The 140232-nt window shown below is 46.8% G+C and overlaps 2 protein-coding genes across 4 annotated transcripts; both read left to right on the top strand.

The window, feature by feature from the left end:
- Positions 1–573: 573 nt before the first annotated feature.
- LOC149347721 (mannan-binding lectin serine protease 1-like) lies at positions 574–59611 on the top strand. Its single transcript, XM_089587388.1, has 15 exons — positions 574–1241; positions 13314–13420; positions 29313–29478; positions 30630–30811; positions 32411–32629; positions 35605–35772; positions 38538–38741; positions 43465–43614; positions 45270–45435; positions 46331–46533; positions 48916–49215; positions 50071–50177; positions 52104–52303; positions 53537–53804; positions 57224–59611. Exons 1-15 carry the CDS (start codon positions 1054–1056, stop codon positions 57440–57442), a joined length of 2847 nt encoding a protein of 948 aa, XP_089443514.1. The 5' UTR covers positions 574–1053; the 3' UTR covers positions 57443–59611.
- Positions 59612–67737: 8126 nt separating this feature from the next.
- On the top strand, positions 67738–113416 carry LOC149347722 (mannan-binding lectin serine protease 1-like). Of its 3 annotated transcripts, XM_089587389.1 has the most exons (15): positions 67739–68103; positions 73450–73547; positions 74289–74454; positions 76742–76923; positions 81368–81586; positions 82751–82918; positions 89568–89771; positions 94938–95087; positions 96046–96208; positions 97980–98182; positions 99381–99680; positions 108090–108196; positions 109580–109776; positions 111018–111285; positions 111388–113416. In XM_089587389.1, exons 1-15 carry the CDS (start codon positions 67943–67945, stop codon positions 111604–111606), a joined length of 2805 nt encoding a protein of 934 aa, XP_089443515.1. In that variant the 5' UTR covers positions 67739–67942; the 3' UTR covers positions 111607–113416. The 3 variants fall into 3 exon arrangements, with proteins under 3 accessions (XP_089443517.1, XP_089443516.1, XP_089443515.1); XM_089587391.1 differs by lacking the exon at positions 96046–96208 and having other exon boundaries at positions 67738–68103; positions 98084–98182; XM_089587390.1 differs by lacking the exons at positions 73450–73547; positions 74289–74454 and having other exon boundaries at positions 67738–68103.
- Positions 113417–140232: the final 26816 nt, after the last annotated feature.

Below are 140232 nucleotides of genomic sequence, written 5' to 3' on the forward strand. Positions count from 1 at the left end.
TGAAAGATAGTAGCGGAAACGCAACTCTGGTACGGACACCGTAGGTGCACGAAAGCGTAGCAGACGACACTGACGACAACGACGAGGAAGCAGAAGAACGTTCTTGTTTTTTTCCTTTCCGTTTCAATTCGCGCGCGCGCCCAACCTGTTAGCCGAACCTGTTCGCGCCTTATTCTTTGTTTTCTTTTGCTTTATTCGTTTCTTCCTGTAAGGGTAACAGCGAAGTGAAAAGAACAAAATGCGAACTAGAGTATGAAGCCTTCCCCCTCAATCCCGCTCCCTCACTCCGTAAATCCCCGCCACGATTCATTCGTCCATTCTCTCTCTCTGGTGCTTCTAGATTGATGGGTGAGGGTAAGAAAGAGGGGGACGTGGTAGCGATGAGAGAGGGAGAGAAACGGCCGAACGTTTCATGGCTCGGGTAAAACAAGAAGAAAAAGACAGAACGAACGGAAACTGGTCGGACGACTCCTCCTCTCTTCGAATGTCCTTTCCTCTCGATTGAGATCTCTCTCCCCTTCCACGGCGAGGGTGCAGAGCGAGAAATGAGATTCCACCACTAGCCTACCCCCCTCTGCGACCGCCGTTCGGTGGCGTCGGCGTCATCATCAGACGGGCCGGTCTTCGAGTTACCGCCGCCGGACAAGATTCTCGCTCGTGTTGCCTGCAGAGGCAGCGTCGTCGGAGAGCCCGGCGCACGCGCAAGCTTTGACGTTGTACTTCGCCCGGAGGAAGAGTAGGGACAACGATTTATAAATGCCGGCTCGCCGCCACCGGAATCTACGCAAGCATCATCACCCTCGACTGGAGCTGGCAAACAACTCGGCGCGCGCTTTGAAGGAGGACGGTTCAGTGACGACGAGCTGAGGAGGAAAAAAAAAAAAAAGCGACGAACACGTCGATACTATCGACGAAGCCAGGTAGCGATACACACTCCGTTTCTGTGGTGCCGCCGGAAGACGTCAACGAAAGTGGATTGAGAAGACTGTTCGGCTCCGGTGTTATTTTTCGCGTGTTGTGCGGTGTGCTTTTAGGGTGGCAGCGAGGACAAGAATGGAACCAGCAGCGGGTGTGATGTGTGCTTTGTTGAGTGATCACTTGGACGTCACAAGACGCCGGGGGCAGGAGTGTGGAGGTCGACAGAGTTGCGGCGGACTTCGTGGTTTCAGCGCCGGCACCGGTCTGTGGTTTAGGACAGTGGTTTTCGCAGCGACAGCCTTGGTGTTGGCGACACAGACAACGTAAGTACTCGTACCAGAAAGGAAAATTTCGCATAGTGTTTTTGCGCTCGCATGTGATACTCGTATGGTTTCGGAAATTGTGTCTGTTGCGGTAAAATCTGATCCCGCATTGAAGTGGCGGTTTCCTGACGCTGGGGTTACCGATGACGTAAAACGCGGAATTGTGAAGCTTGGTAACGGGATGCGGCAACTATAGCGTTCACTTACTGTCATGGTCATGGTATGCAGGCGGACTTGTCCGAATATACTATTCTTGACGGATAGAAGCCCGAAAGTAGGAGCAGCAAAAGCCTAACACAAACGGCACGACACGTAACTTCTTCTTTCAAGTAATTTGACTTCCAAAACAATCACAGACACGTACAGTCTGAAAGCGTTCATCGATTTATTCGACTAACAAGGAACTATCTTTTCCTACGCATTAGATTATTTTTTGTACCCATGTCTTTGATGTTTTTTTGTGACTTCCACTAGTTCCTGCTTAAGGTTTCTTTCTGCACATGCGTTTTGCTTCCATAGCTTTCGTATCTGAGATTGCTTTGGAAGTTAAACTTCTGTGTGCTGTCGTTTAACTTCGTCTTCAGGTTTCCCCCCTTTTCGCTTCTCTTCATTATGAGTAAGGATGGTAATGGTCCTTGAATGCTTGCCGCGCCGGTACTTATACACTTCCGTAAACTAAACTGTAACATTTTTACAGGTGATCTTATCCTTTCTCGAACCTGTAAGTTTGATTCCTCGCGTCAAAAAGTGTCTTCACATCTTAGCTATTCTAGTAGTTCATATTTGCTGCATAAGATGTAGCTAAAGAGGTAGTTTCTGCATGGTCGAATCACTGTACAGAATTAATCTTAGCCAGGCGGAGTGCTGTAATGCGATTAACCTCTCAGCATAATGAAATAACATTCTTTAGCGTATGTGCTATTAGCTTTGAATACCACAAAGTTTAATAACATGAGTCCGACAGGGATGATGTCAACTATCAACGTGATAGTGTGGTGACGAAGAGCGAACGCTGTAGGCCACGCCATAGGTCTCTCTCTATTTTTCATTTCCGAACCCTACCAGGGTCTGTCTTTCAAGGAAATTATACCACATACTCCCAGCATAGAAGGGGCGAAAATTCGGTCCGAAATTTGGCATGCACATAGAAATTCTGGAGCGGAGAAGTTAACAGAAATACGCGTATTCTAAACATGTCAGCACCAGCTGATTTCTTGCCACGCGCTAATAGCCGCACTCAAAAGCGAAGCGTGTACTGTTTGCCACTACATGGTAGCGATTTGAACTAGTTCGTGAAGCATAATCAACCAGGGAGAAAATGACTTCATGCTGCGCTATTCGCTCACAACAACAAAATGCCCCGTGTCTCTCCTTGCTCCTGTCTCGTTTCTACCCTCTACCGTTCACTTTTCAAATTTTTCTAATCTACCACGAAGGCGACTGACGTACTACGTGTCTGGACGGGTACTGTCACGCGCACTGGACGTCAAAACAACCGCTTAACGATCGATGCCGGATCCGGACCGTTATGTAAAAATTTCGTTAATTCTAAGTCATTTAATTCGAACTTCCGTATAATTCCAACTTTTGGTTCCTTCGAATTCGTTCCGCCAGCATCGCGCGTATTAGAAGGAAACCGATCGAGGCTACCCTCAGTTCGATCTTCGCGAAATTCGAAACACGTTTTCGGTTGCCTTCCAGTTCGAATAATGATCGAGATTCGACTTCAGTGGGTGACTGCACACCGAGACCTGTACAATATGAAGCGGCTTTCCAGCGTCGTATTTCGTTTTCATTCCTCTCGCATGGGCCCCAGCGGGCCGCCGCCACTGCCGGGATCGGAAAGTAGGTGCAGTGAACGATAAGAACGAGAAAAGAGTAAAACAAAAAAGAATGCCGCTGTCCTTGGAAGGGTAGATACGCAGACGCTTTTTTTGTTGTAGCGAAAGTTAGAGGTTACATCGAACTGGAAAAATGGAGCAAATATATGTAGCTGTACGCATAGAATGCATGCGAGAGCGTTCAACGTTTCCTTATGCGGCTTTTCGACGAACACTCATTCGTGACACAAGGTAACGCGGACCATTGGCGGATAGAAAGAAATTTTGTTCTGAAGGCGTCAGCGAGTGGAAACTTGTAAATAAACCCACTCAACAAATTAACCCGCATGAAACAGACGAAAACATGAGGACCCATTTATGTCTTACGGTGAACGTTTACTACATTTCTCTTGAGTCTTACGTCTGTTTTCTGCCAATTTCATTTTTACCATACTGTGCATCTCTATCTTAGCGACTCTCAAAAAGTTTCTTGCCTCAACCTCATGCTCGTTTGCGGTGAAACTGTATACCGGGGGCTTTCATGCTGCGGCAGTTTTGTCTCGTAGTAAGTCTCACAGCGGCACTTGCCTGGTTCGGTCTCGCATGATGCAAGCTCTGAATAGCTGCGCCGAAATTGTGGGGCAAATGAGACAAAAGTTGCCGCAATATGTAGGCTCTGCGCACAATTTACCCGCAAACGAGCGCTGTCGGTTGAGGCGGGAAATTTTCTTGCGGAAGCACTACTTCACCGGTTCACCAGTTTGCGCGAAGACTGACCTTGAGGGTGACCTTGGCCAACCTGGGGAAATAAATATGTATTGCCGCTAATGAGTTTCGGTCCCGCGGCTGCTCGAACAGATCAGCTTTGCTGGCCAGTGCACGAGATAACTACGCTATCGTTGTATTTTTTCGTTTTTCTTTCATGGCATGCATTCTGCATGGTTATGTACAGAAAGGATATATATATATATCCTTAGGTAGAGCACCGGACGCGTAATTCGGAGGTCGTGGGTTTGGATCCCACCGGCGGCATGTGGTTGTTTTTTCTTCTGCTTTTCTAATCAATTAGCTTTAAGCGATGACATATTCAGTAATATTCTAAATTGATCAACGCCACAAAATAAATAAATAAATTAAAAAAAAAATCCCCTGTGTCCCTTGGTTTCTGTGGCTGTTGGCTTCTCTCATATATATAACGAGCCCCTCATACCCCTTCACTTGTTTGCTTAATTGCTTAGCGAGGGCCTCGGTTCTAGCAGCCTTGACGCCATAGGAAGCATAAGAGGGTTCTCATACAGCTTCCACCCTCGCCCTTCATGACGTTCTACGTCACACCAGCGGTAACTCAGGACGTTCTACGTCCGCCGCTTACGAACGTGGGTGGCGCTAGTGAACACTCTCAGGGTTAGGTTATTTGTAAACATAAATACCCCCGAAAGCAGAAGATTTTACAGCCGTCGCCGTAGCTCAGAGGTAGAGCACCGGACGCGTAATTCGGAGGTCGTGGGTTCGGATCCCACCGGCGGCATGTGGTTGTTTTTTCTTCTGCTTTTTAATCAATTAGCTTTAAGCGATGACATATTCAGTAATATTCTAAATTGATCAACGCCACAAAATAAATAAATAAATTAAAAAAAAAATCCCCTGTGTCCCTTGGTTTCTGTGGCTGTTGGCTTCTCTCATATATATATATATATATATATATATGATGCGAAATTGAGAAACGCTTCTTTTAAGTAAGCATTTATTGGGAGTCGATGTTTCGGACAGAGCCTGTCCTTTTTCAAGACTGAAGTTACATGGTTCTTGCTTCTCTTCTTAAAGGGTCTTCATCTGTACAGGTGTTCGACACATGGCTCATGCGTCGAACACCTGTACAGATGAAAACCCTTTAAGAAGAGAAGCAAGAACCATGTAACTTCTCATGTGTCGAACACCTGTACAGATGAAGACCCTTTAAGAAGAGAAGCAAGAACCATGTAACTTCAGTCTTGAAAAAGGACAGGCTCTGTCCGAAACGTCGACTCCCAATAAATGCTTACTTAAAAGAAGCGTTTCTCAATTTCGCATCTTATTTAAACTAGCAACCAAGTACGTTTATCTTATTGTGCTATATATATATATATATAGTGAAGTATACGCTTCGTTAAAGGAAACATATTTGTTCGACTTTAACGAAGCGTATACTTCGCTATATATTCTTGTAAGCAGTCAAGTACTTCATGCTTTCGCAACCTATATATATATATATATATATATATATGGATGTGTGTACACACACAAAAAACTATTTACAGGGCACCTAGGTAGGCGCTACGTGGCACAAACTTGATTGAAACATAAGAGAACTAAAACGCTGGCAAGGATATACAGCGCACCAGGTGAGGACAGAAATCCGGTAAAAGGTCCAGTTCTTTGTAAATGTCCGTTACCTGAAGCAGCCGATCACGCCTCGTGTTGTTGTTTTTGCCTTAGTGGCATGGCACATACCCACGATGGTTGATAGGCCAGGGTTCAGGGCGGAGAGCTAAAAGAAGAGGGTAAATTGGTGCCAAGCTAATGGATTTGCTTTAGGTGAGAAATCATGTAAATTATGGTGGGAAATTAAGAATAATAACAGTAACAATAACAACAAGAATGAAAACAATAAACGGGTAAGAAAATTAGAGTTAAACTGCAACACACTCTCGCGCTGTGCATTGCACGTCGGCGGTTTCTTCAATTAAGGCTGCTATAAAACTAATACTCGCGGTTCGAGCTATGTGGCGATAGAGATGTGCGCTGCATGCACTGGCATGGACAACGTTGTGGCAGAAACACGGCTCTAAAGCATAGGCCTCCGGCGTACATTGTGTAAATTGCCATTGATAATGACAAAGTTGAAGACGCGCATATCTGGCTCCCTGGGTCAGTGGACACCTCAATCACGTTTTCAGGTACGTGGAGGCGGTGTCCACCGGCAAAAAACTGCGCTTCCGCACAATATTCCGTGTTTAGCAATGCTAAACCGCCAGCCAATTTTTCACAGTCGCTGCGACAAAGATGCACATCACGGTACTTGTTTTGAACTGGCAGACTTATGTTCAAGGTTACAACAGAGAAACCACACTTAAACAATATTGGAACGCGTGGTGCATGCGACGGCTCTGGAGAGTAAGATCAGTGCACGAGCATGCCCTTCCGCGGTGGCTCCTAATCTGGACACCGGAGTAGCTCGTGCCTCGCGTTGCAGCGATAAGGCGTGGACGCCGAGTTTGGGGGTTTCCAAGTTTCGCGACGCGAGCGCAATTTAAATCAGGGTGGATGTTTGGGCGAGTTGGTTGCTCATGATGAAAAACTGCAGCGCTCGAAAGAAGGACGCAACGACACAGCGCATGTGTTGTCGTCTTCGTTGTGTCCTTGTCTCGAGCGCTACAGTTTTTCATCATGAGCAATTTAAATGTATGTTACAGCAGTCCTGCTACCCTCTCGCCTCTGGAACTTGCCAAGTCATCATTACCCCTTTCTCCATTCCATCGACTCACAGCTCAAATCAAGACTCCCACTCGGGGCTTCCGCGTCATCTAGAAACAACTTCTCACTGCCTCCGCCTTAATGTTGCATTTACGAACAGTCTACGATACCGTTTCAAGCAAGCACACAGTCCGTACTGTGACAACTGCGGTTGAACTGAGACTGTGCTTCATTTTCATTTTCGCTCGGACCGCAAAGTAGCAACACTACATGACGCAACCGGAAAAGCAGGAATGATTTCACCAAAGCGTTGTAATTCCCCTCATAATCCACTACAGACAGAAAGTGTGTGCGCGAGCCTAGCGTGGTAACCCAGCTGTCGTTGCGTTCGACTGTTGATTCCAAGGTCGTCGGATCGAATCCCGGTAGCGCAGCGGCCGCGTTTTGATGCGGACAAAATAGCAAACACGCTTGTGCGCTGTGCGAGTCATTGCACACGGCAGAATCATTGTACATTGTGCGAGTCACTGTAAAGCAGAAAAGATAGCGTTAGGTATTTTTTCACGAATTAGTGAAGACACGGGAGTGGTAAAAGTATGCGTCTAGCTGCTAGTATAAAACATACGACCCCCTGCACCTTACGTCACAGCGCATGCCTTTCCTATGAATTGGTAGCCATACTATAGTTGGATACAACTCAAGAACGAAGCGGCTTTTCCCCGTCAGAGGAACCCCTTCTAGCCAGTGGCGTCGACAGATTCGCATAAACATGCTGTAGTGGCAATACAAAGAGGGGCACATTAAATGGGATGCTCTCCTCTCTGCATTGTTACGGCACTTATAGAAATGATCTATAGACAGTCTATAGACTTCTTATAGAATTTATTTCCTTTCTGCAGATATTTGTTATTGTCTATTCATTGTCTATTGAATATGTATAGACAAAAGTTTAGTAAAAGTGTAATGCCATAATTCTATAAATTGCCTATAGACTGTCTGTAGTATATGTTTTGCCTATAGGCTGTTGCCTAGGATTTGTCTATAGAGAGTCTATAGACTATATATAGTCTATAGGGAGTATATATAGTCTATAGAGAGTATATAGACTCTATATACATGTTGTAAGGGTTGCACGTTCATGAGAATCGGCGGACGCCATTGGCTGGAAGGGAGTCCTTTGACGAAAAAAGCCGCTTTTTTCGTGATTTGTATCCGACTATAGAGTCTTTGAAGGAGTGATGCAGGTCATACTTAGTGCCACTGTATACGTCAAAGGACCCCAGGTGTCCCCTCATTTCCCAGGTGTTGTATTGGTGCGCAAAATGCATAAACTGCGTCAACTAAATAGTTAGTCAGCGGACGCGTCTCAGCAAGTCTGGCTTATGCCTCGGAAGTTGTGCAAACGCCCCGGGCTTTAAGATGTCGTCATGAGTAGCGTACTTCCCCGATGAATGTGTGAGTAATCAGTTCGCCAACACTTTTGTAATCCAGGAAGAAAACACCTAGATGTCCCGCCGCGAGGCTTCGAGGCGAAAGATAAAGCGTCACGGGTAGCAGCAGCAGTTTTACTCCCCCCCCCCCCCTCATCACCTTCCGCCCTGTCCGACACCATGAGATTGCCCTTTCAAAGATCAATTTAATTTCTGTACCATTTGCCGTACAGTTCGATCCCGGCCGCGGAGGTCGAATTTCGATGTAGGCGAAATTCTAGAGGCCCGTGTACTGTGCGATGTCAGTGTACGTTAAAGAACCCCAGCTGGTCGAAATTTTCGGAACCCTTTACTACGGCATCTTTCATAGCCTGAGTCGCTTTGGGAAGTTAAACCTCAATAAACCAAACCTTAAGCGTTAAAGTGAAATAAAGCTGCTTACCAGCGATTGTACTGATTGATTGATTTACGGGGTTTAACGTCCCAAAGCGACTCCGGTTATGAATGGCGCCGTAGTGAAGGGCACCGGAAATTTCGACCCCCTCGGGTTCTTTAACGTGCACTGACATCGCACAGCACATGGACCTCTAGAATTTCGCCTCCATCGAAATTCGACCTCCGCGGCCAGGATCGAACCCGTGTCTTTCGGGTCAGCGGCCGTGTGCCTTACCCACTGGCTCAGCATTGCGCAATAACAACGGGTAGCGCAGTGGTTATGCGCTCGGCTGATGACCCGACAGACGCGGGTTCGATCCCGGCCGCTGCGGTCGAATTTCGATGTAGGCTAAAATCCTGAGACCCGTGTACGGTGCGATGTCAGTGCAGGTTAAAGAACCACAGGTGGTCGAAATTTCCGGAGCCCTTCACTACGGCGCCCCTCATAGCCTGAGTCGCTTCGGGATGTTATACCTCCATGCACCACATAAGAAATAGAAAAGATGCGCTGTGGTAAGCAACATGAATTGCCCAACCAAGAAGTAGGAAGGAGAAGAAGGAAAAACTTTATTTGAGGCCAGCACTAAGACCCAGTGAAGAAGAGTGCTTGATCCGCCTAGGCCCGCTGATAATCTGCCGAGACCGAAGAAGCCAGTCACTCCAGGAAGGAGGGGGAGGATAAGGGAAATAAGGAGAAGTAACGACAGTGTTACTTGAGTAGAGAATGTGTTCTGTGTCTTCCTTGTTCTTTGGACAGTTGGGTCAGCGAGCTATGTCACGCCTCCCAAGTCGTAGGGCATTAGTGGGGCGAGGAGAGTGTTAATTAGAACTTTGCGAAAGACGTGCGCTTGTTCCGTGTTCAGTGACGGGTGAGGTTGGAGTAAAATTGTGCGATTTTCCCTATGTTCCGGTAGTGTTCAGATATTTGCTCTTTGTATGTTGCGGCGTCTGCCACTGACGATTTCTCGGGCCCGTTGACGAACCAACTCATTTCTCTCGATTCTAGCATGACCAGGTATCCAACGTAGGATGACTGAAATGTTAGGTCCGCTGTTATAGGATTCTACTAGAATGACATGTAGGTGGGTTTCCAGTAGTCGGCATTGTATATTGCTGATGGCTTTGATTTAGTCGGTATATATGTTGACGTTAGTGGTCTGGGGTTTAGTGAATAAAGATGCTACCTTTATGGCATATATTATCGCGTGAGTTTCTAGAGTGGTTATGTTGGGAGGGTTGGAAAATGGAACCAGTAAGGAGGATTGTCAGCAAGGTGAGCACAGCAGTGCCAAACTGCGAAATCGGGTGATAATCTGGCGTGCAAGGTCAATAATTGTGTTCCTGCATGAGGCAAGGTATCTCGGTTCCGTACGTTAACAAAACTAATCCTCCTCCCGGAGAGCTTGCTTGCCGTCCGTACGGGCACACTTACATCGGTTGGGGCTCCCCAACTCCTCCATCCGAGACGCGGTGAAGCGCAGTTTATCACGCATACATTTACTCGTCTTGTATGCGTGGCAGCTGAAGGAACGGCTGCGGCGACTTAGACGAGGCAAATCGCGCGTTGGAGGGTGCGCCGGCGTGAAATTTGCATAACGGAAAGGCACTCCGCGCCGTCCCGGCGACGACACGTGCCACACGCAACGCCAGAGGTTTCCCCCGTCGCGGGGCGACGGTGCAGTGACGTCAGCGTCCGCCGAATCCCCCCCCCCCCCCCCCCCCCCCCCCCCCCGTTCTTTTTCTATTGACGTTCGCAGTTTCCGCTAAAGGGCAGAAGAGAGAAGTGTCGTGAGAAAACGATCTACGGGGATGTTCTCACGTACGCGCCGAGTAAGGAGTAATGAAGAAAAAATACAAATAAACAAACGCGGGAATTTCTCCAGATTCTTTACTCGATATAAATCAAGAGATGCGAAAAAGCAGAAACCCAGAAGAAAGGAAGCGGCGTTTGGTAGCCAACTCCAGTCGAGGGCATTTTAAGTGAAATTTAAAGAGGAAATACAGAAGAACAGCTAGGACATGGAATGTACAGGACTTAATACTAGTGGTATGTTGGATTTCTAGAGTTGATATCAAGAGGGGGAAAAACGTTACGACGAGTTTGAGAATTGCTGGAATCACATCGCCGCAGCTGGCACAAAGAGGAATGGGCAGAGGTCATTGGGAGAAGATATTATCCTTCGCTGGACTCAACTTACTTCAGGATCATGATGATGATGATGACCATGATGATAATGACAGCTCTACAGGTTGGCTATTCCGTCGCGAATATGACGGACGGGTCGCGGACACCCAAGTGAATAAAAAGTTGCGCTGCTACCGTTCCTTATTGTCTTGGCACGACTGCTGTGTAGGCCGGCTTGCCCGAAGAAAAGTTCGGGTGTGTGACGATAGATTACTATCTATCAAACGGCGAACTTTCACCGTGGGATCAACGTCTTCGTGGAACTTTGATTCGGCAGCTGCGTCTTTTGCTGCGAGCTTTATTTTGCCGTCCAGGGGGTAAAATAGAGGAAAAAAGACAATGGCCATCATCACTCATTCGAAGCGTAGTTTGGTCTTTACGGGCCACGCGCTATTATTTTAATTGCCTTTTCTCCCGCCCACCCTGAGGAACTTAAATAAGCCTCTTCTGTAGTCACGTCCTAGTGAGTTTACTAAAAAACCGCATGCTTTAATAACAAAAGACAGATAGAGGGAAAGCTCATAAATGTTAAAATGCCTGCAGGGATTATTTCGCCAACTGCCCCCTAAGAAATTCGGCGACCTATGCAATTAGCCAGAGGTTAAGTTCTAGCAACTTTTGCAGTAGGCGGTCCAATGTGCGCCGTGATAACGAACTAAACAGTCAATTAACCAAGCAACGAACTAACCAACTAAATGACCAGCAGTGACTTAATTAAATCACTAGTAAATATCACGGATGGCGTTTATTTCTTCGCATGTTCTGCTCACATAGCAACGCTGGCGACAGCACGTGCATGGAAGCACGCTCTGTGCGTTCTAGGTGTCACGTGTCTTGGGGTTTCTCCGAGGTACACTATTATGCAGAGTGCTCAGCGGTTTACATCCTGATGTGAGAAAGATGGTGATGTTACGTTAACTCGTTAAACTTGTTTGATTCACCTCGGAATTCGACTTGCGTTGTGTTCGGGGAAGAGTAGGTAGCTGGTGTCGTCAGTCTTGCACGATGAGTTGCTAGTTGCGAAGCGGGGTGTTGCAGTGAGGCTGTCAACTCAGCGATGACGCTTCTTTCTGTAAGCATGAGGGCTTCTGCGTGGGTACTTTTGACAGAGAGATCTTGCATGCCTTACCAAGTTAAATATGCATCTGACTCAGCTCTGACTGGTGCTCGGATGGGACGCTGTCGGATATTGTTCGATTGCACCACAAACTCGGCTTAGGCACGAGCTATCCTCTGAATCCCCGTTTAAATGACTTGCATGTGACGTCACCGGCTTCGTGATGCAGCACACCGAGCATACCTTCAACAGCGCATGCCAGAGCACTGGAAAAAAATTTCCACCGCGCGCCTAGTTCTCAACACAACGGCCATGTCGATTTTGGTGGAAGCCGTATTTTCCTAACGGTTCCGGCTAAATCTACAATTAAGGTGCCTCAGACACAAAAATTTCATTTTGCATATTTTTTTTTTGCTCGGAGAAAATTTCTGTTAATAACGGGACTAAATTATTAATCGTCATACATGCTGTGAAGTGTTTATTTTCAGGTATCTTCTACTTTCTTGTTTCAATTTCGCAAATAAGAAGCGTCTAGTGTGACGTCATGAAGTAGGAGCGGCATGTGTAATGTTTTTTCACGGCCTTGAATGATGGAGCGCCTCACGGTTCATCTGTAACTGGTCTCTTAGCTAGAAGGCTCAGTTTTTTTCTGTTCCGTACAAGTCACGAGAGTTAATTTTGTTAGCGCATCATAACGTTTCGGGACCTGCTCTGTGACGTCACACAGTGTTGGAAAGCTATCAGCCTAGTACATTGGTTGTTTGGGGCTGCCTCCCCCTCCTAACAACAACAAGAGCAAAAAAACAAGAGCAAAAAAACAAAAAAAGCCCTTGTTCGCATTAGAGCGCTGCATGGAACGACAGTCTCCATGCAGCGCTCTAATGTGATCAAGGGGACCCGTCGTCATCAACATCATCATCAGCCAGACTACACCCACTGCAGGGCAAAGGCCTCTCCCATGTCTCTCCAATTAACCCTGTCCTTTGCTAGTTGCGGCCACTGTATCCCCGTAAACTTCTTAATCTCATCCGCCCACCTAACCTTCTGCCGTCCCCTGCTGCGTTTGCCTTCTCTTGGAATCCACTACGTTACCCTTAAGGACCAGCTGTTATCTTGCCTTCGCATTACCTGACCTGCCCAAGCCCATTTCTTCCTCTTGATTTCAACTAGGATGTCATTAACCCGCGTTTATTCCCTCACGTTACACCTATCATTTTTCTTTCCATAGCTCGCTGCGTTGTCCTTAACTTAAGCTGAACCCTTTTCGTTAGCCTCCCCGTTTCTGCCCCATAGGTGAGTACCGGTAGGATACAGCTGTTGTATACTTTTCCCTTGAGGGATGTTGGTAATCTGCCATTCACGATCTCAGAGAACCTGCCATATGCGCTCCACCCCATTCTGATTTTGCTAGTTATTTGCCTCTCAAGATCCGGATCAGTGGTCACTACCTGCCCTAAGTAGACATATTCACTTACTACTTCGAGCACCTCGCTACCAATTGCGAACTGCGCTACCAATTGTGAAGGGGACCCGTACGGGCCCCGAAACGTCTTGTGTCCTTTTGAAGAATTTTTTGGCGATTGTATGTTCGTTATTTCCACTATGTAAAGGTGCTTGTCCGATCGGTGCTACTGATGCCGAATGCAGAGTGCGCTCTATATACAATCGTGCTTTTTTCTCTTTCCCACGCAGGTGTATGCGGTTCTCAGTCGACCCCTCGAACGGCGCGGTACGCATCCTGCGGGACGCGAGGTCCTCTTTGCCGGCGGCCCCGTCTGAGTCACTGCGCGAGTTCAGGGGTGAGTGACGCTTGGCTGGCCACGCACCTGCCCTGCCCGCTGTGTGCACACGTTTCCGTTTGCGCACCTTGCCTCAGAGTTTACATTGGGCCTTACAAGTTGCATGCATTGCGTTATGTGGATTGGCGTTGCTTTATGTGAATTGTATATCAAGTAGAGCAAGACGGGAGACGGGTGATGTGCTTCTCACTGCGTTTCACAGACTATGTCTCATTCATAACTCTCTTGCCTAAAAGCAGACCACTGCGTAGTAACGTCTCTAGTTACTACGCATGCGCGAGGAATGCAAGAGGACGCTTTGCTCAGAGCCGTGGTTCAGCGGTTCGTTACAGGTCGTTAGATTTAGTTCCGAAAATATCGACACGTATTCCAATCATAAAAACATACCCAACAATTTTGGACAAAGGCATTTTGCATCGGAAAACCGTTTATGAACACAGTTTTTTCCATACAGTGTAGTAAGATTTCGCTATAGCAAACAATATATCGGCGGATCACCTGTCGGCAGGCTTGCTTTTTTAGCTATTAATATTCTTACTATCTTCAAAAGCGTTCCCCTTTGGTTTTCTATGGCGGTCTTAACTGTTCGATGCGATCGATGGAAACACTATAAGAGAAAGATTTTGCTACGCAGGTCAGCCTGTTATCCGCACAAGAACGCATCAGATCGCTATTGCGTCAAAACCGGGACACACCGGGGAGGTCGGGTATCCACACCAGACTGCACCAAGCATGTGCGGTATCCACATAATCCACATTAAAATCAGCTGTGTACATCAAAGAGGACACCCCTGAAGCTAGTGTAGTGGATTTTTCAACGGGATACGGGCCGTGTGGAACATCGCTTCAAATGAACCAGCAAGACAAAGTCACAAATGGAAGAAGGTACACAGGGTTATTCCTGGTTGCCTTGTGTGTTCCGCAAACATCCTCTATATTGCTGACCCAAAAGACGCGGGTTCAATCCCGGCCGCGGCGGATGAATTTCGATGAAGGCGAAATTCCAGAGGCCCGTGCACTGTGCGATGTCAGTGCTCGTTAAAGAACCCCAGGTGGTCGAAATTTCCGGAGCCCTCCACTACGGCGTCCCTCATAGCCTGAGTCGCTTTTGACGTGAAACCCAAATAAACCGAAATCTATATCTCCTTTCACTTGCCTTTTGTTTACATCGCTTTCATTCGAAGCGCCAAGGGCCACGAGCATAGCTCAACTTTCTGCACTCTCCGGTTTGGAGATCCGTAATAGTGAGACGAAATAGCTAGCCTTGTTACTCTCAGACTGGCAAAGTCACGAGTGTCTCTCCTAACAACTACGCAGGCTTTCTTTACAACCTTACATCCTTCGCACGCCTCACCTCCCGCACAAAGAGGTTTTCGAGCTTTCTGAATTCAACCCTCCGCCTTCGTGCCACTGCACGGAATCCGAGGGGAGAGAGCCGATGCGCATGTTTACGCAGAGGGCGCCCTATGTATCCCGCTACAAGCACACGTGCCTGTACGGTGCTTGCGTGACACAGGCACATCGCTTTATGCGTGGCGCGTCTAGCCGGCGCACTCGAGCGTGGCGGAGGGTCTGCGCAGTGAAAGGGTGGTCGTTGCGGACGGCGCTAGATGGGACGTCCCAGGCGCAGAACCAGACCATGTGTGGCGGTGACTCAGTTTTATCAACTACGACCATGCAGCGCTTGCAGGTGGCCGTTGCGGGTACTTTATTTTATATGCGGGGTGTGTGACGTCACGCGGATGATGAAGGCCCACAGGTGTATACAGACGGATTATACGAAGAACCAAGAAGGAAAAAAAAAACACCATTTGCAGTCGTAGAATCATGAAGAACTTTCTTAGTAAACGACATCGCCACCGGCTTAACAGCATATTGCAACCGGAAATCGCCCAACTTGACCTGCTGCCTAAACCTGAGTCAAGAAGGCCGTGTTACTAGCTAGTGCTATCTCTTGGGAGTTGCCACTTGTGGTCACCGGAGATTTCCGATTTTACCTGCCCCGCAGCTACCCTGGAACCTTCGTAAAAAAAATCTGGCATCATGATGGGGTTGGATATAGGGAGTTTAGCTGACTGTCACGCCTCCTTCGGCGTTCAGGGGAACTGCTGAGCGCTGCTCAGTACACTCAGACGGTGGAGAAAGAAAAGCCGCAAGGTGTCACCGACAGCTTTCCGGCCAGCTGATAGGTGGCGCCACAATCTGTTAAAGCTCCGTAAATGGGTCACGGAGAACAGATGAGTTTCTAAACGGATTTTCACGACTGATACTGGTCACGTGGTTCAGACTTTGTCTGCATGAACAAACACAGAAAAAAAGAACCATGCTAAATCTTCAGTGAACCATCTCAGAACTGCGCGTAACGGAACGCCCCACCGCCTTGTGTTTCGGCACATATTTTGCAAGACGAGATAGCGTTCTGAGAGAAACTAGACGCGTTTTCGAGTGGGAAGAGGCTCGCGGCGACGATCTCAGCTCGCTCACCTTGTTTTCGTCTCCGCAATCCCTGTCCTACGCATCGACCTCCACAGGATGCGCAGAGCACGAAGGCGTTGAGATGACGCGGCCGGCCTGTTTTCCATGTTTCGCGCGCACACACAAAAAAATTTCATCACCCACTGCTTTTACGGAAAATAAGGTTCGGCTGAAGGCAGCGTCAAGTTCTCGGAAATGGTACGGGACCTAGAAATGCTACCGCATACAGTGATAGAACTACGTTTCCTGATCTATTCGACTATAAGTGGATGCTAGCATGTAACCGGCTAATTAATCCTCATTGTGCTATTAATAAGCAATTACTGATGAGCTATAATTAGAAAAGATGCTTAGCCACATCGCAGCTCTCGGAGAGGGTGTGGTACCCGATCACGTGACCGGGTCACAGTGACGCGCACGCCACCTTGTGCTGCGGACAAAAAACAACGAGGAAGCCATTGATAGCAGGGTGGGGCTAATCATGTCAATTAATCACTTTTTACGAACCAAGCGAAGAGCGGGCCGGTTGTAATTGAGCGTGCCAATCATTTATTTTTTAAGGTTAATCAAATGTCGGCTCTAAATAGAAACCAGTAATTAGCATTCGATCCCGTCCACTCGTTCTCTTTTTTGTGCAGTGCAAATGGGAGCTCCACTCTTTGAATAGGTTGGTTTGGTTTATGGGGTTTAACGTCCCAAAGCGACTAAGGCTATGAGAGACGCCGTAGTGGAGGGCTCCGGAAATTTCGACCACCTGGGGTGCTCTAGCGTGCACTGACATCGCACAGTACACGGGCCTCTAGAATTTCTCCTCCAAAGAAATTCAACCGCCGCGGCCGGGATCGAACCCGCGTCTTTCGGGTCAGCAGCCTAGCACCATAACCACTGAGCCACCACGGCGGCTCTTTGAATAGCGTAGTGCAACCCAAAGAGGAATTGTAACAGAGAGAGAGAGAGAGAGAGAGAGAGAGGAGATCGATTTAAGATCAAGTCAAGACCATAGATATGTTCTTCCGCTAAGCGGAAAAGAGGCAAGCGTTAAGTTAGGATGAAGTCGACGACTGCTTTCCGTGTATTCGCAGTTTTTCTAGTTTTCCTGCTGACCACGCAAAATTAGCTAGCCACCGATTGGCGCTGGCATGTCGTACAAAGACACCACTACACGAAGTTGGACCGTACGGCTTTCCGAGCCAAAAGATGCTCTTCGTCATCGCACCGCTTGACACGTAGTCGTCTGCGTGTAGAAGGACGAATGCGAATGAGCAGCCTTTACACGCGCGCCAGCTGTCAAAGTCACCGTAATGCATTTGCGCTCGCTCGTCGCTTGGCACACGCACACACTCATGCGCATTGATTTGCCATCGTGAGTCATGCACGCCTTACTTGCATGCTGTGCATCGCATTTCTTTGCAGACGTCTTACGTCTTGCACGGTATTAGATGTTGTGCAACTATTGCCTCTGTACGCAGAGTAAAACGCAAAAGAAAAACAAAGATGTCAGAGTCTCGGCCTTTCCAAAGTGAAGAAAAACTGGTACCTGTACCACGCAACACCCCCCCCCCCCCCCCTCCCCTCGTCTACCCCTGTGCCTACCTCAAGTGTTTACTCGCATGCCAAATATGACCCCAGATGGAATATGCCCAGGAATGTTGAACACTGAGACAGTCAAGGCTTATCAGGATGGAACACGACTTCCCGTGTTTTTTTCCGAGTTGCGAGGTTCCGCAAAACAGCCTGCAGTAACGTAGGCGGTGCTGGCCGTGTTAGGAATCGAACCTGAGACCTCCAGATTGTTAGCAATCCATCGTGTAATATCGTGGACAAAAGTCTCCAGGACACGTGTAGTGCGTTCTAGCGCATAGGTGCAATATGTGCCAACGACCACCTTATTTCACCACCACCGTTTACAGTACGTGGGTGTGGCTTTGACATCCACAGTTATGATCTCGAGCCAATGGCTAATAACGGAGCTATCGGCTTTGGCTGCCGCTCAGGTGTCCTGGAAACTCCTCTTCCCTTTAGTACGTTCGTCACTCCGGTCGTTTCTTATGCGGTGAAAAGTGTTTGTCGGCTTGGGTGGTCATGTGCGTTGTATATTAGCCTCGTCGCCTAAGCCGATTACGGAAGGACAAGGATGGTGCTCTATGTCGGGGCAAACCGCAACTCAGGGGGCTTCTAGCTGACAAGGTCACGGCGCCGTCGCTCGCTCGGCAGCGGCCCTGACTTCCAGATACACATCTACGCATGCGTCGGGCACAAATGTGCCAAGGTGAAGCTCTCCTGCACCGTACGGTCGTAGCGTGGTTCGCTGCTGCTCGCAATAGTGGTCACGTGGTCGGTGTAGCGATGGCGAGTGTAAGCACACTTTGAGCCCGCGTTTATTGGTCGTCGGTCGGAGAAAACTGTTGTCGGCGGTGACTGCGATGGCCGAATGGCGGTTACGAGGTCACAGGCGAGTTGAGACAACGTTGAGGTCACGTGACACGTACAAAAATTGCGATGTAATAGCTGTTTACTCATTTGTTCTCGTTCCAGTTCTTGGGACAGGCTGATGTGAGAGTTTAAGTGAATCATAGCGAGAAAACAGTGATTTTATCCTGCTTATAAATGCCTCATGTGACATCAATGTTGTCTCAACTTTTCTATGACGTCGTCGCCACCGTTTGACGGTTAAAACTTCACCAAACTGAAAGAAAATATTGATTTATAAATTAATTAGCTGCCGTAGGTGGATTTCACGCTGTGTTCTATGCATCACAATGTCTAACGCACCATAAAAAAAAAGAAAATAACACGAACCCAAAAGATGTGCTGTGTTGTGTTTAATGGCACATAGGCATCTAAGGCCATCATGCGCCAAACACAAGGTAATAGGAAATGTTTTCTCTGGGATTTGATGAAAATGTGGAAAGTGATCAGTGGTGTAAAGTGCCTAAAAACAACCTAGTTATAATAGACAGAACGAGATTTAAGAATGGCTAATGGTAAAGGCTATAAAAAAAATGGCCTGGCTTAGCTTATGGTTAAGCCTAGGATGCGAAGCATAGTTTTGCGGTCTGGCGAGGCGCCCTCTCCCTGGCCGACATCTCGCTGCTCAACTGACTCAACGAGTGCGTCGCCTTTTGCGTGACGTCAGTATCTCCTAGCGGTAGGAGCGGGAGTTAGGCCGCCGGCGGAGGCTGGGCGTCCGCAAGCGAGCGCACGAGGCCCCAGCTTTCACAGCTGTTGTGACGTCATATCACGTGGTGCGTCGATGAAGGTCAAGTGGTAGCTACGCGGCCGTGCGCGGCGCAACAAGGAAGAGCTCGGTTGTGCGAGTAATATGCTTCGCATAAAAGGGACAGGCAGCCTCAGCGGCCATCCTTGGCTTGGCAAAGATGTCGAGGATCCCAACCAATCAAATAAAAGCCTCAGCCTATCTTCTCATGTTAACCCAAAAGATTTGGTGTTCCTACCACTTTAAATAGCATTGCACAAACCGACCACAGTTTCTATGTTACATCCGATTCACTTTCCTCGTACGTGCGCCTTGCCTACGCTTTCTTTCTTGAGTGCTACCGCTTCTTGCATCGCTGAGGGAAACGGAGTTAAAATTTGCCTGAAGGAGCGCCAGCTTGTATCTTCACGTGCTTGATAAAGTCATCTTGGCGCCACTGCACGGAACTGAACAGTCTGCAGCGTTGTCCGAACTGCAGAAGAGAAAGAAGAAAGGAAGCCAGACAGGCATGCAAAGAAAGACAGAAAAGTGCAAAGAAGAAAGCAAGCAGTCCCGCAGTTTTTTTTTTTCAAGGAAGAGCACATTGCACTCGGTGCCGGCAATATGACGTAACAGGATCTCCTACTTCCGGAGCGGACCTGTCGAGGAGAAGGGTAGATGCATGAGAAATCGACGGCAGCGAAGGAGGGGGGGGGGGGGGGGGGGATAGGAGAGCGTTTCCACGCGACCCTCAATGCTCTGTAATATGAGGCGTCTTCAAAACAGGTTTGGTCAGGGTTGCTTCTGGCCACGTGGCCAGGAGAGAAAATAAAACAAGAGAAAAAAAACAAAGCAGGGCAATTTGCATGTATGCTTGCTGTAATCGGGCATCGTGGTCCTTTGCCCTGAAATGATAACTCGGGATGGTGCCTGCGATCAACGAACTCGTCGTACGTGGCGCCTGTAGTTAGGCAAGGCATTATCTGATGTCTGCGGACTTGAGCAAAATACTGCGTCTCTCCAAAATGAGTTTGCGTTCATTCCAGTTCTTAGTGACTGCCCTGTCTAAAGGAGTTGTAAGTCCAAAGCCGCAGCTCCGATGCCTTCGTAAAGGCTGCTCGCCACTTGTGGACTTACTTTGTGAACTTGCCGTCGCGTATGTTTCACGCACTCAGTGATGTCTGCTGTTCGCGCAATAGAGAATTTTAGCATATAACCGGTTGCCTGCTGCGCACGCGCACTGGAACGTGTACGGGTAGTGAGGCGACATTCTAAACAAAAAGGATTAAAAAGGGAGTAAACTCTCCACTAGCGCACACTTTTTATAAAAGGGTACGTGCTAAAAAACAGCTTCTTTCTTCTTACTCCCACGTAAGCGTACTAGTGTCTTTACCAAAAGTAATCAGGCAACTGTGGTTTGTCTCTAATACCCGTGCCACACGAGCACCAGAAATGGCAGTAAATGCTTAAGGTCTTAAGTTTGGTAATGCCATTATTTTCGGAGTTGGTGCTACATGCCCACATTTAATGCCATTATCGAAAGTGAGGATGAAGATAACGCTTGCAAGACAGTCAAACGTTTCATCTGAATGTGAACATTACTAATGAGCCCAACATTTCGGGAATGTTGTTCAAATGTAATACAAAAATGATGTTCTAGAAAATACGGCGTTCTTGCTTTACAAGCCGAAAAGGTAGCCAGAAACTCGTATGTCGGCGCACAAGTCGAGAGTACCTGTCAAAAAGGCTGGTTAGAATGGCGCTCTGCGCATCGAAAACGCGGCATATATAGATGCTTCATCTGAAAGTTACGAATTAACGATGTGCTACTGGTTAGGAAGTTGTTACTCATGCTTTTCTGCATGTGGAATGGGAACGAGAGTAAGCATGGCACGGGCGAATGAGTTGTGGTGAACTCAGTAGGTCGCGAATAGCAGTAAGGCTAAATGGCATTAAATTTACGCATGTGGCACCGCAAGAATACCATTAAAACTTAAGGCAGTGAGCACTTAATGGCATTAAATCTGGCCGTGTGGCATGGGTATTAGCCGCGTAGTGAAGCACTTATGGCAGCCCTTAAAGCTCTGAATCTGTGTAAAGTAAGGTGAACACTTGTCCTCACGTTCTGACACCTCTCGGGCCTTTAGGGGTGCCGTAGAGGCTCCCCTACCCAATAGACATTGAACCTCCCCTGGACGTCCTGGGGATGTTCAGGATGTCTTCAGGACGTCCAAGGGACGTTCAGTGCCCATTGGGCTATACGGTTGAGAAGCAAAAACCTGCTGCTCGGTTACTTTTCGCAAGTGGGGTACGACTCGTGCGCAGCAGTCAAACGGTAATCCGATATGCGTCTACGCTGGTATGTACTTTTATCTATGCAAAAACTCTCCAGTTATTCATGCTCAGCAAATAAATACTCCTGTAGTGTCCACGTCATCTGCTTCTTGCTATTCTATCCGAACATCGTGTGTTTACATAAGAATCTGAAGAAAGCGTACGCGGGAACTATATGAGCTAGTTGGTTGTCCTACGACGCGCACTCATCGACGGTCGAGCCAGTTGGGGCCGGTTTGTGGTGGAAAAATGCCCTCAAGAGGAAACTACTTGTTGTACGCGCTTCTTCTTTAATAGCCCGTCGATTCTCGTGTTGTCGACCACCGCGAGCCGCGACGAAAATAGACACACAGGCTCCCAGGTTCGGCAGCCAGCTACCGGAATCCGTGCTGTCATAAACTCTTAATAAATGCGGTTTCGTGCACAGGTTCCAGCTAATAACAAGAACTTAAGTGATAGTATAAAATGTCACACTTAAAAACTGCAATAGCGTATAAAATAATACAAAATATGTGAAACAACGTTCCAGTCAAATCTGGAGAGTTCCAGGTGGAACAGTGTTCCGCATACGCTCACGTGCCCATAGAACGTCGTTCTGCCTATTTTTAAAGTGAACTGGGGAAGTTTAAAACGCCGACATGCTCATCCATTTTTCTTAGTTGATTTTGAACTACGCGTGGAAAGTTATTTATATGCTTACTTAGTCATATCAGTTGTTTCTACTAAAAGCTTGCGAGCAGTGTGCTGTAGCTATGTCTTGAGTTCTTGGAGCCCAGTTAGGATCTTGGAAGAGTGGTTTCGTTACTGAAACTTCCGATCAACATCATCATTATCATCATCAGCCTGACTACGCCCACTGTAATGGCCTCTCCCATGTCTCCCCAATTAACCCTGTCCTTCGCCAGTTGTGGCCACGCTATTCCCGCAAACTTCTTAGTTTCATTCGCCCACCTAATTTTCTGCCGCACCCTGCTACGCTTTTCTTCTCTTGGAATCCACTCCGTTACCCTTAAGGACCAGCGGTTATCTTGCCTTCGCATTACATGCCCTGCCCAAGCCCATTTCTTCCTCTTGATTTCAACTAGGATATGTCATTAACTCGCGTTTGTTCCCTGACCAATTCTGCCCTCTTCCCGGCTGTTAACGTTAGACCTATCATTTCTTTCCATAGCTCGCTGTATTGTCCTTAACTTAAGCTGAACCCTTTTCGTTATCCTCCACGTTTCTTCCCCACAGGTGAGTACCAGTAAGATACAAGTGTTTTGTACTTTTCTCTTCAGGGACATCGGTAAAGTGCCATTCATGATCTCAGAGAACCTGCCAAAATGCGCTCCGCCCCCATTTCTTTTCTTCTTGAGAGCTGAACAATGACGGCATTCTCCATTCGCTTTTGCTTATTCGCGGAATTTGCGCATGCTTTGGAAGCTCTGGATGCCGAGTTTCTTTTTCTTTTTTCACTTTCGTTAGGCTATACCTCGGCAGAGCAATTGAAAACGCAGATACGATTGCGCAGAACGTGTTTATCACTTCTCTTTGAGCGCCGCAACCTGACCTGTAGAGGTCTGGCCGAGCAGAAGCGGAAATATGTTTGGAACGTCCAGAGAAAAAAAAAAAAAAATAGAGAGATGAAAATAGGAAAGCCGAAAGAGGTGAAAGCAGCCGGTGACGACGCGGCGAACGCCGCCGTCTGCCTTGCGCAACTTGCGAGTAAGTGCTAAAGCTTCCTCTCGGAGTTTTCTGAAAAAGAATAACCGAAAGCTGCAAACGCTGCTTGCAAGGCTGCTATGAATAAAGTGGGAACATGACGCAGTCAAAAATGATGAGTTAGACAATAGAATACATGATTCACCACGTGGTATTCGCCTGCGAGCACCAAAGAATTCATAACTGAATTTATTGTTGATGCTGTTTGCGTCTCGGTTTCATCGACCCAACAATAGCTGTGACGCGTTGGGAATGTTTTGGTCAAATGGGGCACAAAGGGTAAAAAAGAACGCCAATGTAAGCGCTGATACGCAGCTCATTACAACGCTTAGGACAGCCTGCTTGAACAGGATGATCGAGAATAAGATGTATCAGCGCCCTCTATCCTAAACCACGCAGTCATGGCCCAATATTCACACCCAAAAATTCTGGACAAAAAGTATTTTTGAGTGGGAAACCTTTTATGAACGCAATTTTTTCATATAAGATTGCACTATAGCGATCGAAATATCCGTACATCGCCCGACAGCAGTCTTTAATTTTTTCTTCTATTAACGTTTTTACTATCGTCAAAAGCGTTCCCCATTGGTTTTCTATGGCAGTCTTAGCTGCTCCATGCGATAGATGGAAACACTTTAAAAGAAAGATTTTGCTGCATACCAGAAGAACCGCCCATTACCTTCAATATTTCCGTAAAAGTATCTTACAATTTTCCTATTTTCAAAATTTTTGTCTTAAACTGTTGGACATGCGAAATGCTAATCAGACACTCAAAATTGCTTCCCGTTACAAGAGGTCGTCTGAAACTTCGCGCAGATTAAAAAAAAGGTAATATATATGAACCATATATGATATAGCGGCGGAGAATAAGGTGGTCTGCTTACTTGTATACATCGTCTCCAACTGCGGACGTATGTTTAACCTGAGTATGTCTTAGCGCACAAGGCAAACGCTTCGAGGCTCACTCGACGAATCGAAGGTTGCCGTCTCAATTATCGACGTGTACGGGTATATGCGCTGCAAATTCTCAGACTTCCTTCATGTCGAGACAACACCTTGAGAGTCCTTAGGCCTTGCAGAACGCGTCGAGTGTGTATCGTCCAATGTTCTTCCCTTTCATCCTTACCCCCTTACTCTCTATACTAATAGCTGCAAACGCCGCCACGCGAGCGTGATCGTGAGGCAACATTCATCAACTGTCTCGCCTGATTGCGTAACTAGATGGCGCTCGAAGCGTAAACAGCTTTTGCTCATCACGAAGTTACATATAAAAAGAACCTGCGCTAGCAGAAAGAAAGCTTTTTTTTTTGGCTCGAGGCGTAGTCCCATCGTATCGGTGTGGAAATTAGGCGAGCTCTTCGTAGTGCTCGCCGGGTTATTGCCTCTAGAGTTTCCTGGAACACGCCACAACGAAAAAAAAAAAAGAGAGAAAAATCGTAGTGAGATGATGACGGGTACGTGTGAAACGCCGTTGTAATACCGACGGTTCTTTACGCAGCGCTGCGTCAAGACAGGTGTGATATACGTTAGCTTGGAATGTACTACACGCTGTAGTAAAAGACGCGCACGGCACGTTTAATTATTTAGTGCTGGTTGAGGCATCCTCCAGGTGTTAGTAGTAGCATAAGGGTGTAAGAATTTTCGACTCATGGGAAACTTCCTGAATGTGAGTAACATCTATGGAGAGAAAGTAAATGGGCAGTCAATGGTACGCGCTGGCCGAGCACACACTCATCGCTGAGACGCGTTAAGTGAGAAAATAACGCGGTAGAAAAATTGCGCTCCTCGGCGGGATTACCTCTCCGTGACTGAAACCGCCCACCCCCTCTTTCCGGATAAGTGTATGCACAATGAAATTCCTTCGAAACCAGCCTTACCGCATCTAGTACGTTCGTTTTAGGTGTTTTCGAAGGACGTTAAAACAAGGTCACAAGAGCGCGTTTTCCGCTACCGGATGCAGTCACGTATGCTGGAGGCTTTTGAAAATGCATGGAATGCGGGATTTACGGCGCGCTGTGGGGAAATTGTCTCGAACGCCATCTTTTTGGCGCCGAGCTGCTTTGAACTAAATTTACGTGTTCTGAGGCAGCTGACTTCTCTGGGATACTGACCACCGGTTCTGATCGGAGGAGTTGGTAATCAAAGAACGTCCGAGGCAGCATACAATGAAAAGAATTATACCGTCAAAACAGCAGTCACGTGAACACGATGTGAAGAAGAGCACAGGTGGTATGTTTGTCTCCTTGCTGTGGATGGCGTGCTTTTTTTTTTGGTTGGAGCTACGACCTAGAGCATACATTAGCAACAAGCCGATATGCTGAGTATTTTACATTGCACTGAGAATAGCCTGCATGCGTTCAGTAGCGTACGTTAGACGATTATGCGACGTCCTATCTTGAAGTATGTTCCTCCTACGCTATGTACCACGCCTAGCGACTGCCTCACCGCCGGAGGCAGCAAGCTGGCTGTGTACAAGCGCACGTTGTAGCACCATCAGAAGGGTTTTCTTTCTTGTAGGTTATGGCTGTATCTCAATGCAACAGAACTTGGTACTGGTAGTGTATGCAGGGCATCTCTCAAGAGAAAAGTCTACAACAACTGTATCTTACCGGTATTAACCTATGGGGCAGAAACGTGGAAGCTAACAAAGAGGGTTTAGCTTAAGTTAAGGACAACGCAGCGAGCTATGGAAAGAAAAATGATAGGTGTAACGTTAAGAGATCGGAAGAGGACGGAGTGGGTGAGGGAAAAAACGTGGGTTGATGATATCCTAGTCGAAATCAAGAGGAAGAAGTGGGCTTGGGCATTGCATGTAATGCGAAGGAAAGATAACCGGTGGTCCTCAAGGCTAACGGAGTGGATTCCAAGAGAAAGTAAACGTAGCAGGGGGTGGCAGAAAGTTAGGTGGGCGGATGAGATTAAGAAGTTTGCGGGGATACTGTGGCCGCAACTGGCAAAGTACAGGGCTAATTGGAGATACAAAGGAGAGGCCTTTGCCCTGCAATGGGAGTAGTCAGGCTGATGATGATGATGCAGGGTTTAACGTCCCGAAGCAACTCACTGGCTATGGGTAAGTTGTATTGTAGGGCTGCGGATCGATTTCGACCTCATGGGTTTTAGTATCACGTGCCTTTACTCAGCACAGCACATGGGCTCTTTAGCATATTGCCTCCATCGAATTTCAGCCTCCGCGACCGAGATTCGATCTCGCGACCTTGGGATGAACAACCTTGCGCCATAGCACTGAACCACTACGGCCGGTTGAAACCGACACTTTCCGCTGGTTTTGAGAAATGGAAAAGCGCATAACTGCCTCAATTTGTAGGTGGACGCCACCGCCTATCCGTAGAGCCAATGATGTGTTCACTTCCTTAAATGTAATTTCTCTCGAAGTGGGCTTTTATCCCATGCAGTCCGGCGCGAACAGATCAGCTTCGGTGGCCACTTCATTACAGGACTGCGCCGTCGCTGTATTTTTTTTAAACAAGGTATTTCTTACAGTGAAGCTATGTTCTATGTATGCCCATCATGTACCTATTTCATGTACTTGTTGATTTGCATGTTCATGTACATGTTCATGCACTTGTTCATGTACATGTTTATGTACATGTTCGTGTACATGTTCATGTACATGTTCGTGTACATGTTCATGTACATGTTCGTGTACATGAACATGAACCATGTACAGTTCATGAAGAAAACAATCGCAAATCAGAATAATGCATAATACGACACACCTAAACAACCATGCACGGGAAAAGACGCAACAGAGGGCACAACACTGCCACAACATAATACGACGCACCTAAGCAACGATGCGCGAGAAAAAGGGCAATGAAGAGCACAGCACTCAGAGTGGTTGCCACTCCGGTTCAAACTCAATACGGGCATACAAATCTTTTAGATGAACAATCATTCTGCTGAAGTGGTCTTTTGTAGAAACGACAGATTATCAATAGAGAGTTTTAGTATTGCGGGCTTTGCGTAATTGCGTGCATAGCGGTATAGCGGGTCCAGAGTGCGCATGCGCAGAACGCTAACGGGGAAATAGCGTTAGTGTACGCACGCAATTTTCAGAATTTAGCGTTACGGCAGTTGCGGCTTTTGCGCCCTTAGCGTGGAAACATGGCGGCGTCCTTTCAAGCGACAGCCGCCCGCTTCAGCCGATTCAGCAGCTCTTGCGATTCCGGTCGGCATGTTTACCGGCAACTACTGGTGTTTTTGCTTTTCGCTATGACTTACCTTGCTTCGACGATAAAGTTTAAGCTGCAATTCAGCCCAGTTTTTGAGATACGCTCTCGATTCTGGAGCGCGCAAGCCTAATGGAACGTCAAGCTGCACTGCTACCGTCTGCAACGGCCCGAGACGCAGTAGACACCTAGCAAACACGTCTGGAACGAGACAAAGATAGATTTGGAGGTATTTCGCGGTGTTTTATGGACTTAAATTATGTAAAGAGAGTTTATATTAACTTTACAAAAGTTTTTTGAACATTATACGTCATGTGATGGCAAATATTCTTGCTCCAACGGCTTGTAGTTAACATTGCCTTTACTAGATGGCGCCACTATTTTACGTTTTTATTTCATTTTATTTCAATTTCAGGGTCATTTTGCAGACGAAAATGAAGGCTTCACTAATAATTCGTATAACAAACTTGGAATTATTATACTTTAGCAAGTTAGCGGCAGTGTCGACCATTTTAGAAGGGCCCTTCGCATCCATGTCAAGCAGATGGTGTTTAAGGTTTTCAAAACGCTATACTAAAACTGTCTTTGGGGATAAGTTGCTTGCGGAACGCTAACGTAATTTCCCTTAGGTCCGCTATCACGCTAACGCTATACTAAAACTCTCTAATGTCGGTCCATCAAGCGAGTTTTCCAGACGCTGTAGAGTCCAATCAGAAAAAAAAAACAAGTCTAAAGGTTCATCAACAATTGACAGTGCAGTGAGACACCGCACAGAATGCAGACTATGCCTTCCCCGCAGCATAACACCCCGTGCGCTAAAGTGCCAGTTTCTCTGGCTGGGTTTCGTTACCGCAGTTCTCATCAACTTCCATTCGGGCTGCGCCAACTGATCTCTCTTGTATGCTTTTGCATTCACAGCACGTACAGTAGTCGTGAGTGCCCTCCGTAATTTCTTGCATTTGCAATTTTAGCCAGCTGTTTCTTTTTCAGGCGATAAGGTTTTTCCTTGGTCTGGAGAATCCTTAAAGTCAGCTGCTGAGGACACTTGCTCGTCTAATATCGGCGCAGTTTCCGCGCTGCGAGGCGATCGAGCTACCTGTATTCGATGTAGGTTGGCAAGCAGCCCCGTTCGCTGACGCAGTGCCAACTCGATCGCCTCCTTCCAGAGCGTTGCTAGCGTGCCTCCTTCGATCTTGGAAAGGCCGACGTCAAAAGCGTCAGAGACATTCATCGCTATTGCGTCAAAGCCTAGCGCTTATGACGTGCACTCCGCGCCCCTTTTCTCAATTCGCCTCCCCGAGCTGGACGAGTACCGAATTTACATTTAGCGGATGTCAACATTCTGGCGATTTTACTTGAAACATTTAGGCTTCGGGTTTTTTATTTTCCACTACTTGGGGGTTGAAAGTTGGGCGATTTGCTTTCTGTCAGAGATCGGTAGACATCAGGTTACTCTAGACGCTCTTTGAAAATGGAGCATTTTTGGTTGGCTGGTTGGTTTATTGGGGTTTAACGTCCCAAAGCAACTCAGGCTATGAGAGACGCCGTAGTGAAGGTCTCCGGAAATTTCGACCACCTGGGGTTCTTTAACGTGCACTGACATCGCACAGTACAGGAGCCTCTAGAATTTCGCCTCCACCGAAATTCAGCCGCCGCGGCCGGGATCGAACCCGCGTCTTTCGGGCCAGCAGCCGAGCGCCGTAACCACTCAGCCACCGCCGCGGGGTAGGAGCATTTTTGGGCGGTTGCTTTTAGAGTGAAGCAAGGATTACCCAACGTCTGTAGTCTTGTGAGAAGGCATGCACAACTTTTATTATACTAGCCAGTTATATAGAGGCTAGTCTGTTTCAACGAAGCGTTCGCCAATTCCCCCGATAAAACCTTCTCTTTCATTTTCCAACTCCAAGATTGCCTGGGTAATATTGTACACAGTGACTGCTTTCTTTCCTTCGACGCCATGCCTCTCTCATTTCTCTTTCATGCCCTGATGCAGATTGCGGGGGCAACCTGACGGCGCTGTCGAAGCCAGCGCGGCTATACACCCCTGGCTACCCCAAGGGCTACGAGTCGAACCAGCTCTGCCGATGGGTCATCACCGCCGACGGAGTCATCACACTGCGCTTCGTCAACATCGAGATCGAGGATTCGCCCGGATGCGAGTACGTCACGATCTTAAGCAAACTATATTGTCACAAAAAAACTATGAACTCGAAGAATTTTTACACTGTGCTTTGACGAATTTCGTGATGCACCTCATCCTTTTTCTCAGGCCTGAGAAGAAGGCTGAGGCCTGAGGATTTGTTGGGCTCCGCGGAGTCCTTGTCCGGACAAGGACTGTAGCCGAGGACGCCCAATTTTTGAAGGAAATTACACCGTGTGTTTGGCGCATGATGGTCTGAGTTGCTTATGCTCCATAAAACCCAATACAATACAATACAATACAATACAATACAATACAATACAATACAATACAATACAATACAAAACAAAACAAAACAAAACAAAACAAAACAAAACAAAACAGTACAATACAATACTATACAATACAATACAATACAAAACAATGCAATACAATAGAATGCAAAACAATACAATATATTTGTTGGGCTCCTCGAAGTCCTTGTCCGAAAAAAGACTGTCACCGAGGGCATCCAATTTTTGAAAGAAATTACACCATGTGTTTGGCGGATGATGGTCTGAGTTGCTTATGTGCAATAAAACCAAATACAATACAGTACTAGTCAAACTGATGAAACTGTGAAGCTTTAAAGCACCGCAAATTTGATTCTCAAAAGTTTGTCTACTGCGTAAGATTGTAACTGAGTCTTTTAAAACAGGGTGTCCCTCTCGGTTAGGGGCAGAGGTGAATAGCGGGGTACCACCGGACAATAACCGGAGGGGACGTTACTGTCCTGCGCATGCGCACTTGCGCCCCGCTATTCCCCTATGCCCCTAATCGATAGCGTCGCTCTATTCTAAAGGTCTTTATTAGTTAATCTCCTGAGTAACATTCATTCGGATGTCGTGTTTGTACAGCGCATGGGGCGCCCGCGACTAGCGATTCGGTCTTAAGTGGGACCATCTTTGTTGGCGTGGCGTAGCCGTCTGCTGCGAAGCACAGGTAGCGCACCAAGCGCTGAGTTTTAGCACAGCATCCGAAAAAGGCACCGGATCTGTTCCGGATCTGTTCCGACAGGTGTTAGTGTGCGGTGGAGATACCTCTCTCTGACCGCTTCTTCGCCTCTGGAAAAGACGAGAACTGTAGCCTGGGTTATTGCTCCAGTGTAGTTCAAAAACTTTTCTCGTTCAGGTACGACAACGTCGACGTCCTCATTGGCCCGAAGCAGGTCTCCACCGGCAAGACGTGCGGCACCATCACGAACCGCACCATCGCCACCAACTCGACGGCCGTCACGGTGGTCTTCAAGTCGGACGAGTCGTACGAGGAGAAAGGATTCTTCCTAGAGTTCTTCGCCGACACCGGAGTGGCAGGTCAGTGACCGATTTTCAAGAGCTAATTGCTCTCGCCTCCACGTGCCTTTCCCACATGTTTGGCGAGCGAGAGGAATGTGCCACGCCTTGTCAACAACGGACGGTATTTTGTTACGATTTTTTTTTGCCATCCATTCTTTTGTTTCCTTGCCATTAATTGATGTCAAAGCCGGTGAACGGCATTGCTTATTTACCTGTTATTCACAACATTACGAGTCCTAAATACAAATGGTAGAAGTGCAGCAAAATAAATGAGAAAATTAATTGCTAGAAAATACAGCTTCCGAATCCTCTTCGGGCACCAGGAGAAATTAACTTCAACGTAGTACCAGCGTGGACGGGAGGATGCCGCGAGCACTGCGCGTCAGTAACGTCCGGCATTCTGCAGAGTTTTTGGTTCAGCGTTTATTTCAGAGAGTATATATCTTTTCCTTAGGGAAGTTTTTGTGTAAAGAGACAAAAAAGATACTGCGTCATTTTTTAGGGCACGTAGCAAATCTAGATAGTGCTCGAAATGTGCTGGGTATCGCCAAAATGGGCGGGCGTGCTCAACACGGGACGCAGGCCATTGTCCACTCTTGTTTAGGAGCAAAGTCAGTACCATGGTCTGGCATCGTTTATGTTAGCTCAGCTATGAATGTCATCAAACAGTTGTCAACATCATCTACCTCTATCCTTATTTCGAGTCTTAAGCCCCTGGACAGCTTTAGCTTTTTCTGGAGGCCAAGCTACTTAATTAAATCCGTTGTCTGTAACACAAAAATCCAGTTGACTGCTGTCGCAGTACCGCACGGCCGTAGGCCACAGAGGATAGATTTTTTTATTCATTGATGCAGACGTGCTTTGTCTGCAGTCCCCGCTCATTTCTCGTTCTTTTATGTCCTTCCCTCAGTGCAGGGTAGCCAACCGGACATGCGGTTGGTTAACCTCCTAACCTATACTTCCTGTGATTTCTCTTCCTCATATAATCAAGCTGAGGCCGACATGGAGCACAACGAACTCTCCATTCGCTGACCACAGCGAGCTCAATTCATATTTGTCGGCAGTCTTCCGCCTTTTCACTGCTTCACTTCTGCTTTCTCGGTACCCACGTTGCTAGCAATCTTCCCCACCTGCTGTCTGTATCTCCAATCCAAGGCTCCAAGTTTCTTTTTACGCGCAGCATATTGCAATCACTCAGTTCAGCCCTTGGGCGCGGCCGGGCAGCCACCAAACCACGTGACGTGACGTCACGTGGTGACGTGACGTCACCAAACCATGTAAAAAAGAAAAAAAAAGAAAAATTAAATAGAAAACAAAAGAAAAACAAAAGAATAAAAAAATAGAAAAAAAGACGGCTGAGCATGGTGGCGGTTGCCACCTCCCCGTTTCAAAGGGGCGCTCCTATCCATCCATCCATACGTCACGGAGGAAAAGCTGCTGAGAAAATCGAGTGCCGCCAAGCAATACCTCGCGCAAAAAGACCGCGCAATATGCAACGCATTCTTGGCTTAACCAAGCTAAGCCTGGGCATCTTTTTTTTTTTAATCTTAGATGACCCATACGGAACAGCTGTACCGGAAGTGACCATATTTTGTTGTTACCCATCGCATTGCGCAGAGCTGTCCGAGAACGTATGCGGCGACACGATAACGGCCGAAGAAGGCAACGTGACCAGCCCCGGGTACCCGTTCGAGTACCCGGACAACAGCAGCTGCTGGACGCTCATCAACGTCGAGCCCGGGAAGGTCATCGTCATGCGCTTCAAGATCATCGCTCTGGAGTTCGACGAGTCGTGCTCATTCGACTACGTCGAGGTCTTCGACGGTGCTTCAGAAGGTGCGTACGTCGCAAGGCGCCTCCAGAAGAACACGGACTACTGTGACATGCTTATTGAGCTTCTAAGGATAGATGATACCTTAGGTCAAGTCGGTGCTTGGTTTAAAGCAATTAGTAGGGACAGCTCGAGAGTACTATAATGGCAGAAGGGTTGAAATGCGGGCCAGTTGGTACATTGTAAACGAAAAAAAAAACCAGTCACACAAGACGACGGACAAGAAGAGTGTACACAGTACACACCACAATGACTGGTGTGTACACTCTTCGTTGTGGTGTGTACACTCTTCTCGTCCGTCGTCTTGTGTGACTGTTTGTTTTTCCGTTTACTATAGTGGATCGTGGGTGTTCTCAATACAAGGCATCCAATACTCGGATAAGATAGCGCCTACGGTCAGCGCCGAAATTAACACGAACAAGACAACTGAAACGGAAACAATTAACCTTACATTGCATTACACTCCAACTCACCCGATTACAATAAAACTTGCGTTGGGCCTAGTTGGTACATGATGTTGTGAAGGTACATGATGTTGTGTGATGTTGTAAACGAGCGGCTCAGGGAGCATGCGAATAAAGTTAGGAACAACACAGACAAAGGGGCACACCTTGTGTCCCATCTTAGTTCTTGCCGCAATTGCGCACCGCGACTTGACGAGACCGTGATACTAGGAAAAAGCAGAAATGAACACGCGCGGCTGGCTTTGGAAGCTTTCCACATAAAGGAAAACGCTGTAGACTGTATCAGTGACACGTCCGTGGCTCCGTACGTAGCCGAAATCAATTTTTTTTTGCGTTCGCGTCTGCGTTAACAGCCCTTGGAATGACTATTGTTGTTAAAGATTGTATTTGAGCATGCGTGGCCAAGAAGTAAACAGTTGTTAGTGCGCTTGTGTGTGTCTCTGTGTCTTTATTCGTGGTTTGTCCCGTGGTTGCGCAACCTACACCTTCACATCACCCGATTACATTCGGGCGAATTCCATTTAAACTTTCCAAAGGGTGGATTTCGGTCGTCCCTTGCAAGTGAAAGTCAACTATACTAGTGCTCGCCATGCCTCAACTAAGATCTTGTTTTGTTGTTCGCATTTGATTTTACGCTGATAGTATATATGAGGCAGCTCTTTGTCACTGAAATCAAATGGAAAATTTACGTCGGTGCATAGTGCACACAGTTGTTTACTTTCAATAATATCTATGAGCTGATTATTGCATTATCTCAGAAAGTTATACTATTACTGAATTTTAAAAGTGGGCTGAATGCGTGGTGGAAAAGAAGCATCTAATTGCATTTTTGACAGTAAAGTTCTTAAAGGACGTGACACCGCAGTTGAAAAGTACGACATAGCCGGTCCCACAAATACGACACAAATTTCTGTTGTCTTATCGCTACTACGAATTTTTCTGTTGTAAAGCGAAGATCTCTGTTGTTACTACAGAAATGGCTCTGTCGTTACGACAGGAGGATGCTAACTACTACAGAAACTCCTGTTGTTACGACAAGAATTTCTGTTGTCAGGTCACAAAATACTACAATAAAATCTGTTGTGATTACAGAAAAAATTTGTTGTGCTTTCCGATAGGGATCTTTTCTACCTGCCGCCGTGACTTTCTGAATATGGCGTGATATTTTCCCTGGCGCCCTGACTGCTGATCAAGTGCACGTGTGCAATCGTTGCCGCTGCAGTCCCATTTTAATGGAAGCACAATGCAAAAACGCCTCTGTACCGAGAGCTGAGAGTTCGCTGTACCTTAGGAAACCTAGGTAGATTAAATTCAAGAAGGTTTGCCTGATAGCAGAACGGTGCAATCCAATAAGGCATATTTCATGACCCCCGCATTGGCACGCAAAAACTAATTAGCCCATTAGATTGCATTCTTAAGCGCGGTATCAACTCTCGGCACCACTCGACACTATTAATGAACTGTGACCTAAGAAAGGGCGCCATTGGAATTTTCGGTCGTACGAAAGGAACTGCGCAAAACCAGCATGGACTAGAAGGGTCTGCATCTGTTCTGTTCCATATTTGTTTTGGGCAGTTCTCTCCTTAATAATTAACTGTGATGGTTTGATGTTTTAACGACCACTTAAATGTACATACTGTTTTTGTTCTCAGTGAAAATCTGTTCACGACTCTTTCTGGCTATGTCGACATTTGTCCGGCAACAAAAGGCGCATTTATTACTAGAAAAATCGAATTTAAAAATTTTCCCGCCAATCGATTGAAACTCGTGACATACACACCGAAATGGACTCCGTGATCACTGTTTCGAAGTGAATGGTGTTGTAGCTTAGCGTCTGGGATACGCGCACCCGAAACTGCGCCTACGCATCGCAATGTACTTCCGGACTCGGCCGATGGTGGCGACACCTGTACTTCCTCTTTTTTTTGTCTTTTTCTCATTATAAGAACTCCGTTTTCGGTGAGAGTGGCCTCGTTGTTAGTTGAACGCAACTTACACTCTAAACACAAATATGAGAGCAAAAAGTTAGTGAGCCGTTCTCTAGCGCACTCCCTTTTATGAAAGACTGCGCTGCAGAACGACTTACTCTCTACTGTGTCACTTCTTTTTCTTTTTGTCAGCACACGTTAAAGAACCCCAGGCGGTCGAAATTTCCGGAGTCCTTCACTATGGCGTCTCTTACAGCCTGAGTCTCTTTTTGGCGTTAAACCACCATCAACCAAACCAAACTTTTTTACACATTTCTGTTTAGAGTGTATATTTATAGAGGCAAACTTTAGTTTATCCTCACTGTCCCTTTAATGACTACGCCAGTCTCTCCTGCCGTGGTCAAGGCCGTATGTAGTCTCCGCCAAGGATATCTTCAATTTCCTAGGCGAAGAGCAGTCCTCTCGCCGAAACGTCGGTCATGCTTTTCTCCGTCCCATTGTTCAAGTTCGCACCTGTCTCAAGTCCTTCAGCGCCGGTGTAATGTGAGACCGTGCGCGAGCTCATAATGATCTTGCTTTCGTTGCCAGATTCTCCCTCGTTCGGCCGCTTCTGCGGGGACTCCCAGAAGCGGATACTGCGCTCCACAAGCAGCAGCGTGCTCGTCCACTTCAAGTCTGACGACCTGCTCAGCAACCGGGGCTTCCTGCTCGAGTACGAGAGCAACAGCGGGGGAATCAAGGTCAGCCATGACGGAGGTAAGCAGCGCTTGCATGCTTGGGGAGGCCACGACCGACCGTTGCATCAGCGGCTGAAACTCTTTTTGTTGTTCTATACGGCGCCTTGAATCGTAAAGTGTGCTTCGCTTGAAGCGCAAAAAAAAAAGGCAAAGAGCAGGACGATGACCGGATGCTAATGACGTCAACAATGAGAATACCTTTTGGTGGCGGAACCTCGACACTGAAGCGAAAGACTCATTAGCATCGAAGGCACGCGTAACTTCTGACTTCAGAACTAGACGGGGTGTTAAGGGCCCTCAAAAGCGTCACTAAAGCGGATAGAACGCTTGCAACCTGAAAAGTTGTGAGCCACTGCAGTAAGTGAACTCGCAATGGCTTCTGAGCAGTCTACAGCCCGATACAAAATGGTTTCTTCGTATTGCGGCTTAACAAGACTTGCCACTGGGCCAATTCTTTCAGGTTTGAAAAACTCATTATTAGCGCTACTGTTTCAGACTGAGACGAGCAAGAAATGGTGTGGAAAGAAGTGCCACTGCACAGTCACCTTTTCTGTTCATGTCTTCCCAAAGTATTGGTGCAAACTTGTTTCCTTTTATAGATCTTGTTGAGGCTACTGCTCATATATGAAGTGGCTCAGTGCTGTGTATTGCAGTGGCGCATCGCAGTGGCAGTGGCGCATCGCTTAACTGCTGCACCACTGAGCCAGGAGGGGTGTGAGGACTCCCAGGGATCTGTGAATGTGAAGTAGAGAATGGCCTTTTGCATATATGGGAATTGACCCATTATTCTTTCGCGTCTTACCCTTAAGGCTGAGCTGAAGTGTCCCCTCCAATTTTGATTATCTACTTGGTGCACTGTTTATGGCTGGGATATTTTTTTATTTCTACTAGAAGAGGCTCATATTTGAGAAGCTAAGGTTGTAAGCTGTTTCAACGTGCAAAACGTAACTTTGAGAGCCTCGTGTTCGAGAGTGCGATGTCGTCGCATTTGCGGGGCGTCGTCAACTCGATAGAGTGCCGACTAGACAGCAGGTGGAGCCACCGAAAGAAATCATTTAGCCGGCAGAATGGCGTGAAACAGTGAAACGCCTTTACTGTTTCAAGTGAAGGTCAACGAATCGCAGAGAACTAAACACGCGAGAGAGCATCGTCTTCTTCGTTCGACGAAATTTGCGGCAGGCACGTTCCCAGAAGCGTAACGTGGTCACTGCTTCGGCGTGCGCCCTTGCCCCCATCATCTCTTCAGCGCAGCCGTTGTACTGAAAAAACCCATCCACAAAGTTGCACGGACCAAGGAAGACGCACGAAAAATTCGTCTACGCAGCCGTTAAAGGCGTACAGCTGTCTTCGAAGAAGCAGAATCAGTATGAAAGGTGTAGGCAGTGGTCGAGGCGTCAGGTTTGTCCCAACCATTGCCAAACAGCTGCACCGGAAGACGATCCACCCTTAATTATTGCCTCGTGCAAACGCACTTCACCTTGAGGATTTTCCATGGAAGCCAGTTGCGCCCAACGGCTTCTTTCATTAGTTTTAGTTTCAAATTTCCGTCCTTGAGGTGACGCTCTGGAACTCCAGAAGCACGTACTTTGGAGCCTCGGATTAGTACGAATTACTCCTCACTTTGAATACCCTACAGCGCGGCGAAGCACCATGCAGGGTGCAGTGGATGGCAGGCGGCGTCCTCTTTGCATAATTTTTTCAATTTCGGTCAAATGTCCGACGTTCGGTAATCTATCCAGGAGTACACGCAAATGGGTGCGCTTCAAATGCATCACGAACTATTTCCTATGGTAGAAAAGTTAGTAACGAATTTCAAAATAGGTAGTGCCTGTCTGCCTCGAAGACTTGAGCTTAACCACTCGGCTAAGTTTCAGCTTATTGTTGAACCTTCACTTTCGCTTTGACCGTTATTTTACGCTTTAGTTACAAAACTGCTTTTTTCGTGCATTTGGTGTTAAACGCTTCGGACCTCTATGGTTTCAAGAGAAAATATACAGAGCATATGTGAAAGTAGCAATTATCGGTCTTTTTGAGTCGTCCGCATGCGTTATGTAGACTTTCGTAGATTAGACATGGTTATCCTTGACAGTGGACAGGTGCAGGCTACGGAAGGGGGGGGGGGGGGGGGCAGGCAGTAAATTAGAAAGGTGCAGACTGGATGAGCACGATTATTGTCGAATAGAACTCAAAACGAAGGAAATGGCCCACAAATGAGGTCCTCCAACGGATGGTATCGACCTATTGTGGAGACTTCACTGTAAGTTGCCTTGTGTTTATACGCTAGCAACAGGAAAGGTGTGAACAGCGATGTCACGACAATAGGTCGACGCCATTAGCTGGACGACCTTCTTTGTTGGGCATTTCCCTCTTCATTCTTCAGTTGTATCCGACTGCAGCAACTGCGAAATGTATTTATAAACACACCCCGCAGATGAGAAACGCGCTAATGCTCATGCAGTCAGAACAAAAAATAAAAATCATGAAAACGGGAATGCGCGATATTTGGGAATGAAGTGAGAGCTATTCCAAACTAGGAAGAAATTTACAACAACAAAGGAGAATAAAACGATCTCTGGAATGCCTGTTTCTTGGAGAGCAAGAACATACATTTTGGACGGTTTTTTTTTTCTCCCAAAAACGTCTACAACAAGCTGTTACTTCACTGTTGAATGACGTAAGCTACTGACCGTCCTGCGTGGTCAAGACGGTAGCGATCGGATGGATAATGTGTCTGATGATGTCGTGCGGTGGGATGCAGTGGGTGTTGTCTCGTGTTTTGTGCAGGATGCGCTGTAGCGTCAGACGCTGAGAACGGCACGGTGGCCACGCCCAACTACCCGAACATGTACCCTTCGTCGGCTCACTGCCTGGTCGACCTGGAGGCGCCGCGGGAGGCAAAGGTGGCGCTCAAGTTCCGCGATTTCTCGCTCGAGCCGGACGCCAACTGCACGTTCGACTTCGTCGAAGTATGGGACGGACACGATGGAGGTACGTAGGCAGAAAGCCTTTCGCAGAATGGGAGAGGCGTTGTGGTTTACAGTGTTGCCATCCTTCTGCGACATATGTACGTTCATACGTACCGCCTTTTGCCAGAAGTAACCGGGCAACCATGGGTTGTTTCTCAGCCACGTAGTGAAGCGCTTGTGGAAGACCTTAAGCTTTGAATCTACGTAAAGTAAGGTTAGGCTTTGTCCTCACGTTCTTACACCTTTCGGTCTTGGGGTGCCGTAAAGGCACCGTTTATACGGTTGAGAAGCAAAAACCTGTTGCTCGGGTACGTTTGACAAAGGGGGGTACAGCCTTTGTCAAAAGTTTGGAGCCCAGGGGGTTTGCTTCTGAGCCACACTGTGTGGTTCGTAATGCATCTGCAAAGCTCCAAATTTCCTGAAGGTAAGATGATTTCTGATCCTGCCTCCTCTAATGGGTAGAGCTGCCACGAATGCTTCAGTGGTCCCACTACAAGGCTTTGAAGCAAACCTCCTGGGCTCTAAACTTTTGACAAAGACTGTACCTATACAACCTTCATACGTGCTTCCTTGAACTTCATTTTTTATCTTTCAGCCTCATTGTCTTGTTCTTCTACTTTCGACATTTTCCGATTACACTGTTCTATAGGCGAATGTCTTTCCTGCTAGTGAGCCCTGTTCATATTGGTCAGCCCTGCTGTGGTCGATCAGAGGTTAGGGCTGAGCCTGGGGCCGGATGCAGGTACAAGCTCCGCCGCGGAGGTCGCATTTCTATGGAGGCAAAAATGCAAGGGGCCCGTGTGCTGTACGATGTCAGCGCACGTTTATGTACTCCAGATGGCCTAAATTAATCCGGAGCCCTCCAATACGGCGTACCCATAGCCCATGCGTCCCTCTGGGACGTTAAACTCCATATACCTTAGACGATACCATACCCTACTTTAGTGGTCAGTGTTCTGTCGTTGCGGCATCCGTTACAAAGAATAAAAAGGAGGATGTTTGTCTTAAAAAGGCAATTGAAGCGTCCCTTCGTTGGTCAGGAAAAGCGGTTTCTAAAATGCATACTAGCGAAGCCCCAATGGAATTTTTGTCGACCCTAGTAGATCTGGGGTTACTGAATGCACAAAAGGAGCAGACGAATTGAAAGCATGGTTTTTGGTTTCCGCCTTTGGCCGCAACTGTTTCCCTCTGACATGCGCCTCTGGAAGCACCTCTTCGGGGTCTTTGTAAAGGCCGCAACCATCGGCGCTGCCCATTTCCACGCAGCTTTATGTCATGTTGGCACGGAAGAACAGTTGCAAGGAAACCATAAATAATCGATCTGTGTTGCAATACACCTAGATCTGTGTGACTTTGCTGAAGCGTTCGCACCAATGCAGTCTACCCGTTGAATGAAATAACTGGCTGAGCTCAGTGGAAGAAATTCAAGGCCCCTTAAGTATACCATCGGTCGGCAGCACACGTGTCAGTGTAGGCTTAAGTGTTAGGACATCGCAACCACTCGACTCTTGTCCGGCCTAAGTAGGGACGTCGTAAACTGGTCCTAATTTTCTTGTGGGGATGAAAGCCAAGATGGCGAAACAATTGTCTCACACCGACTCTCAATGGAGGGGGAACCAGACTGCGTAGAGCACCTAAACCACCCAGGGTTGCCTGAAGTAAGCAGGGTACGTAGCGGGTTACACCACACCTGTGCGATAAGTTTTCCTGCATGGTGACAGCCTGTGCCATGATGTCGCTATGTTGTAGCCATGGACGTTTTGCGACGTACCGCGACGTTTTGCCAACGTCACTGATCGGCGCTCTCCCCTAGCCACGTGCGATCGCAAAATGTGTGACGTATCATTTTGCCATTTGAGCCTTGTCAGGGCGCCTGTGCGGAGCACTTGCGAACTAATCGTCGACGTTTTGCCGGTGTGTGTCTGTTAAACAGCTGCAAACCAAAACGGGACAGACAAGAGGGGGCACTTGCTAGCAGGAACTTACCAGCAGTAGTGTACAACAACGAACTCGCTCAATGACGAACTCTCCGGACAAGCTTCGATTCCGGTACATGCAGTCATTCTTTGCGTTCATAGAGCTGCATGCAGAAGGTTGAGACTTTGTCAGAAGCATTCAAGCTATTACACTTGCGACTTGAGCTCACTTCCGACTGTGATTCTAGCTCTTGTGGGGTGCTCTTGGAGCTCCAACGCTTCACAAACAATAAGTCGCACAGTGCTCCTCACAGTGTCTGCGGATGCCCGGAACTGCAGGACGACCGTATCAGTTGCCGCGAAGGGCATAGAGATCGTTAATCTGAAACTCCGAACGTAGCCTAGCGGGTGCCGCTGACAGGGACCCCAATCTGTCTTTGCCACTCGGACTCGTTACATAAAGGAAACAAGTTAATTAATAGGCGGGCTGGTTTGAATGTACTCACTAAATAGGTACGGGTAGGCGCGAAATTTCACTAGCACGCAGTCCTAACTTGTAGGAAAGATTTTGCTGAAAGTCGTAGCTATTGTATAGTGATCCGCTCGCATCGTTAGCCGGCAAGCTACACACGTTAAAGCGCGTTAGAGAGGAGGAAGATAAAAAGAAACCATGAAAAACTGAGTGGTTACGAAGGCCGACATGAAGCGAAGTGTGCGGTGCGCTCCTATGGGGCTTCTGAGAGAACATGTTTCCAGAAAACAACGTAGGAACAACGTTTGTACTGCCAATGAATTGTGTGAACTATTGACTGGATTGACTGCCCATTGTGCTGCAAACGATGTTTTATATCAACAGAGCAGTCTCTTCGTCTAGCCAGTCGTTGATTATGTTGTCAAAATAAAAGAACTACACACTAGCCAGGGTGGCTCAGTGGTTATGGCACTCGCTTCTGACCCGAAGGTCGCGGCTTCGATCTCAGCCGCGGCGGTCGAATTTCGATGGAGACGAAATTCTAGAAGCCTGTGTACCGTACGATGTAAGTGCACGTGAAAGAACCCCAGGGGGTCGAAATTTCCTGAGCCCTTCACTACGGCGTCTCTCATAGCCTGAGTCGCTTTGAAACGTTAAACCTCCATAAAAAAAAAAAAACCTACACTCCATGCGCCCCTTCGAATACGCACAACATATGCTTTGATATTTCGCTCGCGTCTGAAAAGATCTTTCTGCTAGGCTGTCCGGGAATTCCCAGGAGTGCGTCGAGATGGACAGAACGCGCAGGAATCAAGCACATCCAGCATATGTGTGTAAGCTAAGCAAAGTGGGCGCGTAGAAAAAAAACAAAACCTCAAGGCGTCTCGAAAACTGCCTGGAACCTGTTGGAAGGGCTCAAATACGCACGTCGATGAGTACGAGCTGCGCATTTACAAAACGGTCCGGGGAAAAAACGGCCGTTGCGTGAGGCGAGCGAGATAACAACGGAGAGAAGCGTTTCCGCGCTTGAGTTGGCCCCGTGCTCTCGCGGCGATGATTGAATATAAAAGATCGGACGAGCCCGAACGGCCATCAAGGAAGAAAAGAAAGCGAACGGCTGCTGCTACTTTTCAAAGGGGAAACATTCGAGGCGCGAGGCTTAATGGAGAGAACCCGAAGGCCCCCCGCTTTTCTCCGTGTCACGAGCGGGGGAAAAATATCTTATATGCCCTTCGCGGTGACCAAAATAAACAAGAAATGCGTATGAAAGGAACAGTGGATCAAATGCAACTGCCATAACTGCAAGGCAAACAAGGCAGTGACTTGTGCGGCAGAAACTGCAGGTGTTGTATATGGCTTCTTGGAAAGTGGGGAGGACGTTAGAAGGCCCCGCAAGTTACGGTAGGAGACGATGAGTGTAGCGCTTAAGAACGCCAAGACACAGTCACGGAGCCGAGCGGGTAAAGTCATGCGGAAAACATACTGAGTGAAATATTATAAAACAAGTTACAGGCATACCGGCGCGAAACGACTGGGTGCAACTGATGCCCAAATTCATTCCCAACGATCCCCAATAGGAATCCCTCAATTCCATCGGGGAGATCTTCCACTTTTTCGTGTGCTATTTCTTCTTCTTCCCATTTAACATGAGTAGCATGTCCTTCTACCTCATGTGGCCCTGTACGCAATGTTCGCTACACGGGCTCATCTGTACTGTATATACACGGTGTACGCTTTAAAAGATGTGGGCTGTCTGTACGGTTATCCTAGTTAGGTGGAACCTGGAATGTTATCCATGTGAGCTCTGCAGTGCAGGTATCACTGTCTTGCCACAAAGTGCGAACAAATAAGTGGGTGAAAATCTGATTCATGTCTGCATTAAAAAATAGCAACGTGCCAGATTTATATTATGGCGGGGGGGGGGGGGGGGGCTGTCGCGCTTTTCACAGAAGACCGAGGTAGAATATATTCTGGTTGACATAAAATATTGACGCGTCAGTATATGCCCCCAGTAAACAGTTCGCTGCAACATTACATCATTACTGGCGTCATCAGCCCGATTGCATCCACAGCAGGACAAAGACGTCTCGTTATGTTTTGCAACTGTCCCTGTCCTGTGCAAGACGCGGGCATGATATTCCTGCAGATGTCCTGATCTCATTTCCCTACCTCACTCCCTGTCGTTTTGATCGCCCGGTCGCATTGACGTAGCCGCGGAATTCACCCTGTTGCCATAATAAATCATTGGTTACCTGTTCGCCACCTTACATGTAATTTCTTTCCATATTTCAGCTAGGATGCTATGGACTTGAGCTTGGTCTTTAATTACGTCATATCTATTCTGGGTTTTCCCTTAGGATGGCGCTCCCTGGGCCGACTGTGCGGCGACAAGGGTGAAATGAAGGAGTTTGTCACATCGGAGAACCGCATGCGGCTCAAGTTCTACAGCGACAACTTCTCCGAGTTCCGAGGATTCTTCGCCAACTTCTACCTTGTTGCTCCGCCCGGTAAGTGTGGATACGAAGTTCGTACTAACGGACTGACGAACCGATAGATATCGTGGAGTCTGCTAAGTCATGGAGGTAAATGACTAGGCATACACAGAAGGTTCGTTTTAAGACATGCACTGGATTTAGCGCCTGTTTTCAGATGAGACTGGCCTGTGGCATTGTTTTTTAGCCCTTTGTTTGCCCTAAGGTGATTACTGGCCAGCAAGCCAAATCCTCGTATATTATGCATGAACTGTAGTCATTTGTATCGATGCATGCCGACAGGATAGGCTGAAAGAACAGCATAAATTCGCTCATTGATAAACTTTTGGTTGCCGACTTCATTACTTACGAATCGAACAGGCTGGTGGATGAAGAGGGCTGGAAAGGTTAGGATTGATTTTAACTGGAGGGAATGAATAGAAGAACGCAAGAATCGAGGAAATTTTAGACGTTAAATATTTATTGAGCTAAGGTTCACTGAAGGATAAATCGATTTAGAAAGCAATCATTACATAAGGTTAGCGAAGTGCAAAATAAGTTCATGACTGACCTGCACCATAGCTCGCGTTTTACTGGATATCGCTAATTGCCAGAGCAACGCTGGCTATAACTAATCGCGACCCGAAATTAGTTACGAAAAATTCGGTCATTATACATCACAGAAATGGGCTGCTCTGTTCTAATTAAGAACAGAATGGTACGACGGCTGATATGGCTTATATGAACTGCGTAAGAAGCAGCTGACAATTGTGTGCACAATCAAAAGGATGTGCATGAAAGTTTATGTTAATAGATGTCACATGGCTTTGCGAAACACCGGTACTTTTCGATACCTTGCTCTTTGTGCAAGCAAACTCGGTATTAGGGGCACATTCAGGGAACATCAGAAATTACGTCGACATGTCCGGACTATCACGTCTGGTCCTTACCTCAAATTCTAGAGTTGTTTATCGCTATAGAACACTTCGCTGTAATTTTTTTGTGGCAGTACTTGTAGCTCGAAATACAGCAACCAGTGATAATTTTTGACAGTAGCAACAAAGGACGCATCTTAATAATTAGTGGAGCGCAATTGGCAGGCAAGTCCTGCTTTCCTGTTTCATTCAAGTTTCTCCCACTGTGTTCATGAGACCCATAAAGCAAGAAAAAAAAAACGCTGTCTTACTGGACTATAGGTACCGTCTGTCAAAAGTCTACAGCCCAAGGGGTCTGCTTCCGAGCCCCGCAGTGCGGCTCCTCTTGCATACTCAGGGACCCTAACTTGAGGTAGGCGGTGTGAACTGAAGTTCTCAACCCTCTCAAGCTTAGGACTGTCAAATGTGCTAAGAGCCCCGCTAAACGGCTTAGAAACAAACCCCTTGGTCTGCATATGTTTGAAAAAGACTGTACTATTAGCAATGAGTGCAACGTGAACAGGAAAACTGAGGTGGCAACATAAAAACACCAACATATCAGCTCCTAGAAAGGAAATGCAAACTAAGTTGATTAACACTTCTGAAGAAGTCTTCGCGCCTTCGGCGTTAAAATAACCTCAGCTAGTATTGAGCTTCTCCTGGATAAGAGATTTTTGCTTTGCTGTTCATTGTTCATTTGTCTTGTTCGCATTTCATTTCTTGCTTATAGTACATGATCGTTTCCCGACTCATGGGGAAAAAACTCGTTTTTCGCAGAAAACAAGCCCGAAGTGGAAGACGCCAAGACCGTGATCTCTCGCAAGAATGCTCTGGTTCCTGCTCGTGAGCTCATCGAAGAGATCTCCCCCGACGAGACGGTGGCGAGCGATGACCAGAGGATTCTCAAGTGTGTCCCCAAGGTTCCGGGGGCCAGCGTCAAGTGGTACGTGTCACTCCTCGAAACAGAGGTTGTACTCCAGTAAATGGCTCTCAGCTAGAGCACAACCAAACTACATAAATCAATCGAGCATACGGTGTGTGTATAACGGATAACATGCCCCCCCCCCCCCCCAACCCAGAAAAAAAAAGTTGCAGGTGCAATGCATACGGTCAAGAAAAAGTGGAATGTGAAAGGAAGCTACGTCGTGCAGGTTATTTAAGTAAAAAAGAAAGCACAGCATGTTTTAACTTGGCGAGTGATACTCCTGAAATCAGTTTATCATACTACTCAGTATGTGGGCTCCCCGGAGGAGCAGGGATTCATATCAATTACTGCGTTTGTCACTTAAACCCAGGCAAAATTTCCAAGCCATACACTTTGTAGGAGTACATTTTTAGTCCGAACTGGCTGACGAAAGCAGTAATGCTGAAAATATTATCAAGTAAATAAAGCTGAGCATAATAGTGAACCAATATCACCCACTTAAAAGAGCAAAGTCGGTTGACTGTGGACAGTTGAGATAAAACCCTTCACTGCTTACTTTTTCCTTGCTTTACCATGACCGAAAAACTCAAAGTAAAGTAACCAGTGATTAGCAGTGCTCTCTCACTGGCCATCATCAAACAGGATGCACGGAGTCAACATAAAGGAATCAGAGTTGAACCTCGTTATAACGAAGTTGAACGGGCCGGCGATTACTTCGTTGTAGCCGTAGGTTCGTTATAGACCGTGTTGATCGAGCTTCCAAGGAATCGCCATTCCTTCTTTATATCCATTATTTCGTTATAAACCGTTTCGTTATAACAGGGTTCGACTGCATTCGCTGATTGATATGCGACAGCACTGCGGTCGGCGCTCGAACTTTTGTCGCTCACTGCTTTCGCAAACGTGTGTGCAGGTTGAAGAACGAGACAGTGCTCAACGGCAGCATGCCCCTCCCGCACCTGTACCTGGTCTCTCCGAGCACGCTGTGGATCCGGCGCATGCATTCCGACCTGGCCGGCAGCTACACGTGCGTGGTGAGCGCCGAGGAGCGGGAGGCCCTGGCCACCACGCTGGTCGTCATGGCCGGAATCAAGCCGCAAAGGAAGTGCAACGTCTGTGAGTACAGCAGTTTACATATCTATGGAAGCTTGGCTGTGTTAGTTCGGCGTTCTAAAGCTGTACCTGCCAAGCGCTTAATGCGTTCATTGTGGGAACGCTTTACCCACCGTGACGGCTGAATGGCTATGACACTCGGCTGCTGAGCACAAAGTCGCGGGGTCGAATCCCAGTAGCGGCGACTGCGTTTCGAAGGGATGAAGTTCAAACTAGCCCGTGGCCTGTATAGTCTCAACGCATGTTAAAGAATGCAGCGTGGTCGAGATTAGTCCGGAGCCTTTACTCTCTCTAGCCCATACCATACCATACCATACCATACCATACCATACCATACCATACCATACCATACCATACCATACCATACCATACCATACCATACCATACCATACCATACCATACCATAGCTGCTAGCCCGAAAGACGCGGGTTCGATCCCGGCCGCGGCGGCAGAATTTCGATGGAGGCGAAATTCTAGAGGCCTGTGTACTGTGCGATGTCAGTGCACGTTAAAGAACCCCAGGTGGTCGAAATTTCCGGAGCCCTTCACTACGGCGTCCCTCATAGCCTGAGTCGCTTTGGGACGTTAAACCCCAATAAACCAAACCAAACCAAACCAAACCAAACCATACAATAACATAACATAACATAACATAACATAACATAACATAACATAACATAACACATCATAACATAACATAACATAACCTACCATGCCATGCCATGCCATACCGTACCGTACCGTACCGTACACCATACCATATGATACTGTACAATGTACCAATGTAACCATATCATACCACCATGAACGTTTCACTCTATTCGATATGCCTCATGCAGCAACGGTAGGGCCATGAAAGCCTGCACGGGCAGAGTTCTGAGGCACGGTGGTCTGAGGCATGGCGGGACTGTGGCTAATGAGCCCTCTTCACTTTCTTTTCCTTTCATCGCTCTACTTCCGGCGTCTGACGGACGTTTCATTTACAGCTCAGTTTCTTCCTCGCTTGACCTTTTTCTCGGAAGGCTAGAGGGTTGTTGGCCTCCCACGGGCCGACACGGGTGTCTGGCTACGCACGGGATTGAAACGCGTAGAAATCGTCACAGCCACCGAGCAGTCTGCGCATAATGTGGCAGAACTGAGTGGTTATACACGCAGACATGCAAAGTCAACGTTGGCTATCTTCATCGCTTGCTTGGTGCTTGGTAAACGCGAATGAGGGGTCTGGAATTTCGTGCCTTGTCGCTCAGATGCCGAGGATCAAAACAAAACGTCTTTTGGTGTGTCGTCGTGTTACTCTTGACTGGCGTCTTTTGCATGTCTCACAGAACGAGAGCCTTCACTGATCCGAGTCGACGCGCTAGCTGTCTAGTCTGCCGAAAACTGTTGGACCTAGAAGCTAAAAAACTTGGGAGCATGTTACAAGAAGTTCTGGTCACAACCGAGTTGCTCCTTAATATGACGTGAGAAGGAACTGAAATAAGGGTTGGCTTTCAACAAGCAAGTACGGATACTGCAATGGCAATGACGCCCTGAAATGACTTCAACACTCCAAAATTTCTATGAATATGCAAAACTATGCATTCGCTTAGCAAAGGAGCCGACATTTCATGCTGACCTGTGATACAAAGCATTAAGACTGCGCTGTCAGGGGAGGAGCGTTACTTTAAGGCCATCGCACATTTGGTACGTATTTCTGTGTGATGTCTACGGAAGACCTGCTGGACGTAGTACAACGGCTGTCTGAACGAAGTCACTAAAACACCGATGCCGCTGTTTTATATGTCTGTTTCGAACTTCGCCGACTACAAAAAGCAACAAGTGGCAGTGTTAAAAACAAGACTAGTCAAACTAGCATGTTCAAAACAGCCGTTGACGGTTAGACGAGAGCTCACCTGACGAGGCAGCAGCACTGCAAAAAAAAAAAAAACAACCTTGAAAAGTGTTTGTGTGCTTAGCACTCAGTAAAAGACGCATCGAAAAATTGAATGGCGCGTGAAGCGTGTTCAGCCGAAGTGTGACGGCAGCACCTCGTGCAGCTTTAGTAGGAAGTCTTCAGAACACAAGATTTTCTCTCGAGCGGTATGATCAGCCACTTACGGTACATCCGAAGCTCTCAAAGCACGTAAGGGGGAAGGCAAGAGCTTTCCTTGCCCTCTGAGGGTTTGAAAATTCTGATGTTGTGTAAATGGCTAAGTACAAGGCTCAAATGGAAACCCTATGGCCTCAAGACTTTCGGCCGTGAGTGTATGTCAGATACCCCTTGTCGTGTTTTAAAGGACAAGAAATAGTGTGGTAATTGAAAGATGAGTTAACTGCTTGGTTGGTTACTACTTCTGAGCTCACAAACGGCTTCTTCATTCCCATCGCTGTCTCGGCGAATGGCAGATTTCCGCAAGGGTCCAAAGGACCAGGAGATCCCGCACGGCGAGACGGCCATCATGCACTGCACGGCACAAGCTCCACAGAGGCCCTCGTCCGACGTCAAGATCAGTTGGCTGCGCAACGGATTGCCGTTCCCGACCAGCAACCGTTACCGCGACTTGGGCAACGGCCTGGTCTACATCAGTGACGCCATGCCCAAGGACTCGGCCGTGTACACGTGTGTGGCCACCGATCGCCGGAACAACTGCACTGTCCAGGAGTCGGCCCTGCTCAGGGTTCTGCCCAGGGTGAACATCGAGGAAAGTGAGTCGTGTATACTTCTATCACTTTACTAGTAGCGGCAGAAAACTTACAGTGAAGGCACCACACGCCACTTTTTCGTCAAACCTATGGATTCATTGTGTTTGAAACTTTGAAACTGACCTTTGTGTACTGGGCCTACTGGAATGTACAGTTTCAGGGCATGCGCAGCTCATGCAGCGTTTTCTATTTCCCTCCAACTCCGTGAGGTCCGTTTTCTGATCTTTTCTACTCTGCGCTCACAAAGAAGCATGCTCCTCGTGCATGAAGGTTGGGCAGAGTTCGGCATTGTATTTGTATTGAAGAAACGAACGACATATTCATCCAAGAGGGGCCAGCATTGTTGTGATTAATTAAAAGGGAAAGGAAAATGGGCACTTATAAGGAAAGCATCGAAAGTGACAAAAAGCGGCAAAAATAGCAAGAATGACCTCTAACCCTTGCGCTACAGAAAACGCAGTGAGCTTCGTGAAGTCTGTTGGCAGCAGTTATGGGTGCGGTACCGTAATGCCACCCCCTCTTCCCATTCTGCTAGGTGCTTTTGGATGGCTCAATAATTTTAGGGAGCAAGTCGAAAGGTTCTCGTGCCTGTTCGTTTCGCAGTAGGTATTACCTACAGATGTTATATAAGTGCCGATCACCTTACATGGAGCAGCTGCCGATCAATATTTTTCGTTGCCTTCGGGTTCTTCAAGAAAAAGTTGCGAATCGGGATGTTTTCGATGCCTTGTGCTTGCATACGCATGTTGTGACGCTTTGTAAACAAGCATTATCATGACTCACAAGGGATCTTCTTTGTACAAATGACATTGGCAGTCTGGTAACAAAAATAAGAGCAAACCTCTTGTGTCGTTTCAGTCTGCGGCATTCCTTTCGTGGCCCAGCCTAACATGAGCAAGCCACACGTTGAGCACGGCAAGATCGTCGGCGGAATGGACACTATCAAGGGTGCCTACCCATGGCAGGTGAGTCGGGGGAGCACCTTAAGTTAACGCTAAGGACAAGTAGAATTTGGTCTGCGTCAATAGAGTACCGCGTTCTAATCACAAAAATACCACCCGCGCCGAAGACAAAGCTTCCATAAGCTAGGAAAGACCAGAAAACGAAATACAGGTGTCGCCATCACTGGCCGATTTCGCAAGTAAACTGCATGCGTCAGCACCGATTTTCGGGCGCGAATCCCAGAGGCTGCGCTACACTGCTATTCAATTCAAATCGGTGGCAACCCTTGCTTTATCGGTAATGACGCCAGTAGTTTGAATCAACTGGCGGGGAGAATATTAAATCCAATTTTCTCTCTAATAAATGGATGTTTTGAAGCCGGACAAACGTCAATACAGCCAGAAAGAACCAGAGGACCAATTCATGATGAGAACACTAGTTGGATAAAGTTGGCCTCAGTGTCCCCTCAAGGCGACAGCTGTTGTGAACGCAGTCGCTATTGTAATGGGTCGCACTAGAAAATCCCTTCCCTCACTTGCTGCTCGACAAAGCAATGTTAGTTGATGGCCAGTAGCGGAGACCTTTGTCCTGATGTAGATGTAGCTAGGTTCCTGCTGATGATGCACAAAGAAGGTGTTTCAGTTAAATCAGCTGCGATATCAAACAATTACCGGTGATGCACCATGTGTTCTGTCGAATCTCTGAATAGTGGTAAACTGCGATCGCAATAACTGCGATAGCTCGGCTGAAACTTAGTTCACCGCTGTGTGCTTTTTGAGCATAAAAGAGGTAGACGACACAAAAATGTTTAACTTCTGATCCATAATATATAAATAACAATTTGATGGCTGTCAGGCTGTCTGCAAACAGAAGATGGCTCTGGTTTAAACTGACAAGCTGTATATGTGGGCGGTAGAGTGATGAAAAGTTTTGCTTTATGTCGTCACAGGTAGAATTATCACCTTAGACTATACTGACTCCTATAATCTAATCAGGTGCAGTTGAAGTATACTTAGGTGTGTTTACTTCAAGCTTTGCTTTTTTTTGCAGGCGCTAGTTTGTACATAAAACGTCATCACGAGTAAACAAATCGCTTGTAAATAGTTTGCAGCCATATAAGTCGAATGGCCTGCTGATGGAAGGTGAGCAGAGGGAGGACAGTTAGATGTCGCACCCTCACAGGAGGTGCTCGGTCAGTCTAAGAAGGACGTCATGCTTCTTCGACTTGTGGCGTGTCGGTGATTCAGGCTCGGCGGACTTGGGTCAAGTTCAGCGAAGGCTAGTTTGCGCAGGCCTTTGGTTCGTCGGTAGGCTCGCTGCTGCCCGAGGGGCTGTATCCGTCTCCAACGACTGTCCAGGAACATATCTTCTCTGTTCGCAATAAGCAACATTAAGGCTTGGAATTTTAAGGCGAAAGCCTTTAATGGCTCATACTGTCGTCCGTTAACCGAGCGTGTCACACGCGTTTAACTGGGGAACTGGAAAAGATAGAAGAAAACCAATGGTTGCTTCAGGTAGAGCAGGCAACAATGAACCTAGAAGCCAAGTTTGATGACTGTTGATTAATTAGTTAATTAATTATAGGTAAAATGCCGAAATTGCGTCGAAATACCGCGGACGTCGATATAGCCACGGGAATGGTGTGACGTCACATCCACCGGAAGTCGTCACGGCATAGTGAAAATTGTCACAGAATGGTGGGGAAAATGTCATTTTTGTCAAATTAGATGGAAAAATGTGTAATTAAGCGTAATTAACAGTTAAGATCCCCGAAAGATGTATAATTTAGGTATCGATATAGCCACGGGAATGGTGTGACGTCACATCCACCGGAAGTCGTCACGGCATAGTGTCCTCGGCTTTCGCCTCTGAACACTTTAGTTGGCAAAGTGTCCTCGCAATTTTTTTCAAAACGCTTCTGCCACTGACGTGCGTCTATTTGCCCGCAGGTAATGTTCTGGACGGAGCTTCGCAAGGCATTCTGCGGCGGAAGCCTGGTGAACGACCAGTGGGTTCTCACGGCGTCCCACTGCTTCAAACGAGACGAGATCCGCATAGACGAAGTGGAGGTGCGGCTGGGAAAGTACGACCAGACCATCGTAGAGCCGCAGCAGGTGGTCACCAAGATCGCCGACGTCCACTTTCACCCGTAAGTGGATGCAAACTTGGAGAACGTTATAACGCAACAAGTGTACAAAAATTTTAACCAAAGTTATATCGAAAAGGCGGAGAAGGTGGGAAAACGGCAGGTCTGGGCTGAATGTATCCGATGAGGACATTCAGGACTGAGAAATGAGAAAGGGTAATCGTATTTATCATTAGTTTATGTTTGTGTGCTTCAGTACATTGAAGGGCCCACGCAGGAGCAGTGTTTACTTAGAACTTCGCGATTGCAGTGATTGAATAAAACTAGGGAAGCAGCATTTCCACAGATTGCACTTTTAGGTTGCTGGGGATTGTGATCATGGGGTAAATAGTTCAAATGACTTTATTTTGAGAAAGAGAAGAGAAGAACAAGTGCTAGGACAAAAAAAGGCAATGCATATTGTACACCATGGCGCTTTGAAAACTTTGCTGTACGAAATCCAAAGTGTGAACAAACACTGAACACTGTTTCGTGAACAGAATGGTAACGTAAACTATTTAATGAATTGTGCTGTATGTTTTGTCACATACTGAATAGTTTGGGCGCTGAAAGTTATGTACTTCCTTCCCCAATCTGTCTTGGTGGCTACCCTCACTAATTTTTTATGTTTCGGAACAGTATAGCCTGCAGGAGTAGCCACGGCCTCTCAGAATGCTTACTCGGACGCTGCAGCCAGATAACAAAGGGCATACCTGATGGACCATGAACCAATGGTGACTGTTCCGGAGGGAGAATCAGTGTACTCTTTGCAATGCATGCTAAGTAGACTTCTTGAAAAATCAAGTGCTTGTTTTTTTTTGCTAATATGGAACAATGCAGCAGAAACAATTTTAAGTTTTGAATGCTAACTAGACGTTTTATCCACAATAAATTGGATAGTAGAGTGCAGTTAGAGATCAGAATACCTGACTTCCCTTACAAACATTTTATAGGCAATCTATAGACTGTCCATAGACTTCTGTCCATAATGGCTGTAGACTCTCTATAGGCAAATCGTAGCGAACAGTCTGTAGGAAATGCGAATGCTGTCGGCAGTCTGTGGGCAATCTATAGATTTATGACCATACACTTTTAGCAGACTTTTGTCTATAGACTATCAATAGACCAAAAGAAATATCTATAGGAAGCCAGTAGAGTCTGTAAGAAGTCTATAGACTGTCTTTACTCTATTTTTATCAGGGTCTTTGCAAACAATTCTTGTTGAGCCTGATATAACTGACAACTGGTGGCTCGCAGGAACTTCAACGTGAACACGTTCGACAACGACATCGCACTGGTGCAACTGGCGGACCGCGTTACGTTCACGGACTACATACTTCCCGTGTGCTTGGGCGAAAGTGCAACCATCGAGCGCGAATACTTCAGCTCGGGCGACGTGCAGCTCGGCACAGTCACCGGATGGGGACAGCTCACCGAGAGCGTCAACACGCTGCCCAGGTTCCTGCAGGAGATCCGGCTGCCCATCATCGACCACAGAACCTGCCAGGCGTCCACGCAATACCCGGTATGCTCACTCGATTGCCCATAAACATATCCAACAATTCTGGACAAAAGCGTTTTTGAACGGGAAACAGTTTATGAGCGCAGTTTTTGTTGCGTAAGCAACACTACGCCAGCCAGCTCGGCTCGTCGCGTGGTCGCACTTCAGCCGTGTGCCGTGGCCCACAAACGACCTTGAGCCGCCGTTGCCTGGCAACGCCGCAGCCGCGCTACAACAGATGGCGCCGCCATCGACGCCGCTGCCGTCGCCGCTCGCTCCACCAGATGTGCTCCGCGGGGGTAGAGGGAGAGGAGGTGTCGCCTCGCGGGAAGTATATATATATATGCGCTCCGTCTCAGTGGATTCTAGTTGTTATAGAGAGAGCGAAAGAGAGGCAACAACGAAAGAATGAAGCGAGGAAGAAACAACGCGCTCAATTGCTTTCGCAGTTCAACTAGGGTTAACCACAGCTAAACCACAGCCAGTTTTTTCATATATCGTAAGATTTCACTATAACAATCAATATGTTCGCAGATCTCCCATCGGCAGGCTAGCAAATTTTTGCTATGAACGTTTTTGCGATCCTGAAAAGCGTTCCCAATTGGTTTTGTGTGGCAGTGTTAAATGCCTGATGCGAAAAATGGAAAACTTCAAAAGAAAGATTTCGCTACGCATCGGAAGAGTGGACCATTACCTTCAAGATTTCAGTTACAGTATACTTTATAATTTTCCAATATTCAAAACTTTGGTCCACACCCAGAAATTGTGGACAAAAGCATTTTTAGGCTGGAAACCTTTTATGAGCGCAATTTTTTCATATATTGCAAGATTTCGATATAACATTCATATATTCGCAGATCTCCCGACGGCAGCTTACATTTTGTTTGCTATTAAGTTTTGGTATTGCCAAAAACGCTCCGCATTGGTTTTTTCATGGCAGTCTGTAACTGCTCGATGCGAACGATAGAAAAGCTTTAAAAGAAAGATTTTTCTGCCTATGAGAAGAATGAACCATGATCTTCAATATTTCCATAATAGAACCTTAATATTTTCAAATACTCAAAATTTTTGTCTAAGAATGTTGGACGTTAGTTACCTTTGGCCCACACGAAAAAGTTCGGATGATTACCATACTGCACTCATCGTGCATTACGATTAGACTCAAGAGTATGAGAAAACCTGTGCCGGAAGATAACCTCCCACAGAGGACAAAGGCTGTAAGGACATCTGGTGAGTCAAATCTCATCAACGTAGTTTTGTGGGTGAAAAAAATGAGAAAAAGCTTGAGAACGCCGTTAATCGGCCAGATTACGTAAATGGCCAAAGTGACCCAACTCGCCCGTGGTCTCAGGGACTACTACGGAGGTCATCTGGAATGTTTCTTTTGATAATTATTGGAATGGTTAATTGCTATGGCACATCATTGAATGCCAATAAGCGAAGCTGGTCTGTATACGAAGAGTATGAATGGCTGAGAGGATTAGGTGTTGACATACGAGGTACAACCGCCAGATTTTTGTGTAGTGCTGGAAATGCACGACATGTCATTCCTGCCATTAGAGAAAGTCGATCTAAGCACATGGACAACTTAGGTAAAATAAGTAACGCCTGGTACTTCGTGTCTTAACCTGGGGGCTGAATGAATGCATACTAATACTGGAATGTGATCGAAAATGTTGCCAACTGCTGCCGTTGGCCTATCCGCTACATCGCATTGTTAAGGGATGGATGAAAAGTGTCTTACAATGCACCACAATAATGAGATGCTAAATTTGGCTGATTGGCGGACGACGAAAAAAGTGAAACAAGGCGGAGACAGCACAGACTTATGATAAATGAGGTATACAGAGGCGTCAACTATGACATATCTTTGTTCCTCTTTTAAGATTTAAGCGACAGGATGGCACAAAAGTAAAAAAAAATAATCAAACCCATAGCTTAAAGTGCGTGTCCTAGGGAGGAGGACACTAATGTAGATGAGTTGTTCTGTATGAAAAAGGTGCACAGATTAAAAATACTATGTATTTCTCACCTTTTATCATTATATTTTACAACAGGGCCTCACTGCATTCAAACCGTCGATCTTAGTCGAATTTCCTGGAGTGAATTTCCAAAGGCGGTCGTGCCTTTCTTTGACAGAGTAAGCATGGCCGCTTCAGCGTTCATAAAGGCGTCTGCCATTCTGGCCAAGAAACCAATTTCCAAAAGTGAGAGGGATGCCATAAACAATGTTGCTGCAATAATCAGCGTATTTTCGGGGCTGCTTGTTGTCTTAAGGTTTCGCAGAAGGTGGTGAATACAGGGCATAGCAGCAGGCCTTTGTTTTACCAGTCTAGGATTTTGATGATGATGATGTAGTCAGGCTGGTGATGATGATGATGTTTCTGATATCAGAAACTGGCGACTTATTGGCGTTGACAAGTGCATTAGCTGGGAAGCCAGCATTTTTTAGCCTCGTTAATTGAGAACTTTACCTTCTTTGGACATCAATGTCATGCGATTTGATAAAGAAAGCCTTTAGGCATGATTTTGTGGCACGTTTGTGAGATATATAAGCAAAAAAAAAAGAACAAGAGTCTTAAGCTCGCGGATACCCATTGATCAGAGTAATTTCTAGCGCTTCTTTCCTGGCTATCTTATAGACATGGACAAGGGAGACTTTTTTGCTGCTCACTTTAGTGTTCTCAGCCAGCATAAAATTTCCTGCACTTAAGCGCCAACCACCTTAGGTCGTTGCTAGAACAAGTGTGTACTGATGTCACAAATAGACCATAAATTGTTAGAGCCCAAATCCTCTTTGCGTGTACTAAGGTGAGCAACTGGGCGAGCTGTATCACACAGTCTTAGACAAAAGTCTGCGGGACTCAGATCCGCGGAAGATAATTTATTGCTGTGTTCCCTTGCTAGCCACTAAGTCTGTATTTGTTCCAGTACATGGAGAACGCATATCCTCTTATGCCTCTATGGTTTTTGATTAACCTGCTTAGCACTCTCACCTAAAAATAATTCTTTCTTCTCGCAAACCCGCATCCCTTAAACTTTTGTACAGAAGAACGGAGAAGACCGAAAAAAGGAAGACATGAATGACAGAAGAAGGGAGACAGGAACAAAACTAGCGCTCACTACAGGCTGCATTCTTTATGGCTGAGATCGGATATAGAGGATTCGGATAGAGAGATTTTTGGAATATATAGGTTTTTTGGGTTGGGCCCTAGTGCCCTGTATCACGCTGTGTGTTGATTCCTCTGTCGGTTTACTGTCTTCTTCCTGACCTTCGGTGCCAACAAGAAAGAATGGTATCGGTACTTGGTGATTATGTTGTCCGTCCCACCCTGCTTCTGTTGTCACGTGCTCATGCCGTTCCACTACTTGTATCTTCAGTACACGTGTTCTTTCCTGCAAAAGTTTTACTTAAAGCGTTCCTGTCTTACCTCTTGCTTCAGGTGACGAGGAACATGTTCTGCGCGGGATACAAGCAGGAGATAGTGGGTGACGCTTGCAAGGGCGACAGCGGCGGTCCTTTCGTCGTCCAACGGAAGAGCCGCTGGTACCTCATCGGCATTGTGAGCTGGGGTGTCGGATGCGGACGCAAGGACCACTATGGCTACTATGCCAAGGTCAGCAACTACCACAGCTGGATCAAGGAGAAGATCCTCTACTAGTGGCGTGCATCCTCCACCCACTCCTCCCTCTTTTCGGAAGAAAGAGGCGGGCTCAGGACTTATTCTCGACGTGTGGCAAGCGTTGTTGTTTGACGCGCGAACCCAACGACGTCGCTGCTACCGGCACGAACTGCACGTGTTGTGAGTCAACGTTGAGGCCGCACCGATTTTTGCGACCTTTCCAGGGACATCTCGATTTTGAGCGAAGCACTTGCGTCCGTAGCGCTTAGTAGACGGACCTAAGATGGAGGTCTTTTGAACGACCACTGGAGTGAATGGTGCAGATGGTGGTCTATCTAAGCTCAATGGCGAATGTAGGCGCTTCGATAGATGAAGTGGAGTCAGAAGCAGATGGAAAGAGCGGACCGATGCCAAAGAGTCGAAAACGGCCTAATGGAAGAATACGGATATATAGGTGCAGTAAAAGAAATGAAAGCGATAGAGTTGCAAACAGTTAAATGCAAACAATACATTGCTGTTTTACTCTGAAGGTTGAGCTAAGGGGTTTGAATACGTTTGACAGGAAAGGAAAGATGAAGGATTCGAAGATAGGGCATCGGGGCCTTGGGATGACGGGATGACGAGTTCCTTTGGTTGAGGAGGCCTGGAAAACTCATTTTCTTACTGATGCAGGGCATTGGTGAAACTTTTTCAGTGAGCTGTAGTCATCCAGGCTTTATAATAACGCTGTCATAATCTTTGCGTTTTGTTGACTTAAACGCCTAATGATCAGCATGGCAGCTACGTGGAGACAATGGGACAGGCAATGGAACGAATGCTTAGGAGCGACGTAATTGGAGATACTACAAGAGTGGAGATATGGAGCGTGGGCCTGCTAACACTAATCGTTCAACTTAGCCGTAGTAGGAACATGCAAATAAGAGTCATGTGACTCCCGTGCATTTGAACAGCCATCGTCTTAGCTGAGGACATTACTTCATTTCTATGCAACTAAATATTTTTTAGTGATGGCAGGCGAAGTTGGCTTTCCGTTATCCCTGCCGTTTAGATACAGGGACAACTTCAGAGCCATGCCGTACTTTTTAGATGCGCAGACTTCTTCATATCCAGTCCAGGTATGACCTCATTGATATGTTCATGCTGCTTCGGTCTATATTCAGAAAAGCATCATGTCAGTATCTTTAGATATTGCCGTGCGTATTGATTACTCTCTGATAAAAGGCGGCGAAGGTACTTAGTGGGTCCTTGCTAGAGACTGCTCTTATATCGCTCCGCTGGAACGGAGGCGCTGTGATCATTCCTGTACTTTCCGAAATGACGGATCTATGAAAGCTCAACACGGACAGCGAGTACGAAGCTAAGCCATAGCCATGCCCGTTGAAACGCTTTCCTACAACTATCACTCATACGAGCATTTATCCATAGGGTTCGCTGCGTACGTTCGGGCATTCAGCGCACGTTCAGTGCATGCAGTGACCTCGTACTTAATTGTTACATAGCTATACATAGCCTTTTACACCGATGTGGCCGCTGCCATCGCGACCCTGCAGAGACAAGTGCAGCGGCTCTCGGCTATGCAAGTTCCAGACTGCAAGGCTGAAAACCGTCCGAATATTTCAATGCAGCAGCGGCAAATTCACTACTCACTACTCTGAGAAACAATCAAGAAATCCATCATTCCACATCCTGACCTGTAGGCGCTTTGAGCCATCTGCTCAATATTTCCTTGTTATTAATACCAGGCTGAAGAGTCATGCATAATTGGTAGGAATGATGCTGCCGGAAAAATGTTTATTTATTTTTTGTTGTAGTGAGGTGAGGGGTGTGGTTTTCTTCGTACGCCACCTTATAACTTCACAGCTCCATTGAAGTGGGGGAGAAAACGGGATGATACACACATTGATCTGGACGAAGGTGGTGTCGTCCATGACGTAATGTTCGACGTGTGAGCGCGGGTGCTTTCTTATACTGCTCGCAGAAGCGGGGACTTTCCAGCGAACGCTGTAGTCAGTATTTATAGTGTGTAGGAAGCTTCACAGTATTTGAACTTCCTGCATTCCATCGCGTATTTTTTTACATGTATACACACGCAGTTTTTTTTTTCATTCCACGCGTTCCAATTGTGACAGCTGTGAGAATACCCCGTGGTTCCTGCGCCCGTGTTTGTCATATGCCATAAAATAAAGTTCCATTATTTTTTATTCGTGTTATTTGTCTCTGTATAATTTTTATGTGGGTCTTATTAGAAACCAGACGTTAGTTGCTATTTTTTTTCTCTCTTCACATAGCGTTGAACACGACTTCCAGTATTAAAACATTTTGCAAAAGGCATCTACGCCCACTGTAGGGCAAAGGCCTCTGCCATGTCTCTCCCACTAGACCTGTCCTGTGGCAGCTGTGGCCGCCGTATCCCCGGAAACTTCTTAATATCATCCACCCACCTAACTTTCTGCCTCCCCCTGCTGCGCTTGACTTCTCTTGGAATCCACTCCGTTACCCTTAACGACCAGCGGTTATCTTGCCTTCGCATTACATGCCCTGCCCAAGCCCATTTCTTCCTCTTGATTTCGACTAAGGCCGCAAGTATACAAACAGAACTTGCAAACCTCATTACCAGATCGAGTAAGCCATCAAAGACTCATAGTTAATATGCCGAGCGAAAGAGCCCTTTGCAGTCACCTTCCCGCCCCCCTTCCTTTCACTATTTATCGCGGCAGTTCGAGAACATATAACGGAGTACTCAAGAGTCCTATTATAACGTATATGCCAGTGTCTAGATCGCCTTCCGCGTTGGTCGTGGTAGTCCTCTCGAGGATATCGATGCAACCTCTGCTACATAAGTCTGCCAGGGCACGCGCCAAACTTTATACCCCATTAGAGGAAGTCATACATTTGGTGTCTGACGGGCAGACCTCGTGCTAGCTTGCATATTTTATCGCCTGTTATTGTTCTGCACAATATTCAGTTCCAACAGATCACTCGAGAAAAGTGTTGTCCTGAAGCGTCCCATGCCGACCAATGTGAACAGGAAGCTGTTGGTAACAAAGAAATGCTGTGGGGCCATCTCTCGGCAGCGCCCGCGACATTCTAGAAGTAAGAATGTAGGATCATGTGTGTCGCTACTTTGCTCAGCGATGCGTCTCAAGTCATTTAATTTTCGCGTTTATGATGCTGTGGTAGTGTTTACACTCCATGGACTTGGGCAGGGCATGTAAAGCGAAGGCGAGATAACCGCTGGTCCTTAAGGGTAACGGTGTCGGTTCCAAGAGAAGGCAAGCGTAGCAGGGGGCGGCAGAAAGTTAGGTGGGCGGATGAGGTTAAGAAGTTTGCGGAGATACGGTGGCCGCAGCTGACAAAGAAATGAGTTAAATTGGAGAGACATGGGAGAGGCCTTTGCCCTGGGATGGGCGCAGTCAGGCTGATGATGATATAGAACAGGATGTCGGCTTAGCTTTGCATACGATCAGGCATGGAAAAGTTGGGCGAGGACACAAATACAAGACAGGACGCGAGACGAGAAAGGCATTTGAGGCACTAGATTGACTCACTCGGCAACAGAGCGCCTAAACGAGTGAACGTGCTCTCGCTGTATAACACGGGGAGTTTTGTCCTCCAGCACCACTGGTGTAGCGACCAAAATTCCTAGCCGTCATTCCTAGACGACATGGTCAACACTAAGGTTGCTATGTCACCTGTCAGATGGTAATGGTTGCTGGGTCACTCAATCCTATGACAATATAATTTCTACGGGGCACGTACGGTGCTGCGCAGAACTCAGAGCAATACAAATCGAATGCGGACAGGTAAGATTACGTTATTGACGGTGAATGGGACGCCATTTGAGTAGTCCCTTAAACTATTTTACAGCTGGTCGAATGTTTAGGGGAATCCCCCAAGGTGGAGTAGATTTGTAATAAGAGAGTAATTGCTCATTAGCATCCACCCAAGCGCAGCCATACGGCTACAAATGAAAGCTATACAGCTTCCACAGAAACTTCGTAGTTCAAGAAAAAATTCGTCCTGGTCCGCGGTTCCAACCCAGAACCACTGCTTCACCGAAACAGCCGCTCTACCAACTGATCTAACCAAGACGGCTAGCATATTGTATGGCGAGAGCGAATTGGTCAATAACTCGAAGTGGGAACAGTACTGGTCAAATCCTTAGAGAAAACCCTCAAGGTGTAGATTAGTAATAGGGGAGTAATTACTCACTGGCATCCACCCAAGCGAGCAGGGAAGTGGGGAAGATGGGGAACAAATTTTAAATTCTTAAACACTTAGGGGCGTGTTTGAGGCAGCTGTTTTGGCGTTGGCTGCTACTTACCTAAATTTTTAGCGCCAACTCCAAGAAAACAAAATCTGGCTTCCTGAATTGTTTGCTGCGCTCACTACAGTGCGCAGCTCGCTTTTTTGCGCATTGTCATTCCAAGAAAGCATGCATCTCGCAACTTCTTATCATTCGGATTGGTCAAATGTTTACGGTACCAATAACGTTCCCACTTCGATTTATTGATCAATTCGCTCTCGCCCTACCATAAGCTTTCCGTCCCGGTTAGCTTAATTGGTAGAGCGACTGCTCCGGTGTAGCGGTAGTCCCGGGTTCGAGCCCCGGACCAGGACGAATTTTTCTTTAACTGCGAAGTTAATGTCACTAAAGTATGATGAGATCCTCAGCCGGCAGGTTCAACAGGAGAAGGATATTGGAAACCTGAACAGGCGTGTAACCCAGCTAGAGGCTACCTGCACTGCAGATGACATTGCAGAAATGAAATCAACTGTAAACGACCTGAATGGCGTAGCCGAAAACTCAATCTTGAAATTCATGGCATTCCAGTAACGGAAAATGAAAACTTGATGTGTAAACTGAATGATCTAGGTCAGACCATCCACGTGCCAGAGCTCACAAAGAATGACATTGGCGCTGTTCATAGACTTCCATCAAAACCAAACAAAATACCTGGAATCATTTTCCGATTTGCTCAGCAATCTGTTCGTGACTTGTGGCTAGAAGCGAGTAAAGAACTTCGAAAGAGTTCGTCGAATGTCACGATCACCGAAAACATGACTAATCAGAACAGGGACCTGCTGCGCCGCACAAGGGATTGGGCAAAGAGCCATGATTACAAGTTTTCGTGGCATTGCAATGGCAAAGTACTAATCAGGAAAAAGGAGGGTGACAGTGCCGTTGTCATTCGCTGTGCCGCAGATCTTGACAGTCTGTGATAAACTTTGGCCTCGTACTCCTACCAGTTTTTTCTTTTCGACCCCCTATCTAGTAAAATGCTTCCTTCTTTTACATCTCAAGTGAACTTATCAAGTCTTGAGAACATTCTCAATGCTGATGGCCGGCGAAGCCTCAATTGTATTCATTGTAACCTTAGATCAGGGAGAAATAAGCGAGATGAACTCGATCATCTTCTTACTGAAGAAGCTCAAGTACGCTTTGATGTTGTTATGCTTACTGAGACTTGGTTTGCGTCGAAGGAGAATGTGTGTACAGCCTTTGTCAAAAGTTTAGAGCCCAGAGGGTTCACTTGCAAGCTTTATATTGAGACGTCAGGAGCATTCATGGAAGTCCTATCTATTGCAGGAGGCAGTACCAGAAATCTTCTCATGTCCAGGAAATTTGGAGCACTAGAGATCCATTAAGAACAACACAGTGTGGCTCAAAAGAAAACCCCCTGGGCTCCAAACTTTTGACAAAGGCTGTACATATCAGACACATAAATCGTATTACACGAACCGTAGTGACAAAAGGGGTGGTGGTGTTGCAATGTTAGTTTCAAATTTATTGGATTCTGAACTACTTACTGAATTTTCCTGTATTAACCCCTTTTATGAAACTCTTGTTATTAGATGTGGTACTACAGTATTGTGTGCATGCTACCGTCCTCCTTCTACCAACGTCCAGTTGTTTTTTACTTTTCTTGATTCATTTTTAGAATTTGTGAGTGCAAGTAAATATAAATTAATTTTTGGTGGTGACTTGAACATAAATATGCTCGTTGATAGCAATGTAAAACTAGAACTCGAATCCCTCTTAAACTATCATTCCTGTCAGAACTTTATAACATCAGCAACACGAATCACTACACAATCAACGACACTTTTAGACCTTTTTTTTTAAGCAACTTCGATGCATCCCTCCTTAAAGCTTGTACGTTGATTCATAGCATCAGCGACCACCTGCCGATAGTTATATCAGTGAATCAGTGCACTAATGCAGTAAAGACCCCACGTTCCGTATTCTCTTACCGAGTTATTAATCCTACAACGCTCTCTACATTTAAAGACCGTCTAACCACAGTCAGCTGGGACGATGTGTTCGCAGCAAATGACCCGAACGTAGCATATGAAACATTTTTGCGTAAATTTTCCGAAGTATACTTTGAGTGTTTTCCAATGAAGAAGTGCAGAACCTGTAAAAACAGTCGCAAACCCTGGATAACTAAAGAATCGTTAAAACTTTTAAAGAAACGAGATCAATTATATAGGACGTTCATACGAACTAAATCTCCTGAAGCCCTTAAAATATTCAAGTCATACAGGAATTTTGTCACGAAACACCTTCGGGCTGAAAAAAGACAATATTATATTCACCTCTTTAACTCGACTGAAGGGCGCACAGGCAATGTTTGGAAGGCACTTAAAGTGGCAACCGGGACCTCAGCAGAAGCAGTAAATAAAATAACAAAAGATGGAATAGAGTTACAGGGTGCTGAACTAGCCAACGCCTTTAATACTTTTTTTCTGTCACTTGGCGACGTTAGCGAACCCGCCGCTGACTTATCTCTTATGAATGGCCCAAATGAACAAACAATATTTTTAGAACCAGTCTCGGAAAGTGAAGTTGTAACTACATTTTTGGCAGTAAATAACAGCAAAGCAACTGATGCCTGTGGCTTTCAGATAGAGCCTATAAAGTCTGGAATAAGAGAAATAGCCCCTTGCGTTACCCACATTTTCAATATATGCTTGTTGACTGGAACTTTCCCGCATGCCATGCAAATAGCAAAGGTAACTGTTCTATTCAAGAAAGGTGACAGGAACGATATGTCAAATTATCGTCCAATATCGGTTTTACCCGTCTTTTCGAAAGGCCTGGAGAAAATAATTCTGAAGCGCCTATCCTCATTTACTGATCGTCATAACATTATATGTTCCGCCCAATATGGGTTTCGAAAGAATAAGTCGACAGAGCTGGCACTTTTGGCTCAAAAGGAGTTTATTTTGTCAAATTTTGAACGCAAAAATATGGTGCTTGGACTGTTTCTGTATTTTTCAAAAGCGTTTGATCTCATAAATCACAACATTCTCATTAAAAAACTGGAGCATTATGGCATTAAGGGGAAAGCACAATAATTAATCACATCTTATTTGCAACATAGATCTCAGTTTGTAGTAATTGGAGGACAAAATTCTGCAGTACAATCAGTAAAATCAGGTGTCCCACAGGGCAGTATTCAGGGCCCGTTTCTGTTTATCTTGTATATAAACGAAATAGTACGCCTTGACGAAAATGCCCACTATATAATCTATGCAGATGACACTAGTTTATTTTTTTCAGACATCTAATGTGAGACCTTAGCTAATCAAGCCAATAGCGCGCTGTCTAAAATAAATACGTGGGCTCAAACAAACTGTTTAGCACTTAACCATCGCAAGACAAAAGCTGTACTATTTCACCCCCGCCACAAGCAAATCCAGTTGCCGCACATTGTGTTAAACAATACCAATATTGAAATAGTAAGAACTTTTAAATCACTAGGTGTATACTTTTCTGAAAATATGACATGGGATGAACACGTCGGCTATATAGTAAATAAGTTGTCGAAAACTGTTGGCATCATACGCCGCCACTGTTATTATTTCCCTACCTCAGTTAACGTCCTTTTATATAACTGTTTATTTTCCTCCACATTAAGCTATGCCTTTTTAGTAGGTCCACAACAACAGCAACAAACATCAGCAAACTTTTAATATTGCAGAAACGGGTCTTACGTCTGGTCTGCAATGTTCCGTATCGCTCCCATACTGCAGACCTATTTAAAAAACACAATATCGTTCCTGTTACATCACTATACAATTACAAACTATCCCACCTTTATAAACAGGGAATATTAAAGAATAATGATGCATTAACTAACCTAGCCGGATTGCAGATAAACACCACCACCTATAACGTACGTTTTTGGGAACCCTGGAATGTCACCAAATGCCGGACTAACTACGGGAAACAAATGTTGAAATACTCATTGCCGACGGTTTTAAATTATCTTTTTACTGAAACAAATAATGACATTTCCGCGATTTCCTCACAGAAATTGCGTACCTTGTTTGTATAACCTGTTTATTCTTTTTTTTCTTTCCTCGCTTTGATGTTGACGTGTACGCCTTCGCCGCACGCTGCTGCGCTACTGTGTATGCTGGGAGGTCAGGACTCCTCAAGCTGTTTTTTCAGCTTTTTACCTGTCCTCCTCGCAACATTCCATTTCTGTTGCGGAATAAATTTCAATTTCAATTTCAATTTCAAAGCTGTATAGCTTTCCTTTGTAGCCGTGTGGCTGCGCTCGGGTGGATGTCAGTGAGTAATTACTCCCTTATTACAAATCTACTCAACCTTAGGGGATTCCCCTAAAACATTTGACCAAACTGTGGTACATCTCGAATACTAGGGCAATAAATGTATACAGAGATGCTTGTTAAACTCTCTAGAATCACTGAAAGAGATTATGTTGTCAGGAAAGTCATTCTAGAGCTTAATTGCTCTAGGCAATGCAGAAGAATTAAATGAATCGGTTCTTCCATATGTCCGGTTGAAGCTGAGTTGATTATTTAAGCGTTGTGTACAGCGGGAAGATGATTCCAGAGGCAAAACCAATGACGGGTGTAAACATCTTTATGAAATAAACAGAGAAGTGAAATGGAGCCACTGATTTCAAGCATCTGTATATCATTAAGGTTTTTAAGCCGGAAGACACTGGCGAGGGTAGTATAATTGCTAGATATGCACCGGGCAGCTCTGCTTCTAATCGACTCGAGCATTTCTATGAGATATTTTTGATGGGGAGTCCATATAGATAGACGAATTCTAACTGTGGGCGAACTAATGTAAAATATGCAAGTTTTCGAACGAAGCTAGGTGTGCCACGAAGGTACCGGCGTATGAAACCTAATGTCCTCGATGCCTTGTTGCACACTGTTGAAATGTGAGAAGAGAATGAAAGATGTGGTGTGAACTGAATTCCAAGGTATTTGTAGGACATAACCCTTGATAGGAAGGTGTTATTTGTAGAGTATTCGAGGTTAGCAATAACAAGCTTGCGGCTAAAAGTTATTGATTTGCATTTATTAGGGTTAAGAATCATGTGCCAGTTTTTAACACTAATCAACCATAGTGTCAAAATCATTCTCTAGGGTCATGTGGTCAGTCTCGGAACTGATCTGACGGTAAACAACACAGTCATCTGGGAAAAGACGTAAACGGGATGAAATGTTAGTGCGAAGGTCTTTAATGTAGATTAGAAAAAGTAAGGGTCCAAGGACGCTTCCCTGTGGTACGCCTGAGGTTACGTCCCATAGTGGTGAGGAAGAGCCGTTGACAACTGTGGATTGCTGACGTAACGAGAGGAAGCTTCTAAGCCAAGATAATGCGTGATGTAATACGTGGCGGGATATTAGTAATGAGGCGCGGTATCTTCAGTCATGCATTCTGCGAGTAGTAACGCAAGGTATATGGCCGCCGCGGTGGCTCAGTGGTTATGGTGCTCGGCTGCTGACCCTAAAGACGGGGGTTCGATCCCGGCCGCGGCGGCTGAATTTCTTTGGAGGAGAAATTCTCGAGGCGCGTGTACTGTGCGATGTTAGTGCACTTTAGAGAACCCCAGGTGGTCGAAATACCCGGAGCCCTTCACTACGGCGTCTCTCATAGCCTGAGTAGCTTTGGAACGTTAAACCCCATAAACCAAACCAAACCAAACCAAACCAATTCAAGGTATATGTGCCTTGTACGGTATGTGTGGCCGATCATGGCAGCTCACCACGAGGTTCTCGCGTTGCACCATTGCCAAAGCTAATGGCAATTAGTTGTCTTCCCCGTTTTCTCTCTTTCGCTCATTAATACCATAGATATACCATTAATGCAATCGACCACAGATTCTTTATCTCCTTATCGCCTGTTCGCGATCCCTCGTCATCCCCGTTTCGTACGCTACTGACACCACACACTGACCCTCATTGCAGCGACTTGTCACCGAAGGGGCAAGAAGGGGAAGTCTTGCAGGCGGGCTTGTCTAACGGGCAGTGGCTGTCGCCACACGCACTCTGGCGGCGACGTCCGCGAGGTTGATAAGTGCGCCGTCGGCGAGATAGGACGCTCGGCCTGCCACGCTGCCGTCATCTCTCAGTGGCTACGAAGAGACGAAGGCGTAGGGAGTTGCAGCCTTTCGTTGCTTGTGCCATCGTGCAAGACGATCTGGTTAGCAAGTTAGCCCGGAGCACCGCGAAAGCCTTGCCACGTGAAATAACTCCCCGTGTGTCATGTTGGAGTCGGCGCAAGGCCTCTCGAACGTCACCTTCACGCCGCAGAACAACGGGCAGCGTCAAACTTTCCGTCGCAGACATGGAAAGCTCTCCGCCAATCTGTGGCTTAGAACAGTGGTGTTCGCTGTGACAGCAGTGGAGTTGGTGCGTCAAACTACGTAAGTACAATGTAAGGTAACAAGTTGTCGATGATGATTGATTATTGTGAGTTTTTAAGGCGCAAGAACATCTGGTGCCAAAGCGCTTCATGATACAAGCTGTTTTCGTCTTCTCAAGGTGGGGTCAAAGACCCATTTCCCAAGCATCATCCTAAAGAAGCCGAGGATCAGGCGAGGGGAAAGCTTGTACTGATTGTATCACTGGCGGTTACCGGGCGACACAGGGAATCGAACCCGACACCTCCCGCATGCGAGTCGGACGCACAAACCACTAGGCCACCGCCGCGGTAGCGAACACGTTGTTAGCAGCTCATGTTTTATTGGGGAGCGACTCGTACTTACATACGGAATACCGCAATCAGTATGCTAATAAGTACACGAGGCATAAACGCGGGACAGTGGCCAGAGAGTGAGTTGTAGACCATAGCGGAATTATGCGCTCTAGGAGTTTTAACACAGGCATAGTTGAATGTTCATTAGTATGTCCGCAAGCTTGCACTTGTTGCGTAACTATTCCTCGGACAGACTCTTCTACATCGTGTGAGAGACTAAGCTTGGCAGGCAGAGGAGATAGAAAAACGCGTACACCTTTCGCTAAAATAGTTTAGGACGCAAGATTGATTCATCGTTTTTGACTTCAAATGAAATGAAAGATATAGAAGAAAAAAGAGGCTCGACAGTGCAGTACAGTAAACTAATGCGTTTGCAACAAGTTGTTTGATTCAGACCGCAAAATGCATGCAGCCTATAGCCGTGCCACGTTTTCTTGCAGCCTACTCTGAATGGCTCCTTTAAAAAGCTACAGAGACAGAGAGAGAAATACGCATAGGAATGAGATGAAAACCGAAGAACTCAGTGAGTTGCAAGGTGACGCTGAAATTAGCAGGAAAAGTAATTAAAAATAAAAAAGTGCTAGCGTGTAAGTGTCAAGAAGGTTTAATTTAAAGTCTATTTCACTGCGCGAAAATTGGCTTGTTTGCCAGTGTGCAAAGCAGCTTTATTACAGGTGTGCTTAACAAAATAAAAGTTCAGTCGAAAAAAAAAAACGTTCCAAGAGCGAACAGAGAGAAATATCAGACTCGCACTGTATCGATCTAAATTTCGAAAAAAAAAATTACACAAGAAAGGAGTGTGAACGCTGTATACCAGCGAAGCTTGAAATGGCGATGCACAACGGAGTGGAATTTAGCACAACGCGCTTCAATAACGCGCCGATAAATATGCTCAGTCGATAATGGGCGGTCCCTCATGTCGTAGTGAACAGAGCTATATACCGCATTCGTCGAGCTGTAGATCGCGACGCTTTTCTACTGCAGACCGGAGAAACAGCGCAACCTACCATATGCGCAATCTTCGAGCCCAAGAAGTTCCTTGTTCGCGTCTCGTGTTACTGTGATAGCCCGAGAGCGTCGTACTCCATCGTGGAGATGGCCGTTCCGTCGACGATTGCTATATGCACCGGTGGTATTGCAGAGCTACTGCTTGACCGTTGTCGTGTTGCAACTCGTAAGGAAGTTTTCTTGTCTCCACAGCTAAAACGTCACGCCCTGGTATAGAGCACGTAGGTGGCAGTACAAAAAGTACCGAGAGATGGCCAGATGCTATTTTTTTTTAAACTAAGCAGCGCTACATATTTAGACGAATACATTGAAAGACATGACATGACGGGTGGGGGTATTCGTTTAAATATCTAGCGCTGTTTAATATCAAGGCAAGAAAATGCATCACCAACTAGCCCCACAAATTGTTTTGTTACGGGCGTTAATCATCACCATTATCAACCTAATTATGCCTAGCGTAGGACAAAGGCCCCTTCCAGTGACCTCCATCTAACCCTGTCCTGGGCCAGCTGCAGCCACCTTAGCCTCGCAAACTCCCCGATTTCACTCGCCTACCTGACTTTCTGCCACCCTCTGCTAGTTAGCCTTCCCTTGAGATCGACCCTATTGATTACGCACTACGCTTACACGTCACCGGCTTTGTTTCCCCCGCATTACCTATCTCTGTCTTGATTTCGAAGAGGAGTATTATATCATTACACACGGTACGCATAGAGCATGCAGTTACCGCTCACCTCACCGTTAGTGCGCATGCGCAGAATGCCTTGATTCCGCGCCAGATGGCGCCACGTGCTGGCTAGCGGAGCGCAAGCTTGTCGCCTCGGTACTAATCAGCGCGTGCGAGCTGACAGCGCGTGCTATGCTGAAAGTGTCGCTATTAATTCGTGTTTGTCCCCAAACTTCCAAGCACTATACGTTACGCAATCGTTTTTCGTTTAATGGCTCGTTTAAGTCCTTCATTAGGCTCCTCCAAATTTCTGCCTTACACGCGACGAGAAAAGATAATTTGAAAGCTTTTGTGATTCTTAAAGTGCACTTTTAAGGCAACTTGCTCACGAACGGTTACAGCGGAAGTAATAATAATTATCCTAGTACCATTTCTGTTTTGTGAGTACGTGGCAGCAATATCGTGGCTGAGCCCGCTAGAACACGTTGCGAGGATGATAAGAATTAAGAGCCTTGAGCAGACAAATTGCGTGCTCTACTCAGTTTGCGTTCAAGAGGGTCATGAGCGCCGGTAGCGTCGAATGCATCAGCTGACGCATTCCTTCGGTTTCGAGGGCCACCGCTACAAGAAGCCATCGTCCTCAACAAGCGCTAGTGAAACTCGAGTTTAGCTATGCCTCGAGGGTATGCCCTAGATTCGACGTGGGTATTTATTTATTTATTTAGAAATACTGCTGTCTCGGAGGAGAGACATAGCAGGAGTGGGTACATACATTAGTAAAAACAAATAAGATGGGTAACATGGAATTAGATAACATAGAAGTATTAAAAACAGATCAACAGGTCAAATTGTCAGGCAACTGAACAACGAACTCTTCAATTGGCAATAAGCGAAGTTAGCCGTCCAATCGATTCAAAATTTCAACAGTTAGAGGAAAAAAAGAAAATTTAAAGCAATCTATATGTGGTTTGAAAGGAAGTATGTTTAATGGGTGGTTCCGTCGGGTTGCACCTGCGCTTGAGGACACAAATGGGAGGGGTGCCTGAATGCCAGATGTCGTGTGAACGATCATGTGCAGCATAATGATGGGTTCACGTGTGCGCCTATGTTCTAACGTTTGTAAAGATAAACTGTGCATATGGGTAGAAGGTGAAAACTTGCGATCGTACCGGCCGAAGATGAATCGTATTGCTGAATGATTCACTCTTATCCGTTGATAAAAGCAAGTTCGTAAAATACAGCACGGTAGCATGCTCGTGTGCTCATGATGATGATGATTATGTCCCCAGTATTAATGGAACACACCGGCGGCGGGGGATTGGCCAGGGTGGATAGCGTGCTCGTCTAGAGAGGCGGTTTTCTATTTTCTTCGCGCCACGGCGCTCTTTGGGAACCGCGGCTTGAGGAAATGGTGTTACTTAAGACTATTAATTAAAACGAACCACAGAGAGTAGGACCGCAAGAAACCACAGCGATTAGGAAGCTAAGTGTGGCCTTATGAAAACTTTCAGCCCTTTTATTCTTCGTTGCTTTAGCTTTAGCTTTCAACCAAGCATGTTCATCTTCAGACCTCTACTAAACGTAGTGCCCTCGCCTAGGTGGCTCAGTGGTTACGGCGCTCGGCTGCTGACCCGAAAGACGCAGGTTAGATCCCGGTCGCGGCTGCTGAATTTCGATGAAGGCGAAATTCTAGAGGTCCGTGTGCTGTGCGATGTCAGTGCACGTTAAAGAACCCCAGGTGGTCGAAATTTCCGGAGCCCTTCACTACGGCGTCCCTCACAGCCTGAGTCTCTTTAGGACGTTAAACTCCAATAAACCAAACCAACGAAACATAGTGCTGGGGAAATAACTGTTTAGCTTTTATACAAATACGGAGCATGTGCCTTTTAAAACCAGGTACGGCAGATGCAACCCGTAAATACTGCAGTAAGAAACGAAGAGGATCAGAAACAGTTTCAAGTTTGTTCGTATGCCGTTAAGTGCTCAGACACTGGTTTGCATGAAGTACGTAAGCTTTTTAAAAAAAATTTCTAGGTTGCTTACGAAAGCAATCGTTTCAACGTCACCATGGCTTCATTGCGATGGTAAAGTTTTAACGAAACCAACCACGCTGACAGTGGAGCATGAACAAACTGGAGAGTAAAGAAATCCGTACAGCCGGATTTGTATGAACCTTTTTGAAATACAGTGCGTATATTAAATGCGCTAAATATTCCAGAAACTACGGAGATACTTCTGAACCAAGGAAATCATTATATAGAAGATACTTTTTTCAAGCAACGCGCTAGTTGCTAGCTGTTTCAGCACGAAATAAGAGGAAAAGCGGAATGGCTGCATTCAAGAACTGTGGAACTATTGCATGCTGTAGAGCAAGGTTCACGGAATCGCTACCCGCGGCCTACATGCGGCCAGCTGCTCATTAGTAGATTTCTGCCATTGCTCCGGAGGAATCCAACCAGTCCCCCCCCCCCTTTTTCCCCCCTTTGGATAACTTATAGCCGCAAGCGATTACTCGATGCGTGGCCGTCGCAGCCTATCCGTAAATATTTCTGGTAAGAGCCTAGCAACTTGGAGTACAAAAGAAAATACAACTAAAAAACAAAAACAAAGTTTTGAAAGTATTGGAATAAAAATTGGCTGCGGATCAACCTGGCAGATCCTAGTATGCGAGCGAAAGCAAAGCCGGCGGTATTTATAGCGAAGAATAGTGTGACGTCATTGCTACGTCACCGCATGACATCACGTCAGGCGATGAGAATCTCAGCTCTAAAGGTGAAGGTCAAAGGTGAATTGACCACTGGCCATCGGTCACGTGGTTGCTGGTCAGTAGCTACGACCATACCATACAGGCATATCATGGCTATGCGCAGAAAGACATACATAGTAACAAATTCTCAGTCTTGAGGTGTGTCCGCTTGGTTTGACCTTGGTCGGGCTTCAAGGTCAAACACGCAAAGCCAGGCGAAACTCTGAGTTGCACCTCTAGTAGTACAGCTTTCGCTCTAAAAGTGACCGGACAAACATCGGCGAAATTGGCCAGTGGCTGCTATAGCGCTAGCGCACAAGGTATATGGGAGAGAAAAAATTAGTTTTCAATTATTTATCGCTTGCTGATGCAATCCACGTCGCTGTCTACGTTTTCTAATGTGATGCATGCCATTCCAAGAACAGGACACGCAACTAAAATTTTGTGTCTACGCCTTTTAGTCGTGTTCCCCGAAACCGTTTGACTCAAGGAGATGTATTAGATCGCTTTCATTGGCTATTACGCTTGTGGCTCACTTATGGGCGCTTCCGAACGAATGCACAATGGTCGGCGCTCGTTGACGTCTTCTGCAGGTGCCTACAGTTGTCCATCGACCCAGAGGACGGCTCGGTTCGCATCCTACGCGACAAAAGGGCGCTCTCTATACCAGCAGCCGTACGCGAGTTCAGGGGTGAGTAACGCTTTTCCGCCAGCAGCTGTAGCCGCACAGCATATACAGCTTTTGTAAAAAGTAAAGAGTGCGAGGTGTTTGCTTCTAAGCGGTGCTGTGATGCTCCTGCAGCATCCATAGAAGCCCGAATATTGTGACTCAAAGGAGCTTTTTTTTTCTATGCGTGGTCTGTTCATCGCCTCAGCGTCCTTGGAGAATGATGCTTTTTCGCTCAGACATATCTGCATCTCACGACAAAGCAAGAGGAGCCATCCTATACTGTTCTATCCTGCAACTCCGCCACGCGGGGAGTGACATCCTTGAGCAGCTTGCCTCAAGCAAACCACTCTGGCCTTGGTGCCGGGGAGTCGTCTCATACACTGCTAACAGTGATGTCTGAAAGCACTTTGAGTTGCTTCAGTTATTTCCGCAATGAAAGAGCTTAGATAATGTACAGTCTTTGTCATAAGTAAACAGCCCAAGCGGTCTGCTACTAAGCCCTGCAGTGCGGATCCTCTTGCATACTAAGGTAGCCTAATCTCAAGAAGGCGGGGTGTAGTTAAGTCCTCAGCCCTCCCAAGCTTAGGACTGTCAAATGTTCTTAAGAGCCCCGCGGCATGGTTTGGAAGCGAACCCCTTGGGCTGTACATTTTCGACAAAGACCGGACATAGTACTATACGTAATAGTTAATGTTTTAAGAGCAGTGGTTTAAAGCACCCACTAGAGTGGTCTTTTCCCCTTTTCCCGACTTGTTCGTGCAGATTGTGGCGGCAACCTGACTGCGCTGTCGCTGCCCGCGCGGATCTACTCACCGGGATACCCGGCGAGCTACTCCTCCAGCCAGCTATGCCGCTGGTTCATCGCCGCCGATGCCGACATAACGCTGCGCTTTGTCAACGTGCAGATTGAAGAATCGCCGGGATGCGAGTGCGTACATACTCAATTTTGTGGCATGTCGGTATCCAGCCTTGAGAGCTGTACGTATTTCAGCCGTTGGAATACGCGGTGGTACAACTGGTGTGACTGTACTAGTTTAAGGAAAGGTCTATCGATGTCATGAAAGAGGCGAATGCTAGATCCTTTCAGTGTCAATCACTCGGAGGGCATTGAAGCGTCTTTTCATATACCTTACAAAAATCAATGCGCTGCTTACTTTTGCAAGTCCGCCTCATGCTGACAGTTATATTATTGCGAGACGGTCTTGCGGATAAGGACGTCGCTGCCCAGTTTCACACCCGGAGTACGTGCAATTATCTAATTTAGGACGACAGCGACAACAGCAACAACAATAAAAACGACGAGTACGATTTGTTTGCAGTGTTGCCTATATATTATGCGCCGCACAAGTCTATATCCACCTCTTGCTCTTCGCTAAAATATCATTAGATGGTTTCTTCTCTAATAAATGTTCTTCAAAGGTCACCAGGCGTTAAAGCACGGAAAATGCATGCGCCACTGGTAACAGATCAGCCCTACATCGTCTACTTGATGACACCTCGGTCGATTCAGCCCTCACTCAGTGAGCGCAAGAATGCGCTCGAGTGAGGCAATGCTGCTGTCGGTACCAGCTGTAGGCAGGAAAAACGCTGTCCTTGTTTTCGGCCAGCCGGTGCCGATGGTAACAAAAGCCTAGTGCGGATAGGCAGAAGAGCTGCTGTATTCCCTAGTTCCACCTACAGTTCTAGCTACTGCGCAGGCTGCGATTTTTTCTTCATATCTAAGCAGTGAAATAGGCGCAGGGAACAGAAGTTTACGGTACACGGTCAGTCACTCTTAGGGTGAAAACGAGAGCTCGTGGCTGCGCTCTGGCGTGGCGTCGTCTGCCGCTTCGCTTCGATGCGCGGTCGCGAGGGACGCAGTGGCCCCCTGCGGAGCACAGCCGCGCGCTCGCGTGTTCACCGTAAGAGTGACTGACCCTGTACAGTTTTGAAGAGAGTAGATGGTTGGTTTATGGGGTTTAACGTCCCAAAGCGGCTAAGGCTATGAGAGACGCCGCAGTGGAGGGCTCCGGAAATTTCCTCCACCTGGGGTTCTTTCACGTGCAAGTTTTAGGGAGAGTTATAGGTATTCAGTGGCACTCAAACCTGATTGTTTTGTAATCGCTTGATGGAAACAGGCGAACTTAAGTGTCATACGTTGGCAAACTGTAACCAGAATGACCTATACGAAGCCGGTGTTAGCTCATACTGCTGCAATCCTTCGTAGTCATAAGTTACACTGACATCAAAGGAAAATAACGTTTGCGGCACAGTACGGTGTATAAGAGTTCCTGCCACAATGTCATACAACGTTTTATAAAGTGATACATGACACGGAGAACATCTATAATTACTCTAGAACAGCGTGCCATGGACAAAAGGACATGATGTACGATCGCCTCATCCTCTGAAATGAAGAACGAAAACAGTCCACCGAATTTTAAAAAAGTAAGAATCGATAAGTCCATTGTCTAGTTATATCGCTGCTGATTTTTATACTAGTGCTGTACGGAAGCAGCAGTAATTGGTGGTCGTCAGTCTGACGACCAAATATCCAGTTACCAATATCCCTCAAGTAAAAAGTATATAACAGCTGTACCTTACCGATACTCTCCTATGGGACAATTGCGTGGAGGCTAACGAAAAAGTTAAGCTTAATTTAAGGACAGCGCAGCGAGCTATGGAAAGAAACATTATAGGTGTAACGTTAAGAGACAAGAAGCGGGCAGAGTAGGTGAAAGAACAAAAGCGAGTTAATCACATCCTAGTCGAAATAAAGAGGAACAAATGGGCTTGGGCAGGACATGTAATGCGAAGGCAAGATAGCTACTGGTCCTTAAGGGTAATGGAGTGGATTCCAAGAGAAGGCAAACGTAGCAGGGGGCGGCCGAAAGTTAGGAGGGCGGATGAGATTAAGAAGTTTGCAGGGATACGGCGGGCGCAGCTGGTAATGGACATGATTAATTGGATAGACATGGGAGAGGCCTTTGCCCTGCAGTAGATGTAGTAAGGCTGATGATGATGATTATGCTCTGTCATTTCAGATTACGTTGTACATGACTGTACACGCGAGACAACAAAGAAAGCTAAATGTCCTATTAAAAGCGTTTCTGTTCTTAGCTAAGGTCCTTTCCCTATCTGCCTTTCTCTTTACTCATGGTTTCCAAAGGCGCTGTCTTAACCTATAGAAGAAAAAAAAACATTTTAGCCAAGTTTGCACCTCTTGAACTTCACAGGTACGACAACGTCGAAGTCCTCATTGGTCCGAACCAAGTGTCCTTGGGCAAGATGTGCGGTGTGATGAGGAACCACACCATCGCCACCAACTCGACGGCCGTCACGGTGGTCTTCAGATCGGACGAGTCGTACGAAGAGAAAGGATTTGTCCTTGAATTCTTCAAGGACACAGGAGCCGCAGGTCAGTTCCGATTGGGAAGAACAAACTCAGGTCACATAAAAGAAATTTATCAGCGCTGTTAAGCACCACTGGCAGCCAGAAACGTGAGCTTCCCTGCCGCCTGCGCTTTACTCGGCGTCGAAATGGCAGGCAAATTCAGAAGAGCCCTGTTGCCTGGGCTAGAAATCTCAGGTTAATTTAGAAAAGCTACGCGAAAAGCTTGATAGCTGGGTTACGATTTATTCATGTTAGATTCCCGGGTTCTTTGTTGCAGTTTTAGCTGACAGTCTCATCTCGTACAGGATTTGGAGGTTGCCGTGTCGGCGTACCAGTTTCCTTTGTTTCAGTATGAAGTGCAGTACAGAGTTAGCTTTTTGACGCGACGGCAACAATGCTGCACTGTGCCACAATTGCAACGGTATGCCTGCAAGGCTCGGGGTGCCCTGCTTACCGAAAGCAAAGTTCCATTTAGCATGCACTGAATTTATTCAGGCATCCTCATTTATCATTACATGCCGTTTTATGCCCTGAGGCAATAAACATCGCATTAAAAAAAAATCGCAGAAACTGGTTTGGTCCACGCAGAATACAACTTCTGTTGACTCCAAATAGCAGGCCAAACATGTGTGAATAACGATTTCTAATTGCAAAGCTATTATGTTCTGGTTTCTATATTTTTGTACAAAGTTTTAACAATAACATGTGTTTCTTTCTTTCTGAACTTGCTTCTTGTGCATTTTTGTGCGGTGATGATTGTTATACAATTGTATGTGTACTGCCTATATGTATTTTGTAACCGCTGCTGTTGCGCCCAGTGCGGCCAGGGCCTCGTCGGGAGACTAATTACCTCGTTTTGTCGTGCCCCACGGGCAGTACCATGTATTGTCCATCCAATAAATAAATAAATAAATAAATAAATAAATAAATAAATAAATAAATAAATAAAACTAATCCCCAGCGGTTTTGTGTGAAACGAAAATACGCTTGTTCAGCTCCCACCCCCCTTCCCCCTATGGAGGGGCGGCACATGAGCAGATAGTTCGATGCTGCCCTATCGTTTTTCTGTGCTTGTGTTTGGTGCAAGCTTTGTATTAGAACTAGCTTGTTTTGATTACCACATTATTTGCAGTACCCCCCCCCTCCCCCCGGCAACGTTGCAGTATTCTTTTGTAAAAAAAATTTTCGTTGCAGGTATTTGTGCAGATTATAGCTAGCAAAACCAGACGACACTATGAAACGTAACAAATCAGACTAGAATCGTTAGCGTGGGAGACCACGAGTCAGCTAGACTAGACACCGATCGCTAAGTTCCCCAAAGACATCCGTCGGCAGCATGTCCTGCAATAGAAAATAAATTGTTGGAATACCCTATGCCCCTGCTGCATGAGTACATGTACCGCTTTGCTCAACTTAGTCACGCCACCACAGATGATACATATTAGAGAACACCCACTTGCCGCACTCTATGACCCTTATACCTTACGTACTATGTGCTTAGATTGACCAGTACTTTTTTTGTATACTTTGTTATGAAATAAAGACTTCACTTCACTACGTACAGATGGGCAGGGCTGTCTTAGGACAGCAGATGCAAGCCGCAGATTTCGGTCGCGACGTTCTACAGGGTACTGTTTTCTCAAAGAAGGTACGCGATCGAGCCATCACTGCAAACAAGTCGCATTCAGAGCGCTAGTATTTTGGCCGCGTTGAACGCTTAACAATTTTTCGGCGTAGCTACTCTAAGCGCTTTCATGATTCACTTTAATGAGATACATAAGTTACCCTTAAAATTTCAGGCCTATGCGAAGAGTTAATCTTCATTTCTAGGAGCTTTTGAAATCTGCAGCTTTGTGTGTTAACAAGCGTCTGCAACCCCATATCTACAGATTTCAAAGTGCAGGAAGGAGAGTACACAGTCGACACTTGTTGGGCTTGCTTGCTGCAGAGCGTACATTCAGTAAGTGGAATAGACAAAATCACTAGTCAATACCTCTTTAGAAAAGCCGGTAGTCGTAAATGCTATCGCGACATTAGCTTACCGTCCTGCGAAGTAAGCATGTGTTTCTGTTGAGAAGAAGAATGGAACGACTACGCGGAAGCAAACAAAGAAGTCTGGCGTTGATCGAGCGGCAGACCTCGAGCCGATCCTGGCAAGACTAGACAGCGATCGCTACGTCTGCCAGAGACAACCGTCGGCAATAAATCCTGCTTTTCGTTGGAGGCGCAAAAACCTTGCACCCTCGTCGTTCGAGATTAGGCGGGCTCTTGCGTCTCTGCACAATAAGCCGCTCGCGCTATCTCGCTGGACATCTTCACAGTTCGCCTTCCAAGGCAACTACGTGTGAGGAAAACCAGATTTTTGCGCGATATCGTTAGCGCCTTCTCTGTAAGCTTTCCTCGCCTTTTTTAAGGCTGACTCTGCCACGCTGAACTTAATGACATACACAAATGCACATACCCTTTTCTCTGCTGCCTACTGCGCTTGAAATATAAAGCAAAAAATCTGATAACCAGCCAATAATTTTCATGGCAGCAGGACGAGTTAGTGCTTCTGGTATTCAAGAACTGACGTTCCCAGCCATGACGATGCAATGTGCCTTTTGTTTGTCGTCATACATAATAACCTCGCACAATAACCTCACAATAACCTCACAACATAACAATCACAATAACCTCACAATAACCTCAACTACACGCGCATTTATGGCAGTACTCATGCCTTTAACTTTTCTCCGCTCCCACGTGCTATGTGTCTATGGAACGATCTTCCAAACTGCATTGCATCGCAGCGCAACCACGGCACGTTTCATAATCATCTGGTCAAACATTATATAGATAACACCTAGCACGTTTTCTTTGCCCGAGTCATGCCTGTTTTTTTTTTTTTTTGTCACACCCTGTTTATCAGCCCATTCGCCTTCCTGTGTATTTGCTCATGTTCTTTTTTTCCCGTTACTATTATGTCGTATTTATATTCTATTTTTTATTTAATGTTTTTCTGCATGTATTTTGTACTGTCGTGATAATTTGTAATCAGCTTTTAGAATGTAACAGTGTTTGTTTCTACGCATTTTTTGGTTTCTTCTAGCTACTGTTGCACATATATATTGCTCCCCCCTTACTCAATGCCTCCCTGGAGGCCTGTAAGGTACCTGTAAATAAATAAATAAATAAATAAATAAATACATCAAGGAACACGGGATACAGAATACATGGCATTTCCGGATAAGACTGACCATAACTGTGAAAAAGATATACAGGTACACGGTACATGAGGCCCTTCACCCGTTACCAAATTTTGTATTTTAACATGTAGTGATAATTCTTGCTGAAGCGATGGTGCGACAGGAGCGCGCAGAATTAGGATTCAGAGACCGCTTTTGGGCAATGCTTCCTTATTTTCAGTTGACTGTTAGCTGAGTTTTATGATATTTAGTTTCATGATATTTAGAAAGTATGTGCAGAAGCTGGTCTAAGAGAAAAAGTGGCAGATCCGATCAGTGAGCAAACGCTGAATATACCTTTGTTCGCCGAACAAACAAACCCAAGACTTTTATTCTGCAGCCATATAGGGGGCTTGCCCCAAGCCGCAACAACCAAAGGCTAATTCAGTATTCAATGACTACGTGTCGGCAAGGCGCCTCATACTGTATCTGTACATGCATTTTCATTTTTTTTAACAGGTATCTTTTTATGCTTTTTTTCTATGACGAAGTTTCTTAACATGTTTTTTTCATGGCGCTTATTGTGTTTACAACTATACTGGAGACTTTTATTGTGCGTCCTACAGGAATGCTTTGACTCCTGGTTACACTTGCGAAATGGGCATAAACTAGCTCCAGCTATTGGCTCAACATCTGTGCACATGCCTCTCCGCATCAATTAAAATATATGAATAAATGAAGTAATACCAGTAAGCACAGTAAGCTTCCATCATGTATATGACGGAAGCTTATATATGACACCGAGGTGTATAAGGGGTGTTTTTTCTATCAGTTTGCGGTGTTGATAACTGATAAAAAGCAGAAGAAGAGAAGGTGGGATCCCAACCCGTGACAATTTCGCGTCCAGGGCACTACCGACTAAGCTACGGCGACGGTTCTCCAATCTTCAGCTTATTCGGAGGTCGTTGGTTCGGATCCCACCGGTGGCATGTGGCTGTTTTTTCTTCTGCTCTCTTATCAGTTATCAACTCCACAAATTAAAAAAAGAACACCATTATACCCCTCGGTGTCGGTGTCTGCTGGCTTCCGTCATGTATGACATAACGAGCATTTGTTTTCCTTTCCCTTGTGTACTCAATAAGCGTATGTGCCTTTCTGAGGGCGTATCTTCGGAGCTCGCAGGAGCCCTCGGCAGCCTTACTCCCCGCCCCGAAGACTACGCCAGACGAACATGATCCGGCTTGCTTACTTTTCACTGAAGCTATGGATTGTAGAAAACCTTGCTGCCTGCGACAACGCAGGGGTCGACGGTGGTGAGTGCGGCAGCACGCTGACGGGTGAAGAGGGCAACTTGACGAGTCCCGGGTACCCTTCGCACTATCCGCACAACAGCAACTGCTGGACGCTCATCAACGTCGATCCTGGCCGCATCGTCATCCTGCGTTTCAAGGTCATCGCTCTGGAATTTGACGAGTTGTGCTCCTTCGACTACGTCGAGGTTTTCGACGGCCCCACCGAAGGTACGCAAGTTCAGGGATTAAAAATAACGGTTATGGTGACTGTAACCACGATAATCATCTCCCTAATTCTATACATTTGTAATGCCGCGAGATTTCACCAGAACAGACCGCAGGTTAGAGTGTGTTGAACTACAATCGGCGAGCATCGCAGGCACCTTGTTCAGGTGTGCTTGAGGAGTTTGCGGGTGAAAAGGTTTTTCGAAACTAACGATGACTGCCATTTATCATAAACAGAGTTGTTCGGACCAGATGTGTGGCAGTGCAAAACTAGCCTTCCCCATTTTATGTCGCTGATGAATGCGTTCACGAATAATTAGGCTGATATGCTTGAAGAATGCTCTTTCGAAGGTATGCAATGCAGCACACTTTAGAAGACTATTAAGGAATGAAAGTCTTTCCGTCAAATACAAGGTGAGATAGGTTCCTTGCACAACGCCGGGTCAATACGTGTAGCCTCAGGATGATATGGCTTTCACGGAGGGCATTAATGAGCCTAGGTGTCAGGCTGATGAGTGAGCGACACAGTGGCAGGTTTTGATCTCTGGGTGATTCCAACGTAATTGGGGGCTTAGTCCGATGCCCAGTTCCGCCACAAACAGCCTGTGGGAGGATTTATAAGCCTCCATTCTGGCTTGCCTGCCGTGGTTCTTGCCGAAATACGCTCCCTGTCCAGTATGGATATAGACTACCCAATAAAGAAGCGTGAATTGGCTGTGGTATTGTATCTCATCGTGATAAAGTTAAAGGGCATTGAACTGTCGCGCTGTGAAAGCCACCCTGCGGTTATCAACAGTCTTCTGCACCACCAAACTGCGCAACCAACAACTGCCTCTTTTCTAGATTGTTAAACAGGCTTCACATTATTGTTGCATGCCATTCCGACAGCAGCACGACCAAGTTAAAAAAAAAAAAAACTTAATGCATCGCTGTAGTTCTTGACTCTCATGAAACAGAAGATATCAGCGTGATTTCCTGACTCCGCCGCGTGGAAATGTCAAATGCTAGCATGCATCTGCGACATTTTACCCTCTCAACACAGTGAAGGCCAGTGATTTCATATTTAGGGCAAATGGGAGCACGGGGAAACGAACGCAACAACTGTGAACGCGGTCTTTTGTAGCGTCATATTAGGTGTGTATTAGCGAGTTGTTCTCCTTTCTGAAGAATCCCCGTCCTTGGGCCGTTTCTGTGGAGACTCCCAGAAAAGGATCCTGCGCTCGACAAGCAGCAGTGTGCTGATTCACTTCAAGACCGACGACCTGCTCAACAATCGAGGTTTCGTACTCGAGTACGAAACGGACCGCGGAGGGCTCCAGGTCAGCCATGAAGGAGGTGAGCGGTTGCTTGGAAACAACTGACGTGTCTGTCTTCTTCTTGAACGTGATATAAGCAGCTTCCATAGGTAGCATCAAGGGAAGAATTAATGAGAAGGTAGGGCGATGGGGCGGCTGCTTTTCTTCAAACCGGAACTTTTTCAAACAAAAACCGCATTTGCCCTTTTTAGAGTGCAACTGTCAAGTGCCCTTTCTTGGGTTTAGCCGCGTCGCCGTCGCCGGTGTAACCGAGTGAACGAGAGTACCGCCGCTCGCTCACAGATGGCGCCAGAGTGGTGGCGCAGGTAGAAAACAAGGATCTAGTTAAGTGCCTCAATGACGATATAAAGCAGATTGGAGACGGTGTCGATATTATTTTGCTTGGAGACATGAACGGCCACATCGAGGATCTGGATGGATACACAGATTGTAACGGGAAGTTAATGCTAGACTTGTGTGAGCGGCACAACCTAGTTATTGTCAAGAGAAACTAAATGTGAGGGACAAATCACGTGGGAATCCCGTAACAGGCAAACAACCATTGACTACTTTCTAATGTCGCAGGACATCTATAGCAAGCTCGCAATAATGGGAATAGCCGAAGAGGGGAAGTACAGCCTAGGAAGTGATCATAAACGTATTAGTCTACAGTTGGGAGCCCTAGTCAAAAGAGAAATGCAGCGAAGTCAAAAAGACAACGCAAAATTAAACGATGAACAAATAGCGCTAATATCAGCCGAAATAGAAGTAATCGAGAAACGCCCCATGGCAAAGTGGGATTATAATCAGTTAGAACTGCTCATCGCTACAAAAATGAAACAAGTGAAAGGAGTAAACCGCTGGAGAGGAAAGAGGAAGCCACGAAGCTGGTGGAATATGGAAATTAAGGAGGCCATCGAACAACGACGGGTGGCTTCAAGGGAACACAGAGAAGCAAAGAAGGCGCAGTTATCTGAAGAGGAAATAGGCGAAAATTGGGAATCTTATCGACAAAAGAAACAGCAAGTTCAGGCCCTAGTCCGGGCTAAAATGAAGCAGTCCTCTGATAAATGGCTGGCTGAAGTTCGCGAGGCAAATAAAGGGGGGGGGGGGGGGGGAAGAAAATTCTGGAACCATATAAGCTGGTTGGGAAAAACAAATAAAAGAACGCAGGAACAGATTATAGATGCTGAGGGAAAATGTTTAGAGGGAGACGATGCTGTGAACTACATTACATCATTTATAGCTGCGTCTTTTAGCAACGACAATGGGGTAACCTTCCCAGGTGAGGCGGCAACACAGGACAACACAATAGAAAACAGCTTAGAACTGACTAATCTTAACTGGGAAAAGGCGGAAACGAATATTCCTAAAACCACATCCGCAGGGATAGACGAAATTCCAATTAAGCTGATTAATGAACTTGGCCCAAGAAGCAAGGAAGCGCTGATAAAAGCATTGGAGACAGTCATAACAAATCAGCAAATTCCGCACAGCTGGAGACAGAGTAAAATGAATTTGATTTATAAAGGTAAAGTAGATAAGATGAACATCAAATCCTACCGTCCGATTACGATAACGTCTGTTATGTACAGTCTGGCCATGCAGGCGGTGAAATTAAAAAATGCAGGCATGGGTAGAAGGTAATCGGATACTCGGAGAACTTCAGAATGGGTTCAGAAGGGGTAGGCGTTTAGATGATAGCCTGTTCGTGCTTACCCAATGCATAGAAATAGCTAAGGCGGAAAACAGACCTCTGTTTTTAGCCTTTCTGGACATAAGCGGTGCATACGATAACGTGAACAGGGAACTCCTGTGGAGCATATTGAAAGATTTAGGTATCGGTCATGACGTAATTGATTTTCTACAGGAAATATACCGAGATAATGAAGTTGAAATTACATGGGAAGGGAAAAAAAGTACCACAACTGTGGGGGTGCACAAAGGATTAAGGCAAGGTTGTCCTCTATCACCGCTGCTGTTCATGCTTTACGTGATAAATATGGAAAGAAGGCTAGAAGAAAGTAATCTAGGTTATAATCTGTCGTACAGATTAGGCGGAAATGTAGTTCAGCAGCGACTCCCGGGTTTAATGTATGCGGACGATATTGTACTGTTAGCAGATAGCCAGGAAGATTTACAAACTTTGGTTAATTGCTGTGGAGACGAAGGAGACGCTCTAGGATTCAGTTTTAGCGCAACTAAATCAGGTGTGATGGTTTTTAACGATACAACTGACCAGGTGCTTACAATACAAGGCCACGAAATACCCAAAGTGGCCGCATACAAATACCTCGGGATATGGCTAAACGAAGGGCAGATATACACGGAAAAGCATGAACAGGCTCTTAGGGCAAAATGACGAAGAGACGCCGGGATAATGAAACATAGGGCATTATGGGGGTACAACAAATATGAAGTACTAAGAGGTATTTGGAAAGGAATAATGGTGCCGGGACTTACTTTCGGCAATGCGGTTCTGTGCTGAAGGGCAGAAGTTCAGTCGAGATTAGACGTAAATCAGAGAGCTGTTGGAAGATTAGCACTAGGTGCCCACGGCAAAACCACAAACGAGGCAGTACAAGGGGATATGGGCTGGGCATCGTTCGAAGCACGGGAAGCTAAGAGTAAAATACTATATGAAGAACGCCTGAGGAAATTGGACGATAACAGGTGGGCAGCTAAGGTAGTTAAATATTTATACAGAAAGAGCGTTGGCTCACAGTGGCGGAAAAGAACTAGAAAACTAACCAGTAAGTATGCAGGTCATGAGGACGGAGAAAGAAAGAGCATTAAACGACAGGGTATAAACGCGGAAGTTAAAAATTGGATGCATTCAATGGAAAAGAAACATAGTGTAGAACTATATCGATGCTGGAAAAGGCAGATCAGGAAAGAATTTTTCTATGATAACTCAAGAGGCAGTGCCCTACTTTTTGAAGCTAGGTCAGGGTGTCTTAGAACGCGCAGCTACAAAAAGAAATTCAACGAAGAAGATGACACATGTGCAGTGTGTGGTAGATCTGTGGAAACAATTGAACACCTCATAATCAAATGTGACGGTATCCATCCGGATGTCGATGCAGGCGCAGTCACTCTTCCTGAGGCCCTAGGGTTTAAAGATAACAATGGTCATGTAAATAAATCTGCAGTGGAAGTCAGCAAAAAGCGATTGGAGGATTGGTGGCTGAAAAGCAGATGTGGCATAGGGTTGGAATTGTAGGAAACCGTAGGTAAAGATGGCGGCCATTCTTAATGAGAATTGCCAACACAGTAAACAAAAAAAATTAAAAAAGAAAAGCTGAGCATGGTGGCAATTGCCACCACCCCGTTTCAAAGGGGGCGCTCCTATCCATCCATCCATCCATCCATCCATCCATCCATCCATCCATCCATCCATCCATCCATCCATCCATCCATCCATCCATCCATCCGTCCATCCGTCCATCCGTCCGTCCGTCCGTCCGTCCGTCCGTCCGTCCGTCCGTCCGTCCGTCCGTCCATCCATCCATCCATCCATCCATCCATCCATCCATCCGTCCATCCGTCCATCCGTCCATCCATCCGTCCGTCCATCCGTCCGTCCGTCCGTCCGTCCGTCCGTCCATCCGTCCATCCATCCATCCATCCATCCATCCATCCATCCATCCATCCATCCATCCATCCATCCATCCATCCATCCATCCATCCATCCATCCATCCATCCATCCATCCATCCATCCATCCATCCATCCATCCATCCATCCATCCATCCATCCATCCATCCATCCATCCATCCATCCATCCATCCATCCATCCATCCATCCATCCATCCGTCCGTCCGTCCGTCCGTCCGTCCAGGTAAAGCCCCTCAGCGCAGTGGATATAGGCGCACCGCCGCCGTCCATCACCACTGCATGAGAGGAGGTAGGGTGGCTGGGGGGGAGGACGGCATGCGCACCCCCGGGGTGCCTCTTGGTCCGTCCGTCCGTCCGTCCGTCCGTCCATCCGTCCATCCATCCATCCATCCATCCATCCATCCATCCATCCATCCATCCATCCATCCATCCATCCATCCATCCATCCATCCATCCATCCATCCATCCATCCATCCATCCATCCATCCATCCATCCATCCATCCATCCATCCATCCATCCATCCATCCATCCATCCATCCATCCATCCATCCATCCATCCATCCATCCATCCATCCATCCATCCATCCATCCGTCCGTCCGTCCGTCCGTCCGTCCGTCCGTCCAGGTAAAGCCCCTCGGCGCAGTGGATATAGGCGCACCGCCGCCGTCCATCACCACTGCATGAGAGGAGGTAGGGTGGCTGGGGGGGAGGACGGCATGCGCACCCCCGGGGTGCCTCTTGGCATTTGCTCCACGCTCCGCTCCGCTGGCGGACGATAGCGTAAAATTTTCCATCAACCTTTCATTTCGTGCTTCCACATCACTGCAGCGTAAAGAAGACGAGCACAAAGGAAGAAAACACTTACGACACGGAGTGTTTTCTTCCTTTGTGCTCGTCTTCTTTACGCTGCAGTGATGTGGAAGCAAAGTAACCAACTTGCCCAGAAGCTCGTTTTACTTTCATTTCGTGACCTTCCAACTACCTATGTGAATTGGTTAGCCATCCCAACGTGCTGTGAAATGTGCTACACGTGATAGATTGTCTGCGTCGGTCACGTCACCCAGAGCGTTGTCTTCCTAGTATCAACCGTCTGCTTATATAATACGATTCTGAATATACTCAGCCAGTTCTTTCTGAAGAATGAGGACACAACTGGTGGAAGTGCTTCGCCTGCTGCTGCTGCTGAACGAGGTGCCCGAGCAGAGGGTTGGTGCCGCCGACGCCAGTATCCAGATGTGCGCACCGCCGCAAAAATGGTCCATAGGCAGTCTACAGACCTTATATAGATCTATTGCCTGCCTATAGATATTTCTTTGTCTATTCATAGTCTATAGAGAAAAGTCTACTAAAGTGCAGGGCCATAAATCTGTACACTGTCTATAGACTGTCCATAGCATTTGTATTGCCTATAGACTGTTCTCTAGAATTTGTCTACAGAGAGTCTATAGACTTTATAGGCAGAAGTCTATGGACAGTCTATAGACTCTCTGAAAAAATTGTGTTAGGCGGCGGCGGTTAGAGGGGACCCTGCCGTTCGCTCCCCCGAGGCAGACAGAACTGCACTCAAATTTCGCGTTAGCTAGTATTGTGATCGTCCTCACAATTTTTTTATGAAGAACCCACTGTACAGATAAAACGCCCCATTTAGCTGCCGTTTACAGAGCGTTAGTTTTAGTGTATACCTCAAGCAGTCATAACTGCCTATGGCAATCCATATGTTAATGCTAATGAAATGTCATCCGTAGTAATCCGTTAAACATGCTTAGAAAGATTTTCTCATTCACTCATTCAGTGGGCGCGTTCGTTTTGTGTGTGCCGACGATGGACATAGCGATGACTGACTGAGCAGACAAGGGAAGGAAAAAGAGGGGCTTGTAATGACATGCATAACGTAAGCCGACCGTCACCAGAACCGAGGAACATAGGGCATGATTTTTTGAAGCGAAAGCTTCACTACGGGACCTCGGGCTTCAATCGCGGACATTGTAAATTTGACCTTCAGCCGATTTAGAGGTCAAACCATGAAAATGAGTCAATATTCATGACTGGAAGTCAAACTCGCGGCTGGGCGAATACATCTCTTTTAAGGGGCGCTCAGCGAGACCGCTAGGCCACCACCGCTTTATTTTCTCGCGTGGTATTTATTCTACATGGTTATGTACAGAAAGGATATATACACATATATATGTGTGTGTGTATATACACAAAAAAGACTATTTACAGAGCGCCCCACCGCGGTGGCTCAGTGGTTACGGCACTCAGCTGGTGACCCGAAGGACGCGGGTTCGATCCCGGCCGCGGCGGTTGAATTTCGATGGAGGAGAAATTCTAGAGGCCAGTGTACTGTGCGATGTCAGTGCATGTTAAAGAGCCCCAGGTGGTCGAAATTTCCGGAGCCCTTCACTACGGCGTCCCTCATAGCCTGAGTTGCTTTGGCACGTTAAACCCCAATAAAACAATAAACCAAACTACTTACAGAGCAGCTAGGTAGGCGCTACGTTGCACAAACATGACAGAAAAGCCTAGTTCCGTTATGTTTTCTACTAGGCCACCGCCGTAGCCAACACACCTAGTGTTAAACAGCACCACACTCTTGGCGCTGGGCATTGGAAGGCGTCGTCTTCACCAACTTCCATCTGCTCCGTTCCGCGGCTCTGCCTGCTCACCGACGTCTTCTACGTTGCACAAATCCGTGATTTCGCTCCGATTCGAATGTAGTAACCATTCTCTATAGTTTTTTTTTTAATTTTTGGCGTTCATCAGTAAGAGAGTAATGCGGTAATTATTTTAAAGATAAGTGATTAAAAACCATAAGAAAAACAACTACATGCCGCCGAGGAAATCCAAACACACGACTTCCGAATTTCGCCTCCGGTGCTTTAGAGGTTCGGATCCCACCTGCGGCATGTGGTCATATGGGTCGTTATAATGGTACTAGTCAAAACTATGCCTATATTTGACATGTTTTCGATAACTCCACCGATTGTCTGCTTGTTCTGTCTGTCTTTTTGTCAGCTTGGCCTTCTGCATCAGTTACAAAAGGTGATCGACAACGCCGCACTTTTTACAGGCTGTGCAGTTACGTCAAACACTGTCAACGGCACGGTGACAACGCCCAACTACCCGGACAGGTACCCGGCGGCATTGCGCTGCCTGCTCGACCTCGAGGCGCCGCGGTACACTAGGGTGGCGCTGAAGTTCGTCGACTTCTCCCTGGAGCCGGACGACAACTGCAACTACGATTTTGTCGAGATTTCGGAAGGTCTCCAGGAGGGTACGTGGACTTCGTGTCGCCGCGGTCACGTTGGGACAGGTTGTTGCTCGTTAAGTTGTAGTTGTTTTTAGCGAATATTGCGTCGGAGAAACAAAATCGCATATACCTCTGATGCTGGTGAGAATAGGAGGCCTGCACAGTTTATGCAATAACATACGGGTAGCATGTTATTACCACCAAACATGTGCATGTGTTCCAAACGATGCCTTACCACCAAACATGCACATGTTTGGTGGTAAGGCATCATGACGCATGTGGGGCTTAAGAACCTTGCGTAGGGCACTCTTATTATTGCTTCGAAACAGTGCCTAAAAGCCTAATATACTCGTTACACCCGTCTGTAAATGTGTATACACCATTTTACGAGGAGCGGGCAGGAGAGGGAGAAATACTCTCAAACACGTGCGCTGCGCGACACCCCACTGTTGCCGTCCTCCCCTGGGCTGATAATCCGGCGCACGGAGCAACGTCCGCGGCTGCTTAGCTACGGGTCAAGCGCGTGTTTGCGCCTGTACAACAAAAGCAGCAATGTTGTACGAAACACCAACGTCTTCAAGACATCCTTGTTTTATTGTCGGTTGCGGAAATAGTAGACGAAAGTAGAAAAAAACAAACGCCCCCAGTATGTACGCGCACCATGTTATGCGAAGGTCTGAGCATGTCTGCGGTGTCCATTTCTTCACCGCTTTTCCGCCGGTCCCGAGTTGCATTGGCAGTGGACGTAGTTGGTGAACAACAAATACTTGCACCAACAAAGAGCTTCATCGTTAGCGCACTCTGTGAGCGATATGCAGACAGAAACAAACCCACTGCCTGTCCTAATATCGGGCGCGGAACGAAGCGCAGCGCCTGGGTTACCAAACTATACTCTGTGTATAATTTTAAGAGATCAAGTATTTGGACGGCCTTGGCAGAGCTCTTTTAATTCAGCAGTACACTATGTGAGGACTTCACAAATTTGGCCACAACTTCGTTTCGCCGCCCCACATGATCGTCAATATCGGGAGCATGTGGGGATCGCCACCTGAAAAAAATAAACATGTCGTTAGTGCAAAAATACTAATTTAATTTGCACAGCATGGCATGAATAGAAGCGGTGACATGAACTTTTACCCAACTGCAAAGTGAGGAAAAATGCAGCCATGGCAACGTAAGATGAAAAAATACACGGCACGCACAGGGCGGTGAACTCTGCCATGCATTGTAATAAATTATTCGACTGAAATCGCATCGAATGCACTGTAAAAAAAATCCACACTATGCATAACCATGCCATAGATACAACAAACGCAGCGACTTGAGCAGTGCCCCGACCCGATTGAGATTGGAATTTTCAACATTTCAACACAGGTGCGGCGATTCTGCCTGTCAGTAAGTGGTAATAGCGTTCCATTAGCGTACCAACCTATTAGATCGTGTAATTGCACATTTTCTGGTATTTGTGCACCAGTGAGTACTGGCGGGAGCAGAGAAGGCGAGAATGCGAATTGCTTTCAGTCAACTGGCTCGTATCGCTCGTAGTACGAACAGCCCTACGCAAGCGGCAGGAGGGGCCGAATTTCAATTTCATCGCGCGTATCTCCGCAAACAAGCATTCTATTCATCAGAAGTGGATTCGTTTCGGTCATGTACTCGCTGTTTCCAAAATGTTTAGTTTGTAAACGGGGTACTCTGTCGCAAGCTCAGCATCTAAACTGTCACACACGCCATGTCCAAGCAGGCAGCGAAAGCGTTCAGGAAAAACTTCGCTCCACGAAAAACTAAATATTCATTACTCTCCGCGATCTTGTGTTTCAACACATTTTGCTTTCGTTTTCCTAACATCAATAAAACGGAGAGTTGAGCTAGTTGGTACATGTTTCTTGAAAAAAACAGCGCTAAGACGAAGGACAAAGAAAAGGGTACAATAGGACCGGCGCTGTTTTCCTAACATGCAACACTGTTCCGCATTTGCCCTACAAGCAACCGGCGACAAAAACTACACGCGTGAACTGCGAGCCTGGCACTCACCGATGCTGATCGTTCGCTGCGTCGATGAATGGTCGCTTGCTCCCAGTTGGTTATTAAGGCGAAAGCCTTTAATGTCTCATCGTTGTAAGCAGCAGTTGTCGACAGAGAATGTCACGCTTTTCAGTTGGTCGAAACGGTCGTGACGTCACAGTGCGCAAATTTCAAACGGGGCCAATTGTACTTTGACTAGTAACCATGCAACCAATTGAAGGGACCATATAGTGATGCTCCAAGTAAGTGGGACTGAGCTTAGTTAATTGCTTAATTACCCAATTAGCCTAATTAACTTCTCTGTCAGGTCATATAAATAAATAAAACCTAGTAAGAAATTGGTCGAGCTCGGGAATCGAACCCCGGTCTTCGGAGTGCGAGACGAGCATGCTATCCACTCCACCATGCCAGCTTTTTTTTTTCTTTATTGCCTTCAAAGGCGTGGGAATACAGTGCATTACAACATATGTGACTATTTACATGGCTATTTACATGGCTACAGCACTCCTCCCTTCCAGCGACCATTCCAACTTCTTCAGTTGGGATAGATTCTGGAAAAGGGATACAATTTCTTCGTCAAAACCTCGGTCTTTTAACACCCCGTGGGGCACCCATTGCCTTCTCTGTAGGAAGGAGGAAATAATTGACCATGTTTTTGTCGACTGTAATAATGCAATCTTCTTTTGGGACGTGTTGCAGCGAACCATAAAGAAAGATTTGCCGCTCACTCCGCACGGAATTAGGTTTCTGCCTGTCGAAGACGATGGAGTTCCATATGACACCATTTTTCTACTTGGCTTGCATGCTGTGTGGCGTAGTGCCATGGCATATCGCCATTGCGATCCTGGAGCCAGATCTGTGTATCAATATTTTGTTGAGAGTGTCCTGAAAATTAACGATGTGTTTAAAAAAACTCCACCATGCCAGCTCGATGGTTTGGAATGAACAAAGGCACGTCTAGTGAATACGGTGTCTTCGCTCACTGCCATCCTCCTCCCTTCCCTTCCGGCGAGGTTTAGGTGTCCACCGAGATATGAGAGAGAAATACATTTCCTTTCCTCAAAAACCAATTTACCGACGAGCGAGGCGTAGAACCGAATGGGCGATGGCGTTCTAGAGACTCCCTGGCAGCGTTGCAAGACGCTCTCGCGTTCCACTCTTAGATTGGTTTGGTTTATGGGGTTTAACGTCCCAAAGCGACTAAGGCTATGAGAGACGCCGTAGTGGAGGGCTCCGGAAATTTCGACCACCTGGGATTCTTTAACGTGCACTGACATCGCACAGTACACGGGCCTCGAATTTCCGTTCCACTCTTAGAGGCGAAGCTTAACATCTTAACCACACATCAGTGACCACACTTTAGGTCAAAAAAGTGCACCCCCCCCCCCCCCTGAATTTTGACGGGTGTCCACCGAGATATGTGAGGCAGTAACCACACATCAGTGACCACACTTTAGGTCAAAAAAGTGCACCCCCCCCCCCCCCCCCCCCCCCCCCCCTGAATTTTGACGGGTGTCCACCGAGATATGTGAGACAGTTACTGCGTAATTTTCTTTCCTCAAATACAATTTTCATTGTCTTCATTACGGGCCATCTTCGTCTTTCTTCTTTCACTCCCACTTCCTCCGTTCCTCTACGGTGCGGTTCAGGTGTCCACCGAGATGACGGAGATTTACTGCGCCATTTCCTTTCCTCAAAAACCATTGCTTTGAAACGGCAAGGCATCGCGCCGAACGGGTGGTGGCGTTCCGTGGACTCCCTGGCAGCGCTACAACACGCTGTCGCGTTCCACTCCTAAAGGCGAAGCTTAAGCTTAATTAGCAGTTAATTAGTATTCAGGCATTAATCAGTAATTAACCATTAATTAGTGATTTGTCATCACTTAGTAATTAGTACTCAATTACGTGTGACGCCACCAGTGCCACAGAAGCAGCGAAAGTGGTGCGGAAAACGCCTTCGCCTCTACGCACTTTAGACAGTGAAAGTGCCCCCTGAATTTTTGCAGGAGCTAATGGCATATCACACGCGAGGATGGACACGAGGCGAACGCCCACCCAAAATTTCTAGGCTTGGCAGGAATAAAACGGGCGAATGACACTTTCAGAGATCGCACGCTGCTTCGGCTGCAGCCCACGGGCTGCAAATTATCAGCCCACGATGGCGTCGGTGGTAGGCGGCGCTCGCGTAAAACAAACATGGCGGCGCCCAGGTATCGAAACTAAAATCATATATAGAGGTTTTCAAAAGAAGCAAGCGGTTAGCGAAGTTTTAAGCTGCCGAAGCCAACTGCGGCCAACTTTTCAGTGCAACTTTTCCTGCAATTGGAGAGCTTCTCTAGATAACCCTTTCATTCAGTCACTCTACGGACACCAGTGTCGATCCATTTCTGAAGACTGCCAATGAGAACGATGCCACCAACTTGGCATCAAAAGCGGCAGTGGCATCGAGTACACAGGCTGATGTGGATTGCGCCGGAAAACGACGAGATGTTATACGTTATACCGTCTCAAAGCCCACTAGCGTTGCGTTTGGTTTTACAGCACATAGGCAACTAAGGCCATCACGCGCGCAAAGTGCACTGGCATTTTTAGGCTTACCGTTTCACATGATGGCACGTGTTCTTAAAATGAAGCGACATAACGTGGCCTCGTGAATCCTCTAGGGTCAGACCGGGACACTGCCTTGATATTAGCTCGCAACCAATCCAGTTCAGTTTGCTTTAGCGAGACCCTCAACGATGATGAAGACCCCGCGAAGAGAAGAGTATGATGTGGTATTAGCACGTTAGTATCATTCTCCGCTTAAGTGCTTCAGCAAAGCGTTGCTGTTAATTTGGCAGCGCCATGCAATTCAGGTTGCGTACTGTGCAAAAAGCTGAATTAGCACAGTGATCGCAGTACAGTCTCATTGCGGTCCACAGGATGATCCTTTAGTTGTTATTTTCAGGGAAGTTGCAAGTGCTCGTAGTTCTTCACTACCACATCTAGGTTACGCTTGCTCCATGACACCGAGGGCACTATGTTTGCCTTCTTGACTCTATCCCCAGCAGCACAGGTAACTGGCCCAATATTGGTAATGTACTGGAAAAGGTCGGTCGTACAAAGGACCACAGTGAAACCGTTCGTTTTCAATACTGGGCCCATTACCAATTGAGTTCCATCGCAGGCTGGAGATCTCTGGGACGATTGTGCGGCGAGAAGGGTGAAATGGAGGCGGTTATCGCGGCTGAAAATCGTATGAGGCTCAAGTTTCAGACCGACAGCTCAACGCAGTCCAAAGGTTTCGTGGCTAAGTTCTACTTTGTTTCTGCCCACGGTAAGTGCAGCCTCGAATTGCGCGTTTATAAACGCATTAAACAATGGTTGATATGCAGGCAATCAGTACCTTTGTGCGCCAATACACTAACAAGTTTGAAGAGGATGGAATGCGCTCATAGGTGGATTTATATGTGTGCTCGATCACAGACAGTCCTACGGGCCAGATGCATGTACTTCAGGAATCAATTATAAGTTCAGAAATGTAAAACGGGAATCACATGGACGCATTAACAGCTTATGGCTGGGTTCAATAAAATGAGCAGTAAGATATTAGAAGAATAAAAAGAAATAATAAAACAAACTAAACTTAATCACGCTGTGCAGCGCTCGCACTACTGCGCATGCAGATGCCTGCCGCGAGGTGTAGGTGAATTTTCTCAGCATGATTTAACCAATGAAAAAGTAGGCTTAGTGACCTGTAGGAAATCCACATGACTCTGGAGGGGGTAGGCGTACTAACCAATGAGAAAGGATGGCAAAGTCCACTCTGATGAATTTCCATCCAGTTCACAAAAGCTAGATTAGCTGTCTTGTCTTTAATACTCGTTGCTTAGCTCTATGATATAGGTCTCATAAGGCGCACTCTAGCTTCCTTGTTTTCAGGTATATGATGTAAATATACACAAGGTTAGGGGAGGGGGGGGATGAGCCATCGTCAAGTATTCTGAACGAGTCTATTCGACATCTCCCTTTGGTGTGGTCGTACAGACGTGGGTGGTGTGGCCAGAATGAGATGGCTGAAGGTTTAGAGGGCAAAACCTCGGACTTGACAGACAGACAAAATTTTACGTCTGCAAGAAATATAACCAATCCCAACACCCGCATTTCATTTTACCTGCCTTTTGTTTTATCACCACTGGTCAGATTTAAGTGAAACACGTAGCCCGCTATTGGTGAGGCCGACATGCATTTCCTGCCTCGCAGCGCTGTTAGCTCCAAAATTTCTTTCTCTACAGAAAAGGCGGAAGCCGGAGATAACAGCACTCTAACCCCCCGTGAAAAATCCTGGGTTCCCGTCCACGAGCTCATTCAGGAGGTTTCTGCTGACGTCACGGTAGCCGAAGGAGAAGAGGAAATGCTCAAATGCATCCCCAGTGTGTCTGGCGCCAGCGTACAATGGTACAAGCCATTCTCCTCCTTGCAACAGCATTACTAAGCGCAAATAAAATTCTTGGACTTTAAAAACATTCCTTAGACTATTTGCCAGTCTTTCCGAAGCGCAAAGGTCTTCCACGCAGGCAGGAAGCTGCTCATATACGGCCATGTGACGCAGCATTTCCGTAAAACGTGTTCTTAAAGGTGCAGTGAACAGGAATCTGTACTCGTCATTTTGCCGCGGGAACTCAATCTACACGTTCCCAGCATGCTTAGAAACTTTGATTTATTGCCCTGTGTGACCGATTTCCCTAATTAAATCAATATAACGTCCGACTCCCGCCTTTTTTTTTTAATTCTCCCCGTACGGTGGGCGCAGTCGACCAACGCGTGGAGTAGAGCTGTGCACGGGCCGCAAATTTCAGCCCGCGCCCGGCCCGAGCCCTACACTACTGATGGAGGCCCGGCCCGGCCCGACACTGAAGAAACCTAAGCCCGCCCGGGCCCGGCCCGAGTTAAGGCCCGGCCCGGGCCCGGCCCGACCTGCAAAACTGAAATTGAAGTGACGATGAAACAGAAAGAGACAATCTAAGGAAAATCAGTTTATTTTAATGTTTTTAAAATGCTCGGTTCTCATGCTCTAGATGAAAATTAGTGAGTATATGCAAGCATGGCGCATGTAGAGTTATCGCCTACGCCTACTCAGGTAACCATGGCGAGCAAGAAGATAATGGTCACAACACATCGTTGTTGCCACACGAGCGAGAATCCTGTTGTCCCGTACATGTGATAATGACCCCCCCCCCCCCCCCCCACCCGGCCCCCCGTCAACGCGTGGCGGAGGGTACTTTTGCGAGTGCCTTCGGTTCGACACGCCTCACCTTCCTTTGTGCAGTGTCATTTGGGCTCGTGAGACCACTCATGTGGAGATTAGTTTCGAACCTTGCAACAGTAACCTTGCAACAGTAGGGCGGCTGGAGCCACGCAGGAGCAATCGCGATCGCGAAGCCCGGCCGGCCCGTCCGAGATAAATATACCGTGGCCCGAGCCCGGCCCGGGCCCGGGTGAATAACTTCCGCAAGGCCCGAGCCCGGCCCGCGGGCCGGGCCGGGTACGGGCTTTCGGGCCGGCCCGAGCCCGTGCACAGCTCTAGCGTGGAGTGCCTTTCACCCAGTCCCGTGGCGGCTTGCTGCTCTGCCATCGGCGGAGTAATACGTAGTAATCCGTAGTAGCAAATAGTCCGCGCGTATTTTTATTTCTGTTGGATTATTTTGCAGCTATATTATCTCCGAATGAAACTATTTATTCACGAGAACCTAAACAACAAAATAAAGCGAAATCAAAGCCTCTACGGAGCTGGCTGAAAGGTACTCCACGCGTTGGTCGACTCCGCCCACCGTACGGGGAGAATTCAAAAAATAAAGGCGGGAGCTGGACGTTAATTCGATTTAATTAAGGAAATCGGCCACACAGGGCAATAAGTCGAAGCTTCTAAGAATGCTCGGGACGTGTAGATCGAGTTCCCGCGTCAAAAAGACGAGCTCAGATTCCTCTTCAGTGAACCTTTAATACACCACCAACAAATGCACTGTCATGGTATGAAATCCTACCATGGTTTTGAAACACTTCGGCGTTCTCTGTCTGTCGCACAACTTACACGCGTCTATAGCTTACTAACGTATGCACTGCTTAATATGCAATTCGGATTGAGGGCTGCTGGGGGAGGGACAATATTAAGCCAGCGCATGCTTCGAACATTGAACACAGCCGCTTTAATTTTGCTGCGGCGTACCAGGTTAAAGGACGAGGTGTTGCTGAACGGAAGTATTCCCCTGGCTAACCTGCACGTGGTGTCCCCGGGGAGGTTGTGGATCCGACGCATGCGCCCCGACCTGGCAGGCAGCTACACCTGCGTGGTGGCCACGGAGAACAGGCAGGCTCGAGCCACGGCACAACTCGTCATTGCTGCACCGAAACAACGCGACCAGTGCGACATCTGTGAGTGCAAGCGTTCATTCGGTGATGATATTTCCGCGCTTTGCGTGCTTAACGAGCGTCCAGTGCAGTATGAGAACTACAGATTGATAAAGACTATCTGTGCTATAGTTAGCATGCATATAGTGCTGAAGTCAAAACCAGTTAATACGTTCCCGAACGGATGGGATGATATGAACAGGGAGACATCAAAGTTTGCGCCGGCGATTTCAACAGAGGATTGAAAGTAGCTATAACAGTGACTGGGTTGCCTGCAGCATAATAATCCCTGCGGATTGTACTTACAAACACGCATTCGTGGCATTACGATGCAAAAGAAACTTATCAGATAATTGAGCAAGCAAATTTTCATATATGCGAATTCCCAAAAAATGAAAGGAGAAAACAACCTCACTGATCTCTGTGTCCTAAAAGCGTAGTAATTGCTTAGACGTAACACATGTTAATTACGGCGCGGTGCTGTTCTTTAGATCCATGACAGACAAAACTGGCGTTTCCTATTTGGTAGAACATCAGGTATAAATTCGAAGTTCTACATTGCTGTAGTTTACATATGGCCGCAGTCAGAGTTATTATAAACTAAGAACGAGCTACCACCGAACTAACAGTGACTGTGGCACCGCCAATCTTAGTTTATAGGCTACCTCATTAAGGACGACATGACGACAAGGCAGCCGAGAAACCAGACACATACGGATCATTGAAAGGACGGATGGACGAAAAGACGGGTAAAATCGCATGAATGAAGAACCTTGCTTCATCATCATCATCATCATTTATTATCCCTTAAGGGCCCTGGTTTGGGCATTACATAAGGGGGGGGGGACAAGAAAGTATGGCCATGGTCATATTTATACAGACAAAAAAAACACAACGAGGCATGGTGATGCACGTGCATTTTGAAATATAGGGAAAACAAACGGTCGAAAATTACACAGGCAGTTATGGTCCGCATACTTTTAACAAACAACAAAACAGTATATTCACACACAAAAAGGAAAAGCAATCGGGTACTGAACGAAAAAATGCAGCGTATTAGAGAAAAGTAAAGCAAAAGAAAAATGAAATCCTCATCTCTTGCCGACAAATTTACATTATGAGGGCTCCATGTCAATGCCCTGACCGATTTGTAGGGGGAGTGGATAATCTTCATTTCTATCGTCTCTAAATCGTTCTTTCCGTGTCGCATCGTGCATCGCAGATTTCAGCAAGAGCCCCAAGGACCAGGAGATCGCGCACGGCGAGACGGCCATCATGCAGTGCACGGCGCAAGCTCGACGGAGGCCCTCGTCCGACGTGAAGTTAAGCTGGCTGCGCAATGGCCTACCCTTCCCGACGAGCAACCGTTACCGCAACTTGGGCAACGGCCTGGTCTACATCAGCGACGCAGTGCCCAAGGACTCGGCTGTGTACACGTGTGTGGCCACCGACCGCCGGAACAACTGCACTGTCCAGGAGTCGGCACTGCTCGGGGTGCTGCCCAGGGTGAACATCGAGGATGGTGAGCCACACTATGAACACGAATACGCTTATATGGGAGTAAAAAGGGAGTAAGCTGTTCTCTAGTGCACTAACTTTACAAAAGAGCACGTTGAAGGACAGCTTACTCTATTTGTGCTCCTTTATGTTTAGAGCTTATATGGGGTAAAAAGGGAGTAAGGCGGCCTAAAACGGAAAGAGAGTGCGTTAAAAAACTGCTTACTTCCTGTTGGCTCCTTTCTGTTTAGAGTGTACTGGGTTTACTCCTATTTGCTTAGAGCTTATATGGGAGTAAAAAGGGAGTAAGGCGGCCTAAAACGGAAAGAGAGTGCGTTAGAGAACTGCTTACTTCCTGTTTGCTCCTTTCTGTTTAGCGTGTATTGGGTTTACTTCTATTTGTTTAGAGCTTATATGGGAGTAAAAAGGGAGTAAGCCCAGCTAAAACAGAAAGAGAGTGCGTTAAAGAACTGCTTACTTCCTTTTTGCTCCTTTCTTTTTAGAGTGTAATGAGTTTACTCCTATTTGTTTAGAGCTCATGTGGGAGTAAAAAGGGAGTAAGCCGACCTCTAAAAGAAAGAGTGTGTTAAAGAACTGCTTACTTCCTTTCTGCTCCTTTCTTTTTAGAGTGTAATGAGTTTACTCCTATTTGTTTAGAGCTGATATGGGAGTAAAAAGGGTGTAAGCCGACCTCTAACAGAAAGAGAGTGTGTTAAAGAACAGCTTACTTCCTTTCTGCTCGTTTCTTTTTAGAGTGTAATGAGTTTACTCCTATTTGTTTAGAGCTCATATGGGAGTAAAAAGGGAGTAAGCCGACCTCTAAAAGAAAGAGAGTGTGTTAAAGAACTGCTTACTTCCTTTCTGCTCCTTTCTTTTTAGAGTGTAATGAGATTACTCCTATTTGTTTAGAGCTGATATGGGAGTAAAAAGGGTGTAAGCCGACCTCTAACGGAAAGAAAGTGTGTTAAATAACTGCTTGCTTCCTTTTCGCTCCTTTCTGTTTAGAGTGTATTGGGTTTACTCATATTTGTTTGCCACCAACTGGCCAACATACATCGGGACCAGTATCCCCTCCCAAGAATAACCCAAAGTAATCACTCAATCAATCAATCAATCAATCAATCAATCAATCAATCAATCAGTCAATCAATCAATCAATCAATCAATCAATCAATCAATCAATCAATCAATCAATCAATCAATCAATCAATATTTGTTTAGAGCTCATATGGGAGTAAAAAGCGAGTAAGCCGACCTAAAACGGAAAGAGAGTGCCTCCAAAAATCGCTTACTTCCTTTTCGCTACTTTCTGTTTAGAGTGTATTGGGCCTACTCCTATTTGTTTAGATCTTATATGGGAGTAAAAAGGGAGTAAGCTGACCTCTAACGGAAAGAGAGTGCCTCAAAGAACTGCTTACTTCCTTCTCGCTACTTTCTGTTTAGAGTGTATTGGGTCTGCTCCTGTTTGTTTAGATCTTATATGGGAGTAAAAAGGGAATAAGCTGACCTCTAACAGAAAGAGAGTGCCTCAAAGAACTGCTTACTTCCTTTTCGCTACTTGCTGTTTAGAGTGTATTGGGGCTGTTCCTATTTGTTTAGAGCTTAAATGGGAGTAAAAAGGGAGTAAGCTGACCTCTAACAGAAAGAGAGTGCCTCAAAGAACTGCTTACTTCCTTTTCGCTACTTTCTGTTTAGAGTGTATCGGGTCTGCTCCTATTTCTTTAGAGCTTAAATGGGAGTAAAAAGCGAGTAAGCCGGCCTAAAACGGAGAGTGCCTCAAAGAATTGCTTACTTCCTTTTCGCTACTTTCTGTTTAGAGTGTATTGGGTCTGCTCCTATTTGTTTAGAGCTTAAATGGGAGCAAAAAGCGAGTAAGCCGACCTCTAACGGAAAGAGAGTGCCTCAAAGAATTGCTTACTTCCTTTTCGCTACTTTCTGCTTAGAGTGTATTGGGTCTACTCTTATTTGTGTAGATCTTAAATGGGAGTAAAAATGGAGTAAGCCGACCTCTAACGGAAAGAGAGTGCCTCAAAGAACTGCTTACTTCCTTTTCGCTCCTTTCTGTTTAGAGTGTATTGGGTCTACCCCTATTTATTTAGAGCTTAAATGGGAGTAAAAAGCGAGTAAGCCGACCTCTAACGGAAAGAGAGTGCCTCAGAGAACTGCTTGCTTTCTTTTCGCTACTTTTTGTTTAGAGTGTATTGGGTCTACTCCTATTTGTTTATATCTTATATGGGAGTAAAAAGGGAGTAAGCCGACCTCTAACGGAAAGAGAGTGCCTCAAAGAACTGCTTGCTTCCTTTTCGCTCCTTTCTGTTTAGAGTGTATTGGGTTTACTCATATTTGTTTGCCACCAACTGGCCAACATACATCGGGACCAGTATCCCCTCCCAAGAATAACCCAAAGTAATCACTCAATCAATCAATCAATCAATCAATCAATCAATCAATCAATCAATCAATCAATCAATCAATCAATCAGTCAATCAATCAATCAATCAATCAATATTTGTTTAGAGCTCATATGGGAGTAAAAAGCGAGTAAGCCGACCTAAAACGGAAAGAGAGTGCCTCCAAAAATCGCTTACTTCCTTTTCGCTACTTTCTGTTTAGAGTGTATTGGGCCTACTCCTATTTGTTTAGATCTTATATGGGAGTAAAAAGGGAGTAAGCTGACCTCTAACGGAAAGAGAGTGCCTCAAAGAACTGCTTACTTCCTTCTCGCTACTTTCTGTTTAGAGTGTATTGGGTCTGCTCCTGTTTGTTTAGATCTTATATGGGAGTAAAAAGGGAATAAGCTGACCTCTAACAGAAAGAGAGTGCCTCAAAGAACTGCTTACTTCCTTTTCGCTACTTGCTGTTTAGAGTGTATTGGGGCTGTTCCTATTTGTTTAGAGCTTAAATGGGAGTAAAAAGGGAGTAAGCTGACCTCTAACGGAAAGAGAGTGCCTCAAAGAACTGCTTACTTCCTTTTCGCTACTTTCTGTTTAGAGTGTATCGGGTCTGCTCCTATTTCTTTAGAGCTTAAATGGGAGTAAAAAGCGAGTAAGCCGGCCTAAAACGGAAAGAGAGTGCCTCAAAGAATTGCTTACTTCCTTTTCGCTACTTTCTGTTTAGAGTGTATTGGGTCTGCTCCTATTTGTTTAGAGCTTAAATGGGAGCAAAAAGCGAGTAAGCCGACCTCTAACGGAAAGAGAGTGCCTCAAAGAATTGCTTACTTCCTTTTCGCTACTTTCTGCTTAGAGTGTATTGGGTCTACTCCTATTTGTGTAGATCTTAAATGGGAGTAAAAATGGAGTAAGCCGACCTCTAACGGAAAGAGAGTGCCTCAAAGAACTGCTTACTTCCTTTTCGCTCCTTTCTGTTTAGAGTGTATTGGGTCTACCCCTATTTGTTTAGAGCTTAAATGGGAGTAAAAAGCGAGTAAGCCGACCTCTAACGGAAAGAGAGTGCCTCAGAGAACTGCTTGCTTTCTTTTCGCTACTTTTTGTTTAGAGTGTATTGGGTCTACTCCTATTTGTTTATATCTTATATGGGAGTAAAAAGGGAGTAAGCCGACCTCTAACGGAAAGAGAGTGCCTCAAAGAACTGCTTGCTTCCTTTTCGCTCCTTTCTGTTTAGAGTGTATTGGGTCTACTCCTATTTGTTTATATCTTATATGGGAGTAAAGAGGGAGTAAGCCGACCTCTAATGGAAAGAGTGTGTTAATTAACTGCTTGCTTCCTTTTCGCTCCTTTCTGTTTAGAGTGTATTGGGTTTACTCCTATTTGTTTAGATTTTATATGGGAGTAAAAGGGAGTAAGCTGACCTCTAACGGAAAGAGAGTGCGTTAAAAAACTGCTTACTTCCTTTTTGCTACTTTCTGTTTAGAGTGTACTGGGTTTAATCTTATTTGTTTATATCTTATATGGGAGTAAAAAGGGATTAAGCTGACCTCTAACGGAAAGAGTGTGCCTCAAAGAACTGCTTGCTTCCTTTTCGCTCCTTTCTGTTTAGAGTGTATTGGGTCTGCTCCTATTTGTTTTTATCTTATATGGGAGTGAAAAGGGAGTAAGCCGACGTCTAATGGAAAGAAAGTGTGTTAATTAACTGCTTGCTTCCTTTTCGCTCCTTTCTGTTTAGAGTGTATTGGGTTTACTCCTATTTGTTTAGATTTTATATGGGAGTAAAAGGGAGTAAGCTGACCTCTAACGGAAAGAGAGTGCGTTAAAAAACTGCTTACTTCCTTTTTGCTACTTTCTGTTTAGAGTGTATTGGGTTTACTCTTATTTGTTTAGAGGTTTTATGGGAGTAAAAAGGGAGTAAGCCGACCTTTAACGGAAAGATAGTGCCTCAAAGAACTGCTTACTTCCATTTCGCTCCTTTCTGTCTAGAGTGCATTGGGTTTACTCCTATTTGTTTAGAGCTTTTATGGGAGTAAAAAGGGAGTAAGCCAACCTCTAGCGGAAAGAGAGTGTGCTAAATATTTGCTTACTTCCTTTTTGCTCCTTTCTCTCTAAAGTGTATTGGGTTTACTCCTATTTATTTAGAGTTTATATGGGAGAAAAAGGGAGTAAGCCAACCTCTAACGGAAAGAGAGTGTGTTAAAGAACCGCTTACTCCCTTTTTGCTCCTTTCTGTTTAGAGGGCCCGCGCTGGTACTAACCGCATGCCCGTACTGGTGCACCGCCAAAACTCAGTAGCAATTGCGCCTTGTCTATCGGTTACGGACAGAGCGAAAAATGAGGGGAGACAAAATGTGCGGGAGACGAATTTTTAGAAAGCGAGCAGTGGAGTGATGGAATATGCCCTGATATAGGTTATTAGCTGATTGATTTGTCAATACTGTAAGCATTTTATGAAGCTCTTAAGGGAATGAGGATGTAAGCATACACAAATATTTTAAAGTATGAGGCAGGAAATGTACAATCACTATTGTAACTATAAGTATAAACGGTACAGTCCCTCATAGCCTGAGTCGCTTTATGACGTGAAACTCTCATATACCTATAAACAGTACACATGCAGCTACAACATAAGGCAAGAGTAGGCATGGAGAATTGCTTACCACTTGGGAGAGGCGCAGCAAACCGTAACTTACAAGAACATTTTGTAACACTTCAGTCCGAGTAAGCAGACTTCATACTTTCAGAACAAACAATTCAGTCTTTCCACATAAGTGCACTCAGACAGTAACTTAGTTGTCCCGTTCTTCTAGGGCCAATGAAAAAATAAAAATTAAATTTTACCGGTTTGAAATAGTTCAAAATAACCTCAAAATGGCTAGTCCTCAGCCAGTGATGGCACATTAGTATGCTAATGGGCTTTGCACGTACCAAAGTAGCACTGTGGGCTACAATGCTTTAGCGGTCTTTAATATGATCCTAAATGTTTTCAGGTGGCGTCTTGGTATATCCATCTAATGGCGGCCATGGCGGTTGAGGTCGAACTCACCAGTTTGTTCTCAGCAGCTCAACGCCACTTTCACTGAGCCATTGAGGTCATTTCTTGTAGTGTGGTCCACTAGTTATATATGGAATGTTTCAGATATTCGGCGAAGGTAACTAAGATTGTTGCCTGTTTCATATACCCGGACGCAAAACTGCACTTAGCCATTGAGGTCTTTTACTTGCAGTGGGCTGCACTAGTTATATAGGGAATGTTTCAGATATTCATTGAAAGTAGCAAATATTGCTGCCTGTTTCATATACCCGGACGGAGAACTGCACTTAGCCATTTAGGTCTTTTCCTTGTACTGGGGGGTGCACTAGTTATATAGGGAATGTTTCAGATATTCATTGAAAGCAGCAAAGATTGTTGCCTGTTTCATATACCCGGACGGAGAACTGCACTTAGCCATTTAGGTCTTTTCCTTGTACTGGGGGGTGCACTAGTTATATAGGGAATGTTTCAGATATTCATTGAAAGCAGCAAAGATTGTTGCCTGTTTCATATACCCGGACGCAGAACTGCACTTAGCCATCGGGGTCTTTTCCTTGTAGTGTGGTGCGCTAGTTATATAGGGAATGTTTCAGATATTCATTGAAAGTAGCAAATATTGCTGCCTGTTTCATATACCCGGACGGAGAACTGCACTTAGACATTTAGGTCTTTTCCTTGTACTGGGGGGTGCACTAGTTATATAGGGAATGTTTCAGATATTCATTGAAAGCAGCAAGGGTTGTTGCCTGTTTCATATACCCGGACGCAGAACTGCACTTAACCATTGGGGTCTTTTCCTTGTAGTGTGGTGCACTAGTTATATAGGGAATGTTTCAGATATTCATTAAAAGTAGCAAAGATTGTTGCCTGTTTCATATACCCGGACGCAGAACTGCACTTAGCCATTGGGGTCTTTTCCTTGTAGTGTGGTGCACTAGTTATATAGGGAATGTTTCAGATATTCATTGAAAGCAGCAAAGATTGTTGCCTGTTTCATATACCCGGACGCAGAACTGCACTTAGCCATTGGGGTCTTTTCCTTGTAGTGTGGTGCACTAGTTATATAGGGAATGTTTCAGATATTCATTGAAAGCAGCAAAGATTGTTGCCTGTTTCATATACCCGGACGCAGAACTGCACTTAGCCATTGAGGTCTTTTACTTGCAGTGGGGTGCACTAGTTATATAGGGAATGTTTCAGATATTCATTGAAACTAGCAAATATTGCTGCCTGTTTCATATACCCGGACGGAGAACTGCACTTAGCCATTTAGGTCTTTTCCTTGTACTGGGGGGTGCACTAGTTATATAGGGAATGTTTCAGATATTCATTGAAAGCAGCAAAGATTGTTGCCTGCTTCATATACCCGGACGTAAAACTGCACTTAGCCATTGGGGTCTTTTCCTTGTAGTGTGGTGCACTAGTTATATAGGGAATGTTTCAGATATTCATTGAAAGCAGCAAAGATTGTTGCCTGTTTCATATACCCGGACGCAGAACTGCACTTAGCCATTGGGGTCTTTTCCTTGTAGTGTGGTGCACTAGTTATATAGGGAATGTTTCAGATATTCATTGAAAGCAGCAAAGATTGTTGCCTGTTTCATATACCCGGACGCAGAACTGCACTTAGCCATTGAGGTCTTTTCCTTGTAGTGTGGTGCACTAGTTATATAGGGAATGTTTCAGATATTCATTGAAAGTAGCAAATATTGCTGCCTGTTTCATATACCCGGATGGAGAACTGCACTTAGCCATTTAGGTCTTTTCCTTGTAGTGTGGTGCACTAGTTATATAGGGAATGTTTCAGATATTCATTGAAAGTAGCAAATATTGCTGCCTGTTTCATATACCCGGACGGAGAACTGCACTTAGCCATTTAGGTCTTTTCCTTGTACTGGGGGGTGCACTAGTTATATAGGGAATGTTTCAGATATTCATTGAAAGCAGCAAAGATTGTTGCCTGTTTCATATACCCGGACGCAGAACTGCACTTAGCCATTGGGGTCTTTTCCTTGTAGTGTGGTGCACTAGTTATATAGGGAATGTTTCAGATAATCGCTGAAGGTAGCAAAGATTGTTGCCTGTTTCATAGTATACCCGGACGCAGAACTGTGTATGAACTGACTGTCACTTTGATAACGAAAAGAAATATCTTGTAATAGAGGACGAAAGATGGAACTGCAACGAAGTTCAAGATTCACTTGACAAACCCCACATTTCGGAAGCTGCTCAGTTTCTTCCTCTCAGTGTAACTACGGGCGACGTGCTAAGTTTTAAAATAGGCCTACTGCGGATTTCCTGCTACCACAGGGTCACTGACCTTCAGCAGTGACACTGGACGGGAGTGTGCTAATCCCCATCCTTACATATTTCCGTCCAACATTTTGTTCGGAATTTCTTATTCTTGTGAGTGTAACGTTGATCGCCGTCATCCTAATCCGCGGCGGAGGAGCGCTCTAAATGGAGGCGAATTAACGGAAACAGGAGGAACGGTTTAGGAGTTACGTCCTGATATGCAAACTGCTCTGAGACCCGTTCTGTGGTTAGGTAAACAAGACTAATCTCTTTGAAACGTACAGTCTTTATCAAAAATATACAGCCTAAGGAGTTTGATTCCAAGAAATGCAGTGGGGCTCTTTAGCGCTTTTGACGGTCCTAAGCTTTGGAGGGCCGAGGACTTAAGTTTCTTCCACGTTTGTGAGATTCAAGTCCCTGAGTGTGCAAGAGGAGCCACGCTGCAGGGCTCAGAAGACCTTTTGGGCTGTATACTTTTGACAAAGACTGTACCTGACTGAAAGTGTCTCCCTCATTTGACATTGCGACTAAGGTATGATGCGAAAGGGCTGAAGTGAATTTTGACAAATGTTGGGTTCTTATCAGCGGACAGGAAAGTTTACTTGAGCGCTAGTTAAATTTACGGCACTTGCGACTTGGTGTCAACCTGAAGTTAGGTACAAACGATGGTGCTGGATACGTAGGGGCACAAAAAGGCGTCGCGTGTGTCTCATTCCAGTCTGCGGAATCCCCCGTGTGGCTCGTCCCGACACTTTGAAACCACACATACAGCAGGGTAAGATCGTCGGCGGCAAGGACACCGTGAAGGGAGCCCATCCGTGGCAGGTAAGGAAGTTGCCTGATTTCCTACCACTCAGTTTGTAACATTCGGGCAAGTATCATTTTGTACTCCCCTTCCCACTTTACCCACTACGCTATCGCATCATACCCTTGAGGCGGAGCTATAGTGTCCTCTCCAATTTTGTTTTATGACAGTCAAAGGTGCGCTAAAGAGGAACCTGAACTTGTCTTTTTACCGCGGTGAACTCGATCTACACGTTCCGAGCATTCTTAGAAGCTTCGAATTATTGTCCTGTGCGGCCGATTTCTCTAATTTAAATCGAATTAAACGTCCCGGCTCCCGCCTTTTTTTGAACTCACCGCCGACGGTAGGAGTAGTCCGCCGCGGTGGCTCAGTGGTTATGGTGCTCGGCTGCTGACCCGAAGGACGCGGGTTTGATCCCGGCCGCGGCGGTTGAATTTCTTTGGAGGAGAAACTCTAGAGGCCCGTGTACTGTGCGATGTCAGTGCACGTTAAAGAACCCCAGGTGGTCGAAATTTCCGGAGCCCTCCACTACGGCGTCTCTCATAGCCTTTGTCGCTTTGGGACGTTAAACCCCATTAACCAAACCAAACCAAACCAAACGAATGGAGTGCCTTTGAGGCAGTCGCGTGGCGGCTTCGCTTTGGCTTTTATTTTGTTTTTTGTTTTTAGGTTTCCGTGAATAAGTAGATCCAGTCAGAGACAACATAGCTGAAAATTAGGCCCACGGAAATAAAAATACGCGTGGAGTCTTTGCTTTCGCCGACCCCTACTAATCACTCTGCCGATGGCAGAGCGGCACACCGGCACGGGACTGGCTGAAAGGCACTCCACCCGTTGGTTGACTCCCCCTACCATCAGCGGTGAGTTTCAAAAAAAAAAAAGGCGGGAGTCGGGACGTTTAATTCTATTTAAATTAAGGAAATAGACCGCACAGGAAAATAATTCCAACGGGGTAAAATTACGAGTTCTGATTCCTCCTTAGCGCACCTTTAACTGTTCGATGCGATCGATAGAAACACTTTAAAATAAAGATTTTGCTACATATTAGAAGAGCCCCACTGCGATGGCTCAGTGGTTACGGCGGTCGACTGCTGGTCCGAAAGACGCGGGTTCGATCCCGGCCGTGGCGGCTGAATTTCGATGAAGGCGAAATTCCAGAGGCCCGTGTGCTGTGCGATGTGAGTGCGCGTTAAAGAACCCCAGGTCGTTGAAATTTACGGAGCCCTTCAATAGCGTGAGTTGCTTTGGGACATTAAACCCCAATAAACAAACCAAACATATCAGAGAATAGACTATTACTTTCAATATTTTGCTAACAGTAGCTAACAATTTCCCAATTTTAAAAATTTCTGTCCCAAAATGTTGGACGTGGTAATACTGATATTTCTTCAACTTCCGGTTAGGTGATGTTCTGGGCCCGCGACAAGGCGTTCTGCGGCGGCAGCCTGCTGAATAACCAGTGGGTTCTCACGGCGTCCCACTGTTTCAGCAACGCAGAGATCCGCATCGACGAAGTGGAAGTGTGGCTCGGAAAGTACGACCGGCTCGAGAAGGAGCCCCAGGAGTTCGACACCAAGATTGCCGACATACACTTTCACCCGTGAGTAAGCTCGATGCGCAACCAGCTTGCCACTACCGATTCCATCAGCATGGAGCCAAAGAGCACGGGTGAAGTAGAAGCCCCAAATGGCATTTTATGTGCCGCGGCCGCCGCAGGAGTCGTGGCCTAGGGACCCCACCCATGAAGACTCCCAAGACGCTATGAGCAATGAACAAACGTTTTCTCTCTCTCTTTTTCAAGGCAACTGCAGAAGAATCATGCGTTACAGCAATCTGCAAATCTTACCTTAAATATATCTGGACAGAGGTCAACGCCAGATAGCCGTAAAAATGGCTCTGAACCGGTGGTCTAGAGACCTCCAGCGTTGCCGGGGAAAATTTGCTGCTCAAGAAAGCTAGCTCTTCTACAGTTGAAAACGCGTTCTCTAAGTAGCGCCAGCAGCGGTGATCCGTTATTTACCTGGTTAATTATGGTTTGGTTTATGGTGTATGGGTTTCAAAGTCCCAAAGCGATTCAGCCTATGAGGGATGCTGTAGTGGAGGGCTCCGGATAATTTCGACCATCTGGGATTCCTTAACGTGCACTGACGTCGTACAGTACACGGGCCTCTTACACACCGCCTCCATCGAAGTGTGATCGCCGCGGTCTGGATCGAACCCGCGTACTTCGGGTCAGCAATCAAGCACCTTAACCGGAGAGCCATCGCAGCGGCTTAATCTGGATAACTGGATTTGAAGCGTAGTAGCGTCACGAAGGTATATAATGTCGTATATTTGCATAAAGAAACACGTGTTTTGCCTGCATAGATCATTGATTCACCCTCATTGTCAACAGTCGGGTTAAGTTTTCTGCAGAATAAGGACCACTTGCGGTCTCCTTCAGTTACCCCTGTCCTGAGCTAGCCACGCCCACTGTGAGCATACGAATGCATGCACCTGATTGCTCCATTTTAGGTCAGTAGGTTTTCGCAAGGACAGCCTTTGTCAAAACTACAGAGCCCTAGAGATTTGCATCTGGACCCCGCTGGGTAGCTTGTTATGCACCCGCGGCATTCCAGACAACCTGAAGGTTAAAGCAACTCTCGGACTCAGTCTCTAAAATAGGACTTGTACGGATTCTAAAAGAGCTTCCATGCAGGGATTATAAGCAGATCCGTGGTGTTCTCCACTTATTACAAAGTTATTACAAAGGTTATTATTACATGGTGGGCGGAAACGCCATGTTGCGGAAACTGATCCGTGAGGTAAGCATGGCTTCTTCGGCGGCTCGTCCCTGTGCAGTCACTTCAACGTGTCCACGTACGACAACGACATCGCGCTGGTGCAACTGGCGGACCGCGTGACGTTCACGGACTACATACAGCCCGCGTGTCTAGGTGACGATGCAAGCATCGACCGCGACTTCTTCAGGTCGGGCGACGTACACCTGGGCACGGTCACCGGATGGGGACAGCTCACCGAGAGCGGGACCGCGCTGCCCCGGTACCTGCAGGAGATCAGGCTGCCGATCGTGGACATCGGGACCTGCAGGAACTCCACGCGGTACTCTGTAAGTAGGCCTTGGTTGTACAGTCAGGCAGATTTCAAGAATACGGTTTCACTTCTTGACAGTAGGACTAGTGGAACTTTGCCCCCATCTGTCGGTTTGCAGGTGACAGACAACATGTTCTGCGCGGGCTATAGCCAGGATATCTTGGGCGATGCCTGTCAGGGAGACAGTGGCGGTCCCTTCATGGTGCAGCAGAAAAATCGCTGGTACCTCGTTGGCATTGTCAGCTGGGGCGTCGGCTGTGGTCGCCAGGGCCACTACGGCCACTACACCAAAGTGGACAGGTACCACGGCTGGATAAAGGAGAAGATCCTTTACTAGCAAGGCTATCGTCTACCTGCTTGGATTGTTGCTGAAGAGGAACACCAAATTCTTCTCAGGATGCATGGGAACTGTGTGAGGTGTCATACCAGGACATTGTTGCTGTAGAAACGAAGAATGTACCTAGTCACTCATGACAAATTTGGGAGTTTTCGTTTAAGGGAATGGGTCGCTTTGAAACGAAATGGATATGCAAATCCCTTCCAGTCAGCGGGTCATAAACGAAGTCATTCTAGCAAAGAAGAACCATGTGACTCACCTTACGTCAAGGACCCCTTGGCCACCATGGGAAAATAGGTAACGAGCGCGGCAATGGTAAAACTAAATAAAATAATTGGGAGGTTTTTGCTGATAGATGTGAAAGGGGAAGAAGCTTTATTTAACCGATTTAACTCCGAGTGATGGAGGTGAAATGAGTGAATCGTGAAGAGGGAAAGATGATGGATATTTTTTATTCAGAGTGAGAGAGACCTCTTCAATAGCATAATACTTGATAGTCCAGTGTCTCGAATTCGCAACATACAGTTTCCAGACCGTGGACTAATTACTACACGAAGCTTGCATACAAAATTTGATGTCAGTAGTTCCCATTATAGCCAGCGCTTTACGGTCAAAATGTTTTGCGTCACTGTGAGAAAATTGCATGAAGATGAGGGGAGCGCGAATGTGAGACTTAAGGCCAGCGTCATAAATTCTGCATCTCTCGTTTACTTACAAAATTTACGATGAAATTAAGAAGACATTCTTCGATTAAAAACAGTTTTTGTAGTTCGTTTTAGTACTACGATTTGGTATTTCACACAACTCAGACTAGCTGCGCAAACTGGACCAAATGCTAATTTATACTAATCGATGACATGCTTAGTTATCACATTTCACCGGCACTAACGAAATTTTCGCGTCGGTTTTTGAGTGTCGACACATTAGCTTGGTAATTATTTTTTTCTTTGATTCATTCACAACTGGAGCATAAAAAGATTGATGAAACCCCGTTCTCTTAGACTTCCCTACTTTTTCACTTCTGATGGTAGGTTAAGCGATGCGTAATGCACCACATTTGGAGTGAAAGCAAGAAGGAATAAATAAAAGAGATACAGCCTTGAGATCCACAGCTGCCCCAGGCGGGTAAAGCACGATAAGGAAAATGGGCTATCTGGCAGGAAGTATAGTGTAAAAGTACTGCAGCATACCACAGAAGATATTTAATATGTGTAATGGAATAAACCAGAGGACTATCTTGTCGTGTTTCTCTCTCTCTTGATATGACGTGACGCATCTGAGTGTTTTTTCTCTACTGGCCCACCAATCTTAATCAGACCGTTTTCGAAGCGATAGCGCCAAGGTAGAAATTTATTCCAGGCTGTTATTCGCGACTGCTTTCATAAGAGCAGTCGACCGAAGTGTTTTGTTCTTTTAACAAGAGAAATTTTACAAAGATCTGATATTTTTTATTTCTTCCTTTTGTCTGGATTCCCTCCATGTTTTCAATTCTTTAACTGTGCTCTGTAGGTCGCGTATACTTTCTTCCTTTCGGGGAATAACACATCACACGAGCATTAACGGACAACGTGTAAGAAATTTAAAACAGCTAATGTCATGGCTTCGATTTGTTGAAGCACAATGACGATCCTTCCCCATAATAGGTTGAACTGAACATTTCACTCCCATTCAAGTACATCAGAGGAATTAGAGCAACAAGAAAATTGGAAAGCATTGCCGCGTGACGAAGCCTGTGGATATAATCGCCTTGACACGAGCTCAACAACTTACACTTGTGTTCAAATATCTGCAATAAAATTCGGGAAAGGAAGACTTGTTTCACAATACTTGTCATGGCTTCAACTGCTTTACCTGCACTTTGTAACTACACTAAAATGCTTAAAACATTATTGGCACATCATAGTTTTCCTATTTACACAGATATTTGGTTTCAATGCGTTTTAATTGCTGGAGCCTATGATTATTTACTTTTATTCCCACGTATAACCAGTACTGGTATCACTATTCTCCTCGAAGAAGGAAGCCTCTGCCCTTCGGTAGCACCCTACCCACCGCACATCCCGACCAAGAACGCCGCCTACCGCCATCCTCGATCTACCTATCCGCCCTATCTTCACCCTTCAGAGGCGTCATCCGCCACCACACACTCAACTCTACCCTCCATAAGAACCAACAACTGCCCCCCCTACCCTCCCTACTGCACTCCATATCTAGGGGGCTGCCCATCCACCTATCGCAACCCTCGACCTACCTCTCCACCCAACCTCATCCTCCAAAAGAGCCACTCGCCACCTACCTCTGTCCACCCACCTCTGCCCACCTTTATTGTCCAAAAAAATTCTGTCGCGTGCGAGAATCTTCGGCTTAGAAAAAAAAACCCATCAAAGTAATCATCATCACCAGCCTGGCTACTCCCACTGCAGGGCAAAGGCCTCTCCATTAACCCTGTCCTTTGCCAGTTGCGGCCACCGTATCCCCTCAAACTTCTTAATCTCATCCGCCCACCTAACTTTCTGCCGCGCCCTGCTACGCTTGCCTTCTCTTGGATCCACTGCGTTACCCTTAAGGACCAGCGGTTATCTTGCCTTCGCATTACATGCCTTGCCCAAGCCCATTTCTTTCTCTTGATTTCAACTAGGATGTCATTAACCCGCGTTTTCTCTCTGACCCACTCCGCCCGCTTCCGATCTCTTGACGTTACACCTATTTCTTTTTCTTTCCATGGCTCGCTGCGCTGTCCTTAACTTAAGCTGAACCCTCTTTGTTAGCCTCCACGTTTCTGCCCCATAGGTGAGTACCGGTAAGATACAGCTGTAATCAATCAGCTGTAAAGTAATCATCGAGGGCAAATCCAAATGCTTTTGTAGAACTCTACCATCCAGTGTCTGGTCATCCCGCGAATTCTTCCTTGCTGTTCTGCACGCGCTGTCGAGAAAGCGGGTACGTGCGCTATGACTGCCCATCCTCTTAGTGGTCGCGTGCCACGGCCTCGTATTCTTCCTTCGCGGTTTAGCGGAGCAGCAAAGCGAGGCATGCAATGCAAGTAAACAGAATCAGCATATCGAGGCAAGCGAGAGAGACGACAAACTAGGCCACTTTGCTTCGACCTCTTGAAATCGGGCGCGGCCGCGATGCCCTCGTCGTCAGCCGACGGGGAATATCGGATCGCTTCGCGAAATGCACGCTTCCGAAGTACGTCTCGAATCTTGAATGCCATGCACTGAAGACTAGGAATGGATTGAACGCGCGCCACAGGGTGTGGCTGTGGGCTGCGGATGTTTACTGGATCTGGCCTCACGAAATTACATGCAGCATTGCGGAAGCTTCAGTGGCTGCTAGGCCTAGATTGTTTCTACTGCGGGGCATTTCTTTGTGCAATATGGTCTTGCGAACCTTTTCACGGAGCTCCCATAGCGGCCCATGTATTCTTCGAGGCCATCATCTGCACATGTTAGCACATGGATGCTCCACTGTCGTCCAGGCAAGCTTAGACCTGCATTTTGGTGACGTGAGTTCACAATGACTCCTTTCTTATAGCTCCAGCTGTATGATGACATTTGCCCCTTCCACGATTCGTTTGACGTCCGCAAAGCTATCCATCGGTGCACAGGATAAAGACAGGTGGAGAGAAGGGGTGCATTGCCTTTTGAATACGAGTGCACATCTGCACAGGATATACATAGGTGCAGAGCACGGGTATATCGGCCTTTGCACAAGTGTGGACATGTGGACGGGGTGAACACAGGTATAAAGCAGGGGCATAATTGGCCTTTGCACATGTCTGCACCTGTGTGTTATTCTTTGCACAGGATAAACAAAACACATGCGGAGGAGGGATATATTGGCCTTTGCAGACGAGTGAGCATCTGCACAGGATAAACATAGGTACAAAGCAAGGGTATATTGGCTGTTGCACATGTGTGCACATCCGACCAGGGTAAACATCGGCGCAGAGCAGGGGTATATTGGTATTTGCACATATGTTGCTATGTGCACAAGATAAACACATGTGTAAAGCAGGGGCATAATTGGCTTTTACGCAATTGTGAAACACTGTATAGTATAAACACAGGTTCAGAACAGGGGTTTATCGGCCTTTGCACAAGTATGGATCTGTGCACAAGATAATATTGGTTGAAAGCAGTGATGCAATGGCTTTTGTACACGAGTACGCATCTACACAAGATGAACCCATGTGCAAAGCAGTATAAACACACGTGCGGAAAAGGAGTAATCGGCCTTTTCATAAGTATACACATATCTGCACAGCATAAACACAGGTGCAGAGCTGGGGTATATTAGTCTTTGCATAAGTGTGCACATCTGCACACGACAAAAACTGGTACAGGGCAGGGGTATATTGGCCTTTGCACAAGCGTGCGCATGTGTACCTGAGAAGATGGACGGACAGTAATGAGCAGATACGGGAGAGCGGTCACGCGTATGTAAATGTGCAACCGTATAAGCATTTCATGAAATTAAAAGAAAATCAGTTTACGAAAACAAGCTGTTCTACACCGCTAATCAATAAAAGCACGGACAAAATCAAAATTCAATTGCCCCACTCTGTTGAACAAGTGAAGCTATGTGCCATCATCAATTTTCCATGTTAAACGTTCTTTTTGTTCATGTGACAAGATAAACTTTAATGCCGGGCTCTTTACGCATCGCCTAGGAGCAGTGGGTGACGGCAATTGGTGGAGACGGATCTGCACCGCTGACTTAAGTCATACCTGACTACTGAAAAACTGAGTCCTCCAATCGAACGTTCAGGACCGGAAACCGTTGTTCATGCCTGAAAAATTTGTGATTAACCGATGCACTAATTACGAGCCTTTTACGACGCTCTGATTTCGACGCGTAATGAAACTTCACAATTTAGCGACGTAGCTAACGTGAAGATGTGATCTGACCTGAAGGTTTTTGTGAATGAGTTTCTTCGCGAAATGTTACGAAGTTTCCCGAAGTAACTTCACGATACTTTTTATGTATTTGTTTATTTATTTATTTATTTCATATACCCTCAGGGCCATTGGAATTAGAGAGGGGAGTGGTATAGAATAAACTAAATGGGGCTATTATCAAAAAAGTTACAGGTGTGTCTAATCATACAATGTTAGCTAAGGCGTTCTTGAAAAGCTTGTAATCTTTGATGGTTGCTGTTGGTGCGGGAAGGTGGAGCCACCATCAACAAATCTCGGCCGCACGCAGTTCACGTCCCTCAAGTGGTGCCAAAGGAACTCTGGCCATTCCTCCAGTGTACGCAATGAAGACGTAGCTGCCGCAGTGCTGCACGGTAGTAGCAGGGCAGAGTAGAAACAAACTATAAGGAGCCGTGGGCGTGACTGCGGCGAATAGGGGTCCAATGCGACCTCGTAAAAGACGAAGAGAGACGGCAGTCCGCGCATGCGGGTGAGCTGAGAACGCGGACAAAAGGACGCCTCGCGTCGAGGGCGAAGCTCGAATTCGTTCCACCAGTCGATTCATTTGTCTCCACCCGATTAGTGCCTGGGGGCGCGAAGAACGCTTTCAGAGAGGTCGATAGCGTCAGCTGCCAACTCACGGAATAGCGACAGTACGCATGTCAAGGCTAAAGCGGGATTGAACCGCTTAAGTGGGGGTTGCAAGAACGTTCGGATAAGAACGCTGAGACGGCGAGCCTGAATAAAAAAGCGAAACAAAGGGAACATAGACGATTACTTCGGTTAGCTTTATAGCGTAGATAGAGCTGGTCAATATACTAGCACGGCAGATGTAAATATGTCCCGTTTAGAAAGTACTAAGAAGAAAAACAGAAAATAAAGCCAGTGAGGTTTAACGTCCCAAAGCGACATCGACGATGAGGAAAACCATAGTGGAGGGCTCTGAATTAATTTCGTCCGTCTCGCTTTCTTTAACTAGCAGTGACGCCACGGCCATGATTTCAAAGCAAATGTAAGGAAACATATGCGATAATGTAAATGTTATCCGGACCCTTAAATAACACGCCGTTAATGGGGGCAGTCAATAAAATGAAATTATGATCACGATGTTGGGGATGATTGTGAAAGCTTTCAGTTGTCTTGTGTTTGTGCTCCATATAGGACCACCACCTATTTGTGTCCAAGGCAATTTCCTGTGTTCGGTCAAAGCAGAGTAGAGTTCCCAGATGCCACCATTTGTTGTCAGTCAGCCAGCATTTCACAATCAATCAATCAATCAATCAATCAATCAATCAATCAATCAATCAATCAATCAATCAATCAATCAATCAATCAATCAATCAATCAATCAATCAATCAACCAACCAACCAATCAATCAATCAATCAATCAGTCAGTCAGTCAGTTAGTCAGTCAGTCAGTCAGTCAGTCAGTCAGTCAGTCAGTCTGGCAAATTCACAATCTTAAAGAAGTTCTAAATCACCTGCCTTCCTTTTTCCTCTGCAAAGCAGCTGATCCAACCCCATTGGGATTCCAGAACCTTAATTTTTAGAAGTGCGCATTAGTTTCAGAGACAGTTGCTTCCTAACGGTTGCCAAACTCATGCCGATTCCTGTGTATCTTTATTTAAGGTTAAATAAATCGTAACGACGACGCTTTCTTTTTCCTACGCTCGCGCTCACTCAACTCTCTGCCTGCACTTTTCTCGAAGGCCCAATTCTTCCTTCGGCACTAACATTACGGTCACTTCACTTGGTGTAGTTCCAGAACTGGCCGGTTTAAGTGCCTCTCGCGTACTTAGCACGGTTCGTGACATCAGGAGAATACTAAACTCGCAGGTAAGGTCAGTACTGAGTATAGCCAGCGGCAGGTAATCGAATTAAAAGGGAAGGATAGATCAACAAAGCTGGCCTACTGCAGCCGAAACGGCAGATGTAAGTTAAAAACTAAGATGCTATCTCCAAAATGATAAGAAAATGTAAACTAAGGAAACTACATTGGCCTCTGAAGCAGCCAGATCTTTTTATTTCTTTGTAATGCATGCATCATTAGCAAAACAAATGAAAGGTTGCTTTGCTTTTGCTGCAACGCACAGGCTGATTACCCTTAGTCGTTTCGGCGCAGTGCTACGAAGAAGCATGCCATGGGAACCTCGCTGCGTGATGCCAGAACTGCAGAAACTCACAGGTTTATGTTCGAAAGCCCACGCCATTTCGACCGACGCATTAGTAGCCAGAAAAAAAAAAGTTTGCCTTTTTTTCTAGCTTATTTCGGACTGCTTTTTGCATCGTCCACGGCAGTAAGTGGAGGGGGATTTAGATATCGCATAAAAACGTGACCACACCGAGCCAAGAGCCGTACCAAGGACGATGCCCTATCGTGGGGAGCGAGCGGAAGGTTCTCGGAGAATCGTTCCTGCGACGCATTTGCGTTGGGTCCGAATACGCTTTGCATGACTCATAGATAGCCGCCGCTTTGCGTTCGTTAATCGCGAGAGTGTAAAGAATAAACCGCGCAAGTCCACGCCCGTTTTCAAGACGCTCTGTTTGTCTTACTTTTTTCTTTAAAATGCGAAAGCACTACTTGGCTACGTTCGCGGTTTCGTGTCCGCCGAAAGTGGACGGAAAACGCGTCGGCAGCCCTTACGTTGTTCAAGGAATAGTTGGGAGTAAAAGAATAATTGAATGTGATAGAGCATGACAAAATGTCGATGCGGGTCAAATTTGATTAGTAGTAGTAGTAGAAGACGTTTATTCGGCCAAAATTTACAGGCCGAGCATATCGACCGCCTGGGCGACCAGAAGTCGCTGTTCTTCCTCCCCTTCAGCGCCAAGCCAGTCGAGCCAGGTGGTGATGGATAAAGAAGGTGCGGGGGAACCCGACTGCTGAGCAGCCGGGCAATAGAAGAGGCAATGGGCAAGGTCCGCATAGATACAGGGGCAGTTGGGACAGGAAGGGTCCGATCGATAGCGATAGAGAAAGAGGCGAGACGGGGTGATGATTGCATTCATTTGAACGTGCCGAAGAAGGCGAGCCTCCGGCACTGTGAGTGATGGATGAGGGGGAGGGTAAAGGCGTTTGTCGAGGCGGAGCTCGAGGTAGACCTCTTTTATGGTGCGGCGAAGGGTGAGTCTCCCACCGTCCTCCGAGGGCTTGGGCCAGGGTATCAACGGTGCCCGGAAAAGTGTGTCACGGGCGAGCTGATGAGCCAGCTCATTGCCGTCAATCCCTGAATGCCCAGGGACCCAGCGGAGGAAAACGATGGAAGGCTGCAAAGCGGAGACCGCTCGTTCGACCTCCTGTTGAAGAGAAGGGGTTAGGGTGCGTTTCTGTATGTGGTGTATAGCGGCTTGTGAGTCTGAATAGACTGTGTACTCTTGAAGAGAGGGAAGAAGGGCAAATGACTGGAGGGCATGCGCAATGGCGAGGACCTCGAGGGACAATGCATCCGGAGGGCGTAGAAACGGCCCGCTGGTGTGAGTTTCAGGAGCGGGGAGGTGGGGGTGGTACAGGGCGTAGCCGCAGGAACCTCGAGGAGCCACGAAGGAGGCATCCGTGTAAGCTACACCCTGGGTATCAAAGAGAGGGGAATGGTGCTGTGCGGCCGCATGACGACGGCCGGCGTGCAGAACGGGGGACATGTTGGACGGAAGGGGGAGGATCCGAAGATTGGGAGCCGGGGTGGGAATAGGAGAGGTAAACGGGGCGCAGGGAATGGGCGAGATACCCGCTTGAGTCAGTAACCACTGACCCTGGCGGGTAAGGGAAAGCCGGGCAATCTGCGAGTCATGATGGAGAGAGAGCAGAGAACGGAGAGGATGAAAGAGGCCTGTTGCAAAGATCTTTGCAGTAGAGGTAGTGATAGGGAGGTTGAGAGCTGCCTTGTAGAGGCCCACAAGGGCAGTCTCAAGAGCGTTAAGTTGAGTCTGATTGAAGGAAACGTAGGGTGCAAAGTACAAGACCTTGTTGAGGGCCAGCGCGTGGGCAACTCGGCACGCATGAGCCTCGTGGAGACCTGAGCGCCGAGTGACCACGCGCCGCAGGAGGTGAGTTACGGAGTGGCAGGTGGTGACAGCACGGTGGAGGGCTTGCACGTTCTTGGCTGCATGCAAAGGAAAGCCAAGAACTTTGCACTGCGTGACGACAGGAATGGGAGAGACAGAAAGGTGGAGAGAGACGAATTGGTTGTGTGAGCGCTGGTATGAGGAATGGTTGAGGAGAAGGAGCTCGGATTTTTCAGGAGCAGGAGAGAGGCCAGCAGTGGTGAGAAAGGAGTCGATGAGATCTAGGCCACGTTGCAGGGTGTCCTGTACGTGACCGGGAGAGCAAGACGAACACCAGAGAGTGATGTCATCGGCGTAAAATATATGATGCAGGTCGGGAATTTCAGCTAGCTGGGAGGCGAGAGGGGCCATAGCAAGATTGAAAAGGGTAGGAGAGAGAACAGCACCTTGAGGAGTGCCTCGGGTGAGGTTGTGGGGGTCGGACAGATAGGTGTCGACTCGAAAGCGAGCGACACGTTTAGAGAGGAATGAGCGGATATAACAGTACATGCGGGAGCCACAGTCTAGGGATGAGAGTTGGGAAAGGATGTGGTCGTGGCAAACACCGTCGAAGGCCTTGCGAACATCGACGGTCACAAGTGCGTGAATTTGAGTGGGGGTAGGTGACAGAAACGTGTGCTGGAGAACTAGAAACATGTCCTGTGCACAGACGTGGCGTCGGAAGCCGATGAGAGAATGAGGGAAGAACTCCCTCGTCTCGAGCAAATTAGAGAGGCGAGTCAGGGCCATTCGCTCAAGGGTCTTACCAACACATGATGTCAGGGAGATTGGGCGGAGGTTAGAGAGAGAGGGAGGCTTGCCCGGCTTTGGAATCATAGAAATGAGGGAGGAGGTCCAGGAGCTGGGCAGGCAGCCGCTGTCCCATGCATCACTGTAGGTTTTAAGGAGGAATTCTTTGGCGCAGTCAGGAAGGTTCCGAAGTGTGGTGTATGTAATGGCATCCTTACCGGGAGCCGAGCGTGTAGCATTAGCAGCCAGAGCCGATTCGAGCTCCCGGAGAGTGAAGGATTGGTCCAGATCGGGGTTAGGTCCACCGCAGTACACCGGGTAGGAGGTGCCAGAGGGGGCGGGAGATAGAGAGAGGCGAGCTGATCAAATGTGGAGTAGTTAGGTAATTAGTTACAGGTGAAAAAGTCGATTGGATGACAAAATAGTCACGGACGTCGATATAGTGGGTGGGCGTGAAAACAGTCGTGGACGTCGAAATTGTGGGAAAATACGCAACCAAGCCCGGTGCAGGTTTGAGATAGATAAAAAATTGATTAATTAACGTTCGTTTATGAAACAAAAAAGCTTCGGCTGATGCGGAGTAATTAGAGGAGATTAAAACCATAAGAGTCGCAAGGGAAGCGATGAGAGGCGACGAGTGTGGAAGAGGCGTCAATGCATTCGCGTTCTCCCGATCCGGGTCGCCGCAGTGATCCCTAGTTTTTTGCATCGGTGCCAAGCAAATGAGGCCTAGCACTGGCGTCCCTCATGCTTGTGCCGATATTGCTCGTTTCATTGGTGGTCAATGATCCTTTCCTGAATCAAAATTGCTAAGTAACACCTCAAACGTTTTTAAATATAACAAAGTTTCATCTGTCAATACTGTTATTAAAGTAAATTGCGGTCGATGATCGGAATTGAAATTCACGGTGGAAATCCTTTGAAGCGGTCCAGTTTGTTTCGCCCTTCGGATTAGTAACGAGTTCTGTGCAGTGACGTCATCGCTGTGCACGTATACTGGATATTGGTCATGGATCAGCGTCTCTTATATGACATCTGTACGCGAGAAAAACATTTGCTTAAAAATTCAGAAATCGGGCTCCACCATAAAAGTACCACAGTTCGGAACTCTCACACTTGCCGCAGGGGATCAACATAATTTAAGTCCTTAGTAAGCGAAATATGAAACAAAACACAAAAGTATGAAAAGTATGTCCAATATATATTCACAGATTGTACAAAACAGTTCACAAAAAAGCAAAACAAAAGTTGCACTAATACCATGCTGCTTGTCAGACCTGGCGCAATTCAGTGTGCCAGATGTGAATGAAAAAAAATCTGATTTCACTTAATTGGCGAAAACATTTATTCCGTCAATTCGTGTGCGCTGGGTCGAATAACCTCCGCGCAAAAACGACCTCCATGTATCGTCCGTTCTTTCTCCATTCGAAAACCCTGAAAGTATAATCTTGAATTCCCCGCATATCGAAGCAGGTCCGTGAGAAATGGTCCTGGCCACAGGTGCCCTTTGTGTAATTTCCATGCGTGCGCTAATTTATTACCAGCATTTAGAGCGAGCGCAATAAATACATGCGTTTCTAAAGCAAGCAGCCTTCAGTAAACAATACCCTGAACAATTCTGAAGCCCCAAATTCAAGGAATAAACACCGGTTTTCAGATTTACGCCAGAGCACAAAATATCTGTGCAGCGCACACTAATCCTCACAGCCACAAAGGCAAGCGCAATGCTTAATATGAATAGAGAGTTACAGCATAGCGCCATCAGCTACCATGATCTGCTTATGCAAGGCGCCGCTGGGGCGTGCAGAACGCCATAGGGGGCAGAAGTTCAGTCGAGACTAGACGTAAATCAGAGAGCTGTAGGAAGATTAGCACTAGGTGCCCACGGCAAAACCACAAACGAGGCAGTACAAGGGGATACGGGCTGGGCATCGTTCGAAGCACGGAAAGCAAGGAGTAAAATACTATATTAAGAACGCCTGAGGAAAATGGACGATAACAGGTGAACAGCTAAGGTATTTAAATAGTTATACAGAAAGAGCGTTGACTCACAGTGGCAGAAAAGAACTAGGAAACTAATCAGTAAGTATTCCGGACACGAGGACGGAGAAAGAAAGGTTAAAAACGCGGAAGTCAAAAATTGGATTAATTCAATAGAAAAGAAGCGTAGTGTAGAACTAGATCGATACTGGAAAAGGCAGATCAGGAAAGAATTTTTCTATGATAACTCAAAAGGCAGTGACCTACTTTTTGAAGCTAGGTCACGGTGTCTAAGAATGCGCAGCTAAAAAAAAATAAATTAACGAAGATGATGACACATGTGCAGTGTGTGGTAGATCTGTGGAAAGAATTGAACACCTCAAACTCAAATGTGATGGTATCCATCCGGATGTCGATGCAGGCCCTGTCACTCTTCCTGAGGCCCTAGGGTTTAAAGATAACAGTGGTCACGTAAATAAATCTGCAGTGGAAGTTAGCAAAACGCGATTGGAGGATTGGTGGGTGAAAATCAGAGATGTGACATTAGGTTAGAAGTGTAGGAAACCGTAGTGAAAGAAGATGGCGAATCTTAACGAGAATTAACAACACAGTTGAACAAAAAAAGGAAAAAAAAAACCTGAGCATGGTGGCAATTGCCACCACCCCGTTTCAAAGGGGGCGCTGCCATCCATCCATCCATCCATCCATCCATCCATCCATCCATCCATCCATCCATCCATCCATCCATCCATCCATCCATCCATCCATCCATCCATCCATCCATCCATCCATCCATCCATCCATCCATCCATCCATCCATCCATCCATCCATCCATCCATCCATCCATCCATCCATCCATCCATCCGTCCATCCATCCATCCGTCCATCCATCCGTCCGTCCATCCATCCGTCCGTCCATCCATCCGTCCGTCCATCCATCCGTCCGTCCGTCCATCCATCCATCCGTCCATCCATCCGTCCGTCCGTCCGCACATCCGTCCGTCCGCACATCCGTCCATCCGTCCGTCCGTCCGTCGGGGCGCCCGCCAGATGGCGCCAAGTTCCCATCAGCAGCGTGCGCGCTTGCCTTGTCTTGGACCAATCAGAGCGTACGCAGTGGTGCCCCGCGGAAGCGGTTCACGGTAGCGGATCGCGCTGTGCTGTAACTCTCCAATAACTCCTCCTCAGCGTCTTTTTGTGCGCGGCGACCAAAGCGCAGATCTGAGAAAACTATTCAAAGGGTAAGAAGAGAGTCTCTCACGGTACGAGAGACAGATACACCCTAGCCAATTCAAACCTGAGGGCTAACGCCTGCAGCGAACATTACGGCCGGAGGTGGGAGGGGGTGTCGGCGGTGTGAGCGATGAAAAAAAGGTGCCGGAGTTAATTGTGCGGAACACTGGCAGCCGATCCTTCGAACGCACACTCACCGCCCGCCTTGAGACTTCTATCGGCGTCGCATGTGTTGCTCTACGCACGGGACCACATAGCAAATTAGTGGCGGCAGCCAAAAGAAAAAGGGCGTAGGGTGTTGTGTCCCCTATGCTTCTCGCGAGCTCATGAACACAGGGAGGAACCAATTAATGGAATGGCATAGGCAGTGGGTTTACTGGAACAGTAAAAGAGCAGCATGGAAATGACAATCATGAAATCATGACAGAAAGGAAAAAATTTCAGGACGGTGACAAGTGTTATTTAACGCGAATGTTTGAGTGTTGGTTGTGATTAGAGAGCAAAGGAAAGAAGCCTGGTTCCGGGTCGGAGGACGCTTGTACCCATTCATGCCCGGCGGTGGGGTTTGAACCAAACAACTCCCGCCGCTCAGGCGGACGCTCAAGCCACTAGGTAATACGTTGCCTCCTACCCACTCGCTCTCACTTCTCTTACCCTCATCACCAAAGGAGGGGAGGCTCCTTCCCTCTCTTCCTAAACTAGAAAGCTAAGAGGTCGACGATGACGCGATATAGAGGAATGAGCTTACGGCGCTAAAAAAACCCCCTAAAAACAAGCAGAGTGAGGGCCTTCTAAGTACCTCTCCAGGAATGGACTTCTGAGCTAAAGCCTCCCTCTCCCCCAAGCACGCAAACGCCAACCGCCCCCCCCCCCCCCCCCCCACACACACACACTGATAGAGATAGATAGATACAGAGAGGGGGGAAATAGAGGGATGTTAACCAGAAAGGTTTCCGGTTGGCTACCCCGCAGATAAAGAGAAAGAATAGACGTGCCTAAAGGCCACCGCTCTGCTTGTTTCCTAACAGAGATGGCACAGTCTAGCCACACTGCTCAAAACAGTCGGAATCAGAAAAGGCAAGCACGTTTTTGCGTGTGTGTTACGCTCCACACTGTTGCACGAAGTGCGCGTAACCCGTCACATTTAACCCGCACGCGCAAGGTGCTCTTCCGGTCATTCCATGCGCGACACATGCGTTGTAGAAATAAAAAGAAAGCGCACTGATAGTGCTGGGAAGAAAACTGTCCTGACTAGCACCTGCACTGTATACTGGCAGCGGCAGATTCAACGTTCATGCGAGCCGCCGCGGTGGCTCAGTGGTTATGGTGCTCGGCTGCTGACCCGAAAGACGCGGATTCGATCCTGGCCGCGGCGGCTGAATTTCGATGGAGGCGAAATTCTAGAGGCCCGCGTACTGTCCGATGTCAATGCACGTTAAAGAACCCCAGGGGGTCGAAATTTCTGGAGTCCTTCACTACGGCCTCTCTCATAGCCTTAGTCGCTTTGGGACATTAAACCCCATAAAACCAAACCAAACCAACGTTCATGCACACAACAAATAAAAATGGCGGTTGAAGCATATTCGCTTTATGTACAGTGGTGCCTATACGTATATGCTTCCCCGGCAAATCAGGGAACCTAGATAGATACTTCAGAATTACTTCGGGATTTTAGAATTCAGAGAGTTTAGAAATATCTGTCCATTAGAGCAAAACAGAACTGCGCGAAGACGACGGGACAGAAGAAGGCACGAATACACACACACAAAGCGCAGCCAAAACACAAAGCTTGTATTCGTGCCTCCTTTTGTCCCGTCGCCTTCTCGCCGTTCTGTTTTGCTCGAACCATGAACCGACTAGCCCAACATCATGTCTTACATCTGTCCATGCTTTCATACCAAATAATAATTCCTTGATTCAGTACGTCCTGGCTGTCGTGGTGTCTCTAAAGGAGCCATGAAGATACCACTGAAGATTTACACCCGCCAGGCGGTGCAACATTGCCACGCAAGTCAGGAGGCAGTTCATTGCGGATGAATATTCGGCAAACAGTGGTGCGCTTTTCATCTGGGCTAATTGGCCCTGTACTTCAGGCCCCCTTTGACGCCTGCTGGCGAACTGAGGGATTTTCCTTTATTAAGTAAAAGAATCCGGCAGCCAGTGAGTGAGCCAGTGAGACTCACTTGTGAGACCAACGACATGCACGCTCAGACAATAAGATTCATTCTACGTGTGCACTAAACCACGCCACCGTTCTCTACATCGAATCAGGCGACGCATAGCTCTAGCACTCCCAACCGCCGGTTTGTACAGGCCTCTCTACGGACCTGCCGGGGTTCTCCCGGGGCCACAGGGACAGACTTACTCGTATTCAATGAGAATTCAGACTTACAATTTCCTTACACTCCCTTGCGTCGCATTAAGGCTCATTGGACTCATTAAGAGTCGCATTAAGACTCATTAGGGCTTAATGCTTCATATTAAGTTGGTTTTTTTCAGAGCTGTGGGCTTTTTCAGAGCTGAGAGTTTTCTTAGAGCTGAGGGTTTTCTCAGGGCTGAGAATTTTCTCAGACGTTTATTAGACATGAAGCAATAAACCCACGAGCGAGACCATGGGCCTGTTTGGGTCTCCTCGACACCTCTCGCGACAAGTTCTTTTTTCAAAGCAAGCATGTCTTTGTAAGTACACGCGGGCAAGATGAAGGGCTCGTTAAAATACGAAAGGAGTCAACAGCCATTGAAGAAAGCAAGCACGGGGGAATGGAATATTTTTAGGGTTGAATCCACGGTGCTTGGAAATAAGCTGCGGACTCTTTAACGTAGAGGATAATTGCACAAAAACTAGGAGAAAACACAAGCACGTGCCGCCGGTGGGATCCGAACGCACAACCTCTGCATATCGAGTGCAGCGCCCTAAACAAGCTACGCCGTCGACTGTGTTCCCCAATGCTTTCCTTGGTTTTTAATACACTTTTTTTTAGTTTAGTTTAGTATATTGGGGTTTAACGTCCCAACGCAACTCAGGCTATGAGGGACGCCGTAGTGAAGGGCTCCAGAAATTTCGACCCCTTGGGGTTCTTTAACGTGCACTGACATCGGACAGTACGCGGGCCTCTAGAATTTCGCCTCCATCGAAATTCAGCCGCCGCGGCCAGGATCGAATCCGCGTCTTTCCGGTCAGCAGCCGAATGGCGAAAGCACTGAGCCACCGCGGCGGGGCTTAATGGGCTTTTGGCACCTTTCGTATCAGTACACACTGCTTACAGGCGGCAAAACACGGTAAATCCTGACTGCTCATTCCACAACGACGTGCGTCACCGCTTCCACGGGATGTTATCCAACACCTCGCAGGCCTACCCCCAGCGCGCACACGGCCGCTTAACGGGGCTTCGCCGAGGCGATCGGCAGCGTTTGGCTCGCAATCAGCGGCGGCACGCTCCGTTCAGTGTCCATTTTCCGGTCATTTCGGCGCGCACAGCGGGACCCTCGGGCGGGGATTGACCTCCGCGTGCCAGCGTGGGTGCCCGCGCGGCTCCCTTCAGCAAAACGCGACCGGCGCCGCACCCCGACGGGCTCAACGCACGCGCCGACAGGAACTTGCGCTTTGTAGATGCACGACTAGGCTTTTTACACGCTCGCGCGCACTGGCCCAGAAAGAAGAAAAGACGTGGCTCCCACCTCAAGCCTTGTGGTTCTGCGGAACTCATTGGGAGGGGTATGATGAAACAACGCCTGAGGTAGAAGTTGGGGAGGCGGGGAGGAGGGGGGGGGGGGCATTTCTTGGAAGCGATTATAACGTTGTTGAGCTGTTTTTGCTGCGACTGTAGTAACCTTGTGGGGCCCGCCGTTGCCTACATTTGCTCGCTATGGAAGGTGCCTCTCATTGAAGTAAAACTTAGCGCTTGCAAAAACATCCTACGTAAAGAATTTTGGTTTGGACGCTGGAAAGAAGTAGAACGAAGCTGTAACAAAGAAAAGGTGCTAATCGATAACTCGTGTATAGATGTTCTTCTATGTCCTTCAGGTTATTTTCTATCACCGCTCCCACTCTGCCGCGGCATAATTGAGGCAGGTTAGGTGGGGTAAACAGCTGTTAGCTGATGTGTAGAGAACAAAGCCTCAACGTCTAAACGCTGGGAAATAGTGTGCATACCGTTATGGTATGTCCTGACGCGCAGTAAGAACAACGAAAATCTTGCTGCAGTAAAGGTACGTCTCCATAAGATACGCCGTGGCATCGAGACTGCTATAAAGATTCATGGAGACATGAACATGGATTCCCGCTTGGGTAGACTTTTTTGGAACAGTGGGTAGATAAACCACCAGAAATCGCTCATGAAAGCGCGTTAATACCTGTCTGCCATTCAAGAGAACGAGAAAACGCGTTCAGACGACGGTGACTGGTATCCTCTTGTATCGATCAAGTTCAGAGCAGGGACGCGCACATCACAAAGGTAGTAAGCACACGATAATCGGCACACTCCTTCTGATGCCAAATACTTTCGGGCTTGCAAGCTGGCAGTTTCTTTGCATGTGAAAGCTGCCATTTGATGAATTAGTCGCAGCGCGGAAGGCCACGGCCTTATACTGGGCAGTGTCTACAGTAGTATTAACGGCAATTTCAGTCAGCGATAATGGCCTGTACTACTTTTCGCTAGTAAGAGCTGAAAATGTCATTCCCCTTCATATAAAAACTTCCGACTTTCTATACGCATGCCACCGAGGCGCAGTTCTTGTAGGTTCCTTGTAAGCACGTGCAGTCGTGTTCAGTATGACCTGCAACGCACGGAGGGTGATCGTAATGCGACTTGCCCTTCCTGTGAAATGAATGCTTCGTGATATCCACAACAGAAAGTTATACAACGTTTTTGAACTGGAGCTAACTGCAACTATATTCTACTATATTCTATTCTGCGTGAAAGAAGCTAGGACTTCTGGCGTTTTTCCAGTGGTATTGAGCGCGACTGTGGCATGCAAATAGCGACTTGTCACAGATTTCACAAAATTCAAGGCAGCTTCTTTTTTCTTTCGTCAGACATACGCATATTCTTTATCCCAAAAATGTCGACGGCGGCGGCGTGAACAGGTATTGGACTGTAGAAGCAGTTTCCAAGCCCTGTTCGTCGAACTGGAGGGAGCTACAAACGAAGCTCAGACCCGCTATCCCAACAGCCCTAAAACCAGACGTTCTGAGGACCGCGAATAAGGTTCATAGCATGAAGCGACCGCAAACGCTTATGCCGATGTCTCAGAATGCTCGATCATAGAGGCGCGGGGGGATATAACTTCAGTCTCGAAGCTCTGCATGGACAGCACCGGAAAGTACTCTTGTCGTACACCATCAGACCGTGCCTTAACGCTCAGTAACAGCGCCGTCTGACGGTACCCTAGACATTGCTTTTATAATAGACCCCACACTTTTCTCCATTTCACAGTGCTTTATCTATTCAGGGAAAAGAGATCGGCTTAATAAGATGCAAGCCGAAGACAGTCCTCTTCTTCGCCTGTATCTCAGACAGCTCTCAGCTAAGTGAGTCGGAATTAGAGCAGGAGTCGCAGCTTCAAGAGTATACGGAAGGTCGTGTGGCCGCGTAATAAACCAGCGCCGTTTGAAGGAGCCCACCGGGACGGCGGAGGCGTTCCCAAAACCGGGCTACACTGATGCGAAAAGAAGATGGCGTACTCATTTCCATGATCGCGCGGTAGGCAGCAATGGGATATCGGCACATTTCGGCGAACGCTCGGAGAATCGCAAATAGGCCTCGCATACCCCAGCTCCCCGTGCAGCCTCTCGCGAAGCCTCCGGCGACTTCCCGCCTCGGGGCTTCATCCAGGCCCTGGTCGGTTGCTCGTCGTCATAACAGAGCAAGCTATGCGCCTGCCTAAAGGCAAAGACGCACGACAACGGCGTCGTCTTCACCCCTCGCTCCGCCACCTACCCCAGCCTCTGTCTGATCCCTATTGAGATCTAGGCCTAAGGTGTCCCCTGCGGGCGATCCGTACTTTCGCTTTCGCCAATGCATTCGGGTCGATGCGTCATCGATGAGCGCCCCGTATCTTGCGCGAGCTCCACGAAAGAGAAATGCGTGACACCACTCGAAGTAAACGTTTTGGCGTCCTGACTATCTGCCGCTCCTCTGCCTTACAGCCTTATTTTTTTCTTTCACTGAACACCTTCTCATTCTTTCTTTCAACACCAGCCGCAACCTCGGCTACTGACTGCTTAACGATAAGCGCTCCTCATATCGCAGGTGCACGTAGCGCCCTCAGCTGCTTGCGATGGGAACAGAAGCCGCGGGAGGCATTTGCCTACGGGGTGCCGACAGTGCGAAGGGTCGCACGTGCTCCCTAAGGTAAAGCGAGCGCATTTCCTACGATGTGGCAACGGCGGACGCGTGGTTAGCACCTGCCACGATGGAAGCTGACACGCATCCGAGTCGAGCTATTAAACTTGCCTCGAGGGGTCAGGTTAAAAAGTCAGCAGCAGTGCAGTGGGTAAGCAAAGGAGAAGGGGGTACGGTACTGCAGGGCGTGATTGGAGTTGAGCCGCGCTGGAGGTAAATAAATCAAAAGACGTCTATGGCTGTATTCAAAACGTGTTGTTATGCAGCTCAGCACCAAGTCATTTTTGCAGACCACCCTAAGGTGGCACACAGGGGTGATCCATATATCCTTGCTACCATTCATAACGATTTGAAGAAGTGTGTTCTCAGTGCATAACTAAGAGACAGGGTCAGCTCAGGACCGCCCGCTCAAAGCGCGCAGTTAAAATCGACGCGATGGTGATGGGCTCTGTGTCGACGAAGCTCAACATTTTGTGGTTACTCTTATTTTCCTGGCTCTCCTGTCCCTTGCTTGTTCGTTCAGTTGACTTTGGTAAATAGACAAATTGAAAATGCTAAGTTTCATTAAGCTTTCAATATTCCGCACAAATGGAAGTCCCAGATGGAAGAAAATTAAAAAAAGGAGACGAAATGACATCTTTTCATTCTTGTCTACAGGAAAACATTCCGTAAAATCGAACCGAGACTTCCACTGCTAATGTCGCCGTCTACAGAAGATGTAGATGATACATTAGTCGACTTTTACGGAAGAGATTTCCGTTTTTGCGGATGATGAAAAACGTGGGATTCTTATTCTAGTCACCGTTTAAGGATGAGATTTTTGTTTTTTTACGGAAGGGAGAGAACGCGGGATTCGTATTGTAATTTATACGGCGTTTCGAAGGCGTGCCATTCAGGTACAGCAAAGTTCTCAACAAGGACGTCTTCTCCGTAAGAAAACCGACAACTGCTGCATGGCAACGCTTGTCGGTCGCCACAGCAACCGCGTAGCAACGATTTTCGCCAATCAAACGCAGCCCCAACACGTGTTTACGGATCTGCACCCATGGCCGTTCTCCCTCTCCTGCGATGCAGCAAGGGCAAGCTGGAGACAGGAGAGAGAGAGAGAGAGAAATTCCGCGTGTCCTGAGCTGGCCAGCGTCTGTGGGACGTCCATAAATTATTCGATAGCAGCGACGCTGACCGCTGTCCCAATGGCTGCTGGAACGGGTAACGGAATTGCTCCGGCCGCCACGCGGTTATACACATTCTCAAGGCTCAACGCTTCAGGCGATGAAGGGATTTTTTTTTTGTTCCGTAACCTCGATCGTGCTTGCGGGTTGTTGGCGTGTTGGAAGCACGCCGTCTCCGAGCGCACGTGAGCGTATACATACATATAGATGCGCGTGAGACCAGTGGCGTGCTCTGGCGTTGAGTACACAGCGTGAGTGTGGATGGAGTGTACGATCACGAGAGCACGTTCGCAAAACACAATCCGATGGAAAGCTGGAGCGCAGCTCGGCCTATCAATATCCAGCGCACGACTCACGACGATCGCCGCGAGCAGCTCGGGGCGGTTTTCTGCTCGCCTGCAATCTCTCGAAGATCGCCGCTGATATAGTCGTCTCTTCGTCGGATATATGGCTCCCGCTGCACTGCCGCTGAACTGCCTCGATATTTGTTTTTTATTTTGTACGCGGCGATAAATAAAAGAAGAACGTTTTATTATTGCGGATTTCAATGGTTTTGCGCTGCCTTTCATTACCAGCGATGGCGTAGAGGTAGAGCATCCGCTTCGGGTGCAAGAGGACCGGGGTTCGAATCTCGGCGCCGCGCGATTCTAAGAAAAGAACTCTGCCTGTCGATGGATTTGCCCAACCAGGCCTGGGGTGTGGCATGATCTTAGTGACCAACACCGAAAAGCACTCCGTCACAAGAACAAGATTTGGCCATCATGGCGTAGTACTTGGCCGCAACCTCTTATATGACTAGGAGAGGGTTAACTGGAGAGATGTCTTTGCCCAGCAGCGGGCGCAGTCAGGCTGATGACGACCGACATACTCCCCTTCATTAGGAGCTTTTGAATATCAACAAAACAAACTAGACCAGGTTCAGCATCGGTTACGGATTGCTCCCGATCTTTGATAGAAGGTTCGATTAATGCGTATTTTTATGTTCCCATTTTATTTCGAAGGGAAGCTGTTTACTTCAATCGCGAAGAGAGCCTCAAGCGTCACAAGCGCAGCTTTGAAAATGGTTCAACGGACTGAGTTCTTGAACTGGTTGGTCGTACATATCACGCAGGTCTCGAAGTAACTAAGCGAAAAAAAAAACATCTCGCTGATGCTAGGCATAAAGTAGAACCCTTACCACGATCAACATCCAATCGCACACATACCATCGAAGAACTCGTGCCCGAAGCGATCACCATCAACGAATGTCTGTATAAACGAGCTTGCCATTATTACCGAGAGATGCAAGCCTAGTATCCAGATCACCCAGAGACCATTCCCACAAGCATCGGCGACTTGAGAGCAACTATCCTCGGCATCGTTAAAAAAGAACTGCGCCGACTTATGTCCTCTGTAACCCAGCCTCATCTCGCGACATTCGCGGATGTCCATTGCCCACAAAAACGCAAAACATGAATACATCGTGTTTTGCGTGACCATTACAAACTCGGCCAACTCGCCGCAACTCCATTTTTAGGGTTATTATTAACGAAGAAGGGCTGAAAGTGTCAGGAATCTCGCAAACAACGACGTCCACATCAATACCTCCATCCATGACTTATTCCTCCATGGCAGTCCAATTTTCGAGCGGAAGCACTACTCAATCCAGTCAAACCCAACCAATAATCTTGTGGCTTGCATGACCTGGAGGTTGACCATGGTCATCATCATCATCTTCAGCTACTACGCCCTCTGCAGGGCAAAGGCCTCTCACATAAATCTCCAATTAACCCTGTCCTTCGCCAGCTGCTGCCACCGTATCCCCCCAAACTTCTTCATCTCATCCGCCCACCTAACTTTCTCCTTCCTCCTGTTGTTTGCCTTCTCTTGGAATCCACTCCGTTACCCTTAATGACCAGCGGTTATCTTGCCTTCGCATTACATGCCCTGCCCAAGCCCATTTCTTCCTATTGATTCAGACTAGGATGTCATTAACCTGCGTTTTTTACCTCACCCACTCTACCCGCGACTGGGATTCGAACCCTTGGCGGCGCGAGCAGATCAGCTTCGCAGGCCACTGCACAAGAGCACTGTGCTATCGCCGCAGCTGATCACGCCTCATGTTAAACTGCAATACTCTCTCGCCGTGCATTGCACGACGTCGTCTTCATCAACTTCCATCTGTGCGCGAAAGGTTTCGCACGTCCAACGCAGTTTAACTGCGTTAAAACCAACCATTTTGGTAAATAAACTGGTTTTTTTGGGAAGGAAATGGCGCAGTATCTGTCTCACATATATCGGCGGACACCCGAACCGCTCCGTAAGGGAAGGCAGGAAGGTGGGAGTGAACAAAGAAAGAAAGAGAGAAAGAGGTGCCGCATAGTGGAGGTCTCCGGAATAATTTCGACCACCCGGGGACCTTTAACGTGCACTGACATCGCACAGCACACGGGCGCCTCTTGCGTTCCGCCTCGATCGAAACGCGGCCGCCGCGGTTCTTTTCTCATTTCGGTAGTAAAGACAACCATTGCACTCCGGGAAGTATACGTGTGGTGAACGGACAGAATAACTGCCGGACGTGGCAACCCTGCGCAGATCTCAGGGACTAAATGTTTGACCCCCGGTAGCAATGAGACGAACGCGGGGACAAACGACAGCATTCTGTAGTCACCGTTATTAAAACCAATTTATTATGTTATCCAGTTACTCACCGCTCCGTCTGCTTCACTGTCAGTAACCAGCTTTAATGACTTGTTTTCTTCTTACGGAATTGCGGTCTTCTGGGATAGAAGTCCGGGGAGTGCGCAACAAGCGGGAACAAAGAACGGGGCTAAGTTGCTCATAAAAAAAGAGCAAAACGCTCAGGCCGCGTATGACTATCGAGCGTTAGCAATATCGAACGAATTTTGCGTCATTAGCCATATTCGCTATATCAGGTACAAATTTTTCGTTATATCCGGATATCTACTATTGCAGTCGCAACATAAACAGCGCCAGAAGATAAATCGTTTGACACCGCTTCGAATGTGTTACGTCAACTAGTTTGGCTGTAATGGACGATTGAAGTTTCAAGAAGTCACGGTTCGGGAAACCAAAGGTCATCAGTGCGAATCCATATTATGCCCTACGCTTTGATTCGAGTCGTAATCTTATGCTCCGTAACGCGCTCAATCGTTCGATACCACTCCGAACATTCTATGCCCATTAGGCGGTCCGCAGTGTGTGTACCAGTGTTACTACCCACTGGTCCCACTTGAATGAATGACCTTGCGTTTGATACTAACGCGACCTTGAGTAATGCGAGTATTATAATAATGCTTTATTTCCACCAAATCAAATACAATTTGATGGAGGAGGGGAGAAAAAAAAGCGGCTATCCGCTTGACGGAGTTCTCTCCTGTTCAGACGGCAGTGGCAGAAAACGAGGAACTAAATTGAACATCAAGTCATTAAGAACATAAAACGAAGAACTAAATTGAACATCAAGTCATAGATGAAAAAAACATCAATATAAGCAATGTCTGTAAGCGAACAGAATACACAGAAATCAAAAGGGGGTATCAGCAACGAAAAAGGGGTATCAGCACAGTAGACGACCAGTCATGAAATAACAAAAAGGGTGGAGAGCAATTCATAAAACAGGAGTTGATGTATTAGCACTTAATCAAATGAACAATCATGCTACGCAGAGAGGAGATGGTGATTTCACGGAGGTTCACGGAGTATTAGAGCTAACTCTCGAATGGAGCCCTGTCGTTCTTCGTGAGCACGCCAAAGACACTGCTGCAAGAAAGCCTTATCGGCACCCGAGCGATTTTGGCAGCTTGGAATGAGGAGGTATGTGTACGACGTTTTTTGAAATGTGTTGAGACTCGAAAGTTAGTTGCCTCAATACACGTTAAAGGGGTAAGCAACAAAATTTTCGCAGTGCGTTTTTGCTTTCAAATGATGCGCAAGACATCAGTAACCACCAATGACCACGAGGCATTCACCTACGTTCAGTATCCAACATAGAATTGAATTTGATCTTCCATGCAGTTTAGATTTCCGTTTCAGTAGTCGAAAGATGGTTGCGACAGCACAAGTGAGCACCAAACCACGTGTGGCATACATAAACTACGATATAAAAGATCTATGCTCACTTGCTGTCATTGCGGCTTCTGCCGCAGCTTAGCACGGTAGTTTGAATGGATTGAAACGAGAAAACTGCGGTTACATTGCAGTTCTTGTTTGACTCGCGTTATCTCTTATTCACTTGTGACGTGGAAACCATCGTCTGGCAACTGAAACCGAAACTGAAACTGCACAGCTTGAGTGCCCACCTTCCTTGTGACCTAGTGTTTTCAGCATCTACCTCGGAGGCGGGAGGCGCGGGGTTCGATCCCCAGTGCCACCTGGTACCCACCGGTAATACAATAGGCACAAGCTTCCCGCTGTCCCGGTGCTCGGCTTCATTCTCGCGATTTATTGAGAACAGTCGGTTGCCTGGAGACAACTGCAGACTAATACATACCCCAATCTGAGTTTCCACATATGCCAACAAATGCCCGCTATGCGGTGAACACCCAACGCTTTACCACGTTACATGGGCCTGTCAGAAAATGCAGGCAGTGACGATAAACAACACTCCAACACCGGAGCAGTGGGAGGCTGCGCTGTCCAGCTCGAAGCCTGAAGAGCAGCTCAAGCTGATCGACAGGGCTTGCAAGACTGCAAAGGCCGCTGGGGCCCTGGACTGAGGGCTCCACCTTCTCTTCGATAAAGAACACTTGTTGTACAATAAAGTTTTTCATTCATTCATTCGCGATTTTCTGATTGCGCGCGAAGCGGTCAAAATGTCTTTCAGTCATTGCGGCGAGAGTAATCCCATTTTCGAAATTCAAAAAACTGATATGTCTATAACCATAGTTCTTCAGTGCTTTTCAAAAAAACATTGAAAGACTATGCTATAACCATAGAGTCAATATGCTATAACTAATTGTCAGCTACAAATCTCAAATTGTAACCAGGTTTCTATCTGTAACAGTTGAAAAGTTAACTATTAGGTTTTCAAAAAACAGTTTACTAATTAGCATGATTCCCTTATGCTGAAAAGTGTAAATTGGTTTTTGAGGATAGGAAATGGCGCAGTATCTGTCTCACATTTCGGTGGACACCCGAACCGCGCCATAAGGAAAGGAATAAAAGAGGAAGTGAAAGAAGAAAGGAAGAAAGAGGAGCCGTAGTGGAGGGCTCCGGAATACTTTCGACCACGTTGGGATCTTTAACGCGCACTTACATCGCAAGCACACAGGCGCCTTTGTGCATTTCGCCTCCATCGAAACGCGGCCGCCGCGGTCGGGTTCGAACCCAGGTACTCCGGCTCAGTAGACGAGCGCGTTGACCACTGAGCCACAGTGGCGGGTGTTTAAAGAACCCCAGGTGGTCGAAATTTCCGGAGCCCTTCACTACAGCGTCCCTCGTATTTCTGAGTCGCTTTGGGACGTTACCCCCCCCCCCCCCCTCCCCCAAACCGTAAACCAAACAACGAGGCGATCCATGCACAAATCTGACATATAACGAAGCCGTTATCCTAAACTAAGACTGGGACACCAATGCTGGGACAGAAACCGTACAGCTGGAAGTCATCCGACACCAAGACTAAGCTGTAATGCTGGGACAGAAACCGTGCAGCTGGAAGGGGCTAACAAAGGCTGCAAAAGTTCTGTTCCGGTGGGCACAGGCAGTGACTATTCTGTAATAAGTGGACCCTTCGCCACTCAGCTGTCTAAAGCGACTACCCATTGCCCACTTAGGACGGCCCGCAAATCCGCACCGCTGGAGGCCACCTCAAAGCATTTGCTGATTAAATGAGCCTTAAACCTATTAGATACGTCTGCTTTGTGATTTCAATCCTGGCATAATGCAAATTTCACATTTATTAACCTCCTCCTGCTATCAGAATTTACATAAGTTGAACGGACTTCGAAATATAATGCATTAGGGCCGAAGAGGCGCAAATGAATTAATGCCCCGTCTCATTAATTCGTGGTAGGCTCTCGTGCTTGGAATTTCTGATATCATGCGCAAAAGGCGATGTTATAGCCTGTACGGGCTATCGTACGTCATTTTGCATGTTGTCGGCGGTAAGCCTGAGTCCCATTTCCGTCGCTCATATTACTGGGGATGAAATGAAAATGTATTGGGAACGTTGGTGCAGTTGTGTGACTGGCACTTGCAAACTCAGGCTAGTTCCGCGCAGTAGATTTCGCGCATGAAACTGCAAGAAGAATACTAATTAGCAGCACCTAGTTAACGCTGAGCGTTTAAAAGGTGTCTGACCGGTTGATCCTTTCGCGAAGATTGCGAAAATGAGCGCGGCGGAGATTTAAGTGCGACGACAGAGGGTGCACATCACGGGCTAACCTTCATGCGCTATTAAGCGGCCCAAGGTCGGAACGCGAGCGCTTAATCTGCATTCGACGAAACGAGCGCTTTATTCATGAACGGGCCGGGATAGCAGATACCCAGTTATCGAAACACGCGCGACTTTTAGAGCGGCGAAGCTGTAAATAGCCCGAGGAATAGAAATTAAAGCGTCCTGGCATCGATTTGCATCTAATGCTGTGGAGAACCCCGGAAATGTACCCAGTATAACAGAAGCTCGATTGAATACGGAATAAAAGAGCCTCAGTATGCTACGCGGTACCAGATTTGCGACTATTCTGCGCTATAAAGTCTGTTTATTGCGGTCAAGTAAGTATGTAGAAAAAGAGAGAGAGAAAAGAGCGAAGATTAGCGTTCACGACAAGGTAGGTCGCCGCCATAAGTCGAGGCCAAATTGATTCGAAAGCGACTTTTTTTGATGAGGCAGGCAAAGTGATCAGATTCAACTATACCACTCGCTTTTCGGAATAGTAATGTCAGCAGACAGGTGCTCGGAGGCAGCGGACGGACTCGGCACTGCGCAACAGTTTGAAAAGCTGCCTCGGATTAATTATGACGATTCTCTAAAGCGGTACAAAGCGCCACACTCGTTTGATTTTGATGGATAATCTGCTTTATGTTGCTGCGTGGAAGCCTGCAATTCTCGCGGAGCACTAAAACTTCATGCCTGTGCTATTTCCTCGTTTCGGTGAAAATGAAATGCATCGTTCGTAGAGTCGGTTCTAACGCGACAGTGTTAAGCTTTCGTTTTGCAGAAAATCCGACGTCTTCGACGTTGTGAGCGGAAAGTCCGGTGGCCCACCTGCCACCAAGGTCACGTGACCTTATGGCGTCATGACGTCCTTCCCACCGGATTATGTGCAGTTTGCTCACAACCCGAGTTTCACAAGCCCCACTATTTTGGAAGGCAGTATTGCTGTCACTAATTATGAACTTGGCTTCCGTTTCTACTCAAGCCAAAATTTTGGAAAGGAGAAGATCTTCACCCCTTAGAACACTGCCCTGCTGAAAAAATTTGTATGATGCAATAATCGCATACAGTTTGTCATACAAATATCACAGACTTATCATACATATCATAGAAAATTATCATACAAATGTCATACATTTCTGTAAAATCATACAGTCATCATAGAGATGACATAGAATATTATACAAATAGAATGATATCTCATACAAATTGTATGATATTCTATGATGAAGTCTCTATGAGGTTATTGCATCATAGAACTTTTTTTCAGCAGGGTGAATAGGAAAATTCAGTTAATTTGGACGCCCGCGCACGCTGCAGTCACTGGTAACGAGGCGGCTCACGAGCTAGCCCGAGCTCTCTACTTCAGGGTAGCCGTCGAGCCCCTCGCACACTGGGCATACAACGAGCGTCTGCAGAATTACGGAGATATCATGAACCATCATAAATTGGGACGTAAATTGGTACCCCCGCCAGATAAGTTGGCCTAAAGAATAGAGAAGCTGTCGCGTAGAGGTGGCTCCAAGTTAATACTTTCATGAACCCGGTTTGGGAGCTTCACGTGCTACCAGAACTTAGGGACGACGATCAGTGCAAACACTGTTGGGCGAGAAGTAGAATCGGCCACATAATTTAGGAGTGGCCACCATCCCCAGGGGTGGGGCAAATGTTGTAAGCAGACAAGCCTCGGAGACCCGGCTGCGAAGCACAGACCCCACCTTCCAGCGACCCACCATCCATTTGGCGGAAGAGGCCGCAACAAGCCAAGGGCTGCCTGCCAGTCTCTAACCCGCGGGCGCACGACTT

Source organism: Amblyomma mixtum, chromosome 4, assembly GCF_055824585.1.
Source record: "Amblyomma mixtum isolate Tamu chromosome 4, ASM5582458v1, whole genome shotgun sequence".
Taxonomy (NCBI): domain Eukaryota; kingdom Metazoa; phylum Arthropoda; class Arachnida; order Ixodida; family Ixodidae; genus Amblyomma; species Amblyomma mixtum.

Bases quoted from the DNA above. Each gene is read 5' to 3' on its own strand.
- LOC149347721 (XM_089587388.1), top strand. From the start codon at position 1,054: ATGGAACCAGCAGCGGGTGTGATGTGTGCTTTGTTGAGTGATCACTTG. The intron at 35,773-38,537 runs GTAAGCAGCGCT...TGTTTTGTGCAG, and splicing joins CAAGGTCAGCCATGACGGAG to GATGCGCTGTAGCGTCAGAC. The intron at 49,216-50,070 runs GTGAGTCGTGTA...GTGTCGTTTCAG, and splicing joins CAGGGTGAACATCGAGGAAA to TCTGCGGCATTCCTTTCGTG.
- LOC149347722 (XM_089587389.1), top strand. From the start codon at position 67,943: ATGTTGGAGTCGGCGCAAGGCCTCTCGAACGTCACCTTCACGCCGCAG. The intron at 68,104-73,449 runs GTAAGTACAATG...CGTCTTCTGCAG, and splicing joins GAGTTGGTGCGTCAAACTAC to GTGCCTACAGTTGTCCATCG. The intron at 74,455-76,741 runs GTGCGTACATAC...TGAACTTCACAG, and splicing joins GAAGAATCGCCGGGATGCGA to GTACGACAACGTCGAAGTCC.